Genomic DNA, 144,179 nt, shown 5'->3' with positions numbered 1-144,179 from the left:
CCACTGAATTAGCCTGTGCTTAACTCCCTGGTAGCTTGGCGCAAATCAGTCATGGTTAACTTAGAGGCAATGTGCAAAGCATGTATGCATTATTCAAACAGTAATACAGTATAAACACAACATGAGGAAAATCCAAATCTAATTAAAAAAAAATAAGAGTACATTTTGATAAATAAAATCATGCCAATTGACAAATATCTATCTAGAAGAAGCAGAGATATGGTTTTTTAAAGTTCAAATTAAAGATAACACCAAATATCACAAACCACTAAACTTGGTTGTCTGGTAGTGCTAGAACTTAAAGTGAAATGTTAAGGCTGACCACAATAGAGCATGGGTTAGATACAGGGACCAGGATTATCCTGGTGAGACCTTTACCTTCTGACTTAAAAACGTTTATGTGGAAAAAGTGGTCTTTGACGAGTCATCTGCGGGGCAGGCTGCAAGCTAAACCTACAGCAGAGCTCAACAATGGCGGGTTGCTGAAGAGTGGGGTCCCAGTGTGGTTGTTGTTGAAGGCCAGAAAGCTCTGAGCGGGCAAAGCCCCAAGACTGTGCCCAGGTATGCCTGGAAAGGTTGTTGCTTAGTATTGGTCCTGATGAAGCCCTCTACGTTAAGACTTGAAAACCTTCTGGAAGTCAGAGCTCTTTCAGCGGGGGAAACCAGCAAGCTGAGGCCAACAGGCATGGCAACAGCTGTTGCTTTAATGGCAGTCCTAGTCTCCAACAGTTTTTCCAGGAAGTTGGCAAAAACCTGACTCCTAGCCAAGGATTCAGGACATGGGGAACATTATGTGAGGGCTCTGACTCACTCCAAGAGAGGACAGCAGCATGGCACAGGGTAAGTCAAGTTGGTATTAGTTTGCTGGGCGGTCGCATAGTAAGGACCTCTGAAAGCTTGTTGTGTCAGTGTAGCTCAAACAGGAGGCCAGCCAACTGTCCCTTGGAGTCACTTAATGGGGTCCTGGGTTCAAGGCAAAATAACACAGTCTTCCTTTAGGTCTCAGATAGCAGGACAGTCCTTCTAATCTTCATAGGTCCAGGATTGTTCTAAGGAGAGTACTGCAGATGCCACATTTATGTCCAGTCCCAACCTGTGGGTGGGGGAAACATATGACAATTTTCTAGTCAATGGGATAAAGGTTCCCACGGATGACTCTACCCACGTTTGCAGAAATTCCTGTGTTTTGTACTGTAAACTATCCCACAGTACTCACTCTATCTAAATCCAACATGGCAGAACCTTTCTTCCCCTGGTCACAACTCCCTATGCCCACCCAGGAGTGTGGCTATAATGGGCAAATCCTCTCTTGTGGCCACTCCAAACCAGTTATGGGGCAGCTCTTCCTCCTACTGGGTTCGGAGCCAACCTGACCAGCAAGACAAAAAGGAGACAGGCCTAGATGTGAGCAACATCTGCCAGTGACAGGGTAGGAATTCTTTGAAGCTCAGGATGGGGCTGGGAACAGCCCCCAGGACATCCTGCTCAAGGAAGAAAAAAAACACTCCACACCCAAACCCTTTTGTCCACCATCTGAAAAGCAATCCACATCTTGCCACAGTCAGGTGACACTGAACAATGGCTGAAAGGTCCATTGTCGCTCAGCCAAAAAAATTACAACTTTCTAAAAAGTGTCATTCGTCTTGCTGCTCCTAAAGTGAAAGTAGGCACTTTAAGTTGTTATAGTGTAACCAAGTGAGAGTCAGCTTTGCTGCAGTGAAAAATGAATTTGGAGGCTTTTTACTGTCGAAGCATATAAAACATTAACATTAAAATATTAAATATGCATGCCCTAATTTTTTTTAATTACTTTTTTGTATCGATTTTAATAAAATAATACAATCAAGAAAAGCATAATTAGGCAAAAAGTAAAGTACAATTAGGCAATCAAAGTGGCTCCACACAATAGCAGAGGTACTGCATGGTTTATAAAGAGACACTAGGAAAAAAAAGAAAAACAATAAGCAGAGAGAGACCCTGTTTGCATCTGTTAAAAAAAAAAACACACCCCTCTTTGTGTTAAAAAGGCATTCATAACGGGTCAGAGGCTGTGAGCTGTAGACAACCATACATAATCATATTATGACTAAGTGTGGGCGCAAAATCCATTCCGCTCGCGGAATTTGCGAATTTCTGGCAATTTCGCGATCCGCAAATCTCGGGACATTGCCGAAAATTCGCAAATTCGCTCGCGGCGGATTTTTTTGCATTCACGAGTTTCTCGAGTGCAATCCCCGTGTACAGCCTGTGACCAGGAGGCTGCTTCCTTCTCATCTGCTGCTCTGATCGGTCTCTGACACTTTCAAGGCGCACATGAACTCGCATGGATTCCGAGTTGAAGCTCAAATTCAGTAACGCATTATAATCAGCCCAAACAACTAGTGAGCACGGTCTAGGCTAGGCAGGTGTGCTTCCTCCCCATATCTACCGCCTACAATTAGATGTATCCTTGATGGAGGTTTTTGCATCCACGAGTTTCTCGAGCGCAATCCCCGTGTACAGCCTGCGACCAGGAGGCCGCTTCCTTCTCATCTGCTGCTCTAATCGGTCTCTGACCCTTTATAAACAAGAGGCATGTGAACTGAATAGAAGGCGAAGCCCCGCCCGTTTGGCCCCGCCACACACACACTAGGGTATGCAACTTCTTCCCGCCCTTTCTTCACTATGATGGACAGCTCACTCGAGGGACTTCGGCTCCTTTCGGCGCGGTGGCAAAGTTACAGACACATGATTTGTGCAAATGGTAACAAATCTGCGAGTTTGCTGGAAAATCCGCGAACTCGCAGATTTTTTTGCCATTTCGCGCGAATTCGTGGACCGCGAATTCGCAAAATTCGCCCATACTTAATTATGACATTAAAGATGAGTACTGACAATGACCCCTTCTGGTTCACCTGTTTCTTTACCTAGAAAGTACTGTTAAAATGGCCCCCAGTAAGAATGAGCTCTGGATTGGGGGGGGGGGGAAGTTCGCCATATGAGTCTGACTGAGTATTGCAATAGATCATGTCACTCGTCCATTCCTCTACCTCTACCCCACTGCATAGCGATCCGTCTCTTCACCAAAACAGTGCCATTTCCACCAATTGTCTGGAGCATGCCCTCATTTTTCTATGCCATGAGCCCTGTTCTATATGCATTTAGGGCCTACCTTAGGAGTGACTTATAAGCATTAAAAAAGAAAGAATAAAGGTTTGTTTACCGTATTGAAATGGCAGTTTAAAACTGCACGCTCAGACTGCAGTGCGGGCCTAGAGACAGGATTTACAGTGCTGGCTTAGTGGGTGGCACGATCAATGCTGCAGCCCACTGATAGCTTTTAATTTAGAGGCCCCAGGTACATGAAGTTCCATATACTAGGGAATTATAAGTAAATTAAATGCAACAATTAGGAATTTGACAATTTTACCAGGTCAAAAAGGGAGAGTAGTTTATCACTGGTTAGGGGGAGTAAAGTGCATTGAGTCCACAAAAACAAATTCAGCAAAAAAAGGCAAAATATTTGAGGAATACGATGCAAACAATGGGTCATTTTCCAAAATGTGGGCCCCCAGCAAGAAGGAGGGAGAACTACCCACCCTTATGGGAGTCCTTGTTGCTAAGGCATAAAAACTTGGAAAGATCATCAGCATTGCCATAATCAATCTCAGGTTGCTGTCCCATCCATTCCCGGTGGGTAGATGGATCACCTCAGCCGTTTTGAATTCTCATCCCGCTTAGGCATCAGCCTTTTGAGGGCTTTGTTATCGGTCTGAACCTAGAGGGGTATCAACCTGGTATGGTCTCAAGTTCTTCAGTGCCCAGACCACTCTTCTCTCTCAAGTGCACACTACCACTGCTCCTTAGGAAGTAGCCTTCTGCAGATGAAAGCTACAGGCTGGACCAAGCCCTAATAGGTTTACTGAAAAAGCCGCCCAATGCCATTCTCTGAAGCAGCGGCCTTATGCACTGATGTTGTGCACATGGCTTCCTTTAAGGTATGAATTGCTTTATGGCACACCTCTGTCCAGATCTCCTTTTTGGGCTGCTTCTTTGAAATCTGCTATGTTAAGAGGCAACAATTGTGCCATAAACCTTACCAAATCTCCTGTAGTACTGCAGAGAGGTCTAAGATGGCCATCACGTCATTCTGCATCTTGTGAGGCTCCCAAGTCATGATGGTTTGTATCTTGGGCTGGAGAGACTGAACTGTTTCTCCACCAACTTCCTGGCAAAGGTACAATGATGATCTCTGTCCCATCTGGCATCTATTGACCTTGATAGTTAGGTCTGCCTGTTGTGGGTGGCACCATTGGGTACCATCACCACTAGGCTGGACCAGGAACTATAGGAGAGGCTCAATCAACCCCAAATACAACATCTTGGAGACTTCATCCTTAATGTTGGCTTTCATTTGATTTGACCTCCTGTAGATTTTATTCTTCACAGGCATACTGTCTCTGTGTCATGTCAATCAGTGAGCCCTGGTATAAGAGAGAATAAAGAGGTGAACTGGCTCAACAAATGGCAAAAGTAATTCTGTTTCTGTGGGGTCAGGGTGGGGAGAGTAAAACTCCTTCCACCTACCAATCTCGGTCCTTAGAAGACAAGAGTTCTGGGAGGGGTTCACTCTCCTCCTAACCATTGTCTGTCACCAAGAACATGGTAACCTCAGACTACTCATAGTGACATGTAAATTGGTTTACATGTCCGATCCTTATAGTGTTCCTAAATGTCTTGAGGCCCACTGAGCAGGTGATCACATCTTCATTCTCCTTTTATCTCATAGGGCCTGGTCCACCGGTCCTTCAAGGCCCAGGACTTCTGAGGCTCCATCAGCCAAATCTTTTGGCCATGCTGATAGTCCACCAGAGTGGCATTCTGCTTCATCTTTTTCTGACTAGACTCTAGGTTTACAGTGGCCTTCTTCCAAAGCCATTCTTATGAGACTTGAGGTCTATGTAGCTCCCTATCTCTTAAAAGGGTTTCTTGAGAGCTTTCTCCCACCATTCCTTCTCAAGACTGAGAGGTCTATGTACACGGTAGCGGAACAGAGTCCAAAGATCTAAACCCCACTCATTCAGAGGCACTCCCCTGTATGCAAACAGTAAGCATAGCAAGAAGACGTCCTTCCTATGTCTCAAGGGCTCAGATAGGCCCATAATAATGCCTTTCAGGGTTTGTTGAATCTTTCAATGAGACCATTGGTTTTAAGGTAGGATGGTGTGAAGAGCTTTTAGGTAACCCCACACTCATCCTATCTGCACTTAACGTATAGAGATATGAAGTTGGTGCCCTTTTCATACAAAGCCTCCTTGTGAACCCACATGGTTAAATAGCCCCATTAGGGCCTGGCCACCACAGTCACTGACCTCAGGGTACTGAGTGGCATGGTCCATAGTTAAACAAGGCCAGGAGGAACCTGTTGCCTAAGGCAGTCTTAGGGTCCAGAGGCCCAACAATGTAATTGTTCACCTTCTCCAAGGGTGTTCTCATTAAAGGGACGGGAAGCAGGGGGCCTCAGCATTACTCTGGACTTCCCACTGGTCTGGCACATTGTGCAATATCTGCAGAGTGCATCTGACTGCATCCTCAACTGGAGCCAATAAAAGTAGATGATAAGTTGGTCAAAGTCTTTGGAATTCCCAAGATGTCCTTCCAGGGGGATAGAAAGAAGGCTCTGGATCACCACAGCCTGAAAACGGAGCACAGCATCAAAGACAACGCTAATCGTCTCAATGAAATTATTCTTACGAAATTAATATTCTTGACTCAAGAAGCTCAAAAGGCTCTTATATTTAAACGCATCATTATACATGTCATATTCGAAACATTTTCACCTGAGACATGATACATGATTTATGTTGCAATATTTAACAATCTGTTGCATAACACTTTGGATTACAGTGTCACAAAATATATTTTGAAAAACAATAGTAATCAGTGTCACATAATTGTCGGATATACAATTTCAAAACAAAATGAAAATCAAGAAAGATCCCAATGCATTTCGGGTTCCAACAAATGAACCCTTCTTCAGGGGTTGTATCAATTGTTTGTCCAATCCGATTAATTTCCCAAAATTCTGTCCACAGGAACCTACAACACAATTTGTTTCAATTGGTAACAAGTACAATATTGATGGTCAGAAGACTATACATGCATGAGCAAACAGATCCATAATAAAATTAGAATTTGCACTCTCAAAAAATAAATTAAGTTAAAAAAGAAGAAATTGAAAAAGAAAAAAAATACGGCGTGAGTATTACGACATGAAGACTGTCGTGGATAGTTAGAAAACAAAGCTCCCAGCCTTTCTATACTGTTCCCACGAGGTGCGATGTACCCCAACTTTTTGTGTCTTAGGTGGAGATTCAGATATTTAGGATCAATCCTTACCGATCTAAGCGGTTGAATGCCAGTCAACTACGGAACTGAAAACTGTTAGTCTGGAATTGTGCTGGTCTGATAACAGGGAACCTCCTGTGCATGTAGACTGTAACGAGTGAAAAACAACACTCGATCATGCTGCTTTGAAGCTAACCTCTGGTTAAGAAATGTTAAAAAACTGCTTACCGCTAACCTTGTCTGAATTGTCAGCGGGCACGTCTTAAACAAGATGCGGAGCGCCAAGTATAATCCAGTTTGCTTCTGTCAACAAAACATAGGAAACACGCTAGAAATCTATGTTTCTGCCTTGGTCTAAAAAAAGTGCTCAGTTGTCTGCTGTTTACGTTAAAAACTCACCAGAGCGCCTGTGTTCCTGTGTTAGGAGAAAGCCTTTGTGTATTGCTATGCCGAGATACGCTACAAGCTATCCCTGCATGCTTTGCTTTTTTAAAGGCATAGAGTGCCATTTAGAAATTTCTCAAATGCCGGGTTCGAAACCCGACCCATATTTACGAACCTGTACAGCTAGAGATAGTGCAGTACACTAGTTCTCGAAAATGAAAATGAAAATAAAATAAAAATGAAACTAAATATAAACAGAACTCACTGTGCCCTTCTGACGTTCTACCAAATATTGGCATATGTAAACGGAGGGCGTATTACAGGTTTAGGCATGCTTCCATGAAAAACTTTATTGTTCACACACTGTGCTGTATCCGTGTGCTAGAAACTGAATCTATAGATTAACCCCCCAAAATGTTGAGTTTAAGCGCCATCCCTCACTAATGAAGCAGCTTGAAATGTATATGATGAGCCACGTAATGTAGGGGTTAAACCTAATAAATATGCAGCTAGACTAAGTGAAGTAAAGCTTAGTGCATTATTGCAAAAAACAGTCTCAACGTGTTGAATGTGCCTAAGTTGTCGATTACTACGTGTGCAGCGCGGAAAAATATATAGAGAAAACTGCATGGAATGCGCTAGAGGATTCATAAAGCAGTGTGGAGAAAAAGAGTTATGAGACGTTTCCGAAGATATTTTATGTGGAAGAGTGGAAATTCTAAACAACACATTAAAGACATCAACAGTCATTTCACAGAAAACAAATCATTTCATAATGGTCATTCAAGCATCCCGGTGCTACCGTACCTAGGGTTTGATCCAGTGTGTTTCTCTGCGTGCTAGCGCTGTGTGAATATCAATCCCTGATTGTGGAATGATATGTTCAAGTACTGTGAAACTTAATTGTGGTATTTTGTGCGATGTTTGCAACCAATGTGCAGCTAATGGTGATGTAGTATTTTGGTTGTGAATTCTACTTTTGTGCTCGACTATTCTGGTTTTTATCTTCCGGCTGGTTCTCCCAACGTAAACCAAGCCGCAAGGGCATTTAATGGCATATATCACTTGTTCTGTATTGCAATCTGATGTATGGCGTAATTTGAACTGTTTGCCCGTGTGTGGATGAGTGAACACGTCTCCCAACATTACGTTGCTGCATTGCCCACAGTTATAGCATTTGTGCATGCCTTTATAACTGCCTGTGTGTATGTCTTTAGGTTTTAAGAACTCCCGTAAATTTCTTGATCTTGTGTGAGCAAATAGGGGAGGACCCTGAAACAAGCCTTTGAAATCCGGTTCTTGATCTATGATATCCCATCTGCTTCTAATGATCCTTTTGATTTGTGTTGCTTCAATGGAGTGCTTAAGTACAAACACTTTGCGTTTTTGGGCTACTTTTTTGAGTGACTGTAACAGTTCCTCCCTTGATTGAGATGTGATGCGTTTGACTGCTTTTTCTAATGTCTCTGGAGGATATCCCCTTTCCTTGAATCCTTGGTATCCTGGGAGGGTGACTGTCACAAAATGCATCGTGGGACTCCAAATAAGACCCAATTGCATGGGCGTCCGCAGGGGGGAGCAAGGGTGGCTCTTGCCCCCCCCCCCCCCCCCCCCGGATCGCCAGTGTGTCTGGTGTGGGCCAAGTAAGGGCCGGCCCTAGTCCATCATGCTTTTGAAATGGTGCCATTGTCCCAGGTGGCAGCACTCTCCATTGGGTGGGAAGGGTGCAAGGGAGTTGCTGAGAATTGTGCAAGGCAGAGGGGAGGAGGGTGCAAGGCGGACGGTGAGAAGGGTGCAAGGCAGAGTGCCAGAAGGGTGCAAGGCAGAGGGGATGAGGGCGCAATGCAGAGGGGAGGAGGGTGCAAGGGGGAGGGCGAGAAGGGTGCAAGGGGGGGCGAGAAGGGTGCAAGGGGGAGGGTGAAAAGAATGTAAGGAGGAGGGTGAGAAGGGTGCAAGGGGGAGGGGGACAAGGGTGCAAGGGGGAGGGTGAGAAGTGTGCAAGCCAGAGGACGAGAAGGGTGCAAGGCAGAGGGGAGGAGGATGCAAGGCAGAGGGCCCGAAGGGTGCAATGGGGAGGGTTAGAAGGGTGCAAGGCAGAGGGGAGGAAGGTGCAAGGGGGAAGGCCAGAAGGGGACAAGGGGGAGTGCCAGAAGGGTGCAAGGCAGAGGGGATGAGGGAGCAAGGGGGAGGTCAAGAAGGGTGCAAGGGGGAGGGTAAGAAGGATGCAAGGGGAAGGGGTAGAAGGGTGCAAGGCAAAGGGCGAGAAAGGTGCAAGGGGGAGGGCAAGAAGGGTGCAAGGAAGAGGGCGAGAAGGGTGCAAGGCAGAGGGGAGGAGGGTGCAAGGCAGAGGGCCCGAAAGGTGCAAGGGGAGGGTGAGAAGGGTGCAAGGGGAGTGCCAGGAGTGTGCAAGGCAGAGGGGAGGATGGTGCAAGGGGGGTGGCCAGAAGTGTTCAAGGCAGAGGGCAGGAGGGAGCAAGGGGGAGGGCGAGAAGGGTGCAAGGGGGAGGGTGAGAAGGATGCAAGGGGAAGGGGCAGAAGGGTGCAAGGCAGAGGGCGAGAAGGGTGCAAGGGGGAGGGCAAGAAGGGTGCAAGGAAGAGGCCGAGAAGGGTGCAAGGCAGGTGGGAGGAGGGTGCAAGGCAGAGGGCCCGAAGGGTGCAAGGGGAGGGTGAGAAGGGTGCAAGACAGAGGGGAGGAGAGTGCAAGGGGGAGGGACAGAAGGGTGCAAGGGGAGTGCCAGGAGTGTGCAAGGCAGAGGGGAGGATGGTGGAAAGGGGATGGCCAGAAGTGTGCAAGGCAGAGGGCAGGAGGGTGCAAGGGGGATGCCCAGAAGTGTGCAAGGCAGAGGGGAGGAGGATAGAAAGGGGATCGTGATGAAGCTAAAAATTTGGCCACCCCTATCAACATTTCTGTGTACGCCCAAGGCCAATTGCCCTCATCCCATATAGCCCATGTACACACCCATGCACCATGCTCAATGCACAGGGAGTGGGAAAGTACTGACAAGAAAGCTGACACTGGGCCCTGATGTAGGCAGCACAAGGCCCTCCTGTGACCAGTGCAAACAATAACACCAGGACAAAAAGGTCAGATATCTTGGACAGGAACTCAAAAACACTGTCATGGCAGCATGCTCCATGGGGGGACAGCCCCACCACGGGGGACAGCCACACCACGAGGGACGCCCAGTTCCAAATCAGACTCCAACTACCAGCACGTCCTGTCACACACACCCCTTACATAAGCATAGCCTCCTGGGACTGGCAATGGAGTGCCCCACTGCTACAATCGTCATGTACCACAACAAAACAAATACAGATCAGATGAAGCTTCCAAGCAAAAACAATGCACGTGCTGATTCACACGTCCCTTGCGCTTCTTTCACAGCGCCGTTGCTTCAGCTTTGTGGTGCAGCAGACGCACAAAAGTTGCGCCATGGTGCTGGGTATTTACAAGGTGATGCATCTGGGAGATGTGCCACGTTCTAAAGCCCTGCGCCAGAAGTAGATGTACTGGTCCGGGGGGAGGGGTTGGTGGGTGGCTGTCATGGTGCAGCAACACCTCCCAAAAGTGGCTGATTGAAATCTTAAAGATTTCACTCAGTCACTTTTATGCACATGCTGCCTCAAAACCCTGTGCATGCTTGAAGCAGACGTAAGGATTGACGCAGCATTGTGTAGATAGGGCCACACAGAGCATTGCTGGATCTGCGTTGCGCCGACGACACAACTCCAGCAATGTGCCACTTCTATGGCACAGGTGCGTGAAACAGCTGTGCCGTTGTTCCACCATGGTGAATCGCAGTGTCAATGTGTTGCATACATGCTGGCATAGCTATGGTGCACAATGACTGGCAAATCACTGCTGACATGCATGGCTGTGCCAGTCATTGTAAATAGTCACTCACATGTCAATGACTCTGGAGCACAGATCAATCTGACCCCACAGCATACCCACCCACAGGTGAACATTGAGAACAATCCAAAGCATAGACAACTACCAGGTGGAACAGTGCCAACGACAATGTATATGAAAATTGGATGTTACATGAAATGGCATTAACATTGTCTGTCTCTCACACCCACAGGGCAACGTGCTGAATATACCCCCAACGAGGGGGGAGATGATTCACAGTCCCAGGCTACACAGGACCCTGATCCCACCAACAGCGACGCCTCTCACCACTCCATGAATGACCCCGACCAACCTGGCACCTCTGGAGCCCAAACTCGTGCATCAGCTGGATCATGGACATCCGTGCCAACCACCACACCTATTCCTGCCACACCCCAGCAGACAGCTCGGAGCCCTGCCCACACTCCACAGCTGAGCCAGTCTGACAAAGAGGGACCCAGGAGGTGGCAGACAACAGCACCACTGCCATCGCTTAGGGGTCCTGTCGACCCGATGTGCCCACAACCGCAGGCCAGGCTTGTGTGGGCAGGGGTGGTGGGAGTGGTACTAGGCGGAGGCGAGAACCTGACCACCCAGCTGCAGATCCCGGTATGTCTGAACTACGAAACATCATGGAGGCATACCGGCAGGACCCCAGGGAGTTCAGCCATGTAGTGGGGGCCCTCACAGAAATCAAAAACCTGCAGGCCAAGCAACATGCCAGTCAACTAGAACACCAAGGGTGGATGGAGGCAAGACTGGATGAACTCTTGGCAGTACACAGGGACATAAGCCATTCACTCCGTCGGATCGCTGACAACATGCAGTCACCAGACAAGAAACATCGAGGCGAAGACCGCCAACAGGCACAGGGAGAGAGGAGGAGGAGGAATAGTCCGACGGAGCGTCCCATGCATCGTCAAGGACTACATATGAGGGTCCCCCAAGGAAGGTGGGTCTTCCACGCAAAAGACAGTGAGAGGCAGGGGGCCCTGCACATCTCCCAGGTCACCTGGTCTGGCATCTTGCCTTTGTGTGCAATAGCATCACCTTATTGACTGTCTCACTCACCCACATGGACTTGCTGGTTGCAGTCTGACCAATGATACCAAGCACTGTGGTCTGGACTCTGTTGACTCAAACTGCAAGGCATCACATCTCCCTTTGCTAACTTTGGATTCCCCCCTTTTTGTACAGCACCTAGCACTTATTCACATTTCCCGCCCAAGATAGAACAATAAACAAAAGAAACACAATAGATTTTGATGTTGCATTCTTTTTACATGAGTCAACAACATAAGTGTGGGGATATGTTATGTCAAAGTATGCCAGAGTGTGGAACAAACTCAGGCCATCAATACACTGGGATCTGAGTCTGGTTGAGGACACACATAGGTCACAATGTATCATCAAATACATACATGGAGCGCAATATTCACCCGTGATGGTTTCAATCTGCTGAGGGGGGGCTTGCCCTACTGCTCTGACAGACAGTTCTGGAAGAGTTTCACGAAGGTGTAGAGGTCATGGGTCATGTTGAGGTGCCCAGGGAGGGAGTGCCAGGTCTGTTTGGTGATGTGGGAGAACCTTCATGCAGTTATACTGTGGATGTGATGAATGGTGCCCAGGGCACGGGTGGCTGGACGGAGTTGGGGCTACGGGGTGTTGGATGGGAGACGTCCATGTTCCTCTTTGGGGCTGGGGTTGTGGAGTGCCTACTGAGTGTGGCTGAGGAGTATGAAGGTGATCCTGAGGAAATATAAATGTTATGGTCTAGTTGTGTTCCCTAGCGCGTACCCCACCGTCTCCATGTACCAGCTTAAAGTGCATGTAACTTCCCTCCTGTGCCAGCTACGAAGACGCAAATACATTTGCGTCCAACGTCAACATGTCCTCTTTCAGACCCACCCTGAACGGGTTGAATAGTCCGTTCCTAAGTATGCTATGCCACCGTCTTTTTGTAGTGTACTTTACATGTTTTTTTTCTGCTCTGGCAAAGTAGGCCCTGAATTTCTGCCATCGAGCCTCTTTTTCTGGCTTCTGACTCTGACAGCCTCAGCCCAGGCTGCCTCTGTACCCGTGAACTCTGACTTACTTCCAGCGCGGCCCCTCGCGCTCAGCTCAGCCTGCTTTCTGCCAAGACTGACTATAACCTTCGAGTTATCTGTTCCGCTCCTCGAAAATGCATTCCTGCCTACTAGCTTCAGTAAACATCCTCCCCAGCTGCAGAGCCAAAGGGCCGACCTGTCTCAGGGCAAGTAATTCATAGCTTCTGTTACCATGCTTCCATGGAAGGCCCCGTGCCCCCACGCTTCTCATGCAGACACTCAGGCGCATATACACGCATTCACAGTCAGTATAGAATAGCTTCTGCCCTAGAGACCTTTCCGTCCAGATAATATGGTTCCCAAACATCAGATATCAGATATGATAGAAGTACAAGTTGATCTGACATGCCAGACTTCTGTCTCTTTCCGTTAGTGTAAATGTCAAGTCCCTGCACCCTCCAGTTTCACGTCAATCACACGTCATGCAGCTGCGCGCGCATCCAAGCTTCCGATTTCTGCTGACATCGCAACATTTCTGTTAGTGCCACCCCTTTGTGACACCTTTTCTGTGACGTTTCTAGCACACACCTCCAGTTCACGCCTAGTCCACGCCTTCTGATTACGTACTAGTAACACGTGCAAACTGTTATCTTGTCTTCTCTCAGCTGTTACGCCTACTATACTGTTTCTTATGACATGAATTAAGTATATAAGCTATGTACTGACAATAAAATGTAGCGCGCTCTTACTATCCCTTCTTCCACCCCGGAGGTGGGAAGAACATGATATCTTGGTCATGACCATTCCTTTTTGAGGAATAAAACCCCTAAGAACTCTAACACCACGGACTCTGGTTTCTTTCTTTCCGATTGAGTTATTATTGATTAAGTACTTACCTGCATAGAAATTAAGAGAGTAAATTATATATTTACGTCATTTTGGCGCCCGAATAGGGACCCCTCCCCCACCTCACGCGCCGGTTGGTGCGTTGCAAGCTATGTCCCCTGCCATCAGTTAGATGGAAACTACGCGTACCGGCAGGATTTCCTGCACCTCCCTCTGACCCACGGAGGTGACGAAGACTGCGATCAGTACCCAGACGAGGCGGTGAGGAGTGCGGAGGATCCCGACCAGAGCCTAGCCGAAAGAAGCAAGGTCCGAGGTGTCAAGAGGCCCACCAGTTTTCCGAAGTTTTCCGAAGTTTCCCGAAGTCGAGCCGAGTCGAGTCCAGTTCAGTCGAGTTTTCCGAGGCCTTCTGTTTCCGTGCTTCCCGGTGAGTACCATTGCTGGGACGTATCTAGACGGGTTTGGGTACACAAGTCCGGTCTGCACTGTTTTTAGGCTGTGTATCTGTACTGTTTAGCAGTATATCTAGTATTCTGAATTTCTGAATTTCTGCACTGTTATACCAGTGTATCTGTACTGTTTAGCAGTACATCCAGTATAGGGGGTAGTCATCTATGTCTCAAATGTCTCTTTTCATGTGATTAATGTCGTGGTATGAATGTGACCGTTTTAATGTGCATTATTGTGTCTCTTGTATAAACTAGCTGTATCCAGTATTAGGTAGTAAGGATTGAGCATTCAGTAATAAGTAAACAAGATGCCGTTTTTCAACAAGCTAAAGCAGATAGGAACTAGGAAAGGGATACTAGAGGAAGAAATTCCTATCCCCCCTAGGGACACTCCAGGCAACTTTATGTACCACAAACACGGCATAGATGCCATATTATATCTAGACTTATGGGCCGACTATACTAAACACCTAGACGAAAGACACAGATGGCCTGTTACCGGAACATGGGATGCCGAGTGCATCATGAAGGTAGAAGAAGTATTATGGAAAAAGAAAGCTAGACAATCTCAGAAAGACGCCATAGAATTCTGGCGTAAGGAATCACATAAGCGTGCTGAGAAAGCACTCCGTAGAGAGGACAGACTTAAAGAATCAGAAAAGGCCCAAGAAAACGAGTTAGTTACTGAAGGGATCCGAGTAAAAACAGAACAAATAGACCGTGCCCGAAACAATCTCGTAAACGGTATGTATCTCGCGGCTGAGGGTTCATCTGAGGCCCTATCAGAAATACCGAAAAACTTACCGCCACCATTAGTTCCAACTAAAGTAATGCATAAGACTACTAAAGACATATTCCTAAATTCTTATCTAGAGGACGTAGCACCGGCTTACACCAATCTGCCTGTTCGTGCCTTGCCTACTGACGGGGACGGGGGTGGCACCCCGCCCCCGGATCATGTCCCACCAGTACCGCGACAGACCTCCCCCGTTCCGCCAGCCCCGCCACTTCCCGCACCCAAAATTGACCTACCGAAACCACGTCTACCTGATCCTACTAAACGACAAATTCAAGTTCAGATACAGACTCCACAGGGAGATAATGCCCAAGCATCCGCTTCAGGAGGTGCGACCGCGGGTCTTCGGACCCCGCCATTAACACACAGATTCAATCTCAGGGATGTGCAGAGTCCTCTTACGTTCAGGTCACCCCGACTTGATGCATTAAAAGAAAACATTTCAGTTTGCAGATATGATCCAGTACCCGGAAAAGACGATCTAATGATATTGGCATCACTACGGTTAAGATCTGCTACAGATATCTTGCTATGCTATGTAGGGATGATGGACCGTCTAGATAGAATATATGAGGTTGTTCAGACAGGGAAAGACCCTGACAGTATCAAGGATGCCATGGAGAAACAGAAAGTTGACGTTCAAGCACAGATACTACGATTTTTCATAAATTGCCTAATAAGAGAACGAGACAGGCCTGGAACAGATCAAAGTGAATTAGATGCACTGAACAAGTGGGGTCAAAATATAGCTGAAGGAAAACATGACAAGGGGACTTGCATAGCCAGTATGTACTAGAAAATTAGAAAAGCAGTGATAGCAGCACACCAAAAAGAGAAAGAAAAAGCTTCCTCCGAGGAGGAAGAAGAACTTGAAGAACCAGAAAGGACTCCAGATACTATAGCGTATGTAGGTAAGGGAACTTACCTTAGGAAAGGCATCCGTCCAGAAAGCAAGAGAGTTTTTCTCTCTGCTTTAACAAATCCGAACTCTTCTGAACATCAGTTCCAGGAGACTGATAAAAGACTACGAGAAAGAATGGGGTACCATGTACTCAATTCGATGGATGAACAAGAACTAGCCCGGTCAGCCATATTATGGGCCGAAAATCCAGACATATACAATGATGACACCTTAGCACAGACATTTCTGAACCTTTCCCCAGACGAACAGAAATTAGCAGGTGTATACATGATACAGCACCTCCTCACGAAATACAGAAACCAACATTCCGATCCAGGTCCCTTACACGAAACATTAGAAGCACTACTCATGGATAGATGGAGAGGTTTCAGTACCAAGTTAATACAAATAATTATAGAACAACGACATAGATATAACACTTTCATAAGTTCTGAATATGTTCCCGCTCCAACCCCAGAAAGGAAAACGTATCATATGCAATGCGGGAGTGGCATTGAAAGCCAGAACCCTTTACGAGAAGTACACCCAGTTATGGGTGCGGATCACCTCTTGAAACGTGTATATGTACACACGCCACTGACTAAGTTAGAACTGTTAGAAATGAAGAAACTAGTCCCGAGCCATGATAAAGACCCTGCAGGTTTTCACAGAGAGCTTAAAGACATGTTACTGATGGGGGATTACACGTATGATGATATTATGAAAATGTTAAAGGTACTGCTGCCCACGGGCATCTACGAGAAACTAAAAGAAAAGGAATGGGAGGTGGGAGAGAAAAAGATTGTGTGGGCAGAAATAGAAGACGAAGAAAGCAAACGTGTCCTAGGGGTAGGCCTTGGGGACAGAACTAAAGCATTACCAGGTTTGATAGTACAGGTTCTGCCAAGATTATTGGCAACTAGAAAGGAAGATTGGGATGCCATCTCGTCCTGTAAACAGAAACATGATGAAGATACTAGTGACTTCTATTCAAGATTCGAGAAATGTTTCATTATTAATAGTGGCCTAAAACCAAGTAGCGAATCATATCCACACCTTTTTGTATCAAAACTAGTCGAGAACTCCCTACCATTAGTTAAAAACAGAGTGTACAAAGTTGAAAGTACTTGGCAGGCAAATACGCTATCCCAGATGTTACAAATGTTACAATACCATCAGAATAGAATTAGAGAAGAACAGGATCAGGAACAGAAACGTATGAAAGACACAAAGATGAAAATGTTAGTAGCTCAGACGGTCCCAGCCGACGGTCAAAGGAAGGGTGGGACCCAGACAAGTCACACTACAGCTCCCGTTAGAGGGACATGCAATTATTGCAAGCAGCCAGGTCACTACGTACATGAATGCCCCGTCCTGAAACATAACATAGCAACAGGGAAAACTAAAGAAAGACCGCATCCACCTAGACAAGATCAGGTCCAGCAACAGACCTCACAAAATGCACAGCACATGCAGAATACACAGCCTATGCACGCCCCATCTCATACAGCACAGACAGTAGCAGTACCACAGCCCATTGCCGCGACTCAGCAAGTTTCACAACAGATGTACCAGTATGCCCAATCTGCATATCCAGATTACCCCCGATATACATGAAACAGCCTAGAGAGGGAATTTGGCTTGCCTCTTATTGAAATTCCTGTAGATCAAGAAGGTCCTTATGTACACAGTCAAGTATTGGGAAAAGACAGAAAGTTTTTAATTGACACAGGGGCAAGCCGCACCACAATCAGCCATAATGAAGTCCCAGGGGCACCCCTCTCAGGCTCACAGAATGTTTCCCTTGGTTTTTCAGGACAGCCTATTGTAAATGAAGTATCAGAACCAGTACCGTTGGCTGTGGGTCCATTATCACAAGTTACAGATTTGTTACTCACGAACTCATGCCCAGAAAATCTGTTAGGAATTAAAACATTGAAGGCTCTAGGAGCTATAATCTGCTGTTCCCCGGAGGGAGTTAGACTCTTTCTACGGGATTTCAAGGGTCATTATGTGTTGCGAGAATTCGATGTCAGATTGAGAAATGTACCAGATCACCTATGGGCAAAAGGCCCAACTGATGTAGGTTGTATGCATATCACACCATACCGTGTTACACTCAAGACAGGAATTGTTCTACCCCGAATCAGACAATACAAGTTACCGCCCGATGCTGTAGTGGCTTTACTGGAAATCATTGAAGAGCTCATTGCCCAAGGAGTGGTCGTAGAGACCGACTCCAATATCTGTAATTCACCCATCATTCCAATTCTTAAACGTACTGATCCCAATGCACCGCCAGTATATCGGCTGGTGATTGATCTTCGAGAGCTGAATAAATGTATTGTACCACAGTACCCTGTGGTCCCCGATATCTCTTCCCTATTGACTGCTATTGATTCAGAAGCAACGTTCTTTACTGTAATTGATCTCAAGAACGCTTTCTTCAGTGTACCCATTGATCCGGAGAGCCAATATCTCTTCGGATTCAGTTTAAATGGACGAAGTTTCAAATTTTCCCGCGCACCTCAAGGATTCACAGAAAGCCCCAGCATCTATAGTCAAGCACTGAAAAGACAACTAGATTGTATTCAAATGCCAGTTAACACCGCTTTACTGCAATACGTCGATGATCTACTGATCACCGCACGAAGTGAGCCCGAATGTGAACAAGCATCATTGACAGTTTTACATTTCCTGGCAGACAAGGGACACAAGGTGTCTCCTTCGAAGCTACAATTCTGTGTTCAGCAAGTTGTGTACTTGGGTCACTTGCTGTCCAAAGTGGGGAGACAGCTCACTCCCGATCGCATTCAGTTAATTGTAAATATGCCACGACCCCAGACACAAAAGGAAGTGCGGGCCTTCATAGGCCTCAGACAATGGATTCCTCAATATGCATTTCTAGCTAAACCACTCATCCAGTTAACGACGCAGGAGGCAGCAACTTCGACTGCCCTCCCTTGGACTCAGGAACATACACAAGCCTTTGAGGAATTAAAGAAAGCATTATGCCAAGCACCAGTTTTAGCGACACCATGTTACAGCAAACCGTTTACACTTTTTGTTACAGAACGTGATGGTACAGCATTGTCTGTCCTCACTCAAGATCAAGCAGGTTCACATAAGCCTTGCGCTTATTTTTCGAGTACATTGGATTCAGTAGCCCAGGCACTCCCTGCGTGCTTAAAGTCAGTAGCAGCAACAGCGTTAGCAATAAGACAGAGCGATTCAATTGTTTTAGGCCATCAGTTAACAGTACAAGTTCCACACTCTGTAGAGGTTCTTTTAAACAGAACTCAGACTCAACACTTGACTATAGCACGACTGACAGGTTATGAATTAACGCTATTCCAGCCACACATAGAGATCAGACGCTGCAGCATTCTGAACCCCGCAACACTATTACCTACAAATATGACAGATCCAGCCCCGCATGATTGCATGGAGATCATTAATGCAGTAACAAAACCCAGACGAGACTTAACAGATGTTCCATTGACAAATCCAGACCTGACACTTTATGTGGACGGTTCATGTATGCGAACAAGTACAGGAGAATTAGTGGCCGCATATGCCGTGACCACTGAAACCGAAGTTAAAGAAACACATCGTATCGACACACTGTCCGCTCAAGCGGCAGAGCTTATTGCTCTGACCCGAGCCTGTACACTAGCCAAGAACAGAAATGTCAACATATACACTGATTCCCGTTATGCGTTCGGAGTTGTACACGACTTCGGCATGTTATGGCAAGAACGAGGTTTTTTGACCTCTCACGGTGCCAAGATCCAACATGGTCTCCTCATTCAAGCACTGTTAGAAGCAATACATCTGCCTTCAGGAATATCCGTCATGAAGTGTAAAGCACATACTAAAGTCACAGATTCTGTTTCCCAGGGTAACGACCTGGCAGACCAGACAGCAAAACATACAGCATTGACTCACATTCAGACAACTGACATGACAAAGACAACCGGACCGACACATTGTATGGCAGTCAGGGATCCCGCACTAGATGTTATTGATATTCAGACACACGCTACCCCAGAAGAAATAAAGAAATGGATTGAACTAGGAGGGATCCAGACAGATCAAGGTTGGATGACGAAGGGAAAATCTACATGGTTTCTCCCTGACTCTATGGTTCAAGTCATGATTAATACAGCACATAGTCCAGCACATCTAGGAGAGAAAGCGATGTTAGACAGTTTACAAAATCTTTGGAACAATAAACACTTACGAGCAGCAGCGAAACAGAAAGTGCGTACTTGCATGATCTGTTGTCAGTTCAATCCAGGTAAAGCAAGGTGGATTTCATCCTCCCGATCACCCTTTTGAAGTCCTCCAGATGGATTATATCCAGATGGACCGTTGTCGAGGATTTAAATATGTTCTCGTAGTTGTTTGTGCTCTGTACCGCTGGACCGAAGCATACCCAGTCCCAGATTACACTGCTCTGACCACTGCCAGGCAGTTGGTTCGTGAATTCTTCCCACGGTACGGCTTGCCTCGTGTCGTGTACTCAGATAACGGTCAGCCATTCTCATCCGCATTAATGAAAGAAGTTTCTTTATTGCTAGGATACCAGTGGAAATTCCATTGTGTCCGACACCCCGAAGCCGCAGGCCTTGTAGAGAGGCATAATCAGACACTAAAGACACGCCTTGCAAAAATATGTCAGGAGAAAGGGGTCGACTGGATAGTCGCCCTGCCAGTGGCACTATTCTATATGAGAATGGTTGCCCATTCGAGATCAGGGCTATCCCCGTACGAAGTGGTTTTTGGCAGACCACCGAATATGTGGGGGACGCCCATTCCGAAAAAGATTACTGATGTTGATTGTAACATGTTGACAGATTACCTTGCCTCCTTGATGTCTGCACTCCAATCATGTCGTTCACAGGTTGCCGCAGCCTTCCCTGACAACACTGATGTAAAGCCACATGATGTCCGTCCTGGGGACCTAGTATTGGTGCGAAATTTTGATAGGAAGAGTCCGCTGGAGCCCCGCTGGAAATCGCAGAAGACCGTCCTTCTCACCACGAGGACCGCCGTGAAGATCGAAGGGAGAAAGGGGTGGGTCCATACGAGTCATGTGAAAAAATTCCATGAACTGAAACCAGACCGAGACTCGTCCACCCCCACCAAAGACTGTGTTGAGCCAAAAGACTTTACAGTATCTGAACGAGAAAAAACTCCCCAAGAGGAGTATAGACTTAAGCTCCGATCTAGCAAGTCAGACAGTTTAATTGTTTAAGTCCTCCCCTAGGTGAATCGGTTAAATAGTTTCTGACATGTATCCCCTAGATCGAGATAGAGAGAGAGAGAGACGAATTAAGAAACATGCATATTGTAAATCACTGCGTAGTCACTGTATAGTGACACTATTAATCATGTTTATTCTGAGTATTTTAATTATTGTTGCTAGCATCCTTCTACCTCTCTACTACCCTATTTTCAAGCGTGAACAATCTGCTTACAATGTTTCTGCTGAACATACTTTTAGCGAGTTACCTCCACACGAACTCTCCTACAGACTTGCGCTGCGCAACAACACTTTCATTAGTATGCTACATCATTCCCATCAGACTAACAATGCTACAAACTGCTGGATATGTGGCCGACTCCCTCCCTACCAGAATTACAAGGGAGCTCTGCCCCTCTTTCCGTACCCGTTCACTCACAATGGCTCCTGCGGTGCATGGTTTAAAATAATTAATTCCTTAGATCCTGATATTGCTGTTTTCGACGGGGGCTGGGTTTGGGGAAACCTGAACTTGGTCCTGCTCGACGTCTGTTACCCTGATAAGGAGGGACTCCCCACTAGAATAGGAACTGATCTGGAAAATGAAGTATATGGATTAGGTAATTATACAATTAGCCTCATGATTCTCACTGTTGAAGCGGAAGCTGCACCAGTTCTACCCATTATGTCAGTATTACCAGTTACTGGTGAATTATGTATCAGGAAGAAAGGTTCAGTACACTTAGGTCATAGTAAATGCACTACTGTGATCGAATTCAGTGATCATGGAAAGTCGTCCTTCAAAGCTATCCGTCATTCCTATTTTGTTTGTGGTCATACCGCATACATACGCCTACCTCCAGATTGGGATGGTACCTGTTATATAGCATTCCTTCTGCCACCTGTCTTCCTAGCTCCTCCTGATTACCACAGAAATACAAATCTAGTAAAGAATAGACCCAGAAGAGATATCCCACTTGTCGACTACACAGAAACGGCATGGGAACAGTATACCGATTTTAATAAAGGATTCTTTTTCTTTTTAGGACCTGTTCAAAATAGTAAACTAATACGCAGATTAACTAGAACACTTGAAGCAGTAGTAAATGAAACTGCCTCCGCCCTAGGTAACTTAACCGAAGAGCAGTCCGCCATGCGGGTTGTTGTCCTTCAGAATCGTCTTGTTATTGACGTCATCTTGGCAGATAGAGGTGGAGCCTGTAAGGTCATCGGGTCAAGTTGCTGTGTTTTCATTCCACAAAACGCACCATCTGTATATCAAGCTATTACACGCCTCCATAAAATTGCAAATCAGATACATCAGAATCCAGGCACCTGGACTTGGTCCGGTTGGTTCTGGACAACGTTAACGGCTTGGGGATGGAAGATCCTATCCTTCCTAGGCATTGGCCTAGTCCTAGTATTCAGTTGTTGCCTGTGCCTTCAGTGCGGGCCAGCGATTTGTGGACTGTGTGCCACATCTTGTATTGAACATTCCAGTTTTTTCTCAAAACGTAAAAGAAAGAAAGAAGAGCAAATGATGTTACAAGAACAAACTGATCGGTTCATGAGGATCGATATATCATGAAGGGTCCGTAGGGAACAAGGAGGGAATGAGGAAATATAAATTTTATGGTCTAGTTGTGTTCCCTAGCGCGTACCCCACCGTCTCCATGTACCAGCTTAAAGTGCATGTAACTTCCCTCCTGTGCCAGCTACGAAGACGCAAATACATTTGCGTCCAACGTCAACATGTCCTCTTTCAGACCCACCCTGAACGGGTTGAATAGTCCGTTCCTAAGTATGCTATGCCACCGTCTTTTTGTAGTGTACTTTACATGTTTTTTTTCTGCTCTGACAAAGTAGGCCCTGAATTTCTGCCATCGAGCCTCTTTTTCTGGCTTCTGACTCTGACAGCCTCAGCCCAGGCTGCCTCTGTACCCGTGAACTCTGACTTACTTCCAGCGCGGCCCCTCGCGCTCAGCTCAGCCTGCTTTCTGCCAAGACTGACTATAACCTTCGAGTTATCTGTTCCGCTCCTCGAAAATGCATTCCTGCCTACTAGCTTCAGTAAACATCCTCCCCAGCTGCAGAGCCAAAGGGCCGACCTGTCTCAGGGCAAGTAATTCATAGCTTCTGTTACCATGCTTCCATGGAAGGCCCCGTGCCCCCACGCTTCTCATGCAGACACTCAGGCGCATATACACGCATTCACAGTCAGTATAGAATAGCTTCTGCCCTAGAGACCTTTCCGTCCAGATAATATGGTTCCCAAACATCAGATATCAGATATGATAGAAGTACAAGTTGATCTGACATGCCAGACTTCTGTCTCTTTCCGTTAGTGTAAATGTCAAGTCCCTGCACCCTCCAGTTTCACGTCAATCACACGTCATGCAGCTGCGCGCGCATCCAAGCTTCCGATTTCTGCTGACATCGCAACATTTCTGTTAGTGCCACCCCTTTGTGACACCTTTTCTGTGACGTTTCTAGCACACACCTCCAGTTCACGCCTAGTCCACGCCTTCTGATTACGTACTAGTAACACGTGCAAACTGTTATCTTGTCTTCTCTCAGCTGTTACGCCTACTATACTGTTTCTTATGACATGAATTAAGTATATAAGCTATGTACTGTCAATAAAATGTAGCGCGCTCTTACTATCCCTTCTTCCACCCCAGTGGTGGGAAGAACATGATATCTTGGTCATGACCATTCCTTTTTGAGGAATAAAACCCCTAAGAACTCTAACACCACGGACTCTGGTTTCTTTCTTTCCGATTGAGTTATTATTGATTAAGTACTTACCTGCATAGAAATTAAGAGAGTAAATTATATATTTACGTCAATCCTGCAGTTGACAGTGAGACAATTGTAGGTATCTCAGGTGAACGGTCATGTGGCTCTGGCAGGGGATGTTGAGGATGAGGTGTGCGCATGTACCCTGGATGTGAACAAGTCCTCCTGGAGTCTGGCTCTTGTTCCTCCATAGAGGGTTTTGCCGTAGTTTAGCCAGCTGGTGTTGTGGACCTGGGTGACTGTCTGTCTTGACTAGGAGTGGAACTATCTGAACATCATTTGCAGCATGCGGAAGGACTTGCAGCATGAGGTAGTGATGATGTTGACTTGCATGATCATTGTGAGCAAGGAGTGTACGATGAGCACCTGCTTGCGTCCATGGCCACTGTGTGCTTGTGCGCTGCCCAGGCCGGTGTGACACAAGGAGTTGCCCCAGCCGTAAGGGGACATTCCTCAGATGATGAGCTCAGTCTTGTCCAAGTCCAGCCTCAGATGGCTGATGTTCATCCATTTGTCAATGCACCTCATGCCTTCTTGAATGTTGGATCTGGGAGTGGCTGGGATTTTGGTGAGGGTGAGGAGCAGCTGGATGTCAATGGCATAGAACATGATGATGAGGTTGTGTGCGCATGTGATGTTGGAGAGGGGGGTCATGGAGACATTGTATATTGTCACGCTGAGAGATGTGGCCTGGGCCATGGGACCAATGACACCAGTGTACTATGTGGCGAAGGGGGGATGCGGACTCCCTGGGCATTGCTGGGGAGGTACTTGGTAATTTTATCCTGGGTCTTCCTGTGGATCCTAGTGTTGGAGATGTGTGATCTGACAGTTTGTTAGCACATGGTGTTGAATGCCGTTGAGCAGTTGATGGGGTGAGGGTGGTGGCCTCAATATTGTTGAGCAGGGTCCAAGATGTCGTTGGTGGTGGCAATGAGGGCTGTTGCAGTGGGGTGATTACTGTGGAAGATGCTCTGGGGCAGGTTGGCTGGAGATGTTTGCTTGGAGGCAGATGGTCAGTTGCTCCTTTTTGTCTTATTGATGACATTTGCCGGGTAGGGAAGCAGGCTGATGTTCCAGGACATCCTGCGTTACTGACGTCTGTTGTCAAAGAAGGGCCTGGGTTTCGGCATGCCTCCAGCTCCCATGGAAAGTGGCATACTCAAAGGAGACATTCATGACGTGCCGATGTGGGCTTCAAGAATGGTGTATGCTGTGATTGAGATGTTGTGTGTGAAGGCTCCTGATGGAGAGCTGCAGTGGCTAGTGTACATGAGCCTGGTGTTGTCTTTGCTGCTGACGCGAGTCCAGGACCTGAGGAGGGGTGTGTCCTGTGGAAAATAGCGCTGTCTGCCTCTGTGTGGCGTGAATTTCGTGTTCGTCCACGAGCTTGGAGTAGTAGTAAGTTGTAAGGGAACCCCTTGGCCTTGCAAGAGTGTGATGTATTTTGGATGGAGAGCTGGGGTTATATAGTTCACTCACAATGCCGATGATGTCATTCATGTTGTGTGTGTTGGTGCCTAGGCCATACCTGAAGGTTGTCCTCTTGTCCGTGCTGATGATATGGTGATGTCTGTGTGTGGAGGATTTCAGGGCTGAAAGGTAACAGATGGTTGTTTGTTTTACAAGGTGTGCACATGAGTCCGGCTAGACCTGTATGAGTCCAGTAGGTCTGCCTTCTCCCTGGTGGTTTAACTGTTGTTGTGCTTCGCATGAAAGTCAGCCAATGTGGCAAGAGCGTTGGATCAGTCGCTGATCCAGTGTGTATGGTTGCAGGGTGTGGCAGTGTAGTTGGTTGGAGTGTCCTGTGGGAGGGTGCCACACAGCTTGTTTGTGTTGACTCTGGTCACGCTTTCCTGGTGCATCTGAAGCAGAGTGTGGTGCAGTGTGTTGTTTTTTGGACAACTGGATGCAAATGTTGATGTACCAATGCAGGATGGTGGTGTGGTTGTCCTCCAGCCAGGAGTTGCTGTCCCCCTGACCCATGTAGTCTGTGTAGGTATGGGCCTGCATGCTGATGTAGTTGTCCAATGTCTGAGGACCAATCAGTAAAGCCTTTTCCCAGCTCTGTGGTCTCCAATTTTGCCACAATTTCATAGGAAGCCTCTCTGCTCGAATTGCAGATGTGTAAATCCGGTTTCCTTACTGACCCCTTGCCCGCCAAGCAATACAACATCCTTTCTAAGATTCACAATCACCATTTAACTGCCATCTGGAACCTTTCCCTTAGGTGGCTGGAGCATGAGTCTATTGTGTTACCTGCGTCATGGAAGGACCAGAGGGTCTTGCACTGTGCACGCTGCAGGCACTGACGGTTCTGCCTTTGGCACTGAGGTGGCGCAACAGTGGCACTGACAAGCTGCTGCCTGCAATAAGAATGGGTGGAGGGATGGAGGAGCATCTGGGAGGCGTGTGTGTTGCTGAATCAGGGCACTCTGTGGTGCGGTGCCACAGGGGAGGCAGCAGCAGGAATGAGTGAACACATGACGGCAGAAGAGGTGAGATACCATGCAGAAAGTAGCACACAAAGATAAGGAGGTTTGAAAGGCACAATGTAACAGGTGTATGGAAAGCAAGGAGTGTCTGGTTACTCATGGGTCACTGAAAGAAAATGTATGATCAATCACCAAATATGATGGTCACAGGATCAGGCACCAAAAGGCCAAGCTGCGCCCAGGACACCCAGCGTCAGCAGGTGTTGCCTGCCCGTTGTGGTTGCAAGCTGCACAAATACATACACAAACATGTACCTCATGCACATTATGGATCATTAGCCATGATAAATAAGCATGGGCGGATTTCGCGGATCCACGATCTGCGAATTTGCGGATTTGTGGATCTACAAAATCCCCGAATTTGCGGATTCGCGGATTTGGATTGCGCTTGTGAAAGTCAAGGATACAAAGGCCTCTATCCAGCATCACAGCTGATTTTCGACGGTAGATTTGGGAAGAAGGCACACCTGCCCAGCCTCGACGACGCTCACGATTGTTTTTGGGCTGATGAATGAGTCACTAAATTTGAGCTTCAACTAGTTCCAGCGACCATGTGTGTGTTACTATGCAATCGCCCCGAAGGGTGCAGGGGTCCCTTGAGTGAGCTATCATAGTGGGTAAATGGCGGGAAGACGGTGCACACCGCGAGTGTGTGAGCGGGACCAAACGTGCGGGGCTTCCATGCGAGTTCACATGCCTCTTGTGTGTATAAAAGGTCAGAGACCGATCAGAGCAGCAGATCAAGAGAAAGAAGCTCCTGGTCACAGGAACAGCACGAGGATTGCGCTCGTGAAAGTCAAGGATACAAAGGCCTCTATCCAGCATCACAGCTGATTTTCGACGGTAGATTTGGGAAGAAGGCACACCTGCCCAGCCTCGACGACGCTCACGATTGTTTTTGGGCTGATGAATGAGTCACTGAATTTGAGCTTCAACTAATTCCAGCGACCATGTGTGTGTTACTATGCAATCGCCCAGAAAGGCGCAGGGGTCCCTTGAGTGAGCCATCATAGTGGGTAAATGGCGGGAAGATGGTGCACACCACGAGTGTGTGAGCGGGACCAAATGTGCGGGGCTTCCATGCGAGTTCATGCCTCTTGTGTGTATACAGAGACCGATCAGGAAGCACTAATAGATAAAAAAAAAGCACCTTTATTTTATCTATTAGTGCTTCCTGTTGAAGCTAACTTTGCTAACTTAGTAACTATTTTAGGATGGAGCTGGCAGCTTGCCGGCGCCATCCTAAAATAGTTACAACTTCAAGCTTGAAGGCTTGAACTTTTGCCCCCGAATCCGCCGCTCGCGGATTCGCTGATTTTTGATAAATTCACGGGAGTTCGCGGATTGCGGATTGACCGAAAATCCGTGAAATTCGCGAGCGGAACGGATTTTGCGCTCACGCTTAATGATAAACTGCATGCATGTTGCCACAGTACACATTCTCCCATATGTACAATCATCGTAAGGTATGCCATAGATGACGCATGCAAACTGGCAAGAGATCTGCGGTGACAGTAATGAGGCACATTGTACTGTGGGGAACAAATTTATTACACAAATGGATCAAGTTTTTGTCGAGGCCATGCTTTTATAGCCAATGTCCATGGCCAGTGGCATTGCTCTGAAGAAAATAACAGTCATCCAAACAGGTTACCTGTAAAGCTGGTAAAACAATCTGCACACGACTGTCTGGGACTGTCGTATCCTTGAATCCTCAGAAACGTGTGCTGCGCAAAGTGGTCCATCTCCCGATAGCCCCTTGGTCTGAGTATAAATGACTGACTCAAAAGGGTGATCAGGTGAGGGAAGGAAATGAAGGGAACAGCATGGAGTGAGATCTGAAACAAAGGTAAACAAGCATAAGGATTCAACACTTCTTGTCACTGAATCACAGAATCCCTCAGGATCTATACTGTAACAGTTACACCTGTAAAGGAAAACAACAGCCACTGTATCCTAGTTGGGATCACAGTAATAATAATGAAAGTATGAGGATTGAACACGGACACATAAAAGGTAGCAGAGTTTGGCAGCTAAATAAAGGGGGGATAACGCTCTGCAGGCTGCTTCTATGCAATTAGTGCCATGCGGATATCAAGGAATCACAGTGTATGAACATGGCTCCAATAAACAGGAATTCTAATGCTCTGCAGTGCTACTCACAGAAAGACAACAATCCGTAGTTACCCCTGGGAATCAGTGTGGCTCAAGAAGGGAAATGACACATCATCCTCATGAGCCTTAAGAACCTCATCCAAAGAGGGAGTAAATTAGGTAAACACAAGGAAGCTCCGCAAGATACAGTTATTGGCTCGTCCAAATGGGCTTTGAAATGCCTAACATAACAAGCTACCGGTCCAGAGCTCAACAGAGAGTAATGGTGAACAATGGCACAAAACCACCCCTATCGTGACCAGGAGATGCAGCAGGGCACAAGACAATCCTGGGATTCACGTCACCCGACTGGTGCCACTGAAGCATTTACATTTGCTACAGCACAACATTGTGACATTGTGACATCATCAGCGCAATATTGCTGCGATCATGGGAATAGAAAGTTAACATAAACTTACCGAGAAGGCTTTCAAAGCAGTGTCCTACACCGGCCCTGAGGAAGCCAATTGACAGTGACATGACATACTGGCACAAGGGACAATGCATCCATACAAACATACTCACCAGACATTTGACAGAACATGTGGGACACACGCTGGCCCACACCATCACAACATGTTTGATTGGAAATCCAATTGTACTGGCACACAAGATTAAGGGGATAAGCCAAACACATCCAGCTGCACAGAGTGATGCTCAATTCCCTATAGATGGCTAGGTGTGGTGTCCAGAATTTGAATTTGAATGTTCTACCTGGCCAATTTTGTTGTTTATTCAGTTATAGTGGTCTAGGCTAGGTAGTTAAACGACCCAGGCCTTTTTTATTTTCTCTGCAAATCCCCATAGAGCCTGTGGTTGTGATGTCCCACACAATGTCAACTGGTGGTATACGCAATGTGTCAGTGTCAAGGTTTACAGACATTGATGCTTCACCAGAGTAAAAACCTCCACAACAGATGACTGTCAAGAAGGGTGACTGTCCTGTCATGGGAGTGGTGCAACATGAAATTTTATCCATGGTGATGAGACATGTATGTATGGTTCAACAACATGCACAGAAACAGTTTCCACACATTCTCAAACCATACCAACCATAAACCGCCTGTTTGGATCTCTTACCGGAACTGACTAAGCATGGGCGGAAAATCCGTTCCGGTCGCGGATTTCGCGGATTTTCGGTAAATTCGCAATCTGCGAGATTTGCGAATTTCCCGCAAAATCCGCGAACGGAACGGATTGGGTCAAAAGTTCAAGCTGACTTTTGTAACTCTTTTAGAATGGTGCCGGCAAGCTGCCAGAGCCATTCTAAAATAGTTACAAAAGTCAGCTTCAACAGGAAGCTCTAATAGATAAAGTAAAGCAGGTGCTGCTCAAACTCAGTTACACAATCATTAATCACACCAAACTTGGCATGATTATTGTTTGTGTAACTTAATTTGACCTTCAACTGGAGCACCTGCTTTACTTTATCTATTAGTGCTTCCTGTTGAAGCTATTTCTAGCTATTTTAGAATGGTGCTGGCAGCTTGCCGGCGCTATTCTAAGTGGGGCTGAGGGCAGAAGGGCACAAAAGTGGGACAGAGGGCAGAGGGGACAAAAAATGAGTGGGGCAGAGGGCAGAAGGGCACAGAAACGAGTGGTACAGAGGGCAGATGGGCATAAAAAACGAGAGGGTGGCAGTGATTAAGCAGGCAAAAAAAAAGCCTGCGAAATTGCAAAGCGCCTCTAGAACACCCGCGAGCACGCAAAACGCCTCGCGAACACGCAAAAACAAAAATATCTGCAAATTCGCGCGAATTTGCGAATTTTACGGATTGCCAATTCGCAAATCCGCAAATTCGCGAATTGCCAATTCGCAAAATTCGCCCATGCTTAGAAGTGACATTTACACATGTCCGTGCATGGAACGCTGATTCGGACCACGTTGCAATCATCATGAGGAATAGCAGGAGGATGAAGATGACACGAACAGACAACAGGCACAGCAACCTGGGAATGACAAACACACAAGGGCTCACCGTTTACATTTATTGACAAGGACATGGGCATGTAAAAAACTGGAACAATGTAGTACACATGTAAATTTCTAGCTCAGTCATTGCGCATTTCAGTGTGGCATGACATCAGTACTTGTGTGACAAATCAGAACACACACATCAAAGTTACATTGCATATAGTCTGCTGGACACACACATTGCAGCACATGCCACTCAATGCTACAAGCTTGCACACTCATTCCCAGTGACTCACCATTATGAGAAGAAGTTTCGTATAAGCTGACTCCGGATATCATCCTCCTCCTCCTCATCACTTGCATCCTGACCAGGCCATTCATCCTCAACGGGTGGATGTTCCTGCTCCTCAGGATCCAGGATGAGTGGCACTGCCTTCTCAACTGCTATGTTGTGCAGCATGCAGCACACAATGAAGATATTACAGACCTTGGCAGGGGCATATGGGAGGGATCCACCGGTCTTATCGAGGCACCGGAATCGGTTCTTCAGGAGGCCAAACGTCCGCTCAATCACTCGCCTGGTCTGCCTGTGTGCATTATTGTACTGCTGATCTGCAGCTGTTATTGGGTTGTGGAGAGGTGTCATTAGCCATGGCATGTTGGGATATCCAGCGTCACCTACATATATACATCATGTAAATAAGTGAATCAGGAGATGCCTTCAGAGCAAAAGATACTGAGACACAGAGGACAGAGTTTACACACCAACAAGGCATGCCCGATCGTTGCGCAGCTGCAGCAGCATCCGTGGCACCCTGCTACGCCTCATGATGAATGCATCATGGCACAATCCTGGAAAACGTGCACAAACATGGGAAATCTGCATGTTACATTGCAAAAGATGGTAGAATGCACACATGCTGAATCGTTTTTCAATGTTTTAAATTGCGTATTGGTGTGCAAACTGAGTAGTGGCATGTACCCAAAAACCACAAAAATGTCATAAAAATGAATGTGACCCGAATGTACGCGTCACTCAGTGCACTGCCTGGACTGAGACAATTATTCTCACATTAAACCACAGTTTTATTTATTTATTTATGGATTTATTTATTTAAAGAGTTTTATATAGCTCTGGCTAGACCCGGGGGTATCAGAGCGCTTTACATGAGAATCAACAATGTAACGGAAAAAGTTCAACAATTACACAACTAATCCCAGAAAAATAGGCAATACAATTAGGAGAGGAGAGAGAGAAGTAGTGGAGGGGGCAGGTGAGGTAAGACAGGGAGAATAAGGGAAGAAACAATAAGGAGAGACAAAAAGAAAGTCTGTCTAAAGACCGACTAAAGACCCACTGGGTAGGTGAGGATCCAGGAGGGAATTCACGGTCCATCTCACCTATAGCTAAACCAGGAAGCTCCATCGGGCATCAGACAAAAAAGTTCTGTTTCAATGAGAGAGGGGAGAAGGAGAGATATAAATAGAGGGAGGATGCGGGAGGAGACGACAGGAGGGACAAAAGGAAGTGCAACAATGTGGTTTAACAGTGTAACAGAAAAAGGTCAACAAATATAACATTACATCAGACAATCAGCAATACATTAGGAGAGGAGAGAAAGGAGAGAGAAAGGAAGTGGGGGCTAGGTGAGGTGAGAACGTGAGGATAAGGGAAGAGACAATCGTAGAGACGAGAGGAAGTCTGTCTAAAGACTGACTGGGTAGGTGACGACCAAGGAGGGAATCCATGGTCCATCGCCCCTATAGCTAAAACAGGTAGCTCCATCGGGCGTCAGACAAAGTAGTTCGGTCTCAAGTGTTGAGGGAAGAGGATCGCAGAAAAATGGGATGGGAGGGAGATACGGCAGAAAGACGAAGGAAAGTCTGTCCAGAGACCGGCTGGGTAGGTGACGGTCGAGGGGTAAATCCCAAAACCCATCTCCTCTATAGCTATCATGTAGCTCCACCGGGCTTTGGCCAAATAGCTAGGTCTCAATGAGAAACATTAAATAACATGGAGGGCAAAAATAAATGGAGCGTAGAGGGGAGGGAACAGGGAAGGTGAGAAAGGGAGGATATGGGAAGAGACAACAAGGAGAGACGAAATGAAATGAAATCTGTCTGTATTCATCGTTAAACATATTTTATTTCTTGCATTCTGAAAATTCATCCATGTTTATAAGTTCACTCCAAAGGCAATGATAATTCATGGTAACACCTTTGTCAATAAAGATCTTTTCGATGAAACCTTTTTATAAGCATATTCGTGGTTCTGATGTTAAATAATAACTGTCCTTTTAAAAAAGTGGCGCAAAAATTTGTCATGTTCAAGTTAGGCTTCTGCAGGCGCGGACTGGCCGTTGCAGGCACCGGGCAATCCCCCGGTGCAACACAAGGGTGGGGGCCGGTTTTTGGCCCATGCGGGCCGGTTTTGTAAAAACGGCCCAGTAACAAAAATGGCCGAAACTGGCCCCGGCAAAGAGCTCGGTCAAACCCCCAACCAGCCGAGCACTTTGCCAGGAACGGTTTTGGTTCCCAGTCCGGCCCTGGGCTTCTGTGCTTAGGCTTGTGAATGAATGCGTCTAAATATGAAGGCAAGAAATGAAGCTTGCTTTTCCTATGTGGAATTATCAAAATGATTGGTTTTATTAAAAAATATATATATATATATATTAATTATGAAAACATTATTATAAAAATAAGTGCTTTTAAATTCATTTCCTAATATTTATAAAGCTTAATACTTATACTGTGACCTCCTAGCATCAAAATGTAATTAAAATGTTGTTGTATCACATAATGAGAAAATTTGCATATGAAATATTACTCTGCGCAGGCGTAATAAACTCATTTTTATAACGGTATATATGATGTATTTTTGATTTCTCACTCCTGGGCTATCTAGAGAACATTTTGAGGATGACTATTATGCAAAAAAAAATAGGATATTAATTTTTAAGTGCCCCAAATATCAAAGTCGAAATCGGGCAAAATTCACTAATTTAAAAACAAATTTTGCTTTCAAAGCAGCTTTTAACATGCCTTAGGCTTCAGTAAATGCCTACATTTAGGTATAATACAAATAGCTGACTTCTATATTGTTAGACAAGTATATTACACACTGGAATGGGTCAGCTTTCTGTTTTCAGGGTGATTTTGAATAGGGAAAGCTGCATGGAAAATGTGCACACAGAATAGGACAACTAGGAAGAGTTAAAAGTCAGTTCTATATTTAGAAGCCCGGCAGGGCTACCAGAGCAAGGTCTGCTTTGACATTTTGACATCTGAAACTTTTTGAAAGACAAGATGGCAGTGCAGGGAAAGAAGGAGGAGTTGTGCTTATTTTTGGTTGGCAAAAACAAGTCTTTATGCACTCATATAAATATACCACAATACAATTGTATATGTGAGCTTGGCCATATATACAACACTAATGCTTTTGGTTTGGTGCTTACTAGGGCTGAGCCAATGGGATTTAGTTTGAATTCATTTGCCCTCATGTTACATTTGTACATTTGCTACAAGGATTGGGGTTTGGGTATTCATCGTTTTTTTTAGTTCTCCTCAAAAGTGCTATGTACCTCCTATAACTTTGTTTATGCCCAGTTGATACAAATAGGGGTTGATAGTGTTGACAGAAGTGAAACCTGTTTCAGGCTTCCTACTGTCAAAATGGGGGACAGAGGCTAGCTACTCTACAAATTAAGGCTAGGTAATATGTATGTTGCTCTGTAAGCTGTCTGTGAAATAGCAATGAGACACTTAATTGGCTATTTAGTAATACTGTTTTAAAAATTGTTAGCATTAATAAAATAATTAAAAATATATGGTATGTTACTGCCCATCCTGTTTGATGAAATTATGACAGGGTCAGTAGTCTAGCTTGTTGTTCCCTTATTTGACCTTTAAGGGGAGCTAGATGTGAGTAGTTTTTGTTCTAAAACTCTTAGGTGATAACACCATTATTGTATGTTATTCCATGCTACATAGTTTTGCAAGTGCATTGCTAGTTTTTTATTAGCTAGTCCGTGTAAATATACTGACAGTCCTTATTAGAGCTGATGTTTGCATAGTCTGGATCATGAAAAGTAGTACGCAGGGAAGATGCCCATGTGATCCTTAGCAAAAAAAATGTTTTGAAGAAAATGTTGTTTTATAGATAAGAACCCCTGTTAAATTAGCAGTTTTAGATTTTCCTGCTGCTCCTATAACATAAGAGCATGGTACTAAGCGTACAATGTAGGTATGTAGGTGATTTTATTAAGAAGAATCATTTTAGAAGTGTCTGCAGTCCTGTACAATTAATGTAACATTTATGAGCAAAAGTGTAGAACATTTCCTTTTTTTAGGGTTTTCAGATTAGAACACAGGAATACACCAATGTAAGGAGTTAGGGTATGTCTGTGTTGTTTTTCTCTTTTCGTCTGAGTTTAGTAAATTAATACAGACTTCCTTGGCTGCTTGAGATTGGGTGATGTTCCTTTTATACTTGCCAATAGGTCCAGGCTGTTGTTTTTTTTACTCTCACATAGATAGAATGAAGTGGTTCTATGGTGCCTTGCTAATATATGGGGCGTCCCAAGACTAGGAAATATTTTGAGACTATCCTCTCTGTTGATAGACTGTTTCTGTGCCTTGTCTAAAGACCTTTTGTTCTGTCCACCAATAGATATTTTCTGCCTAACAACCATTGCCAGAGGGGCCCGGACATCAGATTCAGCCTGGAGAGTCAGCGTCCGCACCAGTCCAGCTTGAAGCCAAAGTGAAGGTAACCAGCACGGGCATTGCTGGCAACTAGGACCTCAGTGAAACCGGAAGCCCTGAAATGAATTGTGTACCCCTGCCACTGTCTTGGGTGAAAGACGGGGTCACAAATCAGAAAGGAGAAATATTTGATGCCCAGCTGAGAGTCACAGACCGACCAGAATGGCGTGGAGGCTTTGCTTGAGGTGACCCCTTTTGAAACAAGGGTTGCTTCAGAGATCCTAGCATCAGGCCTCTGAATCCTGGTCCTAAATTGGATGAAAATGTGCTCCTTTGTTTGTTGGTCAAGAGATACCTGGGTACACTGGATATAATGTGTGGCCCCAACGAATGAGCAGTGCACCAGCAGAGCAATACAGGAGTTAGGGAAGGAATTGAGTTCAGGGTACAGGAGCTGTGTCTCTAGTGCCTGTTAGATTGGACACTGGACAGGATCGCTAAGAGCATTTGCCTGGTGGGTGACTGCCCTATCCTGAAAGAAGCAACTTTTTCCTTGAAACTGGGCTGTGATTCTTGAGTTGCGAGTTGTGCAGCTCCACCGTGGAAACAACAAGAGCCTCCCTGTGAGGCTCAAACGGACACAGGGAGAAGACTCCCCTCTGGCTTGGTAGTACAGCGGCTTCAATTTCCCCAAGGACTTCTTATTTTTGTCAATAATGTACCCCTTTAGTCGTCCCATTTTTGAGGAGGAGTAGCCCTTTGCAGGTCTTCGTCCTAATTCCTATGGCCCTGTGTGGTCCTCCTGGTCCCAGATATGATTGATGTTATAGCCCTCATAAAAGGAAAATGTAAAAGTCAATTGGAAAATGTTTTTATTAGATATGTGCTGTTGGCTATTCTGAAATTTAAAACGAAGTCACTGAAGTGCATAGGAGCCCTGAAAATGTTTACTAGATGGTTTTAGGATTTGCTTTTGCTTAGGACTAAAGAAATTATAATTCTGTTTGTAATAGTGGTCATTACTCTCTCCTACTGTCTGTATGTTAATTATGACCTAATGCTTCATTCACTTTGTATTCCTGCTTATGCTTATATATACCCGCTTAATGAAATGTTTAGAATGGAAAATGCCCACCTAGCAATGAATTAGGATATTGATAAATTTATGAAAATTAATGTGCACATATTTTCTATGTTCCTACTGAATCATAGGAATGTCTTTAGCTCGTGCTAAAAAGACCATCTGTTAAATATTAGACGGATTTGTTAGCATGAACTGAAATCCATTTTGTATTTCTGGCAGCCATTTTAGTTAGCCATGTGCTGCCATGTGCTTTGTCCTCCCTCAGTGTTGACTGCCTAGAAACAAACTATATTCAGCATCGTCCACCTTCGCACATGCTCAGTTGAGCTTGTAGCTGTCCTTGCAACTGTTCCTAGTCTGTAAATGTCAGGTTGTGTTCACCAGAATTAGCTCCTCCCACTTTGTTGAGCAACAGATCTTGCATGTCCATTTTAGTAATTTTGCATGCTTACATGAGCCAGGACTGCCCTTTGGTCTTATGCTGACTATGTAACCGTAAGCATATATAAGGCCCCAGTTTTCTGTACTCCTTACACTTCCTCATTCAGTTGCTAAGGCTTCTGTGTGACGTAGTCTTCCTCATTTGAGGTTAATAAAGATGTTCTTTTTATATTTCAGCTTCTGTGCCAATTTCTTCATTGTTGGTTTAAAAGGACCAAGTATCAGTGGGACCCCTGAGAAGATTTCTATTTTCTACAGTAACTGCCTACGAGAAGGGGGAAATATGGTTGGAGATTGTCAGGGCTGTCACGTCTGTGGGGGCCATCGCTGGTGGCTGCGCAACATCCATAAGCGGGGGCAGGACATCCGGTGCTGGACCCAGCTGGACCTGGAGCCCCACGCCAGCATGGTGGAAGCTGTCACCTCACCCCCCACATGCTTCGGGTCCTGGCAGTCGTCTTTCCAGACCTCGATAGGCAGTTGCAGGAGAGATTTATTTATTTATTTATTTATTTATTACATTTCTAGAGCACACTGTTACCCGGAGGTGTCCTGGCGCTAACAGATTAGGCTGGTGTGTGTGGGTAAGGAGCTTTAATGAGTGAAGAGCCAGGTCTTCAGTGCCTTTCTAAAGGATAGCAGATCAGGCAATTGTCTAATGAAGAGGGGTAGCTTGTTACAGGCTACTGCTGCGCCTAAGGAAAAGCTCCTGCCTCCCCATCTTGCTTTCTTGACTCTGGGGACTACTAAGAATGCCTGCTGCCCAGATCTGAGGGATCTTGCCAGCTTGTACCAGAAAAACAGTTCCTTCATGCATCTAGGGCCCAGATCGTGCACTGCTTTAAAGACCACACAGAGCGCCTTGAAAGTAATTCGTTTCCGCACTGGCAACCAATGAAGTTTAGCCAGGTCCTGAGCCACCAATGCAAAACGTAGGTGTATCTGTTATCATGCGTATGGCTGCGTTCTGTAGGATTTGGAGTTTATTTAGTATGCCGACTTGGGCATTCAGCATAAGGCTGTTACAGTAATCTAGCCGGGATAGAACTAGACCGGTAACCACTGTTTTTCTGTGCTCTTGCTCCAAAAATGGTAGCACTTTCCTGATTGTTTTGGATAGCAGCAAGGAGGGGGTAGGTACATGGCTGTTTGTTGTGTAGTGTGTCACCTGCTTTTTGAAGTGCTCTGAAGCCTGGCTACATTCCCACAGTTGTGGTGTCTGGTCAGACAGGTTATATGTTCAGTGTCTTTTCCATTCACCATAGTCACCTGGTACTCATTTCCATCCCTTCCCCTCCTTCACATATGTTCCCTGGTCTGTGTGTAATCACATTTGCATCGTGATCATCTAGAGGGCAAGGAAATAAGACTGCACATTGATTTCCACATCATGTGGGAGGGTAGTCTGTGACATGGGTTGGGACATTGCCTGTGCCATGACCTGTGCACTGTGTTTTGGCTTCATATTTGTTTGCACTGATGATGATTCTCAACATAGGAGTGTGAGGTGTCTACTGCACACCCTTGCAGCATGCAAGGCCCATGTTGGGTTCTCAGACATGATGTACATCAGTGTGAGATATGCATAGTGCCATGACCGTTACTCATGGTACAGTCAGCTCATTCCAGACCCATGGATCAGTGTGCCCACTATAGTCCCCTGAGACACCCTGGCCTCCTAATCATGTGTGTCATACAACACTGTGCCCATTCTATGTGGCTTCAGCATGGGTCTGCCTCAGTGGTATTATTCCCTGGCATAGTTTGTATTTTTCCTGTGTCTGCTACATGTGTCCACTGGACATGGAATAAAGAGTTGGCTTGTGAATACTCACACTGGGCAGTACCTGTGTGCCTATTCACAACAATCTGTTGTTGGTTGTTTGTGAGTAATATGTATTGCCATCCGCACGAGGTGAGCTGCTGTTACTTTTTGAATTGTTGCTGTACAGTTTTTGTTACCCTGATTCTGAGGTCTCACTTCTTGAGCTGTAGCAGTCACATTGACTGAGGTATGGGGGTGTTGTGTAGGAGAGGTCTACATGGGCCTGCCTGATTTAGCATTGCGAGGTCTGACCTGTGGGTGTGAATTTTCTGATCAATGTATCACCATGCATTGCCCCTGTGATGTTGGCTAGTGATTTCATTTGGGGCTTGGCAGCCGATGTCATTTGGTTCTAGACATGATTGTGCCTCATACAATTTTTCCACATGTATGTAGTTCAGATTCTACGGTGTATTGTGTCAGTGTGCACACTTCTGCGTTGACATTTTGCCTGGGAATAACGGTGTGTCCACAATGCAGCAATGATTTTGTTCATAACAATTGTAGGCCCATTAGCCGAAGCATTGTCCTGAGTTGGGACATGTATGCCACTAAACATGACAACCAGTAGGTCTTATGTGTAAGCAACTGTGTCATCAAGGAATGGATGCCCATGTGAGGCCCGTCATATCTCAAGTAGTGTCACATAAATGATTGTACCTAGGCACTCACAAGACTTGTAAAAAGTTGTTCATGTTTTGGATGTGTTAATATGATGAATCGTGTAAATGACACTTACGTGCCTGCATGATAGTTGTCTCACAAGGTTGTACACACAAAACGACATTTCCACTTTCTTCAAACAAGCAGGCAGCTTACAAAGAGTCCAGTGTTAGTGAATAATGGTGTGCCTTGATCTCCATATACATGTCCCCGCAGTGGTCTTGAGGTCTTGAAGCTTGTTTGTTGTCAATTGTACAGTAATGAGTGTCAAGACATCCAGAACTCCGTTGGACCATGTATGTGGCAAATCTGCAATGCCATTTGTTTCTAACAGTGTTTTATCTTAAAGGGTGCCAGCTGTTTCAAAGAATGTGTACATTTTTTTTGTGTGCATTTCATAGTGAGACATCTGTCATGCAGGCACATACGTGTTGCATTCACAAGATGGTGAATTACCACATTCAATAGAGGTTGATTGTGTAAAGTGTGGTGAGTCCCAAGATGCTAACATTTCTTTAAATTGATTTTTTAAACAATGTACTTACAGGGCTCTGAGTGTTGTATCACATTGGGGAGTGAGGTGGGTTATTTTGTGTATTTCAGGTGGCTCTCCTGTAAACAAACAGTAGCCTCTATGTGTAATTCTCATTCAAGTTGTGGCCTGGTGTGTTCTTTGGATCCTTGTGTCCAAGTAGCATTGTGTCCATACCAACTGGGCAGTACAAGTCTCAAATATGCGCAGGGCTATCTGCATGTTACTCATGATGCATGCCATGATTTGCAGTGTGACCTACTGTTTTTGTGCTCATGTGTCAGCTGTGTACAGGTGAGTGATGCCTTTCTGTTTCTTCCACTTGCCCACAGCATCATCAACAGAGAAAGAAGGAGACACATGCACGGACCAAGAGGAGGGACCCAACAACAGTGCCACCATCGCTGTGGAGTCGGAGGGAGCCAGTGGCACGGAGGGTGAGGACAGTCGGCCTGCGGAGCTTTTGGAAGGTAATACTTCCTACCATGCAGATTGGTCTGCCTCTGACTCCCTGGAGGAGGGGGAATATTCTGCAACACCCGACAGCAGCACTGTGTCTGTCCCCGCCTCCTCCAGTACCAACTCCATCCTCCCAGTTGCTCCAGTCCCTTCTGTACGTGCAGCCCCCATGTCTCCTTCGGCCCTGCTCCTGTCCCCCCTGCGCCCTCAGTGCGGAGTCTGTGGACCTACTCTGGCAGATTCAGGTTTGTCAGACATCAATGCTGACAGTCCTCCATGGCCAGACTAAAATACTGACCCAGTTGCTGTCGGTCATGGAGGGCATGTCAGCTATGATGTCTGACTGACGTCGGATTCTCATATCCATGGACTCCTCACTGACGGCAGCAGTTGCCCTCCTGCAGCGGTCCGTCTCCCCCCTCCTTCGGACCCATCTACACTCCCCTCTCCCATACCTGTCCAAACCACACACAGGAAGGCACGATCATGCACACCAACGGACACATGCAGAACACTCCAATGAAAGTCAAAGCGCACACCTCCTGGCACAAAATCTCAGAGGGCGGCAGACACACCCACAGTGCCTGGGGTGAGACCACAGACACACAGCCAAACTCACAGTCCGCAACCCTCACAGCCCTCAACCTCCATTCCCATAGTGTCCCCGGGTGCAGGGGGTAGTCTTGACGAACTGGCAGCAGTGTGCAGCGCTGAGTACCTTTCCACCTTAGGCGCTGCACAAGCCACTGTGGACGATACGTCCCACCCTGCACCCACCACACCTACCCTTCCCACTACTGTCCCTTTGGTGCCTGTTCCTGAACCCGATGAATCCCCTTAGTCCATTTCTGTGAAGGCAAGTTTGGGGTAGACGACCTCCCCTACGTCCCCCAAAGGACTTTGTTATGGACTGCCAATTGTACTCTTTAGAGCTTGGACTCATTTTTCTACTTATTTGATTTTGAAGCTGAATAAAGCCTTTTATTTTGCATTCTACACTATTGCATTTCAGGTACTTGATGTCATTGATGAGGGCCCTGGAGTTGGTGTCATGGTAATGTTTTTCGGTTGTGAACTATATTTTTTGATGATGGTCATGAGGTGGACCATGGTATCTGTGTATCTTCACAATGTCTCTGCAATTAATCATTGGTTGTATATGTTCAGTTTGGCTACAGACATTGTCCCAAAAAGTGTTCCTTCCTCTCTGACCCCTGAGATCTTCACTGCAGACAGTTGCACAATTGTTGTGCTGACATGTGTGTACATTTCCTGGTTTGGTGACGGTTCCCTTCAGCAAGGGCCATGCCTGCTCACAGATGTCTCCTGCTCATTTGTCTGTGCCATCCATGCTACTCACTGTACTTGTGTTTTGAGTATGTACAAATGCCTTCATGGACACATTTACCCTTTTTGGCACTATGCATGTGTGTTATCACAGCCTACCCCTATGTTGGAAATTGTTCTGCAGGGTATTTGGGCACATGACTCACAATTCTGAGCATTGCACCAAGGGTTTTGAACCCTATTTCTTCCATCATAGACTACATCTTGGTGGTCTGCCCACCACCTGGACATTCATATCAGCCCAGGGATGTGGCAGTGTGTGCTCCATTTCGCTCTCTTTGTTTGGTGGGCTATTACATCACTAGACACTATAGTGTCATGATGGTCGGGTGTGTATTTAGCCAGCAAACTCCATGGGTGGGTATGCATGTGGAATTTGACATCACATCCACATGTGGTGTGTCACGCAGTGTGTGACAGTAATCCATCCTCCAGGGAGTTGGACACTGATGTAAGTGATGTGTTGCTATGGCACTGTCATGAAAGCCACAAGTTAGGGATGTGCCCATACCCCCATGTAGTTGTGGTATGCTGATGATGATGACGTACACCCCCTATATCTGAGCAGTGCTGGGAGTCCTCTGCACCCACCCCTCATATGTGTGGACAGTGCTGGGAGTCATATACACCCACACATCATCGGTCTGCACACGTCTCTGAGTCATATACACCCACCCCTCATATGTCTGGACACTGCTGGGAGTCATATACACCCACCCTCATCTGTCCGGACCCTGCTGGAAGTCATATCCACCCACCCCCATACTATTGGCCTATGCTGGGAGTCCTCTGCACCCACCCCTCATCTGTCTGGACACTGCTGGGAGTCATATCCACCCACCCCATACTGTTGGCCTATGCAGGGAGTCCTCTGCACCCACCCCTCATCTGTCTGGACACTGATGGGAGTCATATATATCCACCCCCATACTGTTGGCCTATGCTGGGAGTCCTCTGCACCCACCACTCATCTGTCTGTACACTGCTGGGAGTCAAATACACCCACCCCTCATCTGTCTAGACACTGCTGGGAGTCATATCCACCCACCACCATACTGTTGGCCTATGCTGGGGGTCATAAACACCCACAACTCATCTGTCTGGACACTGCTGGGAGTCATATCCACCCACCCCCAAACTGTTGGCCTTTGCTGAGAGTCCTCTGCACCCACCCTCATCTGTCTGGACACTGCTGGGAGTCATATCCCCCCAGCCCCAAAATGTTGGCCTTTGCTGGGAGTCCTCTGCACCCACCCCTCATCTGTCTGGACACTGCTGGGCACCATATCCACCCAGCCCTCATATGTCTGGACACTGCTGGGAGTCATATACACCCACTCCTCATCTGTCTGGACACTGCTGGGAGTCATATCCACCCACCCCCATACTGTTGGCTTATGCTGGGAGTCCTCTGTACCCACCCCTCATCTGTCTGGACACTGCTGGGAGTCATATACACCCACTCCTCATCTGTCCGGACACTGCTGGGAGTCATATCCACCCACCCCCATACAATTGGCCTATGCTGGGAGTCCTCTGCACCCACCCCTCATCTGTCTGGACACTGCTGGGAGTCATATATACCCACCCCCATACTGTTGCCCTATGCTGGGAGTCCTCTGCACCCATTCCGCATCTGTCTGGACACTGCTCGGAGTCATATCCACCCACCCTTCATCTGTCTGGACACTGCTGGGAGTCATATCCACCCACCCCCATACTATTGGCCTATGCTGGGAGTCCCCTGCACCCACCCCTCATCTGTCTGGACACTGCTGGGAGTCATATACACCCACCTCCTACTGTTGGCGTATGCTGGGAGTCCTCTGCACCCACCCCTCATCTGTCTGGACACTGCTGGGAGTCATATACATCCACCCCCATACTGTTGGCCTATGCTGAGAGTCCTCTGCACCCACCACTCATCTGTCTGGACACTGCTGGGAGTCATATACACCCACATCTCATCTGGGAGTCATATCCACCCACCCCCATACTGTTGGACTATGCTGGGAGTCATATACACCCACAACGCATCTGTCTGGACACTGCTAGGAGTCATATCCACCCACTCCTCATCTGTCTGGACACTGCTGGGAGTCATATCCACCCACCCCCATACTGTTGGCTTATGCTGGGAGTCCTCTGTACCCACCCCTCATCTGTCTGGACACTGCTGGGAGTCATATCCACCCAGCCCTCATATGTCTGGACACTGCTGGGAGTCATATACACCCACTCCTCATCTGTCTGGACACTGCTGGGAGTCATATCCACCCACCCCCATACTATTGGCCTATGCTGGGAGTCCTCTGCACCCACCCCTCAACTGTCTGGACACTGCTGGGAGTCATATATACCCACCCCCATACTGTTGGCCTATGCTGGGAATCCTCTGCACCCATCCCTCATCTGTCTGGACACTGCTCTGAGTCATACCCACCCACCCCTCATCTGTCTGGACACTGCTGGGAGTCATATCCACCCCCCCCATACTATTGGCCTATGCTGGGAGTCCCCTGCACCCACCCCTCATCTGTCTGGACACTGCTGGGAGTCATATACACCCACCTCCTACTGTTGGCGTATGCTGGGAGTCCTCTGCACCCACCCCTCATCTGTCTGGACACTGCTGGGAGTCATATACACCCACCCCCATACTGTTGGCCTATGCTGAGAGTCCTCTGCACCCATCACTCATCTGTCTGGACACTGCTGGGAGTCATATACACCCACATCTCATTTGGGAGTCATATCCACCCACCCCCATACTGTTGGCCTATGCTGGGAGTCATATACACCCACAACGCATCTGTCTGGACACTGCTGGGAGTCATATCCACCCACCCCCAAACTGTTGGCCTTTGCTGGGAGTCCTCTGCACCCACCCCTCATCTGTTGGACACTGCTGGGAGTCATATCCATCCAGCCCTCATATGTCTGGACACTGCTGGGAGTCATATACACCCACACCTCATCTGTCTGGACACTGCTGGGTGCCATATCCACCCAGCCCTCAGATGTCTGGACACTGCTGAGAGTCATATACACCCACCCCTCATCTGTCTGGACACTGCTGGGAGTCATATCCACCCACCCCCATACTGTTGGCCTATGCTGGGAGTCCTCTGTACCCACCCCTCATCTGTCTGGACACTGCTGGGAGTCATATACACCCCCACATACTGTTGGCCTATGCTGGGTGTCCTCTGCACCCACGACTAATCTGTCTGGACACTGCTGGGAGTCATATACACGGCTTGGCAGTTCGGGCTGGACTGTTCCCATGAGGCACAGGGCCAGACGGATTTGCATATGGCCATGTCTGAACTGGGGTGGCAGAGTGGGCTAAAGAATGGTGATGGATTAAACCCAGATCTGTTGACTGGGTGTGAGTGTTTGATTGGTTCAGATGCTCCGTCCATCACCACCCCCTTTTGGACCGCTTTGTCGCCATAAGTTGGTAGGGTATGCTCAGACGTGAATCCCTTGCTCACTTTGCCACTGGATTCAAGCAAGCCTGGCTGAAGACGGCTGTAATGTCAGAAACTGGTCCTAGGGAGCTTGAGTCCGGTCCAGGGACGGCATGGCTTGGCAGTTCAGGATGAACTGTTCACATGAGGCACAGGGCCAGACTGATTTGCATATGGCCATGTCTGAACTAGGGTGGCAGATTGGGCTAAAGAATAGTGATGTATTAAACCCAGATCTGTTGACTGGGTGTGAGTGTTTGATTGGTTCAGATGCTCCGTCCATCACCACCCCCTTTTGTACCGCCGTGTACGACTCTGGTGGAAAATCAGCCTCTGAATCGGATCCGCTAATTCCGAACCTGATTCGGAGCTCTTCCGACCGAGATCGGAATCGGCCCCTTAGCAGAGACTTGAATGCCATTACAAGTAAAACGAAGAAAAACATTGTAAATCACCAAACACCGATCATTAAGAGAGAAAGATGAGACAAAAGAATGTTAAAGATCAAAAAGCTCAAATTAAATGAATACCCTCTGATTGGTTCTGAGCACTACCCTCATTGAATGCACCATTTGTACGTGGGGCATCTTGGAAAGTATAGCTTCTTGTTCCTTCTAGAATTGCATAAAATATACATAAAAACTATTTCTGCCATTCAATGTCAAAATATATACTATTTCTTCAGTTTAAAGCCCACACTTGAAAGGCAGGATTACAGAACTCCTTGTGCAGTCCCCCCTCCCCCACCTCTGCCCCCCCCCCCCCCCTCCCCATCCCCCGTTTGATATAACTGAACTTGTGAATGTCTGTTAAAGGAGAAGGAATATACACTATTGCTAACACAACCTGCATAATTCCAAATAATGTTTGGCTCTGTGGTTTGACAAAAATGACGAGAAGGCGCCGTGTGTGTATCTCTATTCCTTCATTGGCCTCGGTCCATTGTGACCTTAGATCATCAGAGTGTTTGTTAATTAATGGCCGCAATCAAAAACCTTCATCTTCCCGCAGCTGGAGACAGCTGCTAACTCCAGCACAGACAGAAGGTGATAGCTGGAGGGAGGCGTGAGCATTTACGGTTTCTCGCCTTTGTTATCAAGGTAATGGGAGTATTCATTTTGTGTACTCGGGATGGGTAATTAGTTTCTAAATAAAAAGTCGGTACTTTGTAATGCATTAAAAAAAGTTTAAAACAACGCGAAATACTTCTCAACTCAAATGTAAAACATGTGCTCAGTAACAAGTAAAACAAATCACGTTTCATTTAAAAGCTCTCTCTTCTATTTTTCATATTTACATATACAGTGTGTAATATGCTATTCAATAGTATTCCGGGCATGGTTTATCCCATGCTGATATTTCATGTGCATTAGTCAGAAAGAGTTATCTGAGCAGGCCACGATCGTATTCCATAGTCAATATTGTGAGGCAATGAAGTTCTAGATAGTGATCCTAATCAAGAAGACACAGCACTATGGAAAAAAAACAAAATATTTGAACTTTGCACTGCAGAAATAAATGACTAAATCTCGGTTCATCACTATATTTGACCCAAATAAAGGCTTATTGGGCGACATTCATATTCATTGGCATGGCACATATATCTCAAGGTAGCTATGTTTACAAGTTAAGCGCCATGCAGTGATTCCAGGTTTCAATGAGATAAAATAAGGAGGCAAAGTTAAAGAGGGATGTTCAAAAATCTTCAACTTGCCTAGGCAAACCCCGCCGCACAAAGTTGCAGGCCGTACAGAACAGGGGTGGCTTGCAATATAGTACAGAGGCATCATAGTTTACTTCAACAAATAGTACACACTCACAATCTACCGTTAATATTGTCATTCTTAGCTGTGGTCATAACCTCTTAATATATGCTTAAAAAAACTGAGAGGTACTTTAAAAGTATAAGTGAAGCACAATTATGCCTACAAAATTAAAATGAAAAACCCTGACCCCCAGTCCCCCCCCACCTCCTCCACCAATTAAGGTTATCTCCACAAACTATAGCTTGCATACCTCATATACAAACCTTAATTCACACACCAAGAGCAAATTTTGTAGTCTCACAATATTTATAACAATAAATATGAGGAGCTCATGGTATAGAAATTGTAAAACCTTTTTACAAGTGATCATGCCGTAATAATATTTCACCACTGATAATGTTAATGGTGAGATAATATGTTACATGAGACAATTTAGGCCATTTGAAGTGTACTGTAATTTCAAGGGTGAGGTCATGAGCACTGCACCATGCAAACGTCTTTGAGCAGGATGACAAATTAAAGTAAAACAATCACTAAAAAAAACAGTAGACCGGATGATGGCTGATGAACCTTTGGCTCTGACAATGCTTATTTTTGTGACTGTTTGTTATAATGAAAGCACAATTTACATGAAAATAACTATTGGGTATAGTCAAAATGCTGTCTTGTGCCTCAGTCAGGCCTAGATGGAAACCTTGCCATTTTTTACTTGAATATGGGGCGTTTCCTAAAGTTGTCTTCACTTCTCACATTGACTTTTGACACACATTTGCATTCACAACACTTTGGGTAATTTTCTTAGATACACCGACTTTGCTTACAAGAGTCAACTTAGCGAGAACACTATGGTAATGCCTTAGCACTCTGCACAAGGCCTACATGTAAAACTGTTATTTTCATCTATTTGGCGACACAGCAACATACAGTTACACCCTGGACATGCAGTTTAGGATCAGGAGTATGCCAGCACGATGGTGGAACTTTTTGTATTGTTCATTGTTTTGACACTTCTTATATCTTTAATCTGCTTCTGTCTATTGATCATTGCTGCACTTACATTCTATACAATAATCACATTGGTTCATTAAACATTGTAAAACGTCCCTCTGTGTATTCTTTGTATATTTCTCTGAGCAAAAGAGAGAACAAGTGTGTGAATGAAAGGTTCTAGATCTGTCACCACGGTTCCTGAGGGAACAGGGTTGTCATGTTTAGTGGTTGCCAGAACTGTCCACTCCCTGTCTAGATTAGGGGGGCTTATAGTGGCACTTTTAGAGATCTGGTCTATGGGACGCATATCCTGCGGGGCACACAAAATCAGTCTGGCACCATCCCAAAGTTTGTCATCCTCAAACGCACAGTTCCTACTGCTTAATGGAAACTACACGACATGATGCTCTCAATGTTGGTTGGGTTCTTATGTTGTATAGACCAACTGAGTAGTTCAATCATGCCTTCTCAGGGACCCCTACATACCTTCTAACAGGGAACATCTATGGTGGTAGGGAATATCCTCCTCAGCTGAGTAGCTAGGTTGTACTATATTTGTGCATGGATGGCACAAAAATCTCTGAGAACTGCAGATATGCAGTCACTCAAAAACTACTACAAAATTGTCGCACACTCGATGGTGGGGATGTTACCTTTGTGATAGAGGCACACGAAGCACATAGAACAGAGGTGTTTTATTCTTGGGTTACATTTCTGGCTGCAGATAATGCAACACAAATATTTTACACATACACTGTGTATGAAATACCAGATGAATACATTCCATATGAGGCAATAGAAGTTCATCTCACTCCCCAAGAACATATTAATTGGTTTGAAGGCACCCTCCCACACACTATAGAAAATGTGAGCCTAGGCCAAATAAGCAATGAGGGGGCGACATAGCTAATCTTAGCCAGGTGCACACTGCATCCAGGTATCAATAATATGTCCTCCGCTCAGATGCAGGGATTGTACAATAATCTAGTAACAATATACAGATGCCTTATACTGTTTGTGATGCAAACATTGACACTTACTCCTGCGCAAGCTGTTCGTGCTTCACCATCACAATTGGTAACAACAGGTATTAGCCCACAAACACTACATGCAGTTATGGGGTTATGGGAAAGGCTCCCACCAAGAGGGAAGAAATTCAGTTTTGGATTAAGCAAAAACCAATCAGTTTGAAGCAATATCGCCCCATATAGGCCAGCAGGAAAAACATAGAATATTGATAATTTGCTTTCCGATGGGGATGGCTCCCTCTGTAGAGGACTGTGGAATATATACCAGAACACATGGTCCCCCTTTCTCTGGCTGTTCTGTCTGAAGTGCTGAAACACATCAAGAATAAGTACTAGCAACACTTGCCCTGGACCCGGGAATGAAACTGATAGGAAATTTGTCTCAGTATCTGCTATAATGTTGAGCAACATTAAAAGGGAAGCCCCAGTGTTAACTATAAGCCATCACCTGAGGGATTTGACTCCCTTATAGCAGAAGCGTGAATTACCTAAAATTAGCAAAGAAACCAATGCTATGCTTGGTAGAGATAATATGGGAGCCAGACCTGGGAACCCCACAGTTCAAGAGTAATTCTGAAAATGGTAACTCTAAGCAAGCACTCGACTCTTCGACAAAGAAGACGTGGGATAATAAGAAAAAAAACCGATAAAACAAAATCATGGGCGGGGGTTCCTTCACAGGAATCCACTGAGAAACGTTATAATATGTGGAACCGTGATAATGTTAAACCGCTTGACTGGTATCAAGTTACTCGTACACGTTCATCTCGTTCCTTCCGGAATTCATCCAATAAATGTTCGGAGAGAGGAGGACGGTCAAAGCGCAGAACAGAAGAGCATGTGAAACCAAGGAAGGACTCACAAAGCTTGTCTGACTACATTATTAATCATGAAGAAAAGCCAAAAACATCTAAACCTCAATTGAAAAGAAGATGGTAGCCAGACTTAAGATCAGGTTTGCCCCTTATATTGAGGACTCTGCTTCTGAACAGGGAATGGGCATTGACAATGCTTGACAGCACAGCAGAAGTCACAATAGTTTGTCAGAACCCTACTGATTGTCTGGTGGGAGAAACCTTGAGTGAGTACATTACGGTACAAACACCAGATACCAGGGTAAGCGTTCCACAACGTTTATATGAAGTCCAACTACGGTTGAAGGGGGAGATACCCAGGTTTATTACTGCCCTCTTTTGGGAGGACCTCACTCAAGGGTATGATATTCTTCTGCCCAAAAAGGATTAGACACCTGATTTCATAATGGATTGCCCAAACGGGGAAACTGTAATTTTACCTGCTTTTTCCGACCTCGTTCCAGAATCAATTAAATATTTGTATACCAAGGAGTGGGCTCTACTGCTAGCTCCTGCGTTATATCGCAACCATGTAGAGTGGGATGATGGTTCACATTATTATGACATTCCATTGATGTCAACCCCTCAACCTCAAAGACAATTGCTGCTTGGATATGAATTTACCTTAAATAAAATTGACATCGATTTCACCCATCCAAACACAAAGTCCAATAAAAAAGTAAGCTAAACAACAAGTTAGGGGAATCCTAGAATAGCTTTAATCCCAAGGTGTAATAGAAAGTTGCACCTCTTTTATGAAAAATCCTTTGTTTCCGGTCATGAAACCAGATCAGTCATATCATTAGTAATGGATTACAGACACTTAAACTCAGCGACTCGCACATTTGTAGTACAAAACGCACACAGTGCCGCCCTTATGAATAACATTTTGCGGAATTCATTGTCAGGGCGCCAAGCATTACCTGATATGTATATTCTTGACTCTCACTTGCGCAGGAGCAGAGATGGTTTCTGGCTCGGGAACTAGATGCTTATACCCAAATCCCAAGAGACGATGCCGGCAGGTCTAGTAGAACCTCCCTACATCATCCTCCGGGAAGGGGGTGTGGATAAAATAATAAACAGAGAAGAGACTGGTCCGGAAAGTTTCTTCAGACAACTTCCTTCTGTGTGTCTGCGAGTTAGAAACCTGAAATAGGAGCACACCATTAGTTTCCCTACTCTCTTATCCTGACTCTGATATTCACGGGGTTATTATTGTTAACTCACTTTACTATTTCTGGACCTTGCTTCTCTTCTTAAGGGTTATTTATGCTTTTCTCGTCTAGTCAGTTGTTACTGCATAGGAAGACAAGGACGAATGGGTTAGATGCCTGCTAGTACTACTCTATTGTTAAACTACGATTATTATCTTCTAGAGCATACTTACTTCGCTAACTAGTCGATGACGCTGTAATTGGATTCTGTAAAATTGCAGTTATTTGAATACCTCTCAGCCAAGTCTTTTCCTTATTGATAAGTCTTTTATCTTATTCCTTCAGGTGACAGCTTCAAGGTTATGCAAAGTTCATGTAATTGTTTCTTTCTTGTTCACTCAAAAAATACTTAAGAAATAGTTCTTTTCTCATTTGACGTACTAGTTCACTACAGTTGATAATCTTCAGTTTGGCCAAGTACTGGTAATTGTTACTTAGCTTTCAGTTTGCTGACGGACTCTCTCTTTCTCGTTTGGGCTTCTCTCCTCAGGAAACTATAAACTGCTCACTTCTCCACTCGACGACGCTTCGGGGGTTTTCTTCACAACTGGAATCTCGAACTTGGAATGGGGAAAGAATTGCTACGCGTTTGAATTAATACGCCGTAACAACATTTCCTCGACACTCGCGCTAACCGCAAATGGAGTACTACAACAAGGATATTTAGAACTAAGGATTCAAGGAATTCACCAGAGCTACGCACACAGGTTCGTCTTCGCTAACTGTTCAGGTGAAGTGCGTAGTTTCCAGAGCTCGCGCTCCGTTCGTACTCTCCGCATCAGAACGAGGTTAAACGACTAGAGCGTCAACCTCACAGCACCACGGCACTGTGGCAGCCATTTTTTCTCTCCAGACTCGGACCCTATCAGACCATGAAGAATATGCAGGGATCCTGGCATCATCTTGGGCTGATACTGAACCACATATTTGCGAGTCCAAATGACGGGTTCTGACAGTACCCCCCAACAAGGTAGGCTCCTTCCGTCTGGGTTTGGAAGGGTAACTTTGATGAAAGGAATGGATTAACCTGGGAGCGTGAACATCCTCCTCCAACTTCCACGATCGCTCCTCTGGTCCATAACCTTTCCAATCGATGAGATAGTACAGTTTCCCTCTGGAGACCTTAGAATCCAGGATTTCTTTCACTTCAAACTCCGTTCCCGTCTCAAGGTGGATTGGCTTAGGAGGTGATTGAATTCTCAGTCCTGCAGAAGCTCTTTTAAGTAAGGAGACATGAAAGACGGGATGAATTTTCATCTTAAGAGGTAGTGTCAATTGATAGGTAACTGGATTAATTTGCTTCTCCACTGGGTAGGGACCAATAAAGCGAGGTTGAAATTTTCGATTCCCTTTCAGTCTCAGATGTTTTGTGTTCAACCACACCTTATCTCCAACGGACAATGGAGGACTTGCACGTCTCTTCTTATCTGCATAAGTCTTATATTTCTCCTTAGCTTTTCGCAGATTGTGTACTGCCTCCTGCTGGATTTGATTCAATTGGGAAACTAAGTCTTTGACAGCTGGGACTGCTACTTCCATTTGTCGAATTGATGCATTTGGGTGCCGTCCATAATTCAAGAAGAAGGGGGAGAAACCAGTTGAGACATTTTTAGCATTGTTATGGGCAAATTCCGCCGACCACAAGTAGTCTGCCCACTGGATTTCCTCTTTCAGGAGGAATAATCGAAGGTATTGTTCCAGTTCTTGGTTCACCCTTTCTGTTTGTCCATCAGTTTCTGGATGATAGCTCGTAGAAAATCTGACTTCAGTACCTAGACCCTTCATAAAGGCTCTCCAAAAATGGGATATAAACTGGGAACCCCTATCCGAAATGACCACCTTGGGAATGCCATGGATCCTGACAATCTGGGAGCTAAAATGGTCTGCTAGTTGTTTGGCTGATGGGGTTCCTTTTAAAGCTATGAAATGGGCCATTTTAGAAAAGGCATCTACTACCACTAGAATGGTGTCAAAACCCCTGCTCAAAGGTAAATCAGTGATGAGATCTAGTGTAACTGTGTGCCAAGGATAAGGAGGGGTGGGTAGGGGTTGTAGGAAACCCTTTGGGGCTTGTCGTTCAGATTTTCCCTGCGCGCAGATCTCACAAGCCTTAACATAACTCTCAATATCAGTTGACATGCCAGGCCACCAATAGTGTCTCTTTATCAACTCTTCTGTCTTGTTTTCCCCCTTGTGTCCGGCTAACTTATCATCGTGACATTCATGCATCACTTGTTGCTGCAGTTCTGTCGTTGGCACATACAAGGCCTCCCCATGATATGGCAACTGATGAACGATTGTCCTGTTTGGATCTCCTTTAACCCAATCCTGCACAGCCTCCGAACTCATGTTTTCTGCCATGACCTTTTGGATATTGATTGAGACTGTGGCTCCAATAAATTTGTTCTCAGGGATGATCGGTTGAACGTCTATAGCTGCCCTTTGAGACTCGGTGCCCAATCTGGAAAGTGCATCGGCCTTCCCATTTTGTGCTCCTGGACGAAAGGTAATTACAAAGTCGTAATCTGCAAAATACAAGGACCATCTAAGTTGTCTTGGCGGGAGCGTTCTGGCGGATCTCAAGAATTTCAAGTTACGATGATCCGTAAATACTGTAACTTGATGCTGTGTTCCCATCAGATAATGCCGCCACTCCTTGAAGGCGTCCTTGATAGCCAGTAGTTCTTTTTCGGTGATGGTATAATTGATTTCTGCTGGGGTCAGTTTTCTTGATCTGTAGGCTACTGGATGCAGTTGACCCGTGGTCTTGTGACGCTGAGACAGAACCCCCCCCAGAGCCTGATCCGACGCATCTGTCTCTACATAAAACGGTTCCGATGGATCAGCATGAAGCAGTACAGGTGCTGTGGTGAAGGCTTCTTTTAAGGCTTGGAAGGCCTCCTCTGATTCTTTCAACCACTCAAATTTTGTTCCTTTCCTCAACAATCTGGTTAGAGGTAAAATTTTTCCGGAGAACTCACTGATGAATCGTCTGTAAAAGTTGGCAAACCCAATGAAGCTTTGGACCTCTTTCACACTCGTCGGGGATTTCCAGGTGGTCACCGCCTCTACTTTTTTAGGATCCATCAAGATGCCGGACGGGGAAAGGACAAATCCTAAGAACTCAACCTGAGAGACATCGAATGCACATTTCTCCAGTTTCACGAACAACTTGTTCTCTTGCAACCTTCTCAATACTCCTTTCACCTGCTCATGGTGTCTTGTCACATCGGAGGAGTAAATCAAGATATCGTCAATGTACACAATGGCGCACTGATCGATGAACTCCTTCAAAATATCATTGATAAAGTGCTGGAAGGCAGCTGGGGCATTACACAGCCCGTAAGGCATCACTTGGTATTCGAATAGCCCGAATCTAGTCCGAAAGGCCGTCTTCCATTCATCTCCTTCTCGCATTCGGACTAGATGGTAGGCCCCTCGCAGATCTAATTTTTTATAGATTTGGGCTCCTTTGACCTGATCCAATAAGACCGATATCAAGGGTAGAGGGTACCTGTTCTTTTTTGTTATTCTATTGATGGCTCTGTAATCGATGCACGTTCTCAATTCCCTTTCCTTTTTTGGCACAAAAAAATAGGGGCGATGAGACAGGTGACTGTGATGGCCGGATGAAGCCATTCGCCAAATACTTATCCAGGTATTCCTTTAGATGTTGGTGTTCTTTTTCTGTTAGTGCGTACACTCGACTGCATGGCAGATTTGCTCCAGGTTATAAGTCTATCTTGCAGTCATAGACTCTATGTGGGGGTAAAAGTTCCGCTTCCACTTCATTGAACACGTCCTCGAACTCCTTATACTCTTCTGGAATCTGGTGTGTATCAATGGCACACATAGAGTGCTCCACAAGACTCAAGGCATGAGCTGGGTTTATCTCCACTCCGATAGTTCTTGAAACAAAACAGTTCTCACAACAGTAATTTGAATCCATAATAACCGTTCTGGAGTTCCAGTTAATTGTAGGGTTATGCTCCGTGAGCCATGGCAATCCAAGAATTAATTGAAACTGTGGAGCGTCGATTAAATTAAATTGAATCTGCTCTCGATGGCCATCAGTGGTAATCAGTTCCATCACCTCTGTATGGCTCACAATAGGCCCCGATGATAAATTAGTTCCATCTACTGCTCGGACTGGTTCGCTCCTCTCTTTCTTTATTGCTTGGATTCCCACCTTGTCCGCAAAACGCAAGTTGCAGAAATTTCCTGTCGCTCCTGAGTCTATCATAACTGAGACTTCGGTTAGGACCGTTGATCGGAATATCACTTTCATAGACAGAATCAAATGTGGAGCAGCCGCTTGCAAGGTGTTCGCCACATGGTGTTCATTTGGAGTCTCTTCTGTAATTGCACCCACCCGTTCAACTCTAACTACGGGTGGTGCTGCTAGTTTTCCTTCGGCTTAAATGTTCCTTTGGGCTTCTTCGGACAGTTTCGGACAAAATGCCCACTCGAACCACAATACATGCACAGGTTATTGGTCCTTCTCTTTTCTTTTTCTTCTTTCGTTAGTGGTCCTCTGATGGTTCCAATTTGCATTGGTTCAATACCCGATGCCGTCTCGGAGGTTCTTGCTCCTTCTGAACGTGCTCTGTCGAACCTAGGAATGACCGCTCGGAAATCCTTCTTCTTTTCTCCTCTTCGCTCCCCTTGACGAAAATCTATTTCTAGAACTAAATCGATGAGGGCCGATATGTCAGTTGGTCGGTTCGGAATTTGGGCTAACGTGTCTTTCAGCTCGTCTCTCAATCCATGGTAGAAAACTGCTGCTCGCTTGCTTTCTGGCCAATCCGTCTCCACCACCAACTTGTTGAACTGCGCCAGATATGCTATTAAATCTCGATTGCCTTGTCGTAAATCAAGTAATTCATTGTCCACAACCTGTGAGATTCTCATACGATCAAATATTCGAAGAAATTCTTGTTTGAAATTTTCGAAGTTCCTTAACAGCGGGTCTTCTCTTGTGACTAGGGGTATGGACCAGGCTGCTGCATCCCAGCTTAGATATGAGAGAATGAAGGCCACTTTAGACTGCGCGTCAGGGAAAATGGACGGACGACATAGGAAATGTAAAGAGCATTGTGAAAGGAATATCTGTGCCTTCTGCGGATCCCCATTAAACCTTTCAGGAGCGGCTAAAGGAATAACTGGAGACAGGGAGTGAATGACTTGTGTTGTTGACCTATTTGTCGCTTCTAACACTGGGTTCATGGCCTCTCGCTCTAAACTACTAGTCCGGTGCAACCTCAGGACTAACTCAGCTGTCTCTTTTCGGGCATTAACTACTTCTTGTTTTAAATTTTGATTCTCCTCTCTTACTGCTCCCAGTTCCTTGTGGATTGCGTCTAAGATTGTTCCTAACGATTGGACATCTATCCCTTCTGCCATCTCTGCTCGGGTGCAAAATGACACTTGGGCACTTCACTCTGTCAGGGCGCCAAGCATTACCTGATATGTATATTCTTGACTCTCACTTGCGCAGGAGCAGAGATGGTTTCTGGCTCGGGAACTAGATGCTAATACCCAAATCCCAAGAGACGATGCCGGCAGGTCTAGTAGAACCTCCCTACATCATCCTCCGGGAAGGGGGTGTGGATAAAATAATAAACAGAGAAGAGACTGGTCTGGAAAGTTTCTTCAGACAACTTCCTTCTGGGTGTCTGCGAGTTAGAAACCTGAAATAGGAGCACACCATTAGTTTCCCTACTCTCTTATCCTGACTCTGATATTCACGGGGTTATTATTGTTAACTCACTTTACTATTTCTGGACCTTGCTTCTCTTCTTAAGGGTTATTTATGCTTTTCTCGTCTAGTCAGTTGTTACTGCATAGGAAGACAAGGACGAATGGGTTAGATGCCTGCTAGTACTACTCTATTGTTAAACTACGATTATTATCTTCTAGAGCATACTTACTTCGCTAACTAGTCGATGACGCTGTAATTGGATTCTGTAAAATTGCAGTTATTTGAATACCTCTCAGCCAAGTCTTTTCCTTATTGATAAGTCTTTTATCTTATTCCTTCAGGTGACAGCTTCAAGGTTATGCAAAGTTCATGTAATTGTTTCTTTCTTGTTCACTCAAAAAATGCTTAAGAAATAGTTCTTTTCTCATTTGACGTACTAGTTCACTACAGTTGATAATCTTCAGTTTGGCCAAACACTGGTAATTGTTACTTAGCTTTCAGTTCGCTGACGGACTCTCTCTTTCTCGTTTGGGCTTCTCTCCTCAGGAAACTATAAACTGCTCACTTCTCCACTCGACGACGCTTCGGGGGTTTTCTTCACAACTGGAATCTCGAACTTGGAATGGGGAAAGAATTGCTACGCGTTTGAATTAATACGCCGTAACAACATTTCCTCGACACTCGCGCTAACCGTAAATGGAGTACTACAACAAGGATATTTAGAACTAAGGATTCAAGGAATTCACCAGAGCTACGCACACAGGTTCGTCTTCGCTAACTGTTCAGGTGAAGTGCGTAGTTTCCAGAGCTCGCGCTCCGTTCGTACTCTCCGCATCAGCACGAGGTTAAACGACTAGAGCGTCAACCTCACAGCACCACGGCACTGTGGCAGCCATTTTTTCTCTCCAGACTCGGACCCTATCAGACCATGAAGAATATGCAGGGATCCTGGCATCATCTTGGGCTGATACTGAACCACATATTTGCGAGTCCAAATGACGGGTTCTGACATTCATACAAAACAACACTAGATAGCTCAAATAGATTTTTCTGCCGAAATATAGTGCCTGTAAGTAAATATGTGACAACATTCTGTGCGCTAGGTTCTCAGAACAATTCTGCCGTTTGCCCCGAGGGTTTAAGAATAGTAATGGGCTGTTCTCAGCCAGAGTTACCGAACTACATGAACATTTTGATGATGAGGCCTTTGTCCTATGTCAACGACATATGTCTGATGGATGATGACCTTATGGAGCACTTGGCCAGAGTGGACTGCATAATCCTGGGGTTTGCTCACGTGGGCTAAAAATGTATTTCTAGAAATCAAAAATCGGTAACCTCAATGTATTTTTTCTGGGATATGAGTTGTCAACTGAAGGCAGAAGCCTAGTGACTCATTTTTTAGAAAAATGTGTGTTGCTCCAACCTCCGACTTTAAAAAGATTACAATCCATATTATAATTTCTAAATTTTGGCAGCACATACATTCCAAATTACACAGAATGGGTCAAACTCTTCTACGACTTGATGCAGCTACACTTTTCAAGCACACACTGGACGTATAGAAATTCTACGCTCCGTACAAGCTGACATTATAGCTTACAGTTTACAAACACCTACACACAACTGTAAACATAACTAACCTGGTAATCCGTCTAAACGCGGGTACATCAGGGTACACATATATCACGCTCAATGAAAGTGACACAGTACCAATTGCATATAAATTGCATTTATATACAAATGCTGAAATGTGTTTTGCATCTACTGAAAAAAATACTGACAGCGGTACAGACAGCTGTAGTGAGAGAGCGAGCTCGGGCTCAAGGGAAACACATAATTGTCATGACCCTGGGATAAACTCTAGGCCTGGGCAGTGAACTTCGCTCCGTTCACGGAGTCTGTGGAGTTTTCTGCACTTTGCAGTCTGCGGAGTTCGCGGGGTGCAGAAAACTCCGATTCGCGATGTGTGGCAGAGTTTTTTCCCAGCTTGCGATCGCGAACGATAAGTTTGCGATAGCAAACAGTAACTTCGAGATTGCAAACAGTAAGCGCAAACTGCCGGTTGGGTAGAATTTCTACCTGAGCAGCAGGAATACCAGCACAAACTGCAGTTTGCACTGCACTGCGCCATTTGCGGAACTTTGCATAGTTTTTTGTAGCTTTGCAGAGTTTCACATAGCAAAACTCCAGGAACTATGCTCAGGCTTGTTGAACTCTACAGGTGGCCACCAGAGAAAGCGTTCCAAACGCTAAAGCTCTACATCCACGATGGATGCAATAGGCTAACCCACTCACCGCAACAGATGAGATTACAGATTTGTTTCTACACTACAAGCACAAGCCTTCCTGCAGTAAGAACAAGAATATCCTCTGTCTGGTGAAACAATGCCTCTAGATTGCTATGATTACATCATTTACACTGACGGTTTTGCTCATCCTGCCATAGGAAAAAAGAACCAATACTCAGCTGCACGCGCAATAGTGAAAGTGAGAATGCATGATGGAGAGTTCCATCAAGAGTATATGTATATGCAGCCATTAGGTGATTGCATAGCTGGCAGGATTAAAAGTTCTAGTACTGGCATCACAGAATACAGTTGCTGGATTCGCCACACTTATAGTGTGTGATCCGTATTATTTTGATCAGTCATATAATGAATATGTAAATTTTTGGAGGCAGAAAGGATTCAGAGACTCAAAAGGCTGCACAGTAAAGCACGAGCTGCTTTGGGAACAGGTGGCAAAACTGAAAATATGCTTGCCACGGACTCACATCATTCATTCACTGAACCATCAACATTTTAGCTTTCACGTTGCAAGGAATTCAATGCCTGATGAAGTCACAAAAGCGACAGTTTGCACTGCAACGATAACTGCAATTACTCATTCTAGTATGAGAAAAGACCAGAGACATCATGGTGACTGTCACTGCTACTTGCAATGACACACACTTGCGGAAAGGCTTTCCACTCAAGTACTCTTACAAGTTAGTTGCACAAAATACACCTCATGCTCAGATTCCAGGAGTGGTATTATAGAGTAATACAAAACAGTGATGGCAGATTGGGGTTAATTCTAGCTGCACATCAGAGTCTGGCTTCTGCACATGTAAGGAGTGGCTGCCAATAGAGAAGCGAACCAGCAAACAAATGATGGACAGAATGCTGACAATGCAAACATTCTCCTCCAGTCAAAAGATCTGGGTTAAATCCATTGTTCTTTTTCCTACTACGCCGCCCCAGTTTGGACAGAGCCATATGCAAATCAGTCTTGACCATGTGCCCCCTGGGAACAGTCTAGGCCTAACTGCCAGGCCAGGTCCTTCCTGGACCAGAAACAAGTATCCTACACCCATCCCACTTAGGGTGAAAAAAGTGTTACAGAAAACAAACGATGGACGGAATGCTGACAATGCAAACATTCTCCCGCAGAAGGGAAGGCAGTTCCGGCAAGACATGGCAGGATTCTGAAGGTTGGGGATCTGGTCAGAGAAAAGATTGTGGACAAGAAAGAGTTTGGGCGTCCTACAGAGTGCCTGTGCCGCTCCCGCCCGTGCCAGCCGTCAAGACAAAAGGCTTGCCTCTATTGATACTGATCAAACCACATTATGTTGCCAATTCTCAACAATAAGCCACGTGGACTCCTGGGTGGATACCAGTCTCCTCTCACTACCAAACAGGAAGTTCAGATTGAAGCTTTAATCATGAATGAAGCATGCTCTTGCCAACGAGAGACAAGCAATAATCAACAACACAATATGTCTTGTACCTGTTGCAAAAAACACAACAACTGTAGACTCAACAAGTACAGACACAAATTTCAATTCGGAATCCTGAAAAGAGCATATTTGGTTTCTCAATGGTTACACCTTTGAATTACAATTGCATTACTTTTCCTGGTCCTTTGGATTGGATTTGTGACATTGTTTTTTCTTCTTCTGAATGGACATTTAACCCCAGAACGCTCTGCAGTACAAATGGTAAACTTGATTCTGAGACCACATGTATCATCAAACAGTGAAAGAAGAGTCCTTTCCCTGGTGAACATTTCAGCTGTTCCAGTTCTGAATAGAATTGTATGGGATAAAGTATCATTTGATGTGTCTGGTCCCACTGAACATTTACAAATTCCACATTTGTTTAAAATTTCTTTAAATTATATCATCACCTCAATACTGTTTCTGATGATTGGGACATTGATACAGTTCATGAAAAGCATTCAGAGCATTCAACTGTGTTTTCGTCTAATGAGTTATATAATGGTACAGCTAACTATGATGAGATGCTGTGATTCCAACATTATGGACATTATCTTCTATGCAAAGCTGATATTCCTCGTGAAATTTGTAACTTCACACAATAGGAACATTGCCTTGGACCACAATGGGGTAGTTCACAGGCATTTGCACAGAAGTTTGATTATTATTCTGGGTATGATATCACTGACCAGAATTATTTCTATCATAGGTTTGCATCATCACCTGCAAAGAAAAATATGTTAACAAACACAAAACTGATTTACTCTGCTTCTTTCCTTTCCCAGCTCTCTATACTAGGTTTTGACTTTTCGGCAGGTTCAGGGACTGAGGCTTTATTTAGAACATGCTTAATACCACAACAAATGATTTTCCTGAATACAACTGTACAACAGACATATCTTGGTCACACCATTATAAAAGATTTGAACACACCATGGGTTCCCACTCTTGCACGACTCAAGAATTTGCAGCAATTTACATCATACAAAGAGGATATCATAGCTACCATGTTGCCTAAGAGTAAACATACCTTATCTGACCCTAATTGGAAAGGAGGGTTAATCTTGCCATTAGACACAAACAAATGTCAGACTTGATACCTGGGTAACAACATGGGATTTACAGCTAATAGGATATGTGCAGACTGAGCAGTCGGGTGGTGACAACTTACAGTGTTGAAAAGTTGTGCGTTGATTGGCAAAATATCTCAACACTGTCTCAGGTACAACTGCAGTTGTCCCTTTGAGCTGATGACCTGGAACTAATGGACTTTTCATTGGTTCCTCTAAAACCATGTCAAAAAATTCTTTCTTTATGCCATCTATAATGAGTTTTTGAAAATCTCAACAGGAGGCTGCTGAAAGATTATGCGAGGTTGACAGGGCCAACTTAGAACAGGCTCTTGCAGTAGTGGACAAAGGTATGAATAACTTCTTATCCAGAATATACTCCATGGGTACCATTGTGTCTTCAACAATAGACCTCATACAACAAGACATGTCTGAATTATAATACGGACAGTACCAGCTTAGATCTATTCTATTGCCAAGCTGGGCATTACTGACACCACGTTCTGGCCACATGCCGTTGTAACACATTAATATTACAAATCTGTTTTCACCATACTACCTTTCAGAACAATAGATAGTTATGGCACAATAGTTATGGTTGCAAAGTACACTATCTTAAATACTGAATGACTGGAGAAATTACCTTTTACCATTGCTGAAACAACATCCTTGGATTGGATAATCAATGGGTACACTGCACTACCAATCTCAACTTTCCACTTTAAGTACTGTCTACAGCACCATCGAGTGGGCAGATATGAAGCGTTAGATGGAGGGTTCATACATGAACATTGGTAGCTTTCTTTCAAATTCCGGTCTTGGAATAAGGATGCATAGGTTTTTCTCAGTGGTTTTGACTGCAAGAGTACTTTGAGTGGGTCCCTAGTTTGCAAAGATGTTTTGTTGCATGGACTATGTAATGCCCCTGTGGTGAACTTGTCTTGCTACTTGAAAGGCTCGTTGGCGGCCATGATATGTCCGACTTTCAGATTACTCTCGAATGGGAGTTACATGATGTCAAGGTTGCCCTGGTATGAAACCAGGGGAGGTTGCCCTGGAATGAAACCAGGGGTTGCCTATGTGGTAACTGTGTCTTTTAATGTTACTTGTTGTACACAAGTCCTGTTCCCACCTGCCCATAAAATTAGGGAGGATACCCTGTGGCCTTTTATTAATCTTACCAATTTGTGTTATGATGCTCTGAGCAAACTGAAAGTCTTATTATTTCAAAAACATGTGGCCTTAACTTCTGCTAAGGAGATGTTTGATCTTCGGGTGGCAAGGTCCTCTTCAGAGATACAGATACTACTCCACACAAACTTCCCGCAACATTTGGTGAGCATGTACATCATATTTTTAACATGTCTAGTGTAACTGGAATAGTGGGGTTTTTCATAGATATAGGCAACAGGTTGGCTCGCACCTTCCAAATGCTGTTTGGAGTCATTCCATCTTTTATCTACTCTGTCTTCAGAAACATCCTTGGAGGTCTTTCTCTGTTCTTGTCCCTAATTGCAAGGATATTGCTTTTAATACTTTTGTTCTGCATTGGATGTCCCATGGACAAATGGAGCTTGCACTGCCTCTTGTCCTGTTGTGCCATGAACACATGGTGCATTGCTCCGGGAACTGTATGAGCATTGGTTCCTATTATTTCAGCCTGTATGACTTCACTGCATGCAGCATGTGTTCTTCTGTCTTCTGTGCACTTACGAATGTGCAGTGGACTTGCGCTTGTGGTTGCAATTGGTTGAACCTTCGGACATACACGTACTGATGGACCCACTAAAGTCCCATTTGTATAACTGTATATTGTGGATTCTAATGCTCCTGGCCACATTCTACTAGCCTCCTTGGGTTGCTTCTGTGCCTGGTGGATTGGATCTTGGCTCTGGCTTGACAGAACTCCAACCGGATGTTCTCACTCTGGATGGGAACATACTTGCTCTATCAACTTGCTCAGATGTGTGCCTCTGGGATCATTGTCTGCGGATACTGAGAACAGAAATCTTTCCTCTTCCACTCTTCCATTTGGTGGGAACTTTTCATTCAGCTTGATTTTATTATACCAAAGTGATTTTAAATTGACCTCTTTAAAAAGCTTATATATTTTTTAATTTTGGCCGTCTGAGGGCTTTGGGTTTACAAATAGTATGAGTGCCTGTTTTACGTGCTTTTTACCAACATTTTAATGAATGATTTTGTAGCAATTTTCTATACGTATGCTGTTACATTTTTAATAGTGGGACTTTTTAGCTTTAGATTGCTTGTTAGTCAACTTATGTACTAGGAGTTGGTGCCATGTGTCCCAGTTAGGCCTAGAAGGAAATGTTGCAATTTTACTTGAACATGGGGCTTTTCCTAAAGTTGCCTCCACTTCAACTTCTGACACACATTCAAATTCATTACACTTTGTGTTAGTTTCTTAGTAACACTGACCTTGCTTACACGAGTCAACTTCACAAGAATACTATCTTATTACCTTGGATAAGTGCAAGGCCTACATGTATGCTGTGCAAATGTATTTGTTATTTTCATCCCTATACGGTGAGACAGCTATCTGTAGCACACAAACAATGGCAGCCAGATCAGAATCTTACCCCAAAGCAAGGATGCCCTTTTCTATAAATAAACATCATATGGTGTAGTCAGAGGAGATACTTCTGCTGACATTGAGAGGCCTCTACAGGCTGATGCTTTGCCCAGCAGCTGACTAATATCTCCACGAGGGCTGTCCAGCTCATGACCAAGATGGGATCCTACATTCTTCCCCCATCAGGAAATGTGGTTGGATCATTCAGTACAGAGATTCTTGGCAGCACATACAAATACAACCTAGACACACAGGTTAGGGTCGGCATAGTAGGAGTACTCCAGATTGTTATATTATTTTATATCAGGGGTCTCCAAACCGGTCCTGGAGGGCCGGATCCATGCCAGATTTTTTGGATATCCCCATTGAGATACATGTAGTAATTCTAAAAATCTGGCATGGATCCGGCCCTCCAGGACCGGTTTGGAGACCCCTGTTTTATATGCTTGTATATATATATATATGTATGTTGTTTCAGCATGATGGTGAAATTTTTTGTATTGTTCACTGTCTTGATACTTATAACTTTCTTCTGCTTCTGTCTATTGATCATTGCAGCACATATATTCTATACAAGAATCACATTGGTTCAATAAACATTGGAAATGTCCCTCTGTGTGTTCTTTGTATATTTCTCTGGTGCAAAATAGAGCATGAGTGTGTGAGCAAAAGGTTCTAGATCTATCACCACGGTCCTGGAGGGAACAGATTGTCATGACCAGTGGTTCCAGAACTGTCCGCTTCCTTTCTAGGTTACGATAGCTTAAGGTGGCACTGTGAATTAGCTGGTCTATGGGACAACTTATCTTGCTGGGGTGCACGGAATAAATCTGGCACCATCCTAAAGCTTGTGTCACCCGTAAATGCGCAGTTCCTACTGATTAGTGGAAACTACACAACATTGCATACAGGTGATTTATGTAAAAGTAGATATTACACTAGAAGTCCTGGCACACACAGGGACTACTTATTGCTAGGATGTGCACAGTGTGCAAGAAAGAATTTGCCACACACACTCAGATAAGCCAGTGCTTGAAATGGACTCACCTTGCACCCCATGCTCTATGCTATTGGAAGCAGAAACAAAATGGATACTGAAAACCCTTGCAGGTATCAACTGAATATATATTTTTATTAAACAACAAAAAGATGTTTCCTAACTCAATTATACCAGCATCATTTCAATTTCAATCTGGTCTAATTTGATTGATGTCAATACATTATTCTCACAATTGACACGTTTGACAATACAGAGAGAATACATGAAAAAATACCTATATGGCTTTCAAGGGATTCCTAAATGATGTTTGACAAGTAGTTCAAAATTACTATCTATGTACAGGCAAATATTGAACCCCAAAAATGCAAACTAGGCATGTTTTCATTACCTTTTTCAGGATAATTAAGTTGAAGTTTTTGGTTTTTATTTTTCACCATCCTTAGAGACAAGGTTCAGCCACAAATCACCCGCGTCACTGCATATTCTTCCTCGGCTATTCCTTGCTGGTGATTTCCTAGCCGTTTCCACCCCTATACTTTGCCCATGTATCTGCATTTCTGTGGTTCCATGTTGATTAAAAGACCTCTTTTTGCAGCCCTCATCAACCTAGAATGACCAACTGTCCCATTATCTGTGAGAGTGTCACATTTGGGTGATTTTGTTCCAAGCCCAGCTGGTGAAAACAGACCGAATTGGCTTCTTTTTACTCCCTAACACCAATTCTTGGGACATCAGCTCTGGGCCGCTGCTAATGCACTTGAACAAGGAGGTCGTGGTCAAAGTGTAATTCATGAGCTTTTTGCTGCAAAAAGCAGCATTCAAAATATACCGGCAGAACAAAGAAGGACGATGCAGCCTCCCACAATAATCTCCTCTAGTGTCCGGCGGGGCGACGTAAGCTGATGCCTGCCCACCCCTCCTTTTTGGCAGCTGCCTGCATGACAAAAGGGACAGGGCCACCTTGTACTGTCCTGTTGAGACAGTCTGTGTTCACCTGCATTGAAAACCTGCCAGCAATACATTTGAGAGTGTTCAGCAGACATTGAGCCAAGGATAAGGGGTATGGTTTAAAGGGCCCTGGTCTCTAGGCCCAGACACTACAATGCAAGGTGTTGGAATAAGGGTCCAACCATAAAGGCCTTGTAAGCAGTATGGAGTTTGTAAGAATCGACAAAGCAGTGTAAAAGGTGCAGTCAGCAGCAAACAGGCAGAGGCGCTCCACAGGAACCCCTTTGTGCTGCCTGCGCTTGTACCCAGGGCTGGCTTAAGGTTGGTGCGACCAGTGCATCGTCACTGACCTAAGGGGGGCGCTGTGTTTATCAATAGCATATGATTTAAAAGACCTGCTGAGGAGGTCCTTGTGCGTCCAGCTTTCAGGCAGCAACGAAAATGTCAAGATAACTCGCCGTAAGTAGTGCAGAGGGTTAATGGACCTGCTGCAAACAACAGATCTCTATTTTATGCAGCTCACTGAGTGGATTAGTAAAGTCTTCTTTTGCCAGTGCTTTAAAACAAATGAACTGTATGTGAGAGAGGGGCTAGTGGGAGGTGAGGGGAACTTTTGCCCGGTGGGAGTGAGGGAATCTGAGAAGGAGGTCATGAGAGGGGGACGCCAAAAAATATTTTGCACCAGGCAACAGCAGGGCTAAAGGCGGCCCTGCTTGTACCCCTGAGGGAACTTTAATTTTTGTATCCCGTTATGACAACAAGAACAGGGATGAGTATCACTAGGGACAGCATGGTGGTAGAAGATCGATTCTAATAGCTCTTGGTGTTGAAGGTGATGCTTTGTGTTCTGTGACTAAAGAAGGATTTACTTAGGTGAGTGAGAATTTTTAGTGTAGAGAATGTTTTTTGACTAATGTGATTGCACATGCAATCCAGATGAGTGCCTTAACTATCTATTGAAGGATGTTTGGCATAAAGGTCAATCGTTTTTTCTATTCTCTGTAATTGTGTTGTATTGTAATTTCATTTATATAGCACTTACTACCCCTGACGAGGCGTCAAAGCGCTTTTTCGGCGCGTTGAAGAGCCACAACAACAAAACAAGCATTTGCAATGCAATAGGTCTTGCATTAGGAAAGTTTGAGCTATTGGTCTTGTAAATGACATTTTTTTTATTTATGTGTTGGTTTTGAAAATAGCTAAATTAATAGCTTTGTCATTTACAATGCCAATTGTTATAACTTTCGCAAATTTGACACCTATAACCTGGGGTTGCGCTGAGTCAAATCAAATCAAATCAGTAAAATTTATAGAGCGCGCTACTCACCCGTAAGGGTCTCAAGGCGCTGAGGGGTGGGGGGTCGCTAGTGCTCGAACAGCCAGGTCTTGAATTGTTTCCTGAAGGAGAGATGGTCCCGGGTAAGCCATAGGTGAGTGGGGAGGGAGTTCCATGTTTTCGCTGCCAAGTAGGAGAAGGATCTTCCTCCGACGGTGGATTTCCGAAAACGTGGGACGGAAGCGAGGGCGAAGCTGGCCGATCGGAGCTGGCGGGTGGGTGTGTAGAATGTGAGGCGGCTGTTGAGGTACTTCGGGCCCATGTCGTGGAGAGTCTTGTGTGCGTGGGTGAGGAGTCTGAACGTGATCCTCTTGTTGACGGGGAGCCAGTGAAGGTCTTTCAGGTGGGCAGTGATGTGGCAGCGGCGAGGGATGTCCAGGATGAGTCGTGCTGAGGTGTTCTGGATGTGCTGGAGTCTTTTCTGGAGTTTGGCTGTGGTTCCAGCATAGAGGGTGTTCCCGTAGTCCAGGCGGCTGGTGACGAGGGCCTGGGTGACCGTCTTCCTGGATTCGGCGGGGATCCATCGGAAGATCTTTCAGAGCATGCGCAGGGTGTTGAAACAGGATGATGAGACGGCGTTGACTTGCTTGGTCATTGTGAGGGAGGAGTCCAGGATGATGGAGTCGGCTTTGTTGAAGATGTGGTGTGGGCAGGGGTCGGTAGGGGAGCCGGAGTGGATGGTGTTCATCATGCGGGTGGTGTCATCGGTGCTGACAGGGGTCCAGGTGCAGAGGGTGGTGGTGGGGGGCGCTGGTTCGGTGGTTGGGTGCGTGGTCAGAGTGCCGAAGCTGTTGTGTATGTCGGAGATCTTGTTGTGAAAGAACGAGGCGAGTGAGTCGCAGAGGTCGTGCGAGGGTGTGTTGTCGTTGTTGCAGGCGCAGGTGTTGGAGAGCTCTTTGACGATGCTGAAGAGTTCCTTGCTGTTGTGGGTGTTGTTGTTCAGTCGTTCTCTGAATGTTGTCTTCTTAGTGGTGCGGATCAGCTGGTGGTGTTTGCGGGAGAAGCGTTCTTGAGGCCTGTCATGTTGTCTTTTGTCTGGTCGTGGCGCCAGGCTTTCTCGAGGGTGTGGCAGGTTTTCTTGGACTTTTTGAGGTTGTCGATAAACCACAAGGCTTTCTGCTGCCTGGTCTGCTGGGAGTATTCTTCAGTGGTGCGAGTTCATCGGAGCAGTCGGTGAGCCACTGTGTGAGGTTGCGGGCTGCTTCGTCGGGGTCCGTCGTGTTGGTGGGCAGGTTCTGGCTGAGGGAGGTGGTGAGCTGGTCGGTGGTGATCTTGCTCCATCTTCTGCGGGGAACCTCTTGCGGGTGGTGGTGAGTCGTAGTTCTCCTGAAGTTGAAGTGGACGCAGCTGTGATCTGTCCAGTGTAGTCCAATGGAGTGGCTGAAGGAGATGTGCTTGCTGGAGGAGAAGACGGAGTCAAGCGTGTGTCTGGCGTAGTGGGTGGGGGTGTTCACCAGTTGCTTGAGTCTGAGGTTGGCGAGGTTGTCCAGCAGGGCGGTGGTGTTGCAGTCATTGTTGTTCTCCAGGTTGAAGTTGAGGTCGCCCAGGAGGATGTAGTCTGTGGAGGTGAGGGCGTGTGGACTGACGAAGTCTGCTATGGCTTCGCTGAATTGTGTGCGTGGTCCCGGCGGTCTGTAGATGAGGGTGCCTCTGAGGGTGGTCTTGGGGTCTGAGTGGATCTGGAAGTGAAGGTGTTCGGCTGCAGTGAGGGTGTCGTCGGAGTTGGTCGTGACGCGGATGGTGTTTCTGTGGACTATGGCAATGCCTCCTCCGGTTTGGTTGACGCGGTCCCTCCGGGTGATCTTGTAGCCATCCGGTATGGCTATGGCGATGTCGGGGGCTGAGGAGGCGTTCATCCAGGTTTCTGTGAGGAAGGCGACGTCTGGTGAGGTTGTGTTGAGGAGGTTCCAGAGTTCGACAGCGTGTTTGTGGACGGAGCGGGTGTTGAGCAGGATGCACTTGAGATGGTTACTGCTGGTGCTCGGCTTGGCGGGTGCGGTGCAGGTGAATTGGCAGGCTTGGCAGGTGAAGGGTCCGTGGGTGCGTTTCGGGGTGGCTCGATAGCAGGCGGGGTTCCGGCCTGCGTTGAGTGCGTGGAGGGTGGTGGCGTTGTAGGTCCGTCGGGTGCGCTGGCATCACCGAGGACCAGGGGTCCTGGCGCTGGGCGCGGTCTGGGCGCGGATGGGCACAGACGGGCTTGCCTTTGGCGCGCCTTCAACGCACAATCGGCGTGCCCGCTGCGCGTTCGCCATTCGGCCTCCATATGAGGGGCTGAGGGAGGGAGGAGCAGCTGGGAGACGGGAGCGGGGTGGCGTATGGGAACGGCGGGCGGGGCCGCAGGGAGCAGTGGCGGGTAGCAGAGGGCAAGGCGGGAAGCGGGGGGTACAGTAGGCCAAGGGGGAGCAAGGGGAAAATAATCACGGGTTACAGAAGGCAAAGGGGAACGAGGGGGAGAAAACAATCACAATCACGGGTTACAGAAGGCAAATGCCAACGAGGGGGAGAAAACAATCATAATCACGGAATACAGAAGGCAAAGGGGAACGAGGGGGAGAAAACAATCACAATCACGGGTTACAGAAGGCAAAGGGGAATGAGGGGGAGAAAACAATCACAATTACGGGTTACAGAAGGCAAAGGGGAACGAGGGGGAGAAAACAATCACAATCACGGGTTACAGAAGGCAAAAGGGAACGAGGGGGAGAAACCAATCACAATCACGGGTTACAGAAGGCAACGGGGAACGAGGGGGAAAACAACTAACACAGGCACAAGTTTACCAGGAAAAACAAAGGACCAAGCGGTCAGAGCGCAGCAACAGCACACAGCACGGGGAGGACCACGCGGTTGCTAGGGGGGCGACCTACCTGGTGACAGGGTCAAGGGTCGAGTGATGCTGTGGTGGTGCTGAGTGATGCTGTGGTGGTGCTGAGTAGTGCTCTGGTGGTGCGGAGTGGTGCTGTGGTGGTGCTGAGTGATGCTGGGGTAGCGCTGAGATGTGCTGTGGTGGTGCCGAGTGATGCTGGGGTGGTGCTGAGTGATGCTGGGGTGGTGCTGAGTGGTGCTGTGGTCGTGCTGAGTGGTGCTGGGGTGGTGCTGAGTGATGCTGGGGTGGTGCTGAGTGATAATGTGGTGGTGCTGAGTGATAATGTGGTGGTGCTGAGTGATGCTGGGGTAGCGCTGAGTGATGATGTGGTGATGCAGAGGGCAGAAAGGCACAAAAAACGAGTCTAACAGAGGGCAGAAAAACAAGGGAAAAACGAGTCTAACAGAGGGCAGAAGGGCACAAAAACGAGTCTAACAGGGGGCAGAAAGGCACAAAAAACGAGTCTAACAGAGGGCAGAAAGGCACATAAAACGAGTCTAACAGAGGGCATAAGGGCAGAAAAAGAAGGGAAAAACTAGACTAATTTAAATAATAAGTTTGGTTGAGATATCATGTAAACTGTTGGAGTCATCCACGCTCGGTAAATGGTGATTTTTGAGTGCCTGTCTCTACCTAATAATGTGAGATGCCAAGAACGATCCACGGTTACTGGTACATCACCTTGCTCCTATAGTGCCCTGGGTGTATAGAAATTTCCTGCCCTCACTACTGCTGGAGAAAAGATATGAAGCAGCAGCCGCAGCCTTTTCACAGGCCAGTCTGAAGCTGGCTACATCAAAGATCAAGTTGTCCAGATTTACCAACGAGTAGAGCTTGTCTTTTCAAAATGTGCCTTGTGCTGTATACGACTCTGGGTGGCGCTAGCACCCTTGTCATCCTAAAGCCCTTTTCTCCATCACGTCTGCTGTTTCCATTCTCTTCTTTCTGGTGCCGGTTTTAATCTTCCAGTAATCGCACATGATCTTTAATAAATAAACACATACACGCTGTTGCCCCAAGAGGATGAGTTCCATTGTTAATTAAAGCTCACTTTTCAAAACACTGCATGGCTGCAATGAAAATAGCGCAGAACCGTGGTACTGTGCATTATCTCAATAGGGAACGAAAAAGGTTAAGGGTGGGTGTGCTGGAAGGGTGTCTCGGAACGGAAAATGAAGATAAAGGGACAAAATAATGCTGATACTTATTTCGATAGGATGCTAATAAGAGCTAGAGCTGCCGGCTTTGGTAATGGGAATCTGGGTTTGAGCCTCCGCGTAGGCTCTCCCTGTGCCTTAAAAAAAATACAAAAAACTGGCGAGCTACCAGGAGATGACGAAAAGAACAAGCTCTTGGCATTGCTGTGGGGAGGAGGGGAGGAGAAATGCGAGACACGGCCTGGCGGCCGTGAAAAGTGGGAAGCAGGGGGCGGGGGAGCGGATCCCTTAAAAGTGAAGCTCTCGGAGGCAGGCGGCTCGGGGAGCAAATGGTAAGAGCGTCCACGAGTACATGCACTCCACGTAATCCGCCTGGTGGTTTCAGAGCTGAGTTTGCCCTCAATACTCTTGTCCTATTATTGCTTGCGCGATTAATAGGATGAGACCTAATGAAGCAATTGAGTGGGTAGGACCTTTTTGGGGTGATAGTTGCCTCATGGTATCACACATACGGCTACTAAGATATGGATAAGGACTCAGGGTGAGAAAATGCATTCTATATAAGGATAAACTGAGATGATGGCCTAACCATCCTCTTAACAGATGCTGAGAGCATCTGCATTGGCCTGTTCTTTTATTTGGAAAGTGCCATCTACCACCGTTTGTCACAGAGGATATTTCAGTTTCGACTTTGCCTACATGGAGTGATCCCAGAGGGTCTCAAGTAAACACCTCTCTTCCCACATCCGAATTATATTCTGCCACACTCTAAATGCAGACCTGCCAACTCCTTTGGCACCACTGTGTGTCACATGATTTCAGCACCCTTTACATGGACACCAAGTGAAGAAGCAAAATCACACGGTGGCAGAGAAAATGAACTGGAAACCACTGCAAACAAGCATTTGCAATACAATCGGTCCCACCTTTGGGATCTTATATGTATTTACCTATGCAGCACATTATTGTGGATACAGCAACATTTACTGTTCTAATGTGCACAAGGCAGGGAAGGAGTGCGGTACCGCAAGCTGCCATTAGCTGTCTCTTAGGACCTCTTTTGACCACATAAGGTACTGCACCCTTTTTTTTACCAATATAGCAGTACCAGAAAAGACATGGTAGTGGATATACGGATCATCAAAGAATGTATTTGTGTATTTGTTTTTTCAAATATATTCTTTTGATGATGTAACGACGTTATTGCACCCGCTACCATGTTTTCCTAACCTCCACGTGGCAAAATGAGGGCACTGCAGTGCAAATGAAGAGTAAATGAAACAAACAAAAAACGAGCAGTGGCATTGGATGGGTGGTGGAGGCCTGCAAGCATTGTTGTGGGATGGGTGAGGGGGAGGCATGGGGGGATTAAGGGATGACAAAGAGACCAAAGTATCATGCACAAGCAAACAGAACTTACCGAGCAGAGATAGGCCAACAAAACAAAAAAGAAGACTCTCAAAGTATAACTAATATGAAGAGTAAGAAAACGGTAATCTACCATTACTTCGCGGCCGCTACTACGACTTACCATTACTATGCATTTTTTACTTAGCAGAATCTTTTACTTCTCATGCTTTAAGTTTGCATGCTTCTACTTCGCATTTACCATTACTTAGCAAAGTCAATTACTTTTCTGACTATTCACATTGTTGTTTGGAAAAGGAAGCGCTTCCGTTTCCAAACAATGACGTGCAGCTCTGACGCCTGAAGCAGGAGAAGAGAGGAAGCACTGTGAAGCAAGGGACCACGTGGAGAGAGAGGTAAGTGGGGCAGTGTAGTTTTTGGGGTCGTACAGGGGGTATTCTTATAGGTTTTAGGGTTGTTTATGTAGAGTAGTATATTTGAGTTTAGGGTAGTTGGCCGTGCAGGGGGTTGTCTTTTAGGTTTTAGGGCTGTGTTTATGTAGTGTAGAGTAGTGTACTTGGGTTTGGGGTAGTGGTCATGCAGGGGGTTGTCTTTTAGGTTTTAGGGTTGTGTTTATGTAGTGTAGAGTAGTGTATTTTCTGTTTAGGGTTGTAGTCGTGCAGGGGGTTATCTTTAAGGTTGTAGGGTTGTGTTTATGTACTGTAGAGTAATGATTTAGGTTTATGGGAGTGTTGTTGTGTTTGTGTAGTGTAGGGTAGTGTTTTAGGGTAGTGTAGTGGTGTTTGAGTAGTGTAGGGTAATGTATTGTAATGTAGTGGTAGTGTAGGAGGGTAAGGGTAAAAGAGTAAAAAATGCATAGAAGTTGTATACTTAGTGATATACTGCAAAGTAAATGCATATTTAGTACTTTGAAATGTATTTGCGAACTAAAAGCATGCACAGTTAAATCTTGCGTAGTAATGATATTTGTGATGTAAAAACATTGTAGTAAAAACTTGCGAAGTAATGGTCTTCTAAGTAACATCATATATTCAAGGCAGTCCTCATGGGAGGATACTACATTCAAAAAGGATGGACTACTAAGGGTATTCACCAATGAAAATGTCAGCATCTCTAAAGGAAAGTAGGAGGAACCAATGAAAAAGATGGGCACTTTTTGAAGGCCATATCCTAGATACAGCATGTCTAAAAAAAAAAAACAGCGCACAGAATGCATGTGCTGCCTAGGCGAGACCTAAAAAGTGGCTTAACAGCGCGTCTTTGAGCATTCGATGTCTATTAAGTGGTGTATGAATACCCTAGGACATCAGTGACATCCTCAGCTGTGACCCTTTGGTTTTTTGGGGGTGGTGGGGAGGGGTTTGATGGGGGAGAGTGCCCTCTTGGTAGCTGTCAGCATGAGGCCGTCCTCTCTGAGGACCCACCCCCTCCTCACAAGGTGAAATAAATGGATAATTTGGCAGTTCTGTAAATGACTCCCTGTTCTCCACCAACAACAGTGTGCATCTCCCTTTCCCACCCCTGAATCTGTGTGATTGCATGTAGAAGCAGATAGCTAAGCACACAATAGTTTTGCTTAATCCACACATTAGATGATAGCTCCATCCAGGCAGTCATGCAAGGACATACAGGAAAATTGATAGTTGTACCTCAGCATTTGGCGATCAGTGGCAGTCTCCCCTTTCTGCTGCTTCTCCCACAAGCTAGCTCACCTGACTCCTCAAACGTCTGGGTTTTCCAGGGCTAGACCATGTATATTTAACTTCCATTGGAAAAGAACAGAAGCCATATAAATGCAGGCGAAGTGCACAAAATTGCAAGCAGAGTTGGGCAAAAGTTATGTAGTTTTAAGCTAGTGAAGAATGTATTGGGGTGGAGTGGGGATAAGTAGGAATTGAAGGCAGTTGTTTCATTAATTATTATTTATTAATTAACTGTTCAAGCAGACTTTGGAGATCCTGACAAAGCTACAATGCCTTGAGGTTCATTCCACAAGAGGTTCTTCCTACTGCACTTAACTAGAATCAACATAGCCAGCCTTGCCGATCAGTGGAAGGGGCGAATAACATTGGTGGCCTCCACAATTTCACATTCTGATTGCATTCAAGAAAAGGTCATCCAGTCCTATTATATTGAGATTTTTTTTTACTTGTAGTCTTTTTCTTTAAAAATAAATAAATAAAATAAATAAACTAGGAGTTTAGAACTGCCGGTTTAACGTGATGAGATGGGGATGGTGCCACCAAGAGACATATTTTGAAGATCTGGATTCTTGCTACACAAATGATGGTCAGCAGATGGATTACTTCCGTTGGTTCATTTGAGGCAAAAGAACACTGCAAGTTCCAGAATGCACTGATTGGTAAATTAATGATTAACACCCGTAACAAGAGATTCCAGTGATTTTTGAACATCAGGGGCCCTCTATGCACGCATTACAATGCAAAGAAAAGTTATGGGTGGAGAAATGCACTGTGTATTGACACCCACAACAAAACTGTCCTATGAGACAACAAGCAGGTCATGAGCGGGGCCTTAAGGGGCAGCGGAAAAGGATAGAAGTGTAGATTGTTAGTGGTATTAAGTGGGAGAAAACACAATATTTTGTAAAATAACCAATATTCTAGAAGACCTTCAAAACAGAGAGAGCAAGAAAGTGTATTTTGTGTGTGTATGTGAATGTCCCTGGTGGAATCTGACATATACCTTACAGTACCCGACATAGCCATTGTACTGAACTATGTACTGAAAAATACATTTATTAGGGGGGTGCAGCACCCCTAACACCCCCTTTCAAAGCTACACTCCTGCATCACATATTAAACAAGGGTAAAAGAGGGGGGGGGGAAAACAACAACAAAAACAAACAAAATCACAAAAGAGAAAGAAGGGAGAGAAAAATTGAAAACTGATTTTAAGGGGTAAAGTAGGGACCGGAAGAGGGTGATAAATGGGTAGGGAGTGTCTGGTAGTGGATTAAAGAGGCATCCTGGGTTTTGAAGGCCACACAGTCTTAGTTTTACGTACATGGCTATTTAATTTCACCAGCTACAGGCTTCTGAGAAGAGCTTCAGGCACCGGCACTCATTAGTTTGCAAATTAAGCACTGGGGAAAACCCAAGTTTTCTGTAACAAGGCTTAAGTCTTCACATGAGGAGAGACACTGGTCCAGCCAAGAATCGTCTTACAGAGTATGCGCCCACCAGTAGTAAGACAGTAATAAGACAGTACATGCTGGAGGGTCAGAGAGTCCAGGCCTCAGAATGTTGTATGCACTGTGTCACTGCCCGAGATCAATGTCAGAGCCAGATTACTGATTACTGATATAGGAAAAGCAAATGAAGACTATCAGACTGGTACCCTCTTGGCCAAGACTGGGTCTAACTACCTCATCACAGTAGCTAGACTGTCTGCTCTCTTAACAATCTGTAAGACAATGATAGCAACAAGGCTCCGGACAAATCTTTACTTCAAAATAGGGCAGTGTTGTCTGTCCGAAAGAAAGCTGCTTTTAGCGGTGGGATGAAACCGCTGAAGGTTGGGTGCATTGCAACAGAACCCACTGCATGGTGTGTTACTCTGAAGAGGGCTACCCCCACTAAACTTGCATACTTCTTTACCACACAGAGATTATGGGTATGTAAAAAGAAAAGACTTTCTAAGGCATAAACCTGCTCTCCCTTTCCACTAAAATCCTATGTAGGTCAACATTAGCTTAATCATGTTATATTTTAATAATCTAAGATGTTCAATCAATCAGTTGGATTTGTAAAGCGCAGCTATTCACCCATGAGGACACTGCTGCAGAGGAGGGTTCAGTTGAACAGCCAGGTCTTGAGTCCTTTCCTAAACTCCAGCAGAGAGGAAGAGGTCTGAAAGTGAAGTAGGGGTTCATTCCAGGACGTTGCGGCAAGGTAGGAGAAGGAACATCCTCCACTTGCTCCGGTGGATGGTTCAGCGAGGAAGAAAGAGACGGAGCGCAGATATCTGTAGGGTTGGTGGAAGTTCAGGTGGTGCTTGATGTATGCTAGTCCTTGGTTGTGTAGTGCTTTGAAGGTGCGGGCCATCATCTTGAGCTGACATCTCTTCTGAATGGGGAGCCTTTGGAGCTTCTTGATGGGGAGCGGGGGTGGGGGTGATGTAGGTCTACTTGGGGAGGTCTAAGATGAGTCTGACCACTGAATTCTGTATGGGCTGCAGATCATGGTCACTTTCCTTCAGAGCCATAGTTTAGTACCAAGTCAACTCTTTCTTGTGAGAAATGTACACTTTAGAAGTATCATTCATTCATTCAATCATATACAACAAAAGAGGTGTCTGGTGGGACTCATTTGGATCATTACTTACTGTGTTACTCAAAAGTAATCAGGTCACTCAGATGTATGTATTTCCCATGTCTGTTCTATATCATGCAATATTGGATTAGAAATCAATTACGTTTTCTTTTTTTCAGATTTTGTCATTTATCTGATCATGGTTCAGTGAAATATGTATAGTGAAAGACTCAGTGCTAATAAAAAGGGAACATATATACACAGCAGTGTAAATAGACACTGTACAAAGCCCAAGGATGGTAAATAATTTAAACATGACCTTTAAAGGAGACCTATCGAATTGTAATCAGATGATTCATATTCATTGAATCATTAAACAACTAAGTGAATGTGGTGTTATTGTATTGACTTGGTACTACTTGTAGGGATTCACTAGTACCTATTTATCTATCTAATGTGCCACAATAGCTGTAAGTCCAAGAGTGCAAGGGACATGTCAAAATATGTTCTTTGAAAGCTGAAAGCACAACAGATAAAAAGCAGGCCTAGAATATGTGCCAACTGACCACACCTTATCGCAGCTGACAATTGCCTTATGACATTCTTTTGGACAATACTCTCTCTTTAGCTCACAACACTTTGCACTCTGGAACTTGTAGTTTCCCTATTCCTGTTACAAGTGTGAACCTTCAAGTCCCAAAATATGGTGTGTTCAAGGGTAAAAAGCGGTAGTTTTGAGTGGTCACATATTGCATGGTGCCTTTGGGCAGCTGTGTGTGACACAGAACAACTTGAAATCTCTGCCCTAGTGTAATGCGCATTTCCCTCACTACTGCACCGCGTGACTGAGATCAGAGAAGTAAATCTACGTCATACCACGAGTTCCATGAGCATTCGTGAAAGTATGAAAAGAAGCCCACCCCGAGTCATATTTGGGTTTTATAATATTGATATAGTTAGAGTTCAGTGCGCTCCAGAGCCACTGCACCTGCTGCACCATTAACATCTACGCCCCTGATCTATCTAAACGAGTGCCATTCACTCGAGTCAAGTCCCATCTACTTCAATGTGAGCTGCTTGATTTTCCTAACTACCTCGGTTTCTTTTAATAGCCCCACATGTGACTTAGCAGGTCACGTACTGCACAAAACAAGTACAAAAATATCAAGGTTACAATATACTGGCAGTCACGTCCCTAAAAATGTTACTGCAAAAATCCACATCTAGCAATGATGTTCGCCCTACTTGTTGCTGGGCTGTTTCTCATATAACCTGGTAAGGCTATAGGGCTTATTTACAAGCCTCTTGAGCCACTGGTGCATCACGTTGCGTGATGCACTGATGGCGCAACTTGCTGCGTGATATTTACAAGCCACGTAAAGCCACTCGGTGTAGCTTTACGTGTGCTTGTAAATATCAACCCTTTTCTTGCAACACCCTGCGTGCTAGGAGCATGACATGGATGTTGCTGTGGGTGTTCCCGCGCAACACCCATATCCACTGATGCATTTCCAGATTTACGAGCAATCGTAAACCTGGAAATGCATCAGAATGTAGGCCACCCCAGAGGTGGCGTAACAAGGCGCAATGAGAAGAAATGTTTTAAGTTCTCCTTGTTTTTTCCTCTTTCAATGCGTGCTGCATTCTACACCCTAAGCGTGGAAGGGTATACTCAGATGTGAGTCCCTTGCTCATTGCACCATCAGGATTCAAGCAAGCCGGGCCGACGACGGCTGAAATGCCAGAAACCGGTCCCCGGAAGCTTGTTTCCTTCCCAGTGTAAGAATTGGCTTGGTAGTTTGGTTTGCCCTGTTCCCATCATGCACTGGGACAGGAACAGACTAATTTGCATATAGCCAGGTTCTGAGCTGGGATGGTGCAGTGAGCTAAAAAACGGTGTTGGATCTAGCCCTGATCTCTTGACTAGGTGAGAGTATTCTGCTTAATTCAGAAACTCTGTCCATCACCACCCCTTGTTGTTAAATATTTTGTCCACCCTAAGCGTGGAAGGGTATACTCAGATGTGAGTCCCTTGCTCATTGCACCATCAGGATTCAAGCAAGCCGGGCCGACGACGGCTGAAATGCCAGAAACCGGTCCCCGGAAGCTTGTTTCCTTCCCAGTGTAAGAATTGGCTTGGTAGTTTGGTTTGCCCTGTTCCCATCATGCACTGGGACAGGAACAGACTAATTTGCATATAGCCAGGTTCTGAGCTGGGATGGTGCAGTGAGCTAAAAAACGGTGTTGGATCTAGCCCTGATCTCTTGACTGGGTGAGAGTATTCTGCTTAATTCAGAAACTCTGTCCATCACCACCCCTTGTTGTTAAATATAGCATTCTACAGTAAGCATTGGAAGAGGAAATCACCTCAACTGATTGTTTTGTGCAGGAAGGTGATCCTTCCTCTTCCTCTGCAATAACAATCTTCCCATGGCACAGGCATCCTTGCACCATGGTGCAAGGGTGCCTGCACCAGTGCATGTCAGCAGTTTGTGCGCGGCCACGCATGGGAAAGCACAGGGATGCGACATATTGTTGAAAATATGTCACATCGATGTGCTTCTAAACTAGCGCAGCAAAATGACTTGCACCTTCGCGCTGCGTTAGTTTCTCGTAAATAGAGCCCTATGTTCCGCTTTCCCACGTGATGAAGGCGACGGTTACAAAAGGTACATGTGCATCGCCAGAATGTTCTAAGACCCTCTAAATACTACAAACGGTAATCAATAAAAAAGAACACTATCTTACGAACACCTACCGTACGTTTTTCATAAAGGCTAAACATTAAAATAAAACTAGAGATAAAAACGTCCCCGTTATCAATATAGCCACAGATCCTCCCTCTGTATCTAGTGACTCCATAACACATGACACCTTCAGATTTTTTTTTGCCAAAGCACTATGGGGCAGATCTACAAGAAAGTGTTGCAGCTTGGCACCGCAAGCCCTTTGGCTGCGCCACGCTGCGGCGATTTCAGAGCACAGGAATGCAACATATCAACAATGATATGTCGCATTCCTGTGCTCTCCCCTGCACTGGCGCACAAACTGCTGCCATGCGCCGGCACGGGCACTCTTGCACCATGTGCAAGGATGCCTGCGCCGTGGGGAGATTGCTTTTGTGAAGGAAGGTGCCCATTCCTGCAAAAAAGCAATCACTGCAGGCATTTTCCTCTTTCAATGCGTACTGTAGAATGCCGCACGCGTTGACAGAGGAAAAAAGGTGAGAAATAAAAACATTTCTCCTCGTTTCCTTTGGCTACGCCACCCCTATGGTGGCGCAGCAAACTGACGCATTTCCAGGTTTACGATTTCTCGTAAATCTGGAAATGCATCAGTGGACATGGGTGTTGCGTGGGAACACCCACAGCAACACCCATGTCCTGCCCCTAACACGCAAAGGGTTGCGTGAACAGGGGCGATATTTACAAGCACAGGTTAAGTCACGCAGGGTGACTTTACCTGTGCTTGTAAATATCCCTTAGCAGGCTGCGCCACCGGTGCATCACGCAACGTGATGCACCTGCGGCGCATGGGGCTTGTAAATCTGCCCCTTAGCATTCAGGGATACGTAGTTTTGGTGTTACCATTATCAGCATGGGCTCAGAAATCCCAGCACGCAGATTGCTGTTGATAAAGAGCTAAAAATGGCTGAATGTGGCCCACCAGATTTTTGCCACATAAGTCTACGGTTTTATTGTCTAAATAGGTACCTTTGGAGAATGATGTTTTGTTTTTTGTGGTGCGGTCAAAGCCAAATTTAATATTTTTGCCCCCAAAACTATGCAACTCATGTTTGGGGCGAAGGAAAAAGGCAGGCGGTTTATTTAGCAGTGTTGTGCAGCGTTAAAAGAGCTATATATAAATAATTTCTCGAACAGAAATAACATGCAAGCGATGTTACCAGATAAGGGTAAAAAAAATAATATTGATCCACGTTACGCCCCCAAAAATTAGGGGCAGATTTACAAGCCCCATGCGCCACTTTTGCGTCACTTTTCCCATGTTAAAAGTGACGCCAAAGTGGCACAAGAGGTTTGTAAATCTGCCCCTTAGTACGTGCATGCGCGCCGCGCCTGGGGCTCGAGGTTGCTCGGGATGTTTTTTTTTCCTTCTGTTTACTGAACCCCCAGGTGAGGTAGTTCTGCTCCCCCGCTGCCTCCTTAACAATACTCCCCGTCAGTACTGCGAGGCATTTTCCTTGGGAAACAGAAAACCGTCCAGCTTATCCCTGACACGCCGAGATGAGCAGTTGCACCACGTAAAAAAATGCAGAAAACCACATTCTCAGCTTTTTTCCAGGTGCAGAATATTAACAGTGACCCCTGAGCCCTTTCCGAGGCATTTTATTCATTAGCTGCAGAGAAGGGTGAAAAGTTAACATGCTTCCCCTCCTGCTTCATTTCACAGAAATGCCTCCTCGCTTAGCATTTTTTAATACATTTGGCCGTCCTGAATAATGGGGGGACGGCGCCCCTTCAGCGGCTGCCCCATCCACAGTCATCTCCGAGAACAGCAGAAACAGGAGTCAAATGGAGCGAGTGTGCTGCAGCTGTGAGGCGAAATCTGGCCATTTTACAAGGCATGGCACATATTAAGGAAACTGTGCCAAGGTGGGAGCACACGTGTCTTTGTAAAAGTTTGCAGGCTTCTAAAGTGTAGACACATTTTTTTTGTTTTTACTATTATTGATTTCGGTTTTAAGAAAATCTGAGCATTTGTTTGTCTACTAATTTTACGCCATCTTAATCTCCCTTTCCTAGAAACAGTTTTGTGTTTATAATACCAGAGTTTTAAAAAAAATCTATTTCACGGTATAGTGCTAACACAGCATGTTGACTGCTTCAGTGTGCATTGCATTTATGAAGTGCGCAACAATAAACTGGTATTTGACAGTTGTTTGCAGCCAACTGACGTGTACTCGGTTTACCGACATCGCAAAAATGGCCACCAGGTCCTCCGAATTTGAATTTGTGCCCTGCAGGTTGCACCTGGGTCTTGGCAGTAGACGCTCAACCCACTGAGCCATTTAGTTCATGCTGAAAGGTAAAGAAAAAAATGCCAGAAAGCAAAGAAGCCACGGCTTTGTCTCCGATGATATTAGGACATAAAATGCTCTGATGAAAAACCGACAAAACGAAAGGAAATAACCCGTTATAAAGGTATTTTGGGTTGTGAGCGGACATTTTCCCACCCCTAGTTGACAGACTCTTTGCATTTATTATACAATTATTCACAAATGATGACAAAGATTGTTTTTTAATATTCTTTTTCACAGAGTTTATTTTAATGCAGGTCAGTTTTAAAGCACTGGAGTGGAGTTGTTTAAAAGTGTGGCGCTCTGCAAAATCCCAAAAAGTATTGCACGAACAAAGGAATGGGGTGGAAAATGCTTGTCCATTTCCCACTCCACACACACTATCCACTAAATTGGAGGGAAGGGACGACATCAGTTTGGCCTCCGCCTTATTTTAAAAAAAACAGTTTGTAAAGTAGTAACCACAGCCTGCTCCTCGCGAGAGTTACTCAATCAAATTCCTAACGCCTTCCCGAATTTTTAAATCAAAGTTTTCGAAAGTATCAAACACAGTTTTCTTCAATGTTGGCTGGGTAGAAAAAAACGCTGTTTCTGAGGAGAACGCACTTTATTTTCCTTATGTAGTCTTTCCGTAGTTTTTTTTTAAATAGCGAATAACCGCAGGAGTGCATTGTGCGTCAATTGAGATTTATTGTTCTTCACCTTCACTCGGAGTTTTTTTTTAATGGAGAAATGTATAGAAGTTTGTATAGAAGAACAACGTTTTGCGCCCTAACGTACATGAAGTTACCGCTTCATTCATGTTAACCACCGTCAAGACGTGTTTGCTTTTATTCCGTTTTCCCACACGTTTTGGCTCGAAAATATAACAACTTTAAAAATAGGCGCAGCTTCCGCATCACCAAACGGGTCTCTGTTCCCCCTCACCTTACCCAGGTGCATGTTAAATCATTATAAATGACAATATCATTCACGTGCGGGCATCCCCCGCCTGCAATTTGGTTTTAATTACCCGCCCGCGAATGTCTCTTCCCCTTGCTGACAGCCATTAACAGGGCGCTGACACCAGCAGAGCCATGTCTCGGAGTCCAGCTGCGGTCAGCTTCATAAGACGGGCTGCAGCGCCTTCTAGCGGTCGAGTGCAGGGAAGAAAATGGGGACCTGGCTGAAAATGATATCTTTTCTTACTTTGAAATACAAAATATATTATTATATACATTAATACACAAAATAAATGCCGCAGGTAAAACATACATATATAAATGCAACTAACCCCAACATAATTACACATATTAGCGTTTGCGTAAATAGCAGAATAAATAAATAGGTATATAAACACGATGCATGCCACCATGAATGGATAAATAGCTAGAAGCCATGGATAGACATATACATCGATACATGCGCATTTCCATGCATTATTAAACACTGTAATGAATATATTTAAAAAAAGTTATAAACCTAGAATAAAATGATCAATAACAGATAGTTGCAATCATAAATGTGTAAAATAAATTATGAAAAATCAATGTCCTGATACTGGCAAATGCAAAAATATTGCAGAATTCACCTATAAAAACAAGTACACAAATGGATAAATGAAGAAATAAGTGCATGTTTGGGAAAAGTAAAGGAAGACTTCAAAATGTTTGAATTCAAAGTGTTTAATAATATAAAGCCGCCCAAATCGCCGTTCTTTCGTATAAAGAGTTTTACAATGGGTTGGTCTTCTGAGATCAGGGAATGTGCCAAACAAATTGCCTGGTGCTCAGGGTTGAGGTTGCGTGAAAAATTGGACAGGGAGGAATGGGTGAAGAAAGACTGCGTGGTGTAATTTTATGGTACAGTTAAATAAAAATGTGTTAATAGTAGTTATTATGAAGCGAGACTCTTCAATCGGATGCTAAATCTGTATCTATGAGCCCTCGGCTCCAGAAAGGGTCCTCATTTATACAGACGTAGTCATAACTGGTCCAATACGTAAATACATTAAATGTGAAGGGACTTAGTCAAAAAGCTGTTTTTGGAGTGCATAGGTGGTACTCCTGCCCTACTCTTTTACGTGCTACTACATCTTTGTTAATTGGCCTCAGAGCATTTAAATTTGGAATAAAATGGGCATATTATAGAAATATTCATATACAATTAGCACAAAGAGAAAGGACTGTGCCATATTTGAACCCAAAAACAAAGGCACTTCAGAGTACATAAAAGAGTGTTCCACTAGCATTACTTACTGCCCTTCTACGTGCATTTTTTTAGTTGACCCCAATAAGTATGTGTACTAGGAAGTAAGACTGTAGTTCTCATTCACTGTATCGCCTCACTTCCACATTGATTTTTGGAAACATCTCTTCACCCCCCCCCCCCTCCCACCCCGCTTTCTGCAGTTCAAATATCAATAATAAACTGATCGATTGACAGTATTAAGAGTTTGATGGACAAAATGGATATTGCATATACACACTATATATGCATATATATATATATATATATATATATATATATATATATATATATATATATATACACACACAGACATATATATTAATGTATGCAACGATGGGACTTTAGGTAGCAGACTAAAAGTAGTGATATTAGGGGCTATTCCAAAAATATAGCACCCCTGAAATGTTGAGTGGGACGCCACTGCTGAGGACCTATTGTACAATGCTTGCTGATGGCAACGTAGGTATTTGATAGTGCAATTAGAACAGGTCTAACTTAGTGGTATTGTTTTTATCGAGCTCGACTACCTTGACTATCAGGTCCGAGTCTGTGAACAATCGGTTACATAGAGAGCTATGACGCAGATGCTTACAATTAAGGCCACTAGCAATGTGTAAATATACTGTCTTCACAAAACCGATTTCCGAAACTTACTCAAATTATTATTATCGAAAGTGAGAAAGTGAGGAATCGGAAAGCAGCAATGAAGATGTCTTCTGGGGCGACCGAGCAGGCGGCTCTATTGATACGTAGGAGCCGCCGTGACGCGCGCGCGTAGCGGCCTGACGCTCTGACGCGGTTGCCCGGGAACCGAGAGACCCTGTCAGTGAGAATGCCAGTGAAGGGCACGCTGTGCACAAAGGTGAGCGGTGGGGCCCTCCAAGGAATCGCCTGGTTCAAAGACGACAATACTGCACTTTTCATCTTCTGCTCTTATGTTCTGGAGATTTTCCTGTTCGGGAGGGATGGTTGTAAGCGCGCTCTTTTCTGTTGTGGATAAAAGAAGGCGCTATCTCTCATTCAGCAGACCTCTGAAGCCCGTGCTTTCCACCGAGCACTCCCCTTCACTGCAGCTCCCAGCGCCCTTCAGTCTCCCTGGAGAATCTACCCCAGCAGGTGGCTCTTAAGAAGCATCAGACGTTGGAGGGGGATGGTGACGGTGACACTAATATGAACAATAAAAAAAACCTTCATATCAGTAATGTTAAAACTACTAGCGATAGCAACAATAATAGCAATACTACCACTAATAATAATACTGATAACATTAATAGCAGTAACTCTAAAACTACTACCAATCATATTAAAATCAACAATAGTAATACTACTACTACTAATAATACTAACAATATTAACAATAACGTCAATAGCACTAATGCTAAGACTACTACCAATGATACCATCCAACATAGTAATGCTACTAATGATAATAATAGTACATTAAAAATAGTGATACTGCTACTAATAATAATAGTAGTAATAACATTAATTGCAGTAATGCTAAGAATAAATTCAACAATAGTAGTACTACTGCTAGTAATAATAATAATAATAATAATCCTAACAATAACATCAATTGCAGTAATGCTAAAACTACTACCAATAATGAAATAAAAAATAGTAATACTGCTAATAATAGTAGTAATAATAACAATAGCAATACTACTAAAACTACTACTAATAATATTAAAATCAACAATAGTAATATTGCTACTAGTATTAATAATACCAACAGTTACAATAACATTAATAGCAAAATGCTAATACTGCTAATAAAATCAAAATAGTAACACTGCTGATAGCACTAATAGTGCTAACATTAATAGCAGTAATACTGAAACTACTATTAACATCAATAATAGTGATACTACTACTGGAAATAGTGATTATTATGATAATAATAATGTTTTGTGGTGGCCTGTTAAGCACATTGCCACTGACTGGACATTCCCTAGTGTTGAGTGCAAGAGAGAAGGGGTGCTTCGGGCAGTGGGACTAGGCAAGAAAACCTGTCTATAAAAACACAACTGATTCAAAATGGAGCAATTTATAATATTTAAGTTCTTCTGTGAATCCCACTGTTGAAAGATAAGGAAAGAGAGGTCTAGGGAGCCAAGGTGATCTGCCCAAGCTCACATAATTTCTGTCAAGCACAGGAGGCTGCATTAGTTCTGGGACACCTATTTGAGCAGGTGTCCCCCTTCATAAACTCCTTCATTTAAGGCTGTAGTGTGCAGTGTCCAACATAAAATGATAATTGCAAGCTGTTCAAATATAGAATTCTTGAGTGAGACAGAAACAATAACCGAAATTCAAGAAAAGATACATTATATGGGCCTATATAGAAGGACAGGAAAAAGCACCCCTGCTTTATTCTGTACATTCTCTGATACATGCCCTGCCTTGCCTTCAATGCTTCCATGCCAGGAGTGCCCCCCTCCCAACCCTTTCCCAATACATGTAAAACTTTGAATCCAATTCAGTTAATAGTAACAATGTCTCTAAAGTAGATTTGTGAAAGTAGCCTGTTTTAACTAAAACACATTGTGATGCAATCCCAAACAGTGTTCAAGGGCACATTGCTCTAGGGCAAAGGGCACGTGATTGTTCTAAGGAGTTCATGTAGTGGAGGGCAGCAGCCTCCTTCCACATGAACATGTGCAAAAAAGGAGATCAACTGAGAATGAGTGTTCCATGAGGTGGCTTCATAACCCACATTAACTAAGCCAAGGAATAGCTGCTGACTGGCAAAAAGGAGGCAAACAGTATGTCCCAAATGTGTCCATCCAGAAATTGAGTACATTAATAATGGTGATTTCCCGCCTCTCCTTAAACACATTTTTTTTTTTTACAAAATCACAGAATTTTATATCAACACTGCTGAGTGAGTAATTGGCTCTACTTGGTGCATCCGTATCTTGACAAAATGTACCCATTTGTGCACGCAAAAATCTGTGCTTAGTACATTTGACATCTTTCTAGGCACTTTTTGGATCAGACCCATTTTCTTCACGAAATGTATCATTTAGTTGCTCCATGGGTACGCTGATTACGCTCCCTTAATAAAAAAACATATGATTTACATATATATCTGTCACTCCCGCGCAGGCTCGTGAGGAAGGCACTAGCCTAGTAGAGGTTCTCTGTTCCTGGGCTTTAAGTGGGCCGGGTCTGAGCACTGGCAGTTTTTTAAAAGGGGCCTCGAAACTGGTCTCTATCCGGCTCTGTTTTGTGCCTGCTGTCACTGCAGTCCGTTTTTTTTCCGGACTGCAGTGACATCAGGCACATCCATGTGCGTGTGCTCACACTGCTCACTTCTCACTGATGGAGAAGTTACGGCATGACATCATGCCAGGTGAGCATTGTAGGGGAAGGGAAATCCTTTAAAGAGAGTCATTTTCTCTCTGGATTTCTCTTCTTTTTTTCAAACTCCGAAGCAGCAACATCATTGTGGTGTCACCAGGGCTGTAAGTGGAAATTTTTTCAATATTAATACAACAAGCCATAGTTGCTGCTTATTTATCTTATGCAACTTACAACCATTGACAAAGCCAATAGTCCTGACTCGTTTTAGGCATGATGTTACTTGTATCATATATCTAGATGCAATGACAGAAACAGCAAAATACAAGTCGGGCAGCACACTACGCTAAGCACAGATTTTTTTAGCGTGAATGTTTTTAAGCCAGGCCCTTAATTACATTGGCCACGCTCCTTTGAGAGACCCTCCAGTTTTTTCACCCCACTTAAAGGCCTGCTCTGTTCTATAATCCTTCCCTCATGAAGATTTGGGTGCATCTGGACCTCTAACACACACTGACCCAGCCTTATTCCTCAAAATTCCTGCCCTCACCACTTTGCAGTATGGGGGGACCCTGACAACCCTTCACTAATGATTTGTTTAGCTGACTCCCGCCCCCTCACATCTCTACTTGTGCCCATGTCATTATGCACCTGTATAAAAACATCTCCTTTCCACGTGCTGCTGTCTCCCTGCGTCTACACAGTAGGAGTGTGGGCCACAATATGTCTCAGTGAGTTAATCACTCACTGTTCACATCAGTTTGCATGCCCTGCAGTTCACAAGTGCAAATCGCTGCAAGGACAACACTTCCTTTCATCCTTCTAAGTCCCATACTTTGAAAATCACCAAGTACCTCACTAGCAGTATTGAAAATTGAAGAGATAGTCACACTTAAGACATGAGTCTGACACAATTACTCTCAATCCCTAAGTTGCGCATTTGTTTTGGCTACTATGTGCAGGGCTTAAATGACAAAACTGTGTTCTTCAGCTCTCTATAAAAATGCTTTTTGTTCTCCACAATGATCTTCTCTGCGTTTGTAGGCTTAGGCTATATAATGCCATGCACCTTGGTATGTGCTTTGTGCAGATATTTACGTGACCCGAGTCCAGCCCGTGCGTGCTATAACAATTCCTGAAATGAAATAGCATTTTAGAGCTGTACTGGGTGTACCTGGCGCATGCTTTCTCTTTGCATTTTCTCGACCTGATGCTTTTAGTCCTCTTTTTTATAGTAACACATTTGAAATGCTGAATACTTGAGCTAGACGTTAATAAATAAGAACATATGATGGGAAAGTGATTAATGTGGGCCAAAAATTCTTGATGAACGTCACAGGTTTTTTTCCCCCCACACCTGCACATTTGATTTTAAGCACAGACATTGGCAGAGCTGCATTACCACGCAGATGAGGAAAGCAAAGGCATATCAGGTCTCCTTAAATAGAATTGGAGTTGTACAAGAAAATGTCCTTGCTTCCTCCCTCGCCTAGAAAGGAAACAATGAACACACATTTCTTAATAAAGGGTGAAATTTATTATCGGTCTGCTCCTTCTAATATGTCTTCAACAGGGGAAACCGGGGAGGGTGAGAAAGGATTGAAAATGGGTTGAAAAACACATATAAAGTCATGAATGCATAGATAACCTGAGGTCTTCTACTGAGCATTGGAAAAGAAAAAAATATTGCAAAGCAAGACATTTGCCTTTTATTTGTTAAAATGCAGACAAAAGTAAGTGTGGTTTTGCACATTTCGTGCATGTACAACATGCAAGTGAAGTCTCAGAGAGGCAGAAATTGTGAGGTCCCATCTTTGCCCGTGAGTGGTAGAATCGAGGAATCTTATTGTGGGATTCTCACGGCCTTTGAGCCCCCCAACCCAGTTATTTTCAAAGCCCCGGGGGTTGGCGGTCCCCGGGGCTGGGGGGCTATGAGCCCCGCACATATTTTTTATTAAGCCCTGGGAGTGGCAGTCCCCGGGGCTGGGGGGCCCCTCTGGACCCCCATTACAATTAACACTATTGCCCCCGGGGGCTAAATAGCAACGAAGCACAGGAGGCCTCGCTACGTTTTTTTTTTTCAGCATGATCCCGCACCCTGCACGGATTTTGCCGATTGTCCTTGTGGGACCCCTAAGCAGGCCTAGGGGGTCAGATGTTTCTACCCTGCCCCTTTTCCGCGTTTTACGCCTTAGTTTCACTGATTTCTTGTGCCTCGGGAGGTTGAGCGGATCCTCCGCGGCCATAGATATCACTATCTTTATTCCTTAATTTCTCAAAAACTACTGAACGGATGTACACCATTTTAAAAAAGGTCACTTTCTGAGCCAAGCAGTACTTTTTGCCAAATTTGGTGTAATTCCGTTCAGCAGTTTTTCCTATAACAGTGTCTAAAGTTTCCAATGGGAAAATTATTTTTTCACCACTATTTTTTAAATTTTTTAGGAACTACTGAACCGATTTACACCATTTAAAAAAAGAGGGTTTTTTGAACCAAGGTCTACCTTTTTTCAAAATTTAGTGTAATTCCGTTCACTAGTTCGGGCTGTAGCCGTGTCTAAAATTTCCTATAGGAAATAACATGGGGAAAAGGTGTTCTGGGACCCCATTTTTTTCTTGGCCCCCGCTTGACGAATCACCCCCAAACGTTCAGGACAGGAGCAGACCGAAGCTAAGCTGGCCGTAAGTTTTTAAAATTTCGCGAAGATTCATCAACCGGCGCCAAAGTTATTGCATGTTGCGGATTTCCTATGGAAAATTAGTCCTAACTATAACTATCTACTGGCGACCACCATACTTCATCATCCCATGGTGCCGGTGCCTGCTTTCAGAGAAGAGAAGGAGAGTGGCAGGAATGCCAATATATATATATATATATATATATATATATATATATATATATATATATATACATATATATATATACATAATATACATTCCTGCCACTCTCCTTCTCTTCTCTGAAAGCAGGCACCAGCATCATGGGATCAAGGGATCATGAAGTATATTTATTGATTCACGGCAGAACCAACACAGGACGACGCATTTCGGGGATGACTTCCACCTTCATCACATAGTGCGGCCACCATTATCTTTTCATTTAAATACCTTCACGGTCAATACAACTCAGTGTAGGAACTAAAAAAATACTTTCAAGGGCAAACATTGTAAAATAAAATAAATTGAAATTGAATACATGATAACGTGTGAGTGCTGTATTAAAATGCCTGACATGCCTAACATTTTTTAACATAAACCTCTATGCTCTTGCTCTTGTTAAAATGCTCTTGTTAAATGGGCAGCCATCCGCCGTTATGGGAGGCATGGTTCCATGAATTACAACATTCAAGATACAGTGCACATCATGTGGCCTCCAAATTCTAAGATGCTTACTGGGACTGGCTGGGTGAAAATTCATAAATCTCCAAATACAAAACAAATTCATTTCTCAAATTCATATGAACTCTGTAGTCCGTTTAAGGCCAATTTACAAAATAAATAAATATATAATACTCTGCCTCACATCAGTTCTGACAATTGCCTAGGACATGAGAAATCATTACATTTTTTAATTTTCATCAACATTCATTGTTTCCATAAGCTCCATTGGGCAAAAGACATTTACAGAACTCAAGGACTACCTAAGACTTTGATCTAGACAAGTGTCCAGGTCATTTATTCTAGATGAGATAACAACTTGGCTGAAATTGTGTGCTCTCATGGGTGACATATTAGAAAAATAATAAACTCAAAAAAATAAATCAAGGAAAAACGGTGTTGGTTGTGATACCTAATTATGTGTATTAACAACATGAAAACCGCAAATCAACACCTCTGTAATAACAACATATAGGACTTATTCTAGGCTAAATAAGAATGGGGACTGTTTTATAGAAGCCTTATCATGCCTGATTACAGGCGTATATATAATTCCTCGTCCGAATTGAGACCATTTGGTATTTTGCTGTTCAACATTATAATATACTGCGACTCCAATCTACGGAGTTTTTGTTCTCTGTTGCCACCTCTCAAACTACTCAGAACCGAATTTATGACACAATAGACCAGTTCATTGACTTTTCCCCATGTTGTTCATGTATATTGCGAGGTACTGGGTAGGTTTTGTCCACCCTGACTATCGCACGTAAGTGCTGTAAAATCCTTACGTGGACCATGTGTATGGTACTGCCAATATACATCTTGGGGCATGAACACTGTAAAATATACATCACAAAGTCATAAAAGTGTTATAAGAGTGATGGATCTTAAATGGGGTATTGTACAGTGGACTGGAAAACTCACTCATATTCTGGCCTAATGTGCAAGCCTAGCATCTTTGACATTTTCTGAACCCTGCATTTGTAGTGAGCCATATCTCAGACCATATGTCTGACACACAGTTCTCCTCGCATGGATTTGACCTGCCTGTAAGAAAGGGGTAGGTACTTAGACACAGATTGCCCAATGATTGGAGCAGTACGTTTTAAATTCCAATGTGACGGTAAGATGTTTCTAACTTTCTGGTGGTACAGGCTAAATCCTTTGATCATCCTTACTTCCCTATGACTGCTGACCACACTGCTCTTTTCTCCAAACAACAATGTTTCCCTAGGTTTTGTCTTTACCTTTTCTTTAGAGCAGTCCAATACGGACTGTTTGCAGCCTCTGGCTCGGAATCTCTGATCTAATTTTTCTTGTACCTGGTCCAAGGATTGCTTATCACTGCAATTGCGCTTCATGCGGAGATTTTCGACATAGGGAATACTTTGCCTTAATTTTAATGGGTGAAAACTCTTGGCATGGAGAATTGAATTTCCCGCAGTCTCCTTTCTAAATTTTTTGATATGGATCTTGTTGTCTTGCACAAATACCTTAAGATCTAGGAACTCAACTTCACTATTGCTGATCTTACGTGTGAAAGATAGGTTAAGGTCATTGGAGTTTATGTGACTGGCAAATTCCCTGGCACCATCCAAAGGACCCTTCCATGTAACAAAAAGATCTCCTATGTAATAGGCACAGAGGACTATATTTTCTGTCCATTCTGTAACAAACTTAGTCACGAGCACATGCTCCTCTCACCAGCCCATATGCAAATTTGCATAGCTGGGGGCAAAGCAGATGCCCATTGCTGTACCTTGTATTTGTTTGCAAAGTTGTTTGTTAAAAAAATAGAAGTTGCTCTATATATATATATTTATATTTATATTTATATATATATATATATATCTGTGTGTGCCGTAAAGGAACTATAACTCTCGCCTCCCATGTAATAATTTTAATTCCATTGCAAGTGTTGTAGTGATATTATTAATGATGTCATAGTAGATGTCATGACTGATGTATCATGTGGGGTAATTAGCAGTGCCTGCAAAGGCGCAAGTTATAGTTACCTTAGGGCACAAGTTACAGATTCTTGACAAAACTATAATTACAACTGCTGTATTTCTATGGTTTTATGTTTGTAAAATCTGACCCTAACCATAACGTCCCTCTAACATCTGTTTTTTTCAGTGAATTTCTAGTGTTTTTAAACGTAAAGTAATATTTATTTACCATATGTTAATGCAACCTCTGCCGTGCACGGCTTGGCCTGTGGGAATCCCCCTGCATGCAGACAACCCCACTCTGTACATGGCCTTTGGAAATGCCTAGTTGGGGGTCCTGTGGCCAAACCCCACATGCAACCAACCACAGTCTGCACACAGCTTTTGGCCGTGCATTGTAGGAGATTGGCCACAGTGCCTGGCCTGTTGCCACGCCTGCTGCCAGGCCCTTTGGCAAGCACCCTGTGTAGGTATGTGACTGGATATGTGAGTTGTTCTCTGCATCTGTTAGTTGGTGTGTGAGCAGATGTATTGGTGTGCAAGAGGGTTTCTGGGTCTCTGAATGGGTGTGTAACTGGCTGTAAGGGCCGGTGAGTGGGTATGTGATTGGTTGTGTAGGTGTGTAAGGGTGCATGTGAGCATGTATTGGGTGTGTTACTTGGTGTATAAGTGGCTGTGTGGGTCTGTGAGTTGGAGTTTGAGTGGTTCTCTGAGTCTTTAAGTGGGTGTAGAGTGGCTGTACGAGTGTGTAAATGGCTGTGCGACTAGTTTCTTGGTCTCTGACTGGGTATGTGAGTGGCTGTATGGGTTTCTGAGTGTGTGAATGAATGTGTGGGTCTCTGAGTGGATGTAAGAGTGGTTCCCTGGGTCTGTAAGTGGGTGTATGAGTGACTGTCTGAGTGTGTAATTGGGTGTGTGAGTAGTTTCTGGTTCTCTGGGTGTGTGAGTGGCTATATGGGTGTGTGAGTGGCTGTGTGGGTCTCTGAGTGAGTGTGTGAGTGGGTGTTTGAGTTAAGTGTGTGTGTGTGAGCATGTGGTCGGTGTGTGAGTGGGTGTGTACATGGCAGTGTGGGTCTGTTAGTAGATGTTTGACTGGCTGTATAAGTGTGTACATGGGTGTGTGAGTGTGAGTGCCTGTGTGAGTGGTTCTCTGGGTCTATAAGTGGGTGTGTGAGTGGCTGTATGAGTGTGTAAATGGACATGTAAGTGGTTTCTGGGTCTTTGACTTGGTATGTGAGTGGCTGTATGTGTGTTTGAGTGTTTTTCTTGGTCTCTGAGTGGGTCTGTGAGTGGCTGCATGGGTGGGTGAATGGGTGTGTGAATGGTTGTGTGGGTGTGTAATTGGATGTGTGAGTTGTGTGTGGGTTTGTGAGTGCCTATTTGGGCCTGTGAGTAGGTGTTTGAGTGGTTCTTTGTGTCTCTGGTGGATGTATCAGTGACTGTATGGGTATGAGAGTGGGTATGTGAGTGATTGTATGGATGTGTGACTGGGTATGTGAGTAGTTGTGTGAGAGAGGATGAGTGGGTCTGTGAGTGGGAGTATGTGTGTTTTGGGTCTGGATCTGCAGATCTGCTGTGGATTCACATGGGGGTCATACTGAGCACCGCAATGGATCTGCGGCTCCTCACGCACCAAAAATAAAACATTTTTGAACAATTTCTTGCCCATGGGATGTTCCTCACAGACCCCTAAATCAGTCACATTGGGTCAGGATACCGCTATCCTGACCCCTTGTATCCTATTTACACTTTATTTCCCCCCGGGAACTGTGCCCCAATTCACAAAATGGCAACCAGAACTTTTCTCTCAGGTAGCGGCCAGCCAAGACATTGCTGTTGCACATGGATCTGGGGATCCACTGCAGTGGAGCCACAGTGTATCTGCCTCTCAAGATAGACATAAATATTTTTTCTTTAATAACTCCAAAACTACTGAACAGATTTACACTAAACTAGAAAAAACCCTCTTTCTGCACCAAGATCTAGCTCTCTGGCAAATTTGGTGTAATTCCTTTCAGCCGTAAGGGCTGTAGTTATGTCTTGCATGGAAAACATGTTTTGTGACCCACGTCTGCTAATGCAAAGTTGTGAGTAGCGAGGGCCTTCATTAAAGCCCGTCCACTGCATTATGGAGAGATCATGGAAGCGGATCCGTAGGTCCACTGATAACCAGTGAATACACTTGAATCATATTACCAGGAGTTCAAAGGATAGGGCTGGTTTATGGTTATGCATCTTTGTTTAGCTTATCTACCGTCTCTTGGTAATTTTTAGACTAAATTTCAAGACTCCATTTTGTTGTGCAAAGAAAAACAGCCCTGAAGGGCATCGCTCTGGAAAGAAATTGGTAGTGTTTCTCGACACAGGATGCTTTCAGATTTTTTACATAAGGCAAGGCTGAAAGGCAGAAATAACTTGGCTGTTCTTTTATTAAAAAATCGCCCTACTTTTCAGTGGACATTGATGGCAGAATGGAGGCTTCTACAGAATCTGACAATGGTAGTCGAACCCCAGAAGCGACAGTGGAGAATAGGCGCAGAGACTATAGCAGACTCTATTTCATTGCTTGAAGGAAACACATGTCCCTGCGGAATCTGGTTGAGATGATATAAACAGGGGGATGCTGAAATTTTGGCTCTTGGAAAACATTTTCCTATTTTTTTCTGAAGCTAATTAGTTTTTTCTTTTAAAATATAAATGATGTTAATGTATCTCTACATTTATTCAAATTGAGCAACATGTTCTTAAACGGGTACTATTCTGATAGGAAGAGTTAAAGTAATGGTACCAGACGACAGGTCTGCACATTTGCCAGTAGTTCTGCAGGCTGGTGTGTCTGATCGCCAGATACATATTTTTCCTATGAGTAAATTGAACAAAAACGGCAACCGCATATGAAGAAATCCAGCGAGGCCTAATCTCCTCACAGCTGCTATATATTGGTTTACAGCTATTTCCAATCCGGTTAGAATTACTTTCATTTTTACTTGTCCGATATGAAACCTGAAGCTGAAAAATCTGATAAGTGTGTTTCATTTCCCTGGAAATTGTATTGCTTCTCTTTCCAAGTGAGTAAATAAACCGCATACAAAACAACAAGCAAGCTGCAGGGAGGACATTAGAGAGGTGACCCTACCCAGGCAGGGGGCCAAGTCTGAGAGAGGCGCGAGGCGCTGCATTTTGTTGGCGGTTTATACAGAATGGCCATATTTGTTGGATTTCATTCCTCTGTATGCCGGGAAGGCTGTTGTGCCATTAAGCACTGCTTTCACCTTCTCACACCTGCCCTAGGAATTCTTCTGGTACTAGCAGCGCCTTGCTCGGACAGCTCTATGAATCCAAAATGTCCCCAATCAGCAGGGACACGGCCATTTTGAGACGCAGAACTGCTCATTTTCTTCTTATTTTATATGTTTCTGCTCACTGCAAGTGCAGATGTGGCGGTTGGTCGACTGATATCTGATGCCACTGCCTTCTGTGAATTTCCCAAGTTCACCCTGTATGGGTCCAGTGATTGTTAAGATTTTACACTCTTGGACATGGGAAGCACGTGAGATACTTTAGCATGTATGACAAGTCTTAATGTCCTTGCTGAATTAAAACCTGCCTCGTTTTTGATTCGGTATGGTATTCACAATGAAACTGTAGCAATATTAGGTTCTTAAAAGGTGTTTGTATTTTATTCCGACCAGTACACTTGTGGTAGACTTTAGATGTATGTAGTGTGCTTCGATGATGCTAGGCACAGGGCATGATGTAAAATAAAGGATAACTATCAAGTGCATCACAATGATGGCCCCGAAAAAGAGGGTGAAGAAGGTCTATGCTTTTTGTTGAGTGAAACGTGGCAGCTGATATACCTCTGAAAATAAAAGAAAAAGATAAATGTTTAGCAAATGGAGGCACGGTTGCTAAAAATACATAATAGGCACTCCTAGCTAGGACTCTACTTGGCACTGACTATCGATAAAACATGTCATTGTGCCCTCTTGATAGTTATGCTCCATAGGGACCGCCAGGTGGCACATATCTACTTCACCATCAGCAATTGATACCTGATATTATTTTTTAGTTTTTTCCGTCATATAGAAATAAATAAATAATTAATTCATTACATTTTTTTAACATATTCACTGTGAATCATTGACTAGGTGCCTGAGATAACCTAGACTCAGCAGCTACCTTTTCTATTTTCTAAATTATTAAAAACACCAACATAAAAATCTAAATTACGTATATATAGGAAGCTAGATTTATCCTATCTTGTACTACCCGTGACCTTAGTCTCCACATTGACATTAGAAATGGGATACACCGAAAACAATTACCCAGACTCCGGCATATCGGAATAAGTCACCTTTTCCTGGATAAAAGGTATGTGGGGTAAATGAAGAACACATCCCCCAGGGTTTCCAGATGTACCCCACATGTGGGCCAAGAGCATCCTGCTGGGAAATATACCTGCAACCATTTATTGGTATAAGAGGTGATTGGTAAGGTCCCATGCCTTAGCTGCAAATACAACTTCTGGTCCATCGCGGGTTTGTTTCCATCAAGATATTCTTCTAAACTATATGATACTTTAACTTGTAGGAAACGTTCAGTTATAGGACCGGTGGTGGAATCTGATAATATCTGGCCCAGCTTGTACTACTTGTAACTTTCTTTAAGAATGCATCTATTTTGGACTGGCGATGTATCACCAACTTCCCAAAAATCACTAAGCCCGATCTTAATTATTTTTTTCCACACATATATAACTACAATACCAGCAAGTGTACTTACATAAAAATCCATTAAGTTAGCCAAACGAAATAACATTTAATAAATAGAGTAGCAGCACGAATTCATAATACATTCCAAATTGTGAACAGAGTCAGCGTATAAATTGATCTAAACTATATTTCCTAATAAACCTGTTCCAGCCATGTCGTTAAAACCCCAAATCCTACTCCCCATCCTTTTAGCCCGTTTGCCTTGATGTGCATATTTTTACATGCAAAACGCGACCATTTCATTGCTGAAAAGTTGGAGGTAAAGGGTCTAACCATGATGAAGTGATAGACAGCCTTAAAACTGTAATTGCAATAAAAATAATTTCCACTCCTGGGGCTGCAGCTGCCTTGTCCACCCCCAATACCATAAGTTGTGGCGATGGGGAGATATTACATTTTAAAAACTCCCCTAAAAAGCTTACAATTTCCAATTGAAGTGATTGTAAACTGAGGTAGGAATAACATATGTGACTCAGATCTGCCTTCAGTGCCTGGCATCTAGGGCATCGGGTCCCAGTCACGTCACCTCATTTTGCAATGTTTGCTGGGGTTATATACAGGTCAAACAGCGTCTTATAGTGTTGTGACTGTAGATTCGAGGTGCACATGATTGCCACTCTCACCTCCAGCGATCTCAAAAACCCAGAGTCGGCCATATCAAGCGAATCCCACCATTTCCCATTCTGGAACCCTTTCCAGCAAACAGCCATAAAACTGTGAGATGGAAGGGGTAGTGTTATTCACCAATATTTTCAACAATGGTATTCGGTCAAAGCCGACTATCTTACTCATGGAAAAATCGTGAATCTGCAGATATTTAAAAAATCCCGTGGCCCAGCATTAAACCTCCTGCAGACCACCTCAAAGGGAGCAAACAGGTTTCCAACAAGTAGATCTCCTATCCTGCCATGCCCACTACTTCCTTACCTTATAAAACAGCTGTCATGAAATATGCTGGGCAGTTGTTCATTCCGAAGCAGGGGCGTATATCTGCTATACCTACCTACCCCCAATTTCTTTCGGGCCATCGCCCAATTTCGAAAGGTTTGCTTGAAATAGCTTGGTTAAAAAAACGACAGTAAGCACCCATGTTCTGCATCACCAATCAGAAGCTCATATTTGGAGGGTACATAAACAGTTGCTCGAACTTCTATTACCTGACAGTTAAATAATATATTATAACACTGCAAAGCAGCAGATAAATAGCATAATCTGAAATTGGGGGGCGCTCACCCCCCTTTCTCTAGGCAAAGACATGAAGATGTAGGCTCTCCTAGTTTTACAATACGCCCAAATAAAACTTACCACTAATCTATCAATTTTTTTTAAACCATTCGTTATTGAACTCCTGGGGAACAGTGCGAAAACATATACAGTTTAGGAAGGAAAATCATTTTGACTAAGTTACATCTCCCCATTATAGAAAGTTTCAAATTATCCCACTGCATAAAATCCTTTTGGTATTTCTCAAGGATGGGCACTAGGTTTAGATCTATTATACGCTCCACCTTAGCAGTAATACATATTACTAAAAGTATTTCACCTCATTTGTAATTCTTCTATCTGTGGCGAGTGTACCGCTATTAATCAGTACTTGGGTTTTAGCCCTATTGAGCAAAAACCCAGAACTGGTCCCGAAGTCTTCCACTATCTCCTCAACAGCCTGCAGAGCTCTATCCGAATTGCTGGTAATTATTGCAAAATCATCGGCGTAGGCTAGGGTTTTCGTATCCCAGCCCTGTAAGCTGACCAGCACAATATCCGTTGAAGGGTCAATGAATAACGCAAATAACAAAGGAGAGATAGGACAGCCCTGTCTCTATCTATTGTGAAGGGGTACGAGTCGTGTCCCATTATTTGTGAGCAGGCTATCGGCTTGTTATACATTGTGCGAATTGCCACAATTAAATCTTCCCCCCAAGCTGTTTGCTTCCAGAACTTTCCACAGAAAGGCCCACAACACCCAGTCGAAGGCTTTTGCAGCATCCAGTAAGGCCACCCCCATAGGTTTGGCCAGGACTTCAGTTGCATCAAATAAAGAAATGACCCTCTGAACGTGATGCTGCCGTTCTGACACCAATTGGTATATAACGCCCGCTAATCAGTTGCAAACGTTTTTGAATATAGCTTCATATCGCTGTTAAGTAATGTGATTGGTCTATATGATCCCATGACTGTGGGGTCCTTACCTTTTAAAAAATATATATTTATATTAGCAATGCCCCAAGACCCGGGGGGAGGAATTCTAGTTTTAACGTCATTAACCAGGCACAGCAGTTCCTGATATATTTCTGGAGTGACCGCTCGAGCCTGCCCAGGCGAGGTCGCCCCACCTACGCCGCTCCTGCCTGCTGCTGCCAGCACGCTGCCCTGCTGACGGCTGCGCTCTTCCTGTTATCTCTGTTTTTGCCGCTGCCTGCCTGCCTGCCTTCCACTGCGTGCCTGGTTCCCCTGTCGCCTGTTGTTACCCCGTTTTCTTCTGTACCCCTGCTGTGTGCCTGTTGCCTCCCCTGCCCGCCGCCTGGTCACCCTTTCCTTCTGTAACCCTCTCCCCCGCTTCGGCTGCCCTCCCCCTCCGGGGTGCTCTTGCCGCCTTCTTCCCGCCACTGCCCTCTGGCGCCTCCGCCCCCCCTCCTGCCCATTGGCCGCCCCGCTCCTGCCACCCAGCTGACCCGCCCTCCCGGCTCCTCACTTAAGGAGTCCCAACGCAGGTACTTGGAGTGACCGCTCGAGCCTGCCCAGGCGAGGTCGCCCCACCTACGCCGCTCCTGCCTGCTGCTGCCAGCACGCTGCCCTGCTGACGGCTGCGCTCTTCCTGTTACCTCCGTTTTCGCCGCTGCCTGCCTGCCTTCCACTGCGTGCCTGGTTCCCCTGTCGCCTGTTGTTACCCCGTTTTCTTCTGTACCCCTGCTGTGTGCCTGTTGCCTCCCCTGCCCGCCGCCTGGTCACCCTTTCCTTCTGTAACCCTCTCCCCCGCCTCGGCTGCCCTCCCCCTCCGGGGTGCTCTTGCCGCCTTCTTCCCGCCACTGCCCTCTGGCGCCTCCGCCCCCCCTCCTGCCCATTGGCCGCCCCGCTCCCGCCACCCAGCTGACCCGCCCTCCCGGCTCCTCACTTAAGGAGTCCCAACGCAGGTACTTGGAGTGACCGCTCGAGCCTGCCCAGGCGAGGTCGCCCCACCTACGCCGCTCCTGCCTGCTGCTGCCAGCACGCTGCCCTGCTGACGGCTGCGCTCTTCCTGTTACCTCCGTTTTCGCCGCTGCCTGCCTACCTTCCACTGCGTGCCTGGTTCCCCTGTCGCCTGTTGTTACCCCGTTTTCGTCTGTACCCCTGCTGTGTGCCTGTTGCCTCCCCTGCCCGCCGCCTAGTCACCCTTTCCTTCTGTAACCCTCTCCCACGCTTCGGCTGCCCTCCCCCTCCGGGGTGCTCTTGCCGCCTTCTTCCCGCCACTGCCCTCTGGCACCTCCGCCTCCCCTCCTGCCCATTGGCCGCCCGCTCCCACCACCCAGCTGACCCGCCCTCCCGGCTCCTCACTTATGACGCCCCCAGAGCGACCGCGCAGCAGACACGCGCAGCGGGAGCACCGATTGAGCGCCGAAGGTGCGCCAAAGGTAAGCCCGTCTGCGCCCGTCCATGCCTGGACCGCGCCGAGTGCCAGGACCCCTGGCCCCCGCCATCACCAGCCCACCCGCCGGACCTACGACACCACCGAACTCAACGCCCTCAACGCCGGCCGACTCCCGGGAGGTTACCGAGCCAACCCGAGACGCACCCACGGACCCTTCTGCTGCAACGCCTGCAAGTTCACCTGCATCCGGACCTGCACCACTCCAGCAGTGCTCAAGACCGCGACGAGCAACAGCAGCAACCACCTGAAGTGCATCCTGCTCAACACCCGCTCCGTCCACAGACACGCCGTCGAGCTCTGGAACCTGCTCGACACAACATCACCAGACGTCGCCTTCCTCACGGAAACCTGGATGAACGCCTCTTCAGCGCCCGACATAGCCATCGCCATCCCAGACGGCTACAAGATCATCAGGAGGGACCGCATCAACCACACCGGAGGAGGCATCGCCATCGTCCACAGGAACACCATCCGCATCACGACCAACACCGACGACACCCTCGCAACCGCCGAGCACCTGCACTTTCAGGTCCACATCAACCCCAAGACCACCCTCAGAGGCACCCTCATCTACAGACCCCCGGGACAACGCACACAATTCAGCGTAGACATCGCCAACTTCATCAGCCCGCACGCCCTCTGCTCCGCTGACTACATCCTCCTCGGGGACCTCAACTTCCACATGGAGAACAACAACGACCGCAACACCACCACCCTGCTGGACAACCTCGCCAACCTGGGACTCAAGCAACTGGTGACCACCCCCACCCACTACGCCGGACACACACTCGACCCCGTCTTCTCATCCAGCAAGGACATCGCCTTCAGCCACGCCACCGGACTCCACTGGACGGACCACAGCTGCGTCCACTTCAGCTTCGCAAGGACCACGATCCACCACCACCAGCAACAGGCTGCACGCAGGAACTGGAACAAGATCACAGCCGACCAGCTCGCGTCCCCCCTGAGCATGAACCCTCCCACCAGCACAACGAACCCTAGCCAGGCGGCCACCAACCTCACGAAGTGGATCAGCGACTGCACAGACGAGCTCGCCCCCCTGAGGACCCCGCCCAGCAGACCCGGTAGCAAGAAAGCCCCATGGTTCACCGACGAACTCAAGAGCTCCAAGAAGAACTGCCGAGCCCTCGAGAGAACCTGGCGCAGAGACCCAACACCGGACAACATGACTGCCCTCAAGCTCGCCACCCGAAAACACCACCAACTCATCCGCGCCACCAAGAAAACTGCATTCAAGGAACGACTGGACAACAACGCACACAACAGCAAAGAACTCTTCAACATCGTCAAAGATCTCTCCAACCCCAACGCCGGAAACAACGACATCACCCCTTCGCAAGACCTATGCAACTCCCTCGCCTCCTACTTCCACAACAAGATCGCGGACATACACAACAGCTTCAGCACTCAACCGACGAACACCGCGACCGAACCACCGCCCCCCACCACCACCCTCCGCCCCTGGACTCCGATCAGCACCGAAGACACCGTCCGCACGATGAACTCCATCCACTCCGGATCTCCAACCGACCCCTGCCCTCACCACGTCTTCAACAAGGCCGACGCTGTCATCGCACCCCACCTGCGGGACATCATCAACACATCCTTCGACACCGCTTCCTTCCCGGAGAGCTGGAAGCATGCCGAACTCAGCGCTCTACTCAAGAAGCCATCGGCTGACCCCACCAACCTCAAAAACTACCGCCCCATCTCGCTGCTCCCGTTTCCTGCAAAAGTCATCGAGAAGACCGTCAACAAGCAGCTGGCCGCCTTCCTCGACACAAACGGATCCCTCGACCCCTCGCAGTCTGGCTTCCGGGCCAACCACAGCACCGAGACCGCCCTGATCGCAGTCACCGATGACATCCGAGCGCTGCTCGACAACGGAGAAACAGTGGCCCTCATCCTCCTCGACCTCTCCGCGGCCTTCGACACTGTCTGCCATCGTACCCTAGTACAACGCCTCAGCAACGTCGGAGTCCAGGAGAAGGCACTGGAGTGGATCATCTCCTTCCTCGCCGGAAGGACACAGAGAGTCCGCCTCCCTCCGTTCAGATCTGAAGCCACCGAAGTCATCTGCGGCGTCCCTCAAGGCTCCTCGCTCAGTCCAACCCTATTCAACATCTACATGAGCCCCCTCGCAGACATTGCACGCCAGCACAACCTCAACATCATCTCCTACGCCGACGACACACATCTGATCCTCTCCCTTACCAACGACCCCGCCACGGCCAGAGCCAACCTTCACGAAGGGATGAAAGAGGTAGCCGAATGGATGAAGAACAGCCGCCTGAAACTGAAATCAGATAAGACGGAAGTCCTCATCCTGGGATCCTCTCCCGCCGCTTGGGACGATTCCTGGTGGCCTCCCGCCCTAGGCAGCGCACCCAAACCAACAGACCACGCACGCAACCTGGGCTTCATCCTGGACTCCTCCCTCTCCATGACCAGACAAGTCAACGCCGTCTCCTCGTCATGCTTCAACATCCTGCGCATGCTACGTAAGATCTTCCGGTGGATCCCCACCGAGACCAGGAAGACAGTCACCCAGGCCCTCGTCACCAGCCGTCTGGACTACGGCAACACCCTCTACGCCGGAACCACCGCCAAACTCCAGAAGAGACTCCAGCGGATCCAGAACGCCTCAGCACGACTCATCCTGGACATTCCCCGCCGCAGCCACATCTCCGGACACCTGAGAGACCTGCACTGGCTCCCGGTCAACAAGAGAATCACCTTCCGTCTCCTCACCCACGCACACAAAGCCCTACACAGCCAAGGCCCAGGATACCTCAACAAGATTAATTCTTACGGGGTAACCCAGTATCCCTGAGAACCTGGGCAATACAGTAGTAATTTCAACAGTGGTTCTTTCGGGTATCTAACCAATTGCTTTGAATCATATGCATACCTTCAGCATTCAAAAATATGCTACATTAGTCATCTTTGAGGTGCAAAACCAAACACAAAAAGAAGGGTCAGAGTATATTTTAATTAAACAGTTATTTTTTCTTTTTCTTTTTAGTTGTCAACTGACACCTTCCGTAAGAACATAAAAAGCAATTTTTTACTTTTTCACAAAATACAAAATGCGGCGCAACAATTCAAATCAGTGTGAGGAGTGACTGAGTGTGAAATATCGTGACATTGTGACATACATACGTGAAGGTCTATATACAAGTGAATAAGTGATTATGAGGAAGGGGGAGAGGTTTATAAAAGGCCAGTTTCTATCTCGTTAATACTCGGGACCAACACGCTATTTCAATTAGCCATGATGCGTTGGACTCGGTAAATTGGTCCTTTGATGGTTATGTCGACGTTTCGACCCTGTGGACCCCTTATTTGTGGGTCACTGGCGGGTCTTCTTCAGGACGGGAAATGGGAAAAGATTATTGCGCCGGGTCTTCACCGAGCAGACATCCTTATATTCTACTTTATGCAGGTGTCTTCATCAATCTTGAATCTATTCTGTGTATCATGTGGCCATATTCAAAGATATTCCTAATTGTGGGGTGACTGTTCTCTCTGAACAACACGATCGTTGTGCATCACTCTCAACGATCAATTGTATATGTGGGTATACATATTGCTGTCTTCCATCAATTATGCCCTCTCACATTCAATGTGGAAATTTTTTGATACGTGGTCTCCTTCGTCAAACTGGAATCCTGGAATCATCCGCTCGGCTAGTCGGCACCGCTTAGCCGAGCGGATGATTCCAGGATTCCAGTTTGACGAAGGAGACCACGTATCAAAAAATTTCCACATTGAATGTGAGAGGGCATAATTGATGGAAGACAGCAATATGTATACCCACATATACAATTGATCGTTGAGAGTGATGCACAACGATCGTGTTGTTCAGAGAGAACAGTCACCCCACAATTAGGAATATCTTTGAATATGGCCACATGATACACAGAATAGATTCAAGATTGATGAAGACACCTGCATAAAGTAGAATATAAGGATGTCTGCTCGGTGAAGACCCGGCGCAATAATCTTTTCCCATTTCCCGTCCTGAAGAAGACCCGCCAGTGACCCACAAATAAGGGGTCCACAGGGTCGAAACGTCGACATAACCATCAAAGGACCAATTTACCGAGTCCAACGCATCATGGCTAATTGAAATAGCGTGTTGGTCCCGAGTATTAACGAGATAGAAACTGGCCTTTTATAAACCTCTCCCCCTTCCTCATAATCACTTATTCACTTGTATATAGACCTTCACGTATATATGTCACAATGTCACGATATTTCACACTCAGTCACTTCTCACACTGATTTGAATTGTTGCGCCGCATTTTGTATTTTGTGAAAAAGTAAAAAATTGCTTTTTATGTTCTTACGGAAGGTGTCAGTTGACAACTAAAAAGAAAAAGAAAAAATAACTGTTTAATTAAAATATACTCTGACCCTTCTTTTTGTGTTTGGTTTTGCACCTCAAAGATGACTAATGTAGCATATTTTTGAATGCTGAAGGTATGCATATGATTCAAAGCAATTGGTTAGATACCCGAAAGAACCACTGTTGAAATTACTACAGGATACCTCAACAGCCGCCTCAACTTCTACGCTCCCAAACGCCAGCTTCGATCGACCAGCCACGCCCTCGCCGCCGTCCCCCGCATCCATAGAGCCACCACAGGGGGACGGTCCTTCTCCTACCTCGCCGCCAAGACATGGAACTCCCTCCCCACCCACCTCCGCCTGACCCAGGACCACCTCGCCTTCAGGAAGCAACTCAAGACCTGGCTGTTCGAGCAGTAGCAGACCCCCCTCCCCCAGCGCCTTGAGACCCACTGGGTAAGTAGTGCGCTATATAAATGCGATGATTGATTGATTGATTATTGAATACTTTATAAAATTCAAAGGGGGCATAGTCTGCCTCAACTGCTTTCCCAGATGGTAAGGCCAACAAAACCGCCTGTAATACCTCAGGTAGTATAACGCCTCCTAACCGCAATCTCTCCTCGTCTGTAATATTATTCAAATGATATGCCATCCCGATGTCTAATAGCATGGGGCCACAGTCGGGTGTACCCCTATAAAGATCCGCATAAAAGCCACTGAAGGCCTCTCTAATTTCTCAAGGATCTGTGACTATATTTCCCTGCATGTTCTTTACTTTACTAATACTGCCAGTCATGCTCTATTGCCATGCTTTTACTGCAAGAAACCTCCCGATGGGCTCGCTATACTCATTGTGGTTCTGTTCTTTTGCCAGAGACTTCCCTGCTGTTTTCTCGGCAAAATGTCTAGCCTTAGTGATAGCTATCAGGTTCAAAACGAGGGCAGAGTCTTTCCCGCTTTTTACCACTCAGATTAATTCTGCTTACAAATTACTTAATTTCTGATAAAGCTCCTTACTACTACCCAGCTCCCGCTTCTGTTTGGAAATGCTGATGCTCAAGGTTTCACTCCTCACACCGGCTTTAAACGCGTCCCAAATGATCCCTGCATAGGAACTTTCTTTATTCAACTCAGAGAACCCCACGATCAAAAGCTTCATATGTTTGATATAATCGGATTCAGCAGCAATCCCCTCTCAAATGTCCATTTTCTAGGTACATAACACATCCCTGTTCTAGAAAGCTCAAAGATAATTGGGTTATGATTAGACATTGCTCTGGGAGATAGTTCAATTGAGCCCCTCTAGCCAACACTGGGATACAAAAAAATAGTCCAGCCTGGCAAAACTGCCATGGGGAGCAGAGTAATAAGTGTATCCTGGATCAGGAGCCTTCAAGGAAGCCCACACATCACTCAGCCCTAGTTCCTTCTGCAAACGGCTCAGGGATTCAAAAGACTGTGGCTTGTGCCCAGCATATCTATCTTCACTGCTGCATAGCCCCCCTGGAGCCATTTAATTTAAAGCCCCCCAAACAACAAATGGCCTAGGCCAAGAAGGGAGTTTGGCTGCCAAAAAATTAAACAAACTGGGATTGTCTAATACTGAGGCATACATTGTACATAGAGTAAACGACCCACTACCCGGCTTGCATTCCATTATTGCCCATCTTCCCGACTAATTTGCAGCGTTAAGGCAGTTGGTAATAACATTTCGTTTTACTAGTTTCTTGTGTCATATGATTAACCGCCTTTAAGTCAAAAGTGTTCTGGAGAGCCCTGTCATTACTAGCAATGTGGGTTTCTTGTAGACAATACACTTCTGCTCTTAAAAAGCTTAATCCCTCTACTACACGCCTTATTTTAACTTAATCATTAAGCCCACAGATGTTAATGGAAGCAGTTCGTAATCTAGCAACAGCTCATAGAAGCTGTCAAAGCCACCCAAAGATATCTCCCTGGTAAAGCAAATGCCATACTACTGCACAATCCAATATTTTATACGGGATCTGATTTACAATCACCTGCTGACCACCCACTCTCCTGTCTATATCCATGTTCATATCCATATTCATAGTGCCGCTGTTTTTTGGAGAAAGAAAAATACATAGTCACACTTACACTTACATCCACTTGCTGTGTATTAATTATCACACAGTTACACCACCAGCCACTGCCCCCACTCCCACCCCCTCCTCCTTCCTGACAAGCCCCCACGCCCCCTCAGCCACACACCTCCCGCCACCGTCCCCCACTAGTGAAAGCAGCCAGACCAAACGGGTCTGTGTGATGGAGACCGAAGGTTGGCACCTTGAGGGTCTCTCCCATCCCCTCTCAGATGTACCCCCCCACACTCACACATCAGACAGCGCCCAGTGAAAAAGAGAAAAGAAATAAAGGGGAAAAACAGCAGAAAAAGGATAGCCATTCCTAATATTACGATGATCAGGCCCACTCATAGAGTGGGCCCCAGCATTTATACATTACTACTGCCCGCCAATCCCAGAAACAGAGAATCTTTGGCTTTAACTTCCGATGTAAAGAATTTAACAGAGCCTCTGACAATAGTTTTCAGTCTGGTGGGAGCCAGTAGATATGCTTCATAGCCTGCCTCTTGACAAGGTTTAATCACCTGCCGCAGGTGCCACAGGCGTTTCACCGCTATATGACAAAAGTCAGGGCGCATGAAAAATGATATTCCCAGGTATGTCCGTCTTTTATCCGGGCGGGCTTTCTCAAAGATAGATTGGTGAAGCAAAACAATACAGAAAAAAACTAAGATAGCCCTTGGTTGTCTTGAGTCCCTGCCAGCCTGGACTGGTTTATTACGGTTTATCGGGAACCAGTGTACTCTTTGCACTTCCATTGCTCAGTCCCATTCTGGGAGTTTGCGAAAGGCAGTCTTTAAAAGTTCCAGCATATAGGAGCGTATATTGTCCCCCTCAAGACCTTCATCAATTCCAAGAAACAGAAGGTTATTCCTACATTGCCGGTTTGCCATATGCTCCAGCTTTCACTGTGCATCTGTTAATTGGGACTCATGCATCTTGACTTGATCTAACACCTCTGTGACCTCTTTCTCCAAGGCTGTGGTCCTGTCCTCAACACAGCTTAGGCGCTCCCAATCTCAGAACATGCCTTCCCCACCTTCCGAATGGCGCATTCCAGTTTTTTTGTTGCATGTCTTGCCTTTTTATTATCTGCCCGTGTTTCAGCCCGATGTTCTTTAATGGACTTCAAAATTAAGCTTAACTCAGAGTTTACAGACATGGTCGCAGGTGGCTGTGCAGCGGATGCAGCTATAACTGTCAGGGCTGCTGCTTCTTCTGGAGTCCCAACCATATTAGTATGGGAGTAGTCCCATTTCAGGCTGCTGCCGATCGAATTCTTTGTGCTCCTACTCCAAGGGATTGTGCTACCTTTACGGGCCTTTTGGTTCTTCAGGTGCTTGACCACCGTTTCAGGTACTTCCAGTGTGCTGTACACTGAGGTTGAAGAGTTAGTGCCACTTGTTTCGCTGAAATGTGAGTTGGGGGTCTCTCAGTCTGATCCATCCTTCAGGGAGAAAAATATATCAACCCAATCCAAGGTCAGATAATTCACTGCCACTGCTCCGCACTGATCTGTCTTATGCCACTTGCTGCCGCCCTTCTTGCTGTACACTGCCCCCTCGAGAGTGACAGGTTGAGGGATGTAGTTGTCTCCAGCACCTTCAGATAGAGAGGCCTGTCCTTCCACGATAGAGTTACTCAGTGAGTCACCCAGCCCTTCATACAAGGTTTGTTCACATGGCTTTGGTGACGTCCCGCTGGAATCAGCCTGGTCTGCTTCGGACACTAAGGCTTTCCCTGCCTAGGCAACAGGGCCCTTGGCAGCACAAAAACCTGTGTCACCCTACTTCTAAATAATGCCCGGGTGACTTGGCCTTCCCCCAGGATTTTTAATAGCAAACAATTCAGTAATTACAGGCTGCAGCTGTGGTGTAGACAGGGCATCCTTAGCAAGCTCTACGGCTCCTTCCTCCATGCCCAAATTTGCCCTGGTCAATCAATCAATCAATCATTCATTTGTAAAGCACACTAAATACCTGCGAGGGTCTCAAGGCGCTGGGGAGGGGGGTGGGGCTACTGATCGAACAGCCAGGTCTTGAGTATCCTCCTGAAGGTCAGCAGGTCTTGGGTCTGTCGTAAGCTGAGTGGTGGGAGAAGGATCTCCCATGTCTTGGCAGCGAGGTGGGAGAAGGATCTCCAGCTGGTGGTTGTTCTTCGGATGTGCGGGACGGTGGCGAGTGAGAGGTCGGCGGAACGTTGCTGGCAGTTGGGGATGTAGGAGAGCCGTCTGTTGAGGTAGGCTGGGCCAATCTTGTGGAGAGCTTTGTGTGTGTGGATGAGGAGCTTGAAGGATATCCTCTTGTTGATGGGGAGCCAGTGCAGGTTTCTCAAGTGGGGGGGGTGTGGCCGTGTCGTGGTACGTCGAGGATCAGTCGTGCAGAGGCATTTTGAATGCATTGTAGTCGTTTGATGAGCTTGGTCGGGGCTCCCACGTAGAAGGCGTTTCCATAGTCGAGTCTGCTGCTGACGAGGGCCTGGGTGACTGTCTTTCTTGTATCTGTCGGGATCCATCTGTAGATCTTGCGGAGCATGCGTATCTTGTTGAAGCAGGAGGAGGAGACGGCGTTGATTTGCTTGGTCATTGAGAGCGTTGAGTTGAGGATGATTCCCAGGTTGCGTGCGTGGTCGGTGGGTGTCGAGGCTGCCCTCCGTGCCGTCGGTCACCAGGAGTCGTCCCAGGCTGAAGGGTTGGAGCCGAGGATGAGGACCTCCGTCTTGTCCGAGTTCAGCTTCAGGCGGCTGATCCAGTCGACGACGGCCTTCATTCCTTCGTGGAGGTTGGCTTTGGCGGTGATGGGGCCCTTGGTGAGGGAGAGGATTAGTTGAGTGTCGTCGACGTAGGAGATTATGTTGAGGTCATGCTGTCGGCGACGTGTGCGAGCGGAGCCATGTAAATGTTGAACAGTGGCTGAGGTAGAACCCCTGGGGTACGCCGCAGATGATCTCGGAGGCTTTGGAACGGAATGGGGGGAGGCAGACGCTCTGGGTTCTGCCGGAGAGGAAGGAAGTGGTCCATTCCAGAGCCTTGTCTCGGATCCCTGCAGCGTGGAGGCGTGCACGTAGAGTGAGGTGGCAGACGGTGTCGAAGGCGGCGGAGAGGTCTAGGAGGATGAGTGCTGCGGTCTCGCTGTTGTCCAGCAGCGTCCTGATGTCATTGGTGGCGGCGGTAAGGGCAGTCTCGGTGCTGTGGTTGCTGCAGAACCCTGACTGGGAAGGGTCCAGGATTCTTTTTCCTTCGAGTTATCGGGCTAGCTGCCTATTGACGATTTTATCGATGAACGTGGCTGGGAAGGGGATTAGAGAGATGGGCCGGAAGTTCTTGAGGTCTCTTGGGTCTGCTTTAGGTTTTTTGAGAAGGGCGTTGATCTCGGCGTGTTTCCAGCTCTCTGTGAAGGTCGCGGTCTCGAGGGAGAGATTGATAACGTTGCGCAGGTGGGGTGTGATGGAGCTGCTTGCTTTGTTGAAGACTTGGTGCCCCTGGTACCTTTGATACCAACTTGATTCCTCCTCTTTCCTGCCCCCATACTTTCTACCCTGTGCGTCCCCACATGAGGGTCAGTTGGCTTACCTAGCCTAGCAGCAATCTGTTCAGGAGGAGAGTCCTGTCTGCCAGCCATTGCACGGGCAGCAAGTCTTGCCGAAGAAGAAAGTGCTTCTCCATGTCTTTCTGGGGTTTTGCAGGTTTTGGTGGCATTTCGGCACAGGCAGCCACCCAGACAGTACTGAAGCTGCAGCTAGCCATCACCAAGTAAATCTTCTGGTAAGTCCCGCCCACCTTCCAAAAATGAAGAGACACCATTGTGCAGCAAGCTCCAGGGCTGAAGAGCAGCAGTCTGCAATCCTGCCGTCTCCTGGCGCCAGGAATTCAGCCAGCATACCGTGTTGGCCACTTAAGAAGGAGAGCCACGCAGCGCGAGGGCCGTCAGCCTAGAGCCCCCGGCACAGATACAGGGATGGGTAATTTGTATCGCCCAACGCCCGAGACATTAAGATTTATTGCAAGGGCAAGAAGTTTTAATTACTGTTTTGTCCGAAGGGCAAGTAGATGGTAAATTATGGACTGAGATCAAACTATCCTCTGACCTCTTCAAATTAGCAGTCCGTGTCTCGTCCTCAGTGTAATCACCTAACCCAGGCACACGAGTCATGACACAATTTATAGCAGGATGAAGAGGAGCCTATTTTTGATTATATAGCCCAGCACGGAATTTTCCACATGGAGCTTTTGCAGCTGGAGAACACTTCCAGCAATGGCAGGTAGAAGACAAGCTTCTTTGCTCCTTGCTTTTACCCGACTTTTAAAAAAAACTTAATTCACCCTTCTGATGCTGCCCTTTCTTGGCTGCACCCTTGGGCCTCTGTGCTGAACCCAGGTCGCTCACCTCCACTCCCCTCCCCTCCTCTCACCTCCTCTCCCTTCCCCTCCCCTCCCCTCTCCTCGCAACCGAGGCTTGCATTAAAGTGCTTGGATTTCTTTTGTCATGCAATTCTTGGGCCCCTCTCTTCGCACATTGCTTGCTGTCTGTGGTTGAAGTCTCAGCCTCTTTAGTGTCAACCAAATCTACATTAAAGCACCTTACTTTCCCTGTGGGGCTCTCGTGCAGCCCACAGGCCACCTCTGTTGCTTTCATTTTCACGAGCCTCTAATTTGTAAACCAGTGTCTGCACTATGCTCTTTTCTTTCCCCTATGGCTCTGCATTTTTTCCTTCACCAGCACACAGGAATTGGAGGCCAGAAAAAGAAAACAGAAGCGCCAAGGCAGAGTTTGCCAGAAGGCAGGTTTGCAGTGATATGTTTACCACAAACTAAAAGCCCAAACCTTACTGTCTGTGATACGATGTCACCAAAATCTTGCACCTGAAGCTGAGAGGCTTTATATGCTGTTCTGTGCAGCGCCAAGCATGACTTTAAAGCAGCACTGGGGCGCTAGACTAGGGGTGATTTCTTTAAGTCAGTAGAAATGCCATCCATTAGCATCTGCCACATGATGCAACCTCAGGCCTTCACACTGACTATAGCCAGGGCCACTGGAATTGTGATCGAACGTCCGCAGTATTTGCCACATAATCCATCATCTGCTGCACAATTTTTTTCTAGCTCAAACGATAAAAAATTTACTAAAAATGCGACTTTGCGCATTTTGCCGCGCAGTGGAAGCCTCTTTGTAAAGCTGGACTGGTCACCTTTCTGTTGATTATTGCTGTATTTGGATGTTCACCTCATACTAATGAGTTGCAACCAATGCCCACAGGGTTTACCAAGTTTGAAAATGATGAAATAATAAACTAATACTATTACAAAATGTGCCGAATTATGTCACATACTTTGCCTTTTTTTGCTGCATAATATACTCAACCCTGCCACATAAATTCGTCCTCTCTTGCTGCATAATTCCAGTGGCCCTGACTATAGCTCTGGTCTGACTGAAAACAGGCGTGCCAGCATGCGTTCCAATATCCCACATTTTACCAAATTTACAACAATAACAGGCAAGTCTCTGAAAACTCTCTTTGTCCCTACTACCCCTAGCAAACACTTTTAAAGTTAGGGTTAAAAACAGTGCTCTGTTGCTGTTTATCAATTTACTGCATTTTTAAGTAGCACTTATTAAAATGAGTAAACCTTTATGTGAACACTGCTAATCTTGCAAGATTAGGAAATGGAGGGCCAGAAAAAGAAAACACTTGTCCAGGATCACACAATGTAGCTAAGTGGGGGTGAGTCTAGGTTAGAGGCTCAGTACTCTCATTTGGAAGCTGATAAGCCACAAGAAGCTGGTGCACTGCACGCTAAGATAAGGCAGGTATGTGGAATGGTTACCTCAAATGTACCGGGAGGGGTAAATAAACAAAGGAGCATGTATGGCTGGATAGTGTGTTTATGCAGTACATAGAAATGGACTTCTTAAAAGTGTTCAGAGTAAAGCGGACATAGTAACGTAAATGTGTCCAAATAAATCCTGCTTAGGGTAGGTAGGTTGGTGAGGCCCTCTGTTGCTTCACAACAGCAAGACTTGTGGCTTTCAGGCTGTAAATGCCTCTCTGGACCTAGAAGTCTGTCCTCTGTGTTGTGCCGGCTTTCTCTAGCCTATGCCCTGGATTCTATATTACAGCTACATTGCAAGGGAGCAGTGCTTGAAATGGCACTACAGAGATACGATCTGTACCCCAAGGCAGTGAGGAAGGATTGTTTTTTATGCTATTGGAAAGTAATCACATGCAAAGCAAGTGAATAGACTACATGTAGAATGTCCCGTTAAAAGCTGCGAAACCCAGAAAGAGCTAGCATTACAAACCTCTCCGGAGATGCAGCAGAAGAAAGTGAAATTGTGCTTATGCTGTTCTTATGCTGCGTGCTTTAGTTTCTATCAGAAATCACAAAATGCCAACAGAAGCTTCCCTACTTAACACACCAACCACATCAACTTGTGTTAATGACACTTCCTTTTCTTGTTTACTATCTCAGCACGCTGTCATTTTTCGAATTCCCTGTCCAACTTGTCTTTGTCTTGCTGTCTCAACCTTCTGCCATTGGTCTTGTGCTCAGTCTAAACCTCATGTTATGTCTCTTTCCCCATCTAATTCACCTTCATTCTCTTCTTTTGGATCTAAATCCTCAAACATCTCTAGACAACGTTTACTCTTCTTTCTTTTGCTCCCATTTGGATGCTCACCGCTGTCCCCTCTCAAACCCCTGATGTAAAACCACCATCCCTCCACTTTCCTTCCCTACTGTTCTCCATTCTGAAAGTAAAAACGATTCACAAACTATTGTGAATGGTCACCTCTACGATGTCTGCACTCATACCCGCTCAAAATGCCCCCACAGTTTGATAGATCAGTCTCTAGTTTACAGCTGAACTGGGGAATGTTTTGAAAACAAAACCGTTTTTACTTCTGGCTTTTTTTTAATAGACCCCTGTCCTGCAAGATACGTTCCTCATGTTTTTCCTGGGTTTCCTCTTACACCGCTGTATACTTTATTGAAAAAGCAAGTCACCTGACATGTTATTTTAGATCATGTGCAGTTCAGTATATGAACTGCCCTTGTATTGGTTCCATATAGCAAGCTGGGGCAGGGTAATTCACCACTGACCTCAACTGTTAGTTTATGGTGTCCTTAAGGAGTGTCTGCCACTGTTTATGAGCCTGTATAACAAATTGAGTCTTGGGCTTGGTGGAAGATAATACTGACCAGCAAACATGTATTGAAGTGGACTTTCGAGCTGCTGCAGATTCTTTCTTTGAGATGCTTAGATAGACGTCTCTGGTGCAGTAAAGATTCAAGCTTAGTGATTTATTTCACATGCAGCTGCAAAGGGCACTTCATTCCCTAATAATGCTTCTAGGACTGACTGTGTAATGTTGGTAAGACTTTTACAGCATAGGTCTAAGTGTGCCTCCCCACCCCAAACTTCCTCTTATGCATCACAGTGTCAAAGATTGAGTCATCCAAATGAAAACCTTACACACTTTCAGAGATGATGTTTTGATCTAAGTGGGGCTGAAATCTGAAGACTAAGTGGGGATGAAATCTGAAGACCTGTCCCTTTGGACAAAAGGAATTGTCTCCTACCCTTCCCAGGACAGCTAGAAATGTCCTGCTTTCCTGAGCTGGACACCTTAATCTAGACATAATCGCAGATCACATTCATATCCACCCCTGAGTATTGCATGAATCTTAAATGCATTGTGGGTAGCAGCTTGGTTCTAGCCGATATGTGACTGCGTTTTATATTGTTTGTAAATACCTTATGCAAAAATATTATCCTGTAAATATGTAATACTGACTCACACATTACCATGGTGTACATTATACTTGGAATTTCTGATTCGAATATGCAACCTTTGTTGACACTGTTCTCCCAAATGTTAGCTTCAATGTATTGAATGTGTAAAACCCACGGTCTACAACCTAATTTACACTTTTGCCTGTCTATCTTATTGATTCAGTAAAGAGATAAGGCAAATATATTTTTTTGCAGGACAAGTAGATTTCTATACAATTTTGTCCCTTGGACAAGTAGATTTTTTAAACAATTTCACGCCCCTGCAGATAACTCTAAACAAGCAGCATCCATCGGAGTATGGTAGGGGGTGAGCGAGTACCACAGGAGAGATCCGCTGCGATGTAACTATGAGGCCGCCATCTTGCTTTGTCCTGTCCTCACTAAGCCCGATCTTTAGAAGGGATTCTTTCACAAATCTAAACCAGGGAATGTTTTGTGCGCCTTGAATCCTCAGCACATCTCTAAGGCCATCTAAATAAGACTAAAGTGCGGGTGGATATCAAATTTGTTCCAGTATAGAATCAATTTCAGTCCTATTTCCTCGGAAATGGACCGTAACCCCATATCAAGCCTCAATGGGACTAGCTGGAAATTTTACTCTGAAACCATGCATATTGTTTTATCCTGTTTTATTGTACTTCTATGGCATTTTTCTTGCCGAATAAAGTTAATCAAAGGTCAGAAAACATTATTTTGAAAAAACTGACAGAAGGATTTCGAGCTGCTGATCATGTACAGTTTCGTGGTAACAGACATTAAACTGACCCTATCTATCTTCCAGATACAGAACAGTTGCAAATCTCTAATTTTAGTTTGATTGCCACAATTTCGTAGTAAATGAACGTCTCTCAAGAATGCCTTGAAAGTTGAATGTATGTTTGATTGGCAAAAGAGACATAGTCCTACACCCATTTCTCTGGAATAAAGCACTTTCTACTGAAATGGACTTAAAAAGGTGTCTGAAGGTCGCTAAGGCCTTACTAGGTTGTGTCTCAGTGGGTTTAGTGAGGAGTATATGAGAAAGAAAGGACATGACCTTAAAAGGGATGAAGACATGTTAAACAAAAAGGAAAATGTTGATAAAACAAACTCTGTAACAGCTGCTAAGTCCAGGTAATAGTGATCTAAAATTCAGACTAAAATAAAGTGATCCAATCCATAGATATCACAATAACTCTGCATCAAAGCAGTGTGCAACCTCTCTCTGGTAGTGTGACCTTGTCCTACCTGTATTTAGAAGCTGGAAATACTTTTAATGACAAAACTTCTCATCTTACACATATCACGCATGACAGTGAAGGAATTCTTCAAGTTTTTTGTAAACATTCAGGTTTAAATGCAATGTGCTGACAGATAGATGCTGAACCTCCGCCTTCCTTTCAGTTTATCCAGACGAGTCTGAGAATAAATTGAAACCTCTCAACTTGCCCCACTTCATGAGTGAGTAACTTATCCAGTCCTAGCGTTCCAATTATGTTCTGGTACTTGTAGACTGGAATTGCTCAAGGCACCTTCTGCCTTTAAGAAGTACCTTAAAACACAAACTGCAAGACAGAAAACATCATGACATGGGTCACTCCTAAAATATAAAACTCATGTACATGCTTTAAATTAAATAAGTACAATTCTAAGAATGAGATGCGGATAAAGCACTGATTAGGGCCGATAAGTAGCCTTGGAACAGGACTGCATGGCTTTCAAGTGAATGGACGAGAAGACATGAAAATGGTGACCCAGGGACTGAAAGGAGACATGAAATGATGAAGGGAAACAAACCACTAAACGCTGTTGTGATGTCAATCTAATTAGGAGATCTGGGCTCAAAAGACTGTATCTTCACAAAAGTGTTATTTGCATTTAAGGTAAAGCAAAACAGAGAAACATGTCCTTGGACAAGAATATCAGTAGCGGTCAAGAACAAGACTCCATACCTAGGCAAGTTTACACCTGAAGAACATGGTCAGTGACTTTTATGGGGGGGGGGGGGGACAAATCCTTTTATTCTACTAGTGAAATTAGCAGAAGGTCATACATTTTGCACTGACCTAAACTGTCAAGTTCTTAAGTGCGGGTCTAATTAGCTCTGTGCTTAACTACTCCTGCAAGAAAACCTTAACAATTTTTGCAAGCACCAAAAAATCGATATTTCGTTTTTTCAGGGAAATCGTCGAAAAAGATTCTTACAGATGTTTTACTAATTTTGCTCAAATATGAATCCGGAAAATGGCAATTCCACAGGTGTAGATTGCACAGGTGATTAAAAATCCTTTATATCTGAGTTAGTATGTGAAACGTATTATCTGGGCTCAGATGTAAATTGATATTTGCGCCTTCATTCTATACTCGGCCTTCAATTTGATGTTTATTATGCAGGTGAAGGTTCAGAATCCTCTGTGTGTGGTAGGTTTTCCCCGATCTGAAGTAGTTGTTTATCAGGAGCATTGTTCGACCAGCTAGGTGTTGTTAGGTAGAGACACAACCGCGTGACAAGGGGTAGTATCAGCACATGTGAACAGTTTACATCTACTTACTACATGGGTGTGGTTTTATAATTTAGGGATCTTAATTCAACTGGTCTTTGTGACCCATCTGCAGTATTCTGGTCTTCTTTGATTTACTTTGCTTTCAGTTTTCCATCACTGAACCTCGGTGATGCTGTATCAACGAATCACAACATAAGCATGTTGGCGAAACAAAACTGACAGCTACTCTAACTTTTCTCTGTTTATGGCGGTATTGTGGCTGTGTGTACATGACTATTTCCCATTGCTGGAACGTCACTTTTTTGACGTTTGGGTGGTGGCTCAATGTGCAACTGGTGTGTGTGTCTGTGTGTGTGTGTGTATATATATATATATATATGTATGTGTGTGTGTGTGTGTGTATATATATATATATATATATATATATATATGTATATATATATATGTGTGTGTGTGTGTGTATATATATATATATATATATATATATATATATATATATATCCACATAAAGCAACGTTACGTGGCTTTTCACGTCCTCATAAATATATGCCCCTTTCACACAGAAAACTGGGTAAAAGGGGCATTCCATCGGTGTTGCTGGGGTCATTCCCAGCAATATCCCTGGCTTTTTGACACTGCCCCAGATTTACAAGAAATCATAAGTATGAGGCAGCCCCATGAACTTACACCTCCCCACGGGAGGCCTAAGGGAAGCACAACGAGGAGAAATATCTATATTTCTCCTCCTTTTTCCTCTTTCGCAAAATGTGATGCAGTACGCGCTATGAAAATCGTTTTATTATTTAAATTGTTTACTTACCTCCAATTATCCAAATTACGGTTTTTAGCACCTCCCACCCTGCCCCTCCCACACCCCGCCTCCCTACCCCACCGTAACTCCCTCCACAGGCCGTGGCTTGATGCAAGGGCCCTCCGTCCATAATTTTTCTGTGTCACCAGAATAAACTATTCACATACATGAGTACGTTGTGTGTAGGGAAACTCACGCAAAACCGTACATTTCCAAATGCATTTCCCTCAGTAAATTGCATTTTTATAAACATTTTATAAAGCTTAAGATTTACCCACCTGGAAGTTCAGTCGCTCTTCATAAACTTAGGGCAATAGTATTTCTGTATCTGTTCATTTATTTGAGTGTTTTGTTATTGCTGACACGCCACCTTTCCTCAGCTTCAAGTTGCTATCAAAGAATGAATGAGACTTTAAAACAAGAATGGAACAAATAACCTGGACAAAATATAATTATTATTTAGGCAGGCAGAGCCAAGCACCAAAACAAGAAATAAATCAAAGTTTTTGGCCTTTGCTAAAATACAAAGGGCCTGTCTGACACAGACGTGGAAGCAGGACGGCCCGACTAGGTGTCAGAGGTCCCGCCGGCCGCATTACAATGCGACTGCCTTCACAGAAGTTGCAATGTGTATTCTTTGTATTGCAGCATGTGCTGCGGGATGAAGCAAATGCCACAATACATACAAACAAATCTGACATGTCCCAGCACCATGTGGCAGTTGCCTGCCACATGGTGAAGGGATATGTAGGGAGGCACCAGAGGTGCCACCCAGGGCCCATATCAGAGTGCCATGGGGGAAGAGGGGCTCGCTTCAGGCCCACAAGTCACTTTTTGCCTACTTTTCCTGGCGGGTTAACCACCATGAAACAGCCAGTGGGAATAGACATTGTAATCCCTACGGCAGTGCCTGAGCAGGCACCGCCACTGTTGTAGGGATTGCAGTCCCTACGACGGTCCGATGGGCTCCTTGAGCCAGTCCAATGCATGGCGATCGATCTCTCCACCCACCCTTCATCCGCCCATCATCATGATGCAGCAGGCAGTCCTGCAGGGTTCTATGGAGGTGGGACAGGCACTGACGGCCGGACGGCAGTGGTCCCATCGCCATCATAATGAAGCCCAAAGATCAGTGTCTAGATTCAGCATGAGGTCTACAACTCATGCTGTAGAACTTTGTTGAAGTTGTTTAGCCAAGGTCAAGTTGCAGAAATAATTAAATAAAGCAAGATTGTACAGGATCGGCGATCTTTGTATGTAAAGGTGAATATAAAATGGTCAATTTCAAAGCACATTTCTGACCTAGTAAATTGGTGAAAGAACATGTGGATTACATTTTCCACATGATGTGGATGCTTCTCTCCATAATTTTTAGGTGAAGATTCTTCTAAATATTAATGTCATTCATTTCAGTCTTTATTGGGAGTCGCATACCCTCGCATATCATGACCTTACCACATTTCTGCGCCACATGCTCAGAGATGACAGTACACAGTTACATTAGAGAACTGGTCCATATTGACCCCCATCAGTTTTGCATTGGTCTCTATACATTGAGGGGCAGATTTACAGAAGTGACGCAGCGTTGCGTTAAAGCAGCGATGCGTCAGTTTTCTTGTCCCTGCAGGAGAAACTCTTGCGTCACCATGGATGTGCCATATTTACTATACAGCGGACCGTGATGCAGGGTTTTTTGGTGCATTGTTGGAGTTGGCATGAAAACCAACGCAACTCCAGCAATATAGAGACTATGCGTCAGTTTTAACAGACACATCGACTTTTGAATGGGGACCTATGTGTTAGAGCGTGAAATGGTGACAAAGTTACTTTGCACTCAAACATATTGATCCTGGATGTGAGGCATAGTAACATCAGAACGTAATGTGACACATTATAACATGTGCATATACTTAACTTAAGTGGCCCACTTATAACCCTGGGCGTAGTTTGCATAGTAGCGTAATGCGTAGCTACAAGAAGTGCACTTCGCAGTACGCAAGCTACGCGAACAGCGTAGTGCACTGTGCAAAATGCTGTTCGCACTGATTGCACAGTGCCTGATGCTTGTCCGCACTGTGCAATCAGTGCAAACCACATCTTGCACTGTGCAAGCCGTCGTTTTCTGCCGCTCGAGTAGATTTGTACTCGAGCGACAGCTTTCTCAACGCGGACTGGTAGTTTCTCATTGCGAGCAGTTGCGAGCATACGTGACCACTCGCAATGAGAAACCTGACCTCCCCGCGTTGAGAATCTCACAACACTCGCGATCGGCAACTTGGTGTTGCTGATCGCGAGCGAGGAAAAAGTCCTGCCGGGATGTTATTTTGCTCACTCGCGGTCGCCAACTTGACGTTGAGGACCGCGAGCAAGCAAAAGAATGCTTGCAACGCTACGCATTTTTGCACTGTGCTACGTGCAATTCGCATAGCGCGTAGTTGCGTAGTCCTACACCCAGGCCTACCACTTACATCGTGACTTGATTGCATATTGCAGTCAAGTCACTACAGCTGGTGTGATCCCTTGGGCACAGACAATGTGTCATCCCTACACCTCGTTTGGCAGGTGTAGGCATTGTTGTAAATACCATTGTGGCATTTTCAAGGTAGGCTTTTCCGACAGAACGCCTACATGCCATAAATTAAAATCTAAGGCGGCGCAGGCGATTCTCACACAGGTGAAAACAGACGCAGCCTGTAGAAAAGTAATGCATCTGCATCCATGTAAATATGGAGCAGATTCAGCGCCACCTTTGCATAAAAAAAGAGACGCAATGGCAGCGCAAGGGGCTTGTAAATCTGCCCCTGAAAATCTGTCTGCAGCCACACAGTGCTACAAGGCTCAGAATTTCAGCACAAGCAGTGTAGAATTACCATCATATTAGGGTTCATCTCTTCATGAGTTGAAAGCCTCAGTGCTTGTTATTACACCCAAATGCTTTTTATTTCCCAACGGACATATGACCTATATCCTGACATGTTTCTTGCTGCCGGAACATCAGATACAATTTAGCCCCGAAAACGTCAATAATATCGGCAAGTCAGAGTTTGAGGACATGTCTGTGCCTTGGTGTTTACGCAGAATATCAGACCCTAAAATATCATGAGCAAAACATCATGTTAAGAATACGGAGGACAGAAATATTGTGAAGGTAAGTTTCTTTTAGCAAGTAAAGTTTTACTATATTTCACTCCACATCTATGTACCTTGATGATACATAGATGTGGAGAGAAATATAGTAAAACTTTATATGAATATATATATCATCAAGGTACATAGATGTGGAGTTAAGAATAGTAAATCTATACTTATCTGGTTTCACTTCCCTTCTCGATATTTTGGCCCTCTATATTTTTGACAGGATATTCAGTTCTCACAATATTCTTGGTTCTGCTATTCTGTCAATGATCCCTGTGCAGGGACGATTTACCAGAGTGCCTGTGTCATACATTCAGAACTGTGAAGAACTGTAAAATTACTCTTGGTGGTTCAGAAGACACTATTAGGACTTATCAGAATTTATTGCTCAGAGAGTCAATGCACACTTCTTTTCTCCTTTTCCCAGGTTACTAATGTGGAGTTTGTTGGGCCTTTCTACCACACTGAATGGTAAACCAATTGTAAACATCCTTGGCTTTGTTGCATGACAGTTTTATCCGAGGCTTTTCTCTGGCTTCACAGGCTTCTGTGTTCAGATGTAAGGACCTTACCATGTTATAAGGAGAAAATCAACTCCTGAGGAAGACCATATCACTCATCACCCCCAAAAATCCCTCTTTTCTTTATGAGTTCATGGGAGAGAAATTTAACGTTGCAGACCCTCCTGCCACCACTGCCACCAACTACTTTAAAAGGTTTCTTTTCAGGGAGGCTCATGCCAAAGTCCTGTCATTAGAGCGATATGACTGGGGTGCTGCTTGCTTTCTCTTTTGAATGCTTCTGGCTAAGAAGTAGACCTGAACCAATTTGGTTAGGCGCTCCCTCAAGGGATCTTACCTTCTTAGGGTATTACTTTGGCATTTTTTGTTAATGGTGAGCTTGGGACACTGCTTTAAGCAGGACAGAAAAGGTGGGATGTCTCTAAAAGGGATGTGGCCAAAGAAGTATAACTAGGAATTATTTTCAAGAGACATGGCCTATGAAATTGGAAATATATTTCGAACCACGATCCAGAATTCTGTGCTGCAAGCAGTGTGCCTTCTGACAGTATTTGGGTGGTTTTCTATATGTTTTGTTACTATATCCAGGCATCTCACACAACACTAAAAATGTGCCTAAAAAAGTTAGACCTATTTTTTTTGCAAATGCTCCATTGCACAGAACAGGTACATCAGAGGCAGCACATGAGAGGGGCTAAGTGCATCAACAGTCCATTGCACAGAACAGGTACAGCAGAGGCAGCACATGTGAGGTTCCGTGATTCTGAACCCGTTCAATAAAGGTCGTTGTATCAAGACGATTTTGGTATCAGCGGACCGCGAATGACGAGTGCGGCATGTACGAGTGTTTTCGTCATGTGCGACTCATGGATATACTGTGTATTCAGGGATTTCGTTCTGAACCTTTAGGTTCCATTTTGTGTACGGCAGCCATTTTGTGGTTGCCCTCACATAGGCCGATGACTACGGCCGAGCGAGTCTTTGGACAGGTACACCTTTAGCTGACTTCTGTGTGACCTGAACGAGCTGACTCCATTGCCCGAAGCTAACCTTGTTGAGCCAGTTCCTTGTTAGGCAGCTGGTCAAATAGAGATCAAAGAGCAGGATATTGCTGAGTTTATGGTACACGCACACACCCTTCTATCTTGCTTCTCATCTGTTTCTGTTCCTTCTTTTATGGCCTATTTATGGTTTGGGTTGAGGTCTTTTTATTATGGGTTTGTCAGAAGAGTTTTTCAGAATTACGCGATGCGTTGTGTTCGGCTCCTGAGTTGGTTACTCCTGACTACAGTAAGCCTTTTACACTCTATGTCCACGAGAGAGAGGGATGTGCATTGTCAGTTTTGACACAGCAGTTTGGCGATAAGCAACGTCCATGTGCGTATTTCTCGTTGACTTTGGATCCGGTAGCTAGAGCGTTGCCGAGTTGTTTGAGAGCTACAGCGGCAGCAGCTGTTTCTATTCGACAGTCTGCTGGCTTGGTGATGGACAATACGTTGATTGTGATGGTTCCACATACAGTGGATACCTTGTTGAACAGGACCAAGACACAGCACTTAACTAGTGCTTGATTGTCAGGTTACGAGTTGACACTCTTAGCGAGTCATGTGCACATAAAGAGATGCAATATGTTGAATCCAGCTACGTTGTTGCCAATTTCAGTAGAGACAGATGTTCCTGAACAGCATGATTGCTTTCTTAGGACAGAGGAAGAATCGAAAGGGAGGATAGACCTTAGGGACACTCCTCTTGCAGAGTGTGATGGTACCTTATGGGTTGATGGGTTGATGGTTCATGCTTCAAGCTTCCGAATAGTGATACGACTGCGGCATATGCTGTTACGACTTTGCATACGATTGTTGAAGCTGCACTTATCCCACATAATTCAGCGCAAGCAGCAGAGTTGAAAGCATTGACAAGAGCGTGTGTGTTGTCGAAAGGGAAACGAGTGACTGTGTATACTGATAGCCAGTATGTGTTTGGTGTGGCTCATAGTTTTGGACGTTTGTGGAAAGAGCGTGGGTTCCTGACTTCGAATGAAACTAAGATTCAGCACGGTCAGTTGGTGAATGAACTCCTTGAGTCACTTACTTTGCCGTTGCAAGTTGCGATTGTGAAATGCAGTGCACATAAGAAATTTACTGATGATGTTGGTCGTGGTAATGCGTCTGCAGATGAAGTTGTGAAAGAAACAGCGAGAGATGTGATGAGTCGAATGTATGTTGCGGGTCCGACGAGATGGGTTCCGGATAGAAGTATGTGTGAAGATACGATAGAGCGCGTGAAGTCTATTCAGGCTGAAGCTACAGAGAAAGAGTTGAGTGTATGGAGAGAGAGTATGGGTAAATTGGATTCGAATGGTTGTTGGGTCGAGTTGTCAGAGCATCAGCGATGGTTGTTACCTGATGCGTACATGCTTGCAGTGGTTACAATGGCGCATGGAATGGCTCATATCAGTGTGAAAGGGATTTGTAAGTTGTTGGCTCCAGTATGGCAAAATGTTGGAATTCCTAAGTGTGCAGAGAATCTGGTCAAGAATTGTATGGTTTGTTTGATGTACAATCCTGGTAAGGGAACTCCAACTCCAGCTGGTCATTTTGCATCTCCGGCGTATCCGTTCGAGGTTTTGCAGCTAGATTTCATCCCCACGGAGAGGTGCAACAACTTAAAGTATGTGCTTGTGGTTCTTTGTGCCTTTTCGAGATGGGTAGAAGCATATCCCCTGAAAGATAACACTGCCTTGTCCCCAGCTAAAGCCGTGATCAAGGAATTCTTCCCTAGGTTTGGTTTGCAGAGAATGGTCTGGAGTGACAATGGGAGTGAATTTGTGGGTCAAGTGATGAAGAGAGTGTGTGATGGTTTAGGAATACGACAGAAATGTCACGCTGCAAATCACCCCCAATGTGCTGGTTTGGTAGAATGCTATAATGGCACCCTTAAGCTAAAACTGGCCAAGATTCAGGCGAGCTTTGGTCTATAATGGCCCGATGCTTTGCCGTTAGCACTTCTGTCAACAAGGATGACTGTACATTCACGAGTGGGACTTAGTCCCTATGAAATAGTTTTTGGTCGCCCGGCAAACATTTGGGGAGTGCCGCGGCCGACCAAATTTAGTGAAATAGAGCACCCTGTATTGCTTGATCAAAGAGCAGGACATTTCTGAGTTTATGGTACACACACACACCCTTCTATCTTGCTTCTCATCTGTTTCTGTTCCTTCTTGTATGGCCTATTTATGGTTTGGGTTGAGGTCTTTTTATTATGGGTTTGTCCGGCCTGTCCGAGCAAGAATGTTAGGTTTTGCTTTGTCATTGATGGTGAGCTGGACAACTGAAAGTGGGTTTGTCGTTATGCGATACCTTCTGAACTGTCACTGTATGATTGGACAGTTCGTAAATAATTGATGCTAGTCAGGAATGTGATTTTTGGCATAAAAGACGATGTATTGCAATACTAAAATTGTGCAGTCTCTAGCGAACCACCCGTGTCGTGCTTCGTAGACCTCTGTTCCTGGTTGCAGCCAATAAATTTGGTCTTTGACGTCACCGAGAAGTGTCCAGTGTCTCTGTATCTCAAGACAGGAGAACTCGAAGACATCAGGCGTTTCCCCTGGCGCCGCTGGGTTCTAAAACCCGGTTCTTCACATGAGAGGGCAGAATGCAGTATCAGAACAGCAACAGGGCATTGTGGCCAACATAGCAGCTACATCAGAGGCAGCACATGAGAGGGGCTAAGTGCATCAACAGTCCATTGCACAGAACAGGTACATCAGAGGCAGCACATGAGAGGGGCTAAGTGCATCAACAGTCCATTGCACAGAACAGGTACATCAGAGGCAGCACATGAGAGGGGCTAAGTGCATCAACAGTCCATTGCACAGAACAGGTACAGCAGAGGCAGCACATGTGAGGTTCCGTGATTCTGAACCCGTTCAATAAAGGTCGTTGTATCAAGACGATTTTGGTATCAGCGGACCGCGAATGACGAGTGCGGCATGTACGAGTGTTTTCGTCATGTGCGACTCATGGATATACTGTGTATTCAGGGATTTCGTTCTGAACCTTTAGGTTCCATTTTGTGTACGGCAGCCATTTTGTGGTTGCCCTCACATAGGCCGATGACTACGGCCGAGCGAGTCTTTGGACAGGTACACCTTTAGCTGACTTCTGTGTGACCTGAACGAGCTGACTCCATTGCCCGAAGCTAACCTTGTTGAGCCAGTTCCTTGTTAGGCAGCTGGTCAAATAGAGATCAAAGAGCAGGATATTGCTGAGTTTATGGTACACGCACACACCCTTCTATCTTGCTTCTCATCTGTTTCTGTTCCTTCTTTTATGGCCTATTTATGGTTTGGGTTGAGGTCTTTTTATTATGGGTTTGTCAGAAGAGTTTTTCAGAATTACGCGATGCGTTGTGTTCGGCTCCTGAGTTGGTTACTCCTGACTACAGTAAGCCTTTTACACTCTATGTCCACGAGAGAGAGGGATGTGCATTGTCAGTTTTGACACAGCAGTTTGGCGATAAGCAACGTCCATGTGCGTATTTCTCGTTGACTTTGGATCCGGTAGCTAGAGCGTTGCCGAGTTGTTTGAGAGCTACAGCGGCAGCAGCTGTTTCTATTCGACAGTCTGCTGGCTTGGTGATGGACAATACGTTGATTGTGATGGTTCCACATACAGTGGATACCTTGTTGAACAGGACCAAGACACAGCACTTAACTAGTGCTTGATTGTCAGGTTACGAGTTGACACTCTTAGCGAGTCATGTGCACATAAAGAGATGCAATATGTTGAATCCAGCTACGTTGTTGCCAATTTCAGTAGAGACAGATGTTCCTGAACAGCATGATTGCTTTCTTAGGACAGAGGAAGAATCGAAAGGGAGGATAGACCTTAGGGACACTCCTCTTGCAGAGTGTGATGGTACCTTATGGGTTGATGGGTTGATGGTTCATGCTTCAAGCTTCCGAATAGTGATACGACTGCGGCATATGCTGTTACGACTTTGCATACGATTGTTGAAGCTGCACTTATCCCACATAATTCAGCGCAAGCAGCAGAGTTGAAAGCATTGACAAGAGCGTGTGTGTTGTCGAAAGGGAAACGAGTGACTGTGTATACTGATAGCCAGTATGTGTTTGGTGTGGCTCATAGTTTTGGACGTTTGTGGAAAGAGCGTGGGTTCCTGACTTCGAATGAAACTAAGATTCAGCACGGTCAGTTGGTGAATGAACTCCTTGAGTCACTTACTTTGCCGTTGCAAGTTGCGATTGTGAAATGCAGTGCACATAAGAAATTTACTGATGATGTTGGTCGTGGTAATGCGTCTGCAGATGAAGTTGTGAAAGAAACAGCGAGAGATGTGATGAGTCGAATGTATGTTGCGGGTCCGACGAGATGGGTTCCGGATAGAAGTATGTGTGAAGATACGATAGAGCGCGTGAAGTCTATTCAGGCTGAAGCTACAGAGAAAGAGTTGAGTGTATGGAGAGAGAGTATGGGTAAATTGGATTCGAATGGTTGTTGGGTCGAGTTGTCAGAGCATCAGCGATGGTTGTTACCTGATGCGTACATGCTTGCAGTGGTTACAATGGCGCATGGAATGGCTCATATCAGTGTGAAAGGGATTTGTAAGTTGTTGGCTCCAGTATGGCAAAATGTTGGAATTCCTAAGTGTACAGAGAATCTGGTCAAGAATTGTATGGTTTGTTTGATGTACAATCCTGGTAAGGGAACTCCAACTCCAGCTGGTCATTTTGCATCTCCGGCGTATCCGTTCGAGGTTTTGCAGCTAGATTTCATCCCCACGGAGAGGTGCAACAACTTAAAGTATGTGCTTGTGGTTCTTTGTGCCTTTTCGAGATGGGTAGAAGCATATCCCCTGAAAGATAACACTGCCTTGTCCCCAGCTAAAGCCCTGATCAAGGAATTCTTCCCTAGGTTTGGTTTGCAGAGAATGGTCTGGAGTGACAATGGGAGTGAATTTGTGGGTCAAGTGATGAAGAGAGTGTGTGATGGTTTAGGAATACGACAGAAATGTCACGCTGCAAATCACCCCCAATGTGCTGGTTTGGTAGAATGCTATAATGGCACCCTTAAGCTAAAACTGGCCAAGATTCAGGCGAGCTTTGGTCTATAATGGCCCGATGCTTTGCCGTTAGCACTTCTGTCAACAAGGATGACTGTACATTCACGAGTGGGACTTAGTCCCTATGAAATAGTTTTTGGTCGCCCGGCAAACATTTGGGGAGTGCCGCGGCCGACCAAATTTAGTGAAATAGAGCACCCTGTATTGCTTGATCAAAGAGCAGGACATTTCTGAGTTTATGGTACACACACACACCCTTCTATCTTGCTTCTCATCTGTTTCTGTTCCTTCTTGTATGGCCTATTTATGGTTTGGGTTGAGGTCTTTTTATTATGGGTTTGTCCGGCCTGTCCGAGCAAGAATGTTAGGTTTTGCTTTGTCATTGATGGTGAGCTGGACAACTGAAAGTGGGTTTGTCGTTATGCGATACCTTCTGAACTGTCACTGTATGATTGGACAGTTCGTAAATAATTGATGCTAGTCAGGAATGTGATTTTTGGCATAAAAGACGATGTATTGCAATACTAAAATTGTGCAGTCTCTAGCGAACCACCCGTGTCGTGCTTCGTAGACCTCTGTTCCTGGTTGCAGCCAATAAATTTGGTCTTTGACGTCACCGAGAAGTGTCCAGTGTCTCTGTATCTCAAGACAGGAGAACTCGAAGACATCAGGCGTTTCCCCTGGCGCCGCTGGGTTCTAAAACCCGGTTCTTCACATGAGAGGGCAGAATGCAGTATCAGAACAGCAACAGGGCATTGTGGCCAACATAGCAGCTACATCAGAGGCAGCACATGAGAGGGGCTAAGTGCATCAACAGTCCATTGCACAGAACAGGTACATCAGAGGCAGCACATGAGAGGGGCTAAGTGCATCAACAGTCCATTGCACAGAACAGGTACATCAGAGGCAGCACATGAGAGGGGCTAAGTGCATCAACAGTCCATTGCACAGAACAGGTACATCAGAGGCAGCACATGAGAGGGCAGAATGCAGTATCAGAACAGCAACAGGGCATTGTGGCCAACATAGCAGCTACATCAGAGGCAGCACATGAGAGGGGCTAAGTGCATCAACAGTCGATTGCACAGAACAGGTACATCAGAGGCAGCACATGAGAGGGGCTAAGTGCATCAACAGTCGATTGCACAGAACAGGTACTTCAGAGGCAGCACATGAGGGGCTAAGTGCATCAACAGTCCATTGCACAGAACAGGAACATCAGAGGCAGCACATGAGAGGGGCCAGGTGCATCAACAGTCCATTGCACAGAACAGGTACATCAGAGGCAGCACATGAGAAGGGCTAAGTGCATCAACAGTCCATTGCACGGAACAGGTACATCAGAGGCAGCACATGAGAGGGCAGAATGCAGTATCAGAACAGCAACAGGGCATTGTGGCCAACAAAGCAGGTACATCAGAGGCAGCACATGAGAGGGGCTAAGTGCATCAACAGTCCATTACACAGAACAGGTACATCAGAGGCAGCACATGAGAGGGGCCAGGTGCATCAACAGTCCATTGCACAGAACAGGTACATCAGAGGCAGCACAAGTACGTGGTTGAAGGTACCCGTCCCAGGGACAACAACAATGCAAGGCTGGTTACAATGGACAATCTACACAAAGTCAAAGGACATGTGAGTGAAGGGAAATACACCTTGCATCACTGAAGCTGGTGGGCTGCCTGAACTACTTGCCTCTGTCACACTGCTAGCACCAGAAACTAGAGTGTGAGACACAGCCACAGCTCTAGTGACTGACGCATGAGCCATCGACCCAGACACACTGCCAGCACCAGAAACAGGAGTGTGAGACACAGTCACAGCTCTAGTGACTGACACATGAGCCAGAGACCCAGACACACTGCCAGCATCAGAAACAGGAGTGTGACACACAGCCACAGATGTAGTGACTGACACATGAGCCCTCGATCCAGACACACTGCCAGCACCCGAAACAGGAGTGTGAGACACAGCCACAGCTCTAGTGACTGATACATGAGCCATCGACCCAGACACACTGCCAGCACCAGAAACAGGAGTGTGAGACACAGCCACAGCTCTAGTGACTGACACATGAGTCATCGTTCCAGGCACACTGCCAGCACCAGAAATAGGAGTGTGAGACACAGCCACAGCTCTAGTGACTGACACATGAGCCAGAGCCCAGACACACTGCCAGCACCAGAAACAGGGTAGGGCACAACTGAGACAGTGCCACTACATGATGCATGACAGCAAACAACAGACACAGTGCCACTATCTGACAACTGAGAGTGAACCTCTGATGCACCACTGGGAACACCGAAATGATGAGCCACAGGGCTGTATGGGCCAGGAGGCAGGGTGGCTCTGGGAGCTGGGGATAGCTTTACTGGAGCGACATCGGGGTGGTCAGGTGTCAATGGTGTGTGTCTACGTTTCTTAGGGATATGTTAGGGCACCCTGGACATGACAGGACTGGCAAGTGGTGCGGACTCAAATGAAATATCACCCACCAAAGGTGGAGCATCTGCTGCTGGGGATCTGCTCTCTGGGGACGTGCTGGACCCTGCTTGTCGTTTGCTGTGTGCCTGCCTTCTGGCCTCTACTTCATGTGTAATGGGGGATGCAACAACAGGGTACTCCTTCCTCTGCTTCTGACGGGCGTGGATGGGAGTGGAGGTATGGGGGAACTCCACCGCGTAGACATCTGTTTCCCGTTCCTTCGACAACATCAGCCTCAGTGCAGCCAGGGGTGATGTATGTCTGTCCTTGATGGTGCTAGTGTCTATGGGAGAAGCCTTGTCCCTTGGATGTGCTTTGCCGTAGGAGGAGTCTTGTCTCTGGACTTTCCCTGTTCCCTGGACGGTGCCCTGTCCCTGGCTGCAGACTTGTCCTTTGTAGTATACTTGTCTCTAGAAGCGACCTTGTCCCTGGGAGTATCCCTGCTCTTTGGAGATGCCCCTTCCTCTGTAGTGTCCTTGTCCTTGGGAGTGTCCCTGCTCTTTTGAGTTGGCTTTGCCTTTGTAGTGTCCTTGTCCCTGCTCTTGGGAGTTGCCTCTTCCTTAGTAGTGTCCTTTTCCTTGGGAGTGTCCCTGCTCTTTTGCGGTGGCCTTGCCTTTGTAGTGTCCTTGTCCCTGCTCTTGGGAGTCGCCCCTTCCTTAGTAGTGTCCTTGTCCTTGGGAGTGTCTCTGCTCTTTTGCGGTGGCTTTGCCTTTGTAGTGTCCTTGTCCCTGCTCTTGGGAGTCGCCCCTTCCTTAGTAGTGTCCTTGTCCTTGGGAGTGTCTCTGCTCTTTTGAGGTGGCTTTGCCTTTGTAGTGTCCTTGTCCCTGCTCTTGGGAGTCGCCCCTTCCTTAGTAGTGTTCTTGTCCTTGGGAGTGTCCCTGCTTTTTTGAGTTGGCTTTGCCTTCGTGGTGTCCTTGTCCAAGGGAGTGTCCCTGGACTTGGGAGTTTCCCTTGCCTGGGAGTAACTTTTGTGTGGGATGCCTGTGTAGCATGTGAAGCCATTTCCCCCAACACCCCTTTGGTGATCCTGTGTGTGAACTGCAGTGTAGCTCACGTCGTCTTTGGTAACAGATTTTCCTGTCCTAGGAGATGGTGTCTGTGCCCTCCGTGCCCTGCCGTGCTGCCTGTGGCTGCTTCTAGTGCAATAACCTGTAAAAGAGTCCTGGTCAGAAAATTCACTCCCCCCTGAGACATCAAGTGGTGTAGATGGGGGAACAGAAGTAGCACCCTGTCTATGCGGCTGTACAATGGCAGTAGACACAGTGTTTTCCAATGATTGAACTGTTCTGTGTAGACCAGCAAGATCGCCATGCATCCCCTCCATGAATGCCACCACCTGCCCCAACTTCCTATCGTGGTCTTGGAATGCATTGATCATTTTGGTCTGCCCCACACACAGCTGTCGCAGCAGATCAACAGCCTCAGCACAAAGTGCACTTTGGGTCACCGGGGCAGGGGCAACGGTGCCTGCACCGAAGGCCACTCTGCTCCCCCGACTTCTGCGTGCACAAGCAGTACTTGGTGCTGTTGGTGGCAGTGTGGGACCTGTGTGATGTGTCCCGACCGAAGGTGTTGATTGCCCACTCCCTGTCTGTGACAACAGTGCTGACTCACCAACACTGTCGGAAGATGAGGGCGATGGTGTTTCGACATGCGAGTCCTCAGGGACGGTCCTGTCCCCCTCTCCGGGGCTGCCCTCTTCTGTGTCAGTCTGCGTGTGTGTGATCTCTGATCCGGATGCATTGCCACCACTCATCTCCGTCATCTGTGGGTCAGTGCCCTCTGCCAAGCTGAAATAGAGGGAAAGAGGTATAAGTGCCACATTCACGTACTGAAGGACAACAAATCTCTAATTCCATTACAGACAAAGAACATATGCACCCATCCTGCACACGTCCCACCCCTACCAGTCATCCTCACATCAAAGAACCGGTGGTGGCCGTGAAATATGTACATTATACGAACAGGGCAAGTGCCTGTAGATCTGCACACATGTCATGCCATGGGACCACAGACCTCTATGACATGTCCTTGAACCCTCAACTACTAAGCAAGTGGCCTGTCAACCTGACGGACATGGATGCCAACGCACACTCCGCTAATGGCACCAACATGGTATTTCTGCAAAACATACGCACCACGGAAGTCACTACTGTGTATGAGCACCAATACATGCATTGCACTCCCAACAACAAGTACACCACTGCACTTACCACCTGTCCGGGTGCACCGTAGAGCTGTTCGTAGCGGCTGAGCACACCGGCCACAAGAACATCTAGTTCCGCTGCGGTGAAGGGACGAGACCGGATCTCTCTCCCTCTCTATATGGCAAGGTCCTGGACTGTGGCACTACAGCAGCAGTGGTGGGTCAGCTCAGCAGCAGCAGGTCGAGGTGATGGTCACAGGCAGCAGTCGTGGGTCAGCTCAGCAGCAGCAGGTCAAGGTGATGGTCACAGGCAGCAGTCGTGGGTCAGCTCAGCAGCAGCAGGCCGAGGTGAGCACAGGCAGCAAAGGCTCAAAGCAGTGAATGTGTGTTTGTGAAAATCACACATATATAGGGCCCTGAGCCCATGTCAGTGGCACACGTCGGCAGCAATTGGTTTCCCCTGGATGCCTCTTTCAAAAAGAGCCAATGACTGGCCCTGGTGTGGCGGTGCACGGCTTTCTCTATTTTCGATTGCGCATACGCGCCCCGCGTTACCTCTTCCCATTGGCTACATGTGCACGGACCGTCATGATCACACATCGGCAACCGCATGAGCGCGCTTCCTCGACGGTGCATCTTTTGGAAATATACAATCAGTGGCGCCGCCATGGCGGTGCACGCATTCCGCGGGGGAGGTGCAGGCCAACACATACTTGTGATGATGAAATTCGAAATGGCAGTTCATGACCCCCCTTACAGTCACATTGCATCATCCACCATAGAACGGCCGTGCCAGGCCGGTCACCCACTGCCGTGCCAAGCCGGTCACCCACCGCCGTGGCAGGCCGGTCACCCACCGCCGTTCCAGGCCGGTCAACACCCGGCGGTGGGTAACCGGCTTGGCACGCCGGTGGGTGACCGGCCTGGCACGCCGGTGGATGACCGGCCTGGCACGCCGGTGGGTGACCGGCCTGCCATGCCGGTGGGTGACCGGCTTGGCACGCCGGTGGGTGACCAGCCTGGCACGCCGGTGGGTGACCGGCCTGGCACGGCCGTTCTATGGTGGATGATGCAATGTGACTGTAAGGCGGGTCATGAACTGCCATTTCGAATTTCATCATCACAATTATGTGTTGGCCTGCACCTCCTCCGCGGAATGCGTGCACCGCCATGGCGCGCCACTGATTGTATATTTTCAAAAGATGCACTGTCGCGGAAGCGCGCGCATGCGGTTGCCGATGTGTGAACATGACGGTCCGTGCACATGTAGCCAATGGGAAGAGGTAACGCTGAGCGCGTATGCGCAATCGGAAATAGCGGTAGCCGTGCACCGCCATGGCGACGCCACTGATTGTATATTTTCAAATGCTGCACCATCACGGAAGTCCACACATGCGTAATGAGGGGTGTGACCGTGATGGTACTTGGCCAAACAGCATATGTCAAGCACTATATCATGGACAACGTTCATCTACTGTGTAGGTGGAAGCCATCCACACATGGCATATATACACACACTACATGTCTCTGCACACATGTCATGCTGATAGTTGTACATGTGTGTTAGGACATGTACCCACTGCTGCAAGAATTAGGATGTGCAGTCAATGGCCCGTGGCCACGTGTGTATTTCGCATCCACTTTTTTCATGTGTGTTCATACTGCTGGACTTGCCAGTGGTTTACTATGGCCATTGATCTGCACCCAATTTGCTACACATGTGCATGTCGACGTGTTGACGAACATTTTTTACCTTACACACCTTTCAACTTATACACATCTACACAGTACATCAAGGCTGTCTGCCCACATTCAGAATCTGTTGTCAGTGTGTGGTTTGTGTGTGCAAGTAACAATGATGGGGGTACACATGCATTCTGTGTATGCGTATGTGTGTTTCCTCTTGTGTGACCATGCATGTCATGTGAGGATGCTCACCATTGTAGGTGTGGTCATTGGTGCATGAAGACATGGAGTGTGTGTTGCATTATCTTATTGTGTGTGCATGTGTGTCTGTGATGACGCTTGTCCACATTTGGGTCCGTAGGCATGTCTTGTTGGCAGTTCTTTTGACATGTGTGTACGTAAAATTGTACATGTTTGCACACATCATGTTGTTAGTGGATGCACATTGTTTTTATGCTAATCTGTATTGAATGTAATTTTAGACATGTCACACATATGATAATTGTCGAAAACATTTCTCATTTGAATTGTGTTGGCCTACATGTGATAGAGTTGCACAGCTATGCATTGTTGGTACATTGACATCTACTACATCTACTCCCACACAGGAGGGCTCCAAATGTGCATCGCCCATACACTGTGCTGGAGGACATAGTTGACGAGGAGGTGATCAGAAAATTCAGGCTAGATCGACGTAGATTGCTGGAGCTTGTAGACCAATTGTCTCCTCATCTGCAGCCACGAAGAACATATCCTGGTTCCATTACACCCACAGCAAAGGTGATGGCGGCACTTCAATTTTTTGCAACTGGCACCTTCCAGTACACAGTTGGACATGCCGGGGGGATGTCACAATCCATGTTCAGCATGGTACTGCGGGATGTACTCAAAGCCATGCTGATTTACAAGGATGATTACATCCATTTTCCACGGGCGGCAGAGTTGGCAGCAGTCAAAGCAGACTTCTATGCACTGGCCCAGATACCACACGTAGTGGGTTCCATTGATGGCACCCATATCGGTCTCATTCCACCCCGGGCACGTGAGCCTGTATATCGCAATCGGAAGCACTTTCATTCGATGAACGTGCAGGTGGTGTGCCTGGCTGACAACATCATATCCCATGTGTCTGCCAGATTTCCAGGCTCTGCACCTGACTCCCACATCCTGCGGAGCAGCATTGTCCCCCAACTGATGGCTAATCTGCTTCCAGAACGTGCGTGGCTTGTTGGTGAGTATGCTGTGGGGACAGTTGTGTTTTCTGTGTGGCATGGGGTACCCACCAATCCTGGTTGTGATATTTGTGTCTGTCATCCCCCCACATAGGCGACTCTGCATACCCAAACCGGCCGTGGCTGCTGAGTCCCATATGTAATCCAACTACAGCTGGTGAAATGCGATACAATGATTCCCATGGAAGGACACGTAGAGTGGTGGAACGTTCCTTTGGACTGCTAAAGTCTAGGTTTCGCTTCCTGGATAAAACCGGAGGGGCCCTGCCTTACTCACCAGGCAAAGTATGCAGGATCGTGATTGCCTGCTGCATGCTCCACAACCTGGCCTTGCGCAATGACATTGAACTGATCTTGGACCCTGAAGACCAACAAGTTCCTCGGCCTCCCATCCCACCCATGTCGACAGATGAGGATAGTGGTGAGGAAGAAGGTGCGGACCAGAGGCGTCAGCTCATTGATCGCTATTTTCCTTGAATGTGAGCATCTACCTCTTGTGCAGGTTGACAATGCGTGATGTATGTTTGCTGGTGGAGTGTGGATGTGGTGTTTCTATGCTGGCTGTTCTGGTATGTTCTGTTTGCATGTGAGTGTGTGGTAGTTTTTGTGTACATGCAAAGCTCCATGATGTGTGTCCTCTGATCCACAGAATTGGTGATGAGTGTGGTTTGTGGGATGTTGCAGTACAGTGTGTTGTGATGGGTGTGAATCAGTTTCCTGACGTGTGTTTGTTGTCTCTCATTATCCCTAGGTCATTCCCACAGAGGCATGATTCTCACCGACATGGATCCCTGCACCTGGTAACGTCTGATTCTAAGACAATCATGTGATTAAAACATGGAGACAACGCATCATTGAGTGTTTACGTGAAATTTATTTACAGGTTGTGAATTGATGTTGGTGGATATTTACAAGTAAGTGGTGGGTGGGGGAGTGTGAGTTGAAGGTCATGGCAGATGTAAAGACCGTGGGGACACCACATTGGGTGATGTCCAGCTAGTCCAACAGACTTGTGCCAATACTTGGCGTTGTGGGACAGGATAGTTGGCGGGTGAATTGCAGGCTCAGGCAAGGTTAAAGTCATTGGCGGCCCCTCTTGGAGCAGGTAGATGGTGCATCCCCACTGTTCTCACCTAGTTCCAGCCTCAGACGGCCCCTCTGCTTTGGAGCCGGAGCGGAGACAGCTGGGGGGGCAGGTTGGTCAGGGGCCACATCCGTGTCCATGGGCTCAGGTGGCGGTGGCCGTGGTGTTGGTGACCGTGGCGGCTGGGCACTTGGGTGAGGGGGGGGTGTGGTGCAGGATAACCAGTCCCTCCACAGTGCTGTTTGCTGGCCCATGAGGTCCACTATTTGCCCTATGCGGCTATCAATGGACCGCAACAGATTACTTTTCTCTACTGAGTCCTGGTGGGCACGATCAGCCTGTGCCTGCCCCCGCTCATAGGAGGCCTGGACTCTGGCTAGGGCTTCCAGTGTTTCTGCGCCAGGATGGGGTGGGTGTCCTTCCCCACCTCGCTGGTGAGAAGCACTCCTGGTTGTGTGATGTGCCCTCAGCTCTGTCCTTTCCTGTCCACTCTCCCTGCTTGGCTGGGATGTAGATGGCCCTGCGTCGTGCGATGGGTCAGGCAGGGTGGCACAGGCAGGAGTGGTGGTACTGGTGGTGGTGGAGGTGGTGGTGGTGGTGGCTGCACAGCTCACTATGGCAGGTGTTGCTGGAGTGACACAGGCCAAGGTTGTTGAGGCAGAGATGTCCTGTGAGCCTGATGGCCTGGGAGTCTGCTTGGGCCCGCTTCGTCCTCCGCACCGGAGCTGGCAATGGGATCATCCCCAGAGAGTCCGTGCTGTGAGTGGGGCGACTGTTGCAGGCGGTTGCTGGTTTTGCCAGTCAAGTTGCGATCACCTGAGGGACAAGATTTTCATGATCAATGCTGTGGACATGACATGTTTTTTGTGCCAACATTACATATCACTGACCTCTCACTCACCCCACCACCCTCCCTGTGGACATGGGGGCCTGTTGGGAGTTGCAGTGCTGGTCTCTCACACACCCCACCCACCACCACCCTCCCTGTGGACATGGGGGCCTGTTGGGAGTCGTAGTGCTGGTCTCTCACACACCCCACCCACCACCATCCTCCCTGTGGACATGGGGGCCTGTTGGGAGTCGTAGTGCTGGTCTCTCACACACCCCACCCACCACCACCCTCCCTGTGGACATGGGGGCCTGTTGGGAGTCATAGTAGTAACCTCTCACTCACCCCACCCACCTCTCAACACACCCCACCACCCTCCCTGTGGACATTGGGGCCTGTTGGGAGTCATAGTGCTGGTCTCTCACACACCCCACCCACCTCTCAACACACCCCACCACCCTCCCTGTGGACATGGGGGCCTGTTGGGAGTTGTAGTGCTGGGTGGTTTGACAACATGCAGGGCTGGGAAGGTATGAGGCGACATTTGTGTTTGGTCATGGTGGGTGCATTTGGGCACAGGCCTTCACATTTTGGTGAGTATGTGGCCCACATGCATGGATTGGGGCCTGGGAGATGTGTCTTCTCAGTTGTGTGAGGCAAACCATGTAGGTGTAATGGTGGTGCTTGGTTTGTACTTACCAGCCTCTTCTCACTCTTCGATTCCTTCCAGGCTCTCTGGGTGCAGTATGCCCAGCACCTTTTCCTCCCATTCTGCATACGGTATGGGCTCCGGGGGTGTGCCGCCGCCAGTGTGGTGGGCCCGCAGGTGGTTTTTTGCCCGGATGCCTTTGACCCTTGACTTGAGGTCGTGCCACCGCCTCTGGATGTTGTGCTTTGTTCGTGGCACGGTCCCTGACGCATTCACTCGGTTGACTATCCTGTCCCACATGTGGTTTTTGCTTGCCACGGTGGTCTGCTGACTAGTGTGCCGAAAAGGTGGGGTTCAACACGGATGATTTCATCCACCATGACCTTCAACTCTGTGTCAGTGAATTTTGGATATTTCTTTGGTGCCATGGGATGTGCAGGTGTGTGGTGTGTAGGAATGGTGTGGTGGGTGTTTGTGTGGTGGGTGTGTTTGTGTGCAGGTTGTATGTGTACATTTTGTGTCTGCTGTTCGTGGTATTCAGCCTCTTGCTTGCAGCTATGCTGTGATGCAAAGGATTGTGGTAGTGGGTGGGAATCATTTTATACTCTGTGTCATTGTTGTGTCCCAATGGTTGTTGCCAGTCAGGTGCTAGGTGGGTGTGTTGACTTGTGTGGATTTTTAGGTGCTTGGGGGGGGTGGTGTCATTGTGGCTTGTGATTGGTGTGGGTGTTTCAGGTGGGTGGGTGTCCTGTTTAGTGTGTTTTGTATTTACTTCCATCAGCCATTTTGGAATTGGTTTGACGGTAGGGATGGTGTTCGTGTTGTCCTTCCGCGGGGATGCTCCCTTTATCGTTGCATTGTTTCCGCTGCGGTCGTGGATGAAGGTGAGTCCCGTAGGACTGGGGGCATTATCCTAATCGCGGGCATGGAGCCTCCGCAGGTATTGCGGTGGCTGTGCCTGTTCCCGCGGTCATGTTCGTCCGCGGCGGACGGTGTTTCTTTGGTTCCGTCCGCTTGCGACGGTCTCTGGTGTACTACGTTCGCCGCGGACGGTGTTTGATGTGGTCCGTCCGCCGCGGTCGGAGTTTCGTGTCATTATTATCCTAATCGCACCGGCTGTTTATCCTTGGAACGGTCGGGAGTATCTGGGCCGCATCCTTTGCGGACGGAACCTGTTTCCGTCCGCGATCCTAATCGGCTCCATAATGTCCAGCCCAGTGCTTATTTTGTATGGAAAAAGAAAATACTTCGTCACACAACAAAACTACATATTTAGCATTACTAGCTTTCAGTTATAACATTTTATAACTAATATAACCCCACCAAAGTGAATACATGTTTTTCAGTGGAAACTGGAAAACAGAGAATGTTGTTGCATTTAAAACGCTTTGGCCCTATGTGTTGTCAAAGCAGTATATATGTGTAGGAACTGGGGTCACCAGCTCCCCGGGGGTAGCCTGGCATGAGCAGGTATAAACATCTCATTAAGCAGGAATGACGTTTCATTGATCAGGGCTACCCATTTCATTAAATGTAAAACATTTAACTAGCACAAGTAAACCCTTTCATTAGGTATGCATCAACATTTCATGAAAGATGGGGCCACAGTTCATTAGGAGGAAGAGCTAACACCTCTTCAGGTAAACCAACTTCTCTTTAGGCTAGGACGCACCACTCATCAGGCTACAGTACCTGGCACTCAACTGTACCCCAGGCAGGGGTTAACTTTTTATCGAGGGGGGCCCCCACCGTCTCTTAGGGGCCCTGGCCCAGTTCCAATACTTACAGGGGACCAAATAGGGCCAACAGGGCCCGCAACAGCATTCCCCAGGGGAGGGGCGATCTCAGGGCCTCCTATGTCCCCCTCCTAGGCCTGCACGTCACCGGAAGTTTCTGATCGTAGAGAGAGCCCTCCCTGAGCCTGAAAAACACTGCAAGGGCCCGGACCGGGCCAAAGACTGAAGGTAAAGCCCTGGGGGAGGGCGGAGGACCTAAATAGACACGGGGTCTCCCAAGAGTGAGAAGGAGGCCCCCGAACCGCCCCTCCCCTCGGGAGAAACTGTTGCGGGCCCTGTTGGCCCTGAATGGCCCCGTAGACACCCGAGACCGGGCCAGGGCCTGGGAAGACACATTTCCCCCCTCCCCCCGAGTCAGATAGAACAGCTCATGGTGACCCAAAGCAATGGTTACCTTTACCGGGTGAAAGGTTCCCCTTAGCCTCATGACCTGGTTATCTGCACTGTTGGTCCCTGCTTTATGCCATGACTTACCCGGCCTGACAATGTGCCGATTTTTGATGAAATGTTTAGGCCTGCATAAGGGAAGGTTGCCTTGGGGTCCGCAGTTATATAACCACCTGTGCAATGCTGAGCCTTGAACCGTTATTCCTTGGAGGAAATGTTTATTCCTATTTAAGAAAAGGGTTTGTTCTGGCCTAAAGAAATACTGATTCAATGCTTTACAGGAGGAGACGCTATCCCTGCTAAAGGAAATGCTACTGGAATGTCTTTCTAATGAATTCTTTGCAGGGGTGGGCTTCCTGAAATGTATGGTGATGCCTAATCTTCACTGAGATGTCTATGGGTACTAAATGATATGGTTACTTACCTGTAGAGATGGTTATTGGTGCTTGCTGCAATGGTTTCTGTATGACTTTATAAAGAATTTCTTGCAGGTGCTGAGTAAGAGCGGGACCATTACAAAGCTATGGTTATCTAATATTTAATATTTATTCAGTAATGTATTTATTGCCGAGTGATGAAACACATGTATTTTTAAAGGGAGCTACTAATTTATTGTTGCTATGAATTTTTGATTGCCCTGATTCTAATCTTATATAAAAGCTTATTAATTGGAATCAAACGTAACTGGTGTGGTCTAAGTCCTTGTGTGCACTCATTGTCTCAGTGGATGCGTGTGTTGTGTAGTCACTTTACACCTGAGCTTTCGGGTGCCTACCCACTCGTGCCAGGCTACCCCTGGTGAACTGGTGACCCCAGTTCCTACAATAAGCAACCCCTATCTCTAGGTACAGGTCCATGAGGGATGCTTCCTCAACACCAACCATGGCGCCCATGATAATCCACCCAAAATGTCTCTGACTGTTTGCTAGAACCCCAGGATCTACTGCTATTTTTGGGAGCATGGCTCACCTAATCTGTAATTAGCTTCATGTACTCTGCATGTCTCGGTGCTTCATTTATTGGCAACAAGTCTAACTATGCTTGCTCTTTCTGCACAAGATGAAAATGCACCAGAACAGTGCATGAAGAAATCTATTGCACAGAATACAAAGATAAAGTAGCTGGTACAAATCATCAGCACAGCAGTTGTTTGCTTGAAAGAAGTCCCCATACTGCTTCCAAACAAACACAGGCCAGCATACCTGCTAGAGATCAATGTCTCACACTGTCTACAAAACAACATAGTATGTGGCAGGCATATTTAAACAATGTAAAAATAGAAAACACGAAGCGAAGGAAAGAAAAGCACATTGAAAGTACATAGCCATTGTTTTGTGCTCTTCCCACTTTAATTAGTTCACCTATGTTGGACTAGTTGACTTCATTTACAGTTGAACTACACAGTCAAACGATCAAAGGGTTCCCTTAGGTCAGGTTTCCTTTAGGTCATCAAGTTTCTTTACTACCTCAGCAGTTTTTTCCATACGGCAGCATAGTTCACCAAAGGCCATATAGCCATCAGTATGCATATGAATTTCTCAGCAGGCTTCTTTTCTTTAATGAGGGATAGCAAGAAAGTTCCAGACCAGACAATATTAATAGAATTATATGTCAATTCCTTTCTTGGTATCTTGAGACTACTTAGCATCTGCTCATAATAATGGAGCACAGGATAACCCACAATATATACCGCATGTCTTATGTAGAATATCTCAGTTTTTAGGAGATAAATGCTATTTATCTAAAGAAAGCAGCAGAAGGAAGTTGTATCAAATGACCACTATTAAAAATAATTTTTTGTAACAAAAAACGTTATTAGATTTTATAGCACAACAGTAAAGAATACATAAAAGGAAAAGAATACATATGTGTACGTGGGTACAAGAAAGTCATGAAGTCATTAAGACTTGCCACATGTCTATCCTACACTATTAATACAGATTCTACGGTATATGCACAGTCATTCCATGGGGTCGGGATCATTTATGTAGAAGTTCATTGGTTACTAAACAATGAGAAATCATGGCAATTATAATAATTTAATAATAAAAAATAACAGCAATAAAAGTACTCATAACATTAATAATACATGCTAAAAATCTGAGATACACCATTGCAATAGATTGCACCGGTCGGCTGGTGTATAGGTATCTGGAGCGCTTAATGGTGTTGTGTAACTTGTGTGTGCTTGTTACTGTTAGTGTTAATATTACGAGCTACCCGAGCTATGGTATACAGAAGGAGTTGTTCACAGGGATTTCGAGTTAACCATAAAATTGTCTAGAGTGGACCAAATTGATCTGGATTTCTCTTTCTAGGGGGTATTCTGAAGTAAGATGTTGTCAGCACACCTGATGAAAGAGATCCAGCTTCTCCAGACGGTTGATGTAAGAGTAGCTGTATTTTTCCAGTTAATAAAGATGAGTTTGCATGATAGCGTGAGTAAAAGGTCTAATAAATATCCATCATCCTTACTTTTTAAGTGTGAATTAAAGGGACCCGATAGTAGGAACAGGAATTCTCTTCAGGGGTGGATTTCAAAAAATGGTTGTGATAAACCCGAAAATGTCTTCCCATAATTGAATGGGCAATAAAAAATGCTATGTGAGAGGTCACCACCCCTTGTTTGCAGTTCCAACAAGTGCGTGTTTCTCCAAGTTTCAGTTTGTGTAGCCAAAATGAGGTACCGTTAATATGAATTTAGTTTGGGCCAGGGCTGGAGTGATCTTCTGCAAAAAGGGAGAGTTTAGGATTTTAGTCAAGACCTTGATACTTCCAGGTGGAAGGCCCTCTCTTACCTATCTTTCATGAGTGACTTTTAAGAGTTCAGAGGAAGTTTGTCTTAAGCATTTATGTATTTTGGAGACCTCGTGTCCTGCTTTGGTTAGGGTACAAGCAAAAATAGGCTGTGGATGCAGGCCTTGAGTTTCAGGAAGTTATAAAATACTAAATTAGATAAGGAATGTGTTTGTCGTAGATTAGCAAAGGTTATGAGGAATTTGTTTGAACCTAATTGATTGATAGTAAAAATTCCTTGCGTTGCCCACTCCTGCCTCTTTATCAGGTGGCAGTCCAATTTGATCCTAGGGATGTTCCATATGGAGGCTAGATTAAAGGTTCATATTTTCTTATCTAGGAGAGAGTCAATTTGTAGTATGGCCTCTTTTATGTTGTTTATGTTATATTTTGATTGTGGCAGGTTCACCTCTCCCATTGAAATAAATGTGATAAGGTTCCAGCAGGAAATAATAATAGCTTTGACTTCCAGCCATATTGGGGTATAGTCCTCTCTCTGGGTTAGCCAGTGGATAACTGGATTGAACAGGAAGGCTTGTTGGTATGTTTTAAAATTAGCTAAGTTAACCCCTCCCAGGGTTTTGGGCCGTCTTATTTTTTTAAGGAGAGTCCAGGTTTTTTCTCTTGCCAAAGGAATTTATTGATATGAGAGTCTGTTTTCTTTAAGAAGTCGTCAGACAGTGTGAGTGGTAGAATACTGATTAAATAATTTATTAGGGGCAAAATCATCATTTTCACTGTCTCTATCTTTCTCCACCATGTTATAAA

At 45.8% G+C, this 144,179-nt stretch overlaps 1 pseudogene; it reads right to left on the bottom strand.

Annotated features, from left to right (window-relative positions):
- Positions 1–60,779: 60,779 nt before the first annotated feature.
- Positions 60,780–132,184, bottom strand: LOC147733467 (uncharacterized; annotated as a pseudogene).
- Positions 132,185–144,179: the final 11,995 nt, after the last annotated feature.

This window comes from Lissotriton vulgaris, chromosome 2_1 (assembly GCF_964263255.1).
Source record: "Lissotriton vulgaris chromosome 2_1, aLisVul1.2, whole genome shotgun sequence".
Taxonomy (NCBI): domain Eukaryota; kingdom Metazoa; phylum Chordata; class Amphibia; order Caudata; family Salamandridae; genus Lissotriton; species Lissotriton vulgaris.
Note: the sequence above shows the minus strand (reverse complement) of the source record. Positions and strands in the feature narration are given on the sequence as shown.